This window comes from Bombus affinis, unplaced genomic scaffold (assembly GCF_024516045.1).
Source record: "Bombus affinis isolate iyBomAffi1 unplaced genomic scaffold, iyBomAffi1.2 ctg00000080.1, whole genome shotgun sequence".
In the NCBI taxonomy this organism is placed as follows: domain Eukaryota; kingdom Metazoa; phylum Arthropoda; class Insecta; order Hymenoptera; family Apidae; genus Bombus; species Bombus affinis.
This window is the reverse complement of record NW_026108828.1, coordinates 3480-140644: the sequence shown is the minus strand read 5'-3', so window position 1 is coordinate 140644 and position 137165 is coordinate 3480. Positions and strand designations below refer to the sequence as shown.

The window sequence follows — 137165 nt, the reverse complement described above, 5'->3', positions numbered from 1 at the left end:
TGCTCCACAGGTTTAAGGCGAGGAAGACCCGAACCGTATCGAAGTTCTACAGGTACGTGACCAAGGACATATCGCCGGAGGAGTTCCTGAGCAGATTCGACGACACACTGAAGAAGGAAGACCTCAACGCGGCTATCGGAGAGGATGGGGCCGAGCCCCTGCAAAAGAGCATCGAAGGTACGTGCGAAGGGATGCTAAGAAAGTCGAACTGTGCGGCGACCCGCAAGTACGCGAACTACTGGTGGAACCCGATGATCGCGGAACTGAGAGCGCAGGCGCACAAAGCGCTCAGGAAGGTGACGAGAGAAAGGAAGAAGAACGTCGGCAACACCTAGCCCCTCGTCAACGCCTACAAGGAGATCCGAAGGCAATTAAAAAAGGAGATCGCCCGCAGCAAAAAAAAACAGCCTGGGCAGAATACTGCAAGATACTGGAGAGCGACCCTTGGGGCAAACCCTATCGCACGGTCATGAAGATATGTAAAAGCAAGGGACCAACCAACGACATGCCGATCGACATGGTGAAGGCAGTCCTACAGAGGCTATTCACCTTGGGACACGGACCCCCCCCCCCCCATTATGAGGGCCGCGAAGAGGCAGAGACCGAAGAAGAAGGAGATATTAGCCTCAGCGTCGCCATCGGCGAAGGCGATGTCGTCGATGCCGCCGGAAGAATGAACACCAAGAAGGCTGCAGGAGTCGATGGCGTGCCGGGCGAGATCGCGAAGCTGGTAGCGAGTCGCAGGAGCGAACTCGTGACAAGGGCGTTCAACGGCATCACTGAATCAGGAAGGATCCCAGTCTGCTGGAAGACGGCCAGAGTAATACTGCTAAGGAAACCGGGTAAGGATCCCAGTCTCCCTAACGCGTACCGGCCGATAACCATACTCCCAACCATGAGCAAGATCTGGGAAAAATGCTTTAAGAAGATCATCGAGAGATGCATCGGAATGGACCCGTTCCATCGGAGGCAATATGGCTTCAGAAAGAAGAGGAGTACGGTAGACGCCATCACGCAGGTGATGAAGTTTGCCAACATCTGCAGACAGAAGAAGGTAGTATGCGTGATGATCACCCTAGATATTAGCAATGCCTTCAATTCGCTCAGCTGGAAGAGCATATACGAGGAATTTGACAAGAGGAAGCTGCCATGGAAGGTCAAAAGGCTAATCGGCAGTTACCTATCCGGAAGGAGGATCATCGTGAGCAACCAGCACGGCACGGTGGAGCACGAGGTGGCGGCGGGAGTCCCGCAGGGATCCATCCTCGGACCATTCCTGTGGAACTTGGTATACGACCGGTTGCTCGAGAGACTCGATAACATGCCAATGATCAGAGCAACCGCCTTCGCGGATGATCTGGCCATCACATGCTCCGTCGGGAGGAACGAAGAGGCCTCCGCCAAGGTCAACACGATGCTAAGGATCGCCAACGACTGGTGCACGAGTGTCGGGCTCACCCTGGCGAGAGAAAAGACGGAGGTCATGTTCATCACAAGCTTGCCGAGAGTGGTAAAACTCAGGTTGGGCTCCTCGGACATCGAAACGGTCGATCGCATCAGGTATCTCGGAGTCGACATTGACTCCAGTCGGAGGTTCGGTGCGCATATCGAGATGGTGTGTAACAGAGCCGACAAGTTAATAGGAGCACTTAGGGGAATTCTATCCAACATCAACGGGCCGCCCAGCTTGGCTCGTAGGCTCTACTACAATGTGTGGGAGTCCATCGTAACTTACGGAGCACCGGTGTGGGCTAGAGCAGCGAATACCGATACGAGCAGGAAAAAGCTGAAACGTGCACAACGAACGGCCCTGTGCATAACAACGACGGCATACCGTACCGTCTCCCACGCGGCACATTGCGTGTTGACCGGGAATCTCCCGATTTACATAAAGATAAAGATGCTCGGAGAGACCTACGAGAGGAACAAGATCCATGGGCCCAGGAGTGGCACGGATGACGACTGCAAGCTGAAGGAGGAACTGGAGGCGATTCGCAAGAAGGCCCAAGAGGACTGGCAGAAGGAGTGGAACAACTACAAAAAAGAAAATATCACAAAGAAGCTAATACCGAGTGCGCTGTTATTTACCAAAAAGAAGATGGACATCGATCACCACACCATGCAGCTGCTAACCGGGCATGGGAGCTTCGGTGTCTATAGGAAAAGGATTGGCAGGGACAGCGACAGCAACTGTCTCGACTGTGGAGACCCGAACGACGATGCAGAGCACGCCCTCTTCGCGTGCCCGAAGTGGACGGACAGAAGGATCGAGCTGGAGAACGCTCTGGGCGGGAAGATAGACGTGGGCAATCTGATCGCCACGGTGACCGCCAAGGACGAGAGCTGGAATAAATTCAGGCAATTCTGCAAGACCGTCATGTGTCACAGGAGGGTGACAGCGAGGGCCTGGGAAGAGGCAAGGAGGAGAACGAGCGAAACAACAACTACGCGGAGCAATGAGGGCAAGAACACGAAACAACGAAAAACCGCAGAAGGAGACCAGCCCAGTATTCTGAACTGGCTGAGAGGACGACATGAGCAGTAACTGCCCGAAGAAGTAGATACAACGGGGCACGAAAGGACAACCCTGATGACTGCCGACAGGTTTTACCGGGGTTGTCTGCCCTCTAAGCGGAGGAAGAAGGAGGAGGGGTTTTTAGTGGGTATGGCAACGACATCCGACCGACTCCCACATAACCCAGTGATGCGGGTCACTGGGCATGCGTAATAGCATTTTCCCCTCCCCACGCAAAAAAAAAAAAAAAACAGCACGACGAGCCACGATTATACGTGATTGTGAAATTTCTAAAATTTCTAATTTCTCTGCGAAACCGTATCCAGAAGTTACATAAAATATTCGTCGCGCAAAGACGATGAAAATATTTGAGCAGTCAATTATTCGCTGTGTTAAGCCACGATATTTAGCGAAACGATCTTTATCACCAGTTGTAATGTTTAAGACTACTTCTATTCATGCTGTATACTAATTTTTCGCTAAATGTATATTTGCCATAAATGTTACAATTACAAGACATCATAACTGTTACAAGAGAAGTTTGTAAAGTTGCGATATGAAGGTTGATGTTTTTAATTAAAAAATTTTTGATCGCGAATAACCGTTAAAACGGATTAAAGTTTTTTTGATTGCCGGTAATCGTTATCGACGAGAGAAATTTCATTTTGGTTACCAGTAACCAACATAAATAACCGGATTTTTAAATATTTTTTTTTTTTTCTGTTACGAGTAACTGTTATCCGTGGCGAGAAAATTTTATTTTGGTTATCGATGACCATTATCGATGGCAAAAATTTGCTCTACATTGTCAATTATCACTGGCTATATTATCAATCGTTATTAACGTCACTGATAATTATTGGGTTGGAAACTAGGTGATTGCGAATTTTGTCAATATCATCTAATGACAAAACCCGCAATCACCTAGTTAACAAGCCAATAGTACGTGTGTTCGCAGTTATTCATAAAACTTGTGTGTTTTATCGAGCAAACAAAAAGATATGAAAATATATGAAACGAATAGGATGAAAGATATCGCAGTAGAATATTTTTATTAACAGTTGCACCGTGATATCTTTTATCTTATGCTTTGTTTCGTACATTTTCGTATCTTTTTCTTTGCTTAATAAAACATATCAGTTTTATAATTAGGCTTCTTTACGTTGCCAGTGAAAACCGATTATCAGCAATGTCAATAAATATCGACGATAGTCGAATGTGACTAGAAAATATTTTTTTCATCGACATTGCTTGGCGATAATCGAAAATCAATTTCGCCATCGATAATGGTTATCGGTAACCAAAGCAAAATTCGGTTTTCCTTGATAATGGTCACTGTTCGATAACCGAACAAAAATTCAGGTCACTTCCATTGATTACTGTTTCAAATTAAATTCCCATGATCTAAAATTATTATCGAGCGACCGAGGAACAAATCGAATCGTTCGTAATGATTATTCGTAATCAGAATTATTAACGATTAAAATTCTTGAATCGTATCGCTTTTGGAGAAATTGAAAACTGGCTTTCGTTTAAATAAAAACTAGTTTCTACCCAATGATTTTCCTGCCAAAAAATATTTAACGTAGTTGTTATTTTGGAGCTTCGCTTGTAACTTCCACGTAGATTCCCAGATTGATTTCTAATTTTCCTATTGTAATATAACAATTAATACGATATAATATAATAATCTTAATGTTAGATTATAAATATTAACATTGTAGGATTTTCTTATTTATTTATTTTATTTGGGTATGGTCGTTGTCACAAGATCACCGGCGATCTATCGGTTTCGTGATTTCTTGCGTCTCCGACGTGACACTGGCAACCTCACCATACACGCCTATTACATCAATGCACTCGTGTTCAGTGTCTCCATACACTGCACTCGCATTCAGTGTCTCCATACACACCTATTACGTCAATGCACCCGCATTCAGTGTGTCCACACACGCCCAGTGCGGTAATATGATCTAACAAACTGAGACTCATCCGTGTACGAAATCGAAAATGATCTGTCATGTCATTACGGTCTGACCGGTAACTCACAAAATGCAACTGGCGCTTTGAATACTAACCGTAATGATACTGACTTTTGTGGTTTTTTTTCCATCCTACTTTATCATTGAACGTCCGATCGAAATTTTTGTTGTTAACCTGGGCCCTTTACCTATTTGGACAGTTAGTTAAGCCATAAAGAGACCAGTACAATATAATTTAGCTAAACTATAAAGGAACAAAATACCAGTTATATCAAGTTTAATGTTAGGAAAACCCAATATTTTAGATCCACCCGAGGACGTGTGATAATCAGAATGGCCGTGTCGGAGATGAAAGAACACCGGAGCCTCTCCTTTGAAGCGATGGGAGGACCCCCTTAGTGCTGTAATCCAGATTTCATCATAGCCGCACTAAGAAACTGTTGTAATTCTATCCGACTGTACTTATTCGAAATTTATGATAGTGAGCTCGGGATCGAGGCGACAACCGGTCGCTGAACGTCGCGGTCAAGGGATGAACGTTTTATCTAACAAAGCCATGAAGTAACTCTATAGCTTTCCATAAAAAAAATACTTGGGACGGGGCACGACGGTAAACATTTCAACGATTTCTGTCCCGTGGCTCGCCACACGCAGACTTTGTCCTTCGGGTAAGACGATTGCCAGATGCCAACGCATCTTCGCAGTATATGTTTAGCTGGGCGAGGACCCGCTACGAATATTAAATTTCAATTACACAAAGTCTCTCAAATAGACAAATGGCCTGTGCCCCAACTACGGGAAGATAAGAGAAATCTATCCTTCCACGAACGACGCTTCTCGCTAGCAACTTTCCCCAAGGACAGCTAATATCTTTCTCTAACCACCAACATGGAAATTGACCAATTAACAGCAACGTCAATTTCCCTCACCCTTCGAACGAAGACATTTCTCCGCGAATCCGATGATCTCGTGCCCTTAGGCACACCCATCATAGTTTCCTTCGACAGCGTCACCGCGATGGAGAGTCACTCTCCAGTGCGATCTCATCAGTAATCGACCTGTCTTTCGTATACGTAATAATTGCCCCATTCTCTAACGTACAGTGTAACTTAGGCGCTAACGAAGGGTAAAGTTCGTCATCCCTTTGACCGCGGATTCGTTATTGAGCCTAGGATCATTGTCATTAGCTTCTCGAGTATCTAATTATCGCGATTACTTGTCCAATTCCATCATAGTCATATTTGCACTAGTAAATATCTCCTCTATTGCATAATGATCACGTCTAGCGCCAATAGGGATTCGTTTCACGCCTTTAACCCTAACTCTAATCTTAACGCCAACCCGACATATATATGCATTTCTGATAATCATTTTCAACTCGCACAGGAAAGAAACATCACTGAGGCTACCGTGAATTAAATTCGCGTATCAAGTAACAGGATAGATACGATTCATACGAAGCTGTGCGTCGTTATTCGAGGTAGGAAAAGCTTTAGCAGTGATATCGAGAAAAGCGAAACTACGAAATCATCGCTGTCGTCGAGACAGAAATTGCTGCGAATATCGCGGAAAGCAGAGCGACGGTAAAGAGTATTACAGGAAAAAGTTGTTCGGAATATTAGCCTTGGCAAACATATTTCAAAGCCGTTGAATATGGCGAGATTGTCCGCTTTGTAAATATTTACCGAAAAACATGTCGTACGAAGCTGGGCAATAAACGCGTTTTTCCAGAGTTACAAACAAGTATCGTACGTATGAACCAAGTAACGACGAATTTTCCATTCCACGGCACGCGACAATTGACCGTATTATCAGCGTTTCGTCAGAGTTTCAAGAACTGCGTTTTCTTTTCTGTATTTATGGTTTCGCAACTGTAAAACGGAAGGTTTATTCTGGAGATGCGAGTTCGCGTGAACAACTAGCGCAACGAGTAAAAACACGCGGTTTTTGCAACTCGATCGAATTGTTGGCAACTGTGTGTACGAGATCGTATTACTCCCATCGTTGATCGATGTCAGGCTTCTATCCGAGCACACGGACAACGTTCTCCAACGACCAATCAAACATACCAGATAATAATTTTTCATTGTATCATTATTGTAGCTATTAACGACACGGGCTTGTTGTCGCATGATAAAAAGCATGCAACTGCGCTGACACGATAATACAGCGAACTTTTGCACGCTGCGATGGAAAACGCGTCGTTACCTGTTTCGTACGAACGATACTCGTTTGTAATTCTGTAAAGAAACGTCCGTTGACGAACATTATATAAAGTTCTTCCTTCTTCTTCTTCTTCTTGTCTGTAAATCAACTCCTTACAATTTGACGGTTTAAACACACGGTTTTCGCACACCCCGTATATACAGGATGCAACGGAACAACGTCTGAAAGCGAGAACAACGCGAATCCTTGTGGAAAAATGAAGAAAAAGTATAGGATAAAACGTTCTCATTTTCGACTTGGAGAATCGAGTCTGAAAATTTATCAAGTATACTCGAACTGTATCTGAATATCGGTTCGAATAATAAATTTATTTAATTATATAATTAATTTATTACAAAGGAAATACAATCTGGATGTGAATGTTAAATGGAAACAAATTTTGCTAAGTTGAAAATCGATCGTATCGTAATTACCACGACTCGTTGTTTACAGATTAAAAATCTGTTTTACGAATACGAGGAGCTATATATCTACTATTATTAATCAATTTTTATGAAAAATTTCGTACGATGCGCGGATAAATTCTAATTTGATAAATTGTTGGAAACGTGGAAAATTGAATGCAATAAAATTACGTGGCACGGTTTACACGGTTGCAACTTTATGACTCACTTAGGTCAAGTAGCAATGAAATTTATTGCATATATCGGAAATTCAAGGCACGTAATTGGCAGTTTATAAACAAATTATTTGTTCTCTTAATTAAATTGCCCGCGTCGAAAGCTGTGAAACGTTTTTGTATCGAAATCGAAGAATCCAACATCGCGATCCTATGAATCGAAGAATGCGACGTAAATGTTCGAAGTATGGTTGAGAAACGATAGAAAATTCCAAGTGTTACGCTGTATTTCTCGTTCGATTTGAATCGAAATTTTAATGAGGAACAGCGCCGATTGATATTTAAAAGTGAAACGGTTAAGAGCAACGATACAGGTTTTGTTAAAAGCAATTGGTCTATTTACCTCGCTGTTTAAACGGGTTTGTTTGACGTTACTTTGATCAATTTCCATTGACACTTTTATAGATAGCATTCTTTTTTACGGATGGAAAGCCGTCTGATGGAAATTTGTCTGAAATGTCCGTCGTAAAATTGCATTTTCGCGGGCAACAGAAAACAATGGAATTTTGTACAAAAGCGCAATACTTTAATTAGCGCAAAATTCCATTTTCCCCGCTGGGAAATTGAATTTTCTATTAAAGCGTGATACGTTTAATCAGCGGTGGCGTAAATTCAACAAACTAACAACTGGAATATTGACTTGTCACAATTTTGTGACACCGTATATGTCGTTGATACGTTCCAGTCTGGTCGTATTTACAATTTCAGAAATTTTGCAACTATTTTTTCATTTTATCCGTAACGAGAATAGCGAAGATAAGACAGGCAAACGTGGTAAAACGTTGATAATTCGGTTACAGGGAAATCGAATAAATTCGAAGTTGAAGAAAGTAAGAGAAAGTCGAAACGAAGCAAACGCGATTCCTTAAGCCACGATGTTCAGGGATTTTATAATCTTTCCGGTGACGTCTTCGACGTGGAATACCCAGAAGCTGAGAAATTGATTCTGTACGATGAAAAAGACGATGTCTCCACAGAATACAACGATACAATAGTGGAAGAATTATCGATCGACGTAAATCCTGTTGAGAAATGCTCAGTTGGTATGACCGCTAGTTACTAAAAGGTTACTAGGGTTGTGTTGGTACGACTCCTAACGACGCTCTTTTGTCATAGGAGTCGACCACGCCTTAATTGCTAAGACGCATTGGGAGAGTTTAAACGTTTGCTGTGTGATTTGGTGTTTTGTATAAGAGAGAAAATAAAAGGTGTGATAACCAATCCGAGTGGATCCGAGATTGATTATCAACCCCAACCTATATAAAATAACAAATCCCGAGGAAATTGGATACTTCTCTGGTCCTAAATGGCAAAGGAACAGATTATCAAGTAAGTCAAATATTTTTCCAAATGCCATTCTTGTACAATCGTTGCTTTTCTACTTACCACGTACAATATAGCGGTTAATAAATTAACGAATCATCGAATATTACTGAAAGAAAGAAATTGTACTGATATTCCAATCTATCGTGTACAAAAGTAATAATAACAGCATGTAATATAAGAATAGCTTATCTTCAGCCTTAAAAGGAACTCGGTTTACAATTATTCTCCCTATTGCGTTCCACTCTCGCTTGATCTTCTACACGTTCATCTATATTTCGCTGTTTTTAATTTATTTTATTATTCCCTGTCTATTACACATATGTATATTGTCCATTGCACGAATCTTTATCTATCTTGCCTAATTTAATGTAAAAAAATAGAAAAATAGACAAATTTGCTGGAGGAATACGTTTACCAAAATTTGTCAAGAATTTTAAAGAAATTTGCAGGATGAAATTCACGGTGATACCGAATTGATATTTTTGAAATTATACTTTTGAAATAATTATTTATATCATAATAATTATTTCACGAATACTTGCTCGTAGATATTAATTTATGATTTTAATAATCATGCGTTTAAGCTATCAAGTCGAGTCGAGTAGACTTTCTAATTTCGTGGAAGATAAGTCGATTTCTAAGATAAGTCATTTCATAGAGAAAAGACCAGCTGCTAAGGATTCGTCGCCACGATGGCTAGAGCTTGGAATAGCTGCTGATTACTCCGTGGTAGATTTTCATGGAATTCGAGTACACCAATATATCTTGGCTCTTTTAAACATCGTAAGTAATACCAAACGAAATTCTGTTATTATACTTAGATATAGAATACCTCCTCCTACATATGTACGCAAGCAACCGGGAAACATAGGGCAGAGTTATGCGTATCTCTGTATTTTCAAGGTACGCTACTTGCTTTCAAACATCTCGATCGTATACTCGGATGGAAGCTCTGTATTTTCTGTTTACACTGTTCAAAGCTTACACGTATCTTTTAAAGAGTTCTGCAAATAATTTATCCGTAATGGAATTTTGTAATCGATTAATTTCAGCCATTCGGTAATTGGTTTTCCAATGCTGTTGAGATTAATAACGTACATTTCCTAAGATAAATATAACGAATAAAATTAATTTTTTAGGAAAATTATATAAGATACGATGTATTTACGAGAGTTTTGAATAATAATTTATTTGTAAGGCTGTAATACTGTTTTAACGCCTGTTACATTTTCGTACGTATTTTAATCCTAGGTCAGTGCAATTTACATGGACCCATCGCTCGAATCCAACATGATTCTAGTGATCGTACGAATGATTTTATACGCGGAAAAACGAGACGTTATGGTAAGCGATTTCCATTAAATTAAATCATTTAACTAAAGTAGTAACTATCTGAGATACGCATATGCGAGTGTCAATTATTTTATTTTCTACTTATCTGTACAGTGTATGGTATATAAATTATATAGGTCAAAATATCTGCGCATGACGTTTTAGGTCGATAAAATGCAACGAGTTCCATTTTGTTAAATTGGACAACCGTGAACGATCCCTCGGAAACAAATTTCCAAACAAACAATTTTCACGGATCATTGACAAACCTCGCATTTATCGTGTATCCGAAATATCTGTATAATCGACTATTAAACCTTTTTCATCTCTTAAGAATCTTAATTTAATGTTATAGACCTATGATAATATCATTGATATACGACACTTGCGATTCCTTTTACTTTTCTTTTTCTGCTATTCTTCTCTGCTGTTGAATCAACATTTCAACATTTTTCAGGAAGATTAAAATACTAATAGCGTTACAAGTTACATTTGATTACAATCAACAACACGATTACTTGCACATATATTTATTATCATTGACGAATATTTATATATAGTATATAATGCATGATGTAATAATAAATATAATATATTCGTAATATTTGCTAGCTTTTATTAAGAAAATATTAAACGTTGTCGTAGGTCCGCCGTGGCGATGCCAGACGATCTCTCGAGAACGTGAACAAATGGAACAGAAAGATGCTGTCCTCGAAGGACGTAAATCACGATGTTGCTGTATGGTTGACGCGATTAGATATAGGAGGTCCTTCCGGTTACGCACCTGTGTCAGGAGTATGCTATCCCGCGAGATCGTGCGCGTTAAATCGAGACGAAGGCTTGACCAGCGCCTTTATCATCGCTCACGAAGTAGCACACATGTGAGTGTCCCACATGTTGAGATATCGTTGGCAAACTGAAATATTTATAACTGGCCTGGGTATTTACGCAGAGACCGTGTGTTATTTATTTATGCAAATACGTACTTGTACGAGAATAATTTGAAAAATGAAATCTCCATAGGAGAACTTATTATCTTTACCGAATATCACAACGAGTACTGTACTTTGAATCTGCCATAGATTTTTGCGTATTATGTGCGTTCTTGCATTCCTCCTTTCACCTACGATGGCTCTTAAACAAGAAACGATATCGTAACGAGAAATACAACTTAGCTGAGCGTCCACTTTGGTTCCACTAGTGTTGTCCCATACGACTTTGTGTTTGACCTCGCTATTAGGGGACTTTTTACCCAACGTTTCCTTCACCGCCTTCACTACCTTCGATTTATCGAACTTGAGACTTAAACTGGCCGTTACTAAATCTTCCGGCTTCTTCGACATCGGTTGGTGTCTCTTCGTGAACCAATTCGACGGTGCCATAAAGGTCGAAATAGCGGCTTTCGAGGATCCGCTAAGCTTACTTTTAGCTCCGTGCAATGTCGACACGTCGAAGCTGTTGGAACGGAAGCTCTTCGATCGACTTCCTTTCTGTTCGGTCGTTTTTCCGGGCCAGTTTGATTTGCTATCGTCCCGGGAACTCGGCGCTTCCTCGCCGCATCGGTTGATTTTCGTCGCGGAAGACTCTAACGAGCTTAGGATCGATATCAGATCCGTATTAGAGCAGACAATGCCCGCAGCACCGGAAACGGATGCACTCGCGGCTCTTGGCAGTTCCGAGACGCGCTTTCGGAGAGAAGACGTCGGCGAAACCGACGGAGTAGGCATTTCAGAGAATCGTTGTTTCGGCTGTTGAGTGTAACGTTGAGCGGAACTGTTACCCTCCAGCGGCTGTATTTCGTACACTTGCTCCGTCGACGTCCTGTACATCCTTAAGCGCACCTGGCAAACGGATTGCTTTTATTCGAAAGACAGTTTCTTTTTTATCATAATTCGTGCGTTATGATACATGTTTCGATGATTGAGCCGTTAAGCGTGACAAAGCGATGGAATTGTTTTGCACAGAAATTCTGGTTCTAAAATTATGTTAGGGATTCTAGGGCGTAATAACATCTTGGACCGCAAAGTTATCGACGTGTCGATGAAAGTTAAGCGAGCTTTATCGAAGCACACGTTCGAGTCTTTGGGCGATTGCTAGGAATACGCGTAATGTTCTTTTCTGTGAGCTGAAAAGTTGAACGACTATAAAAGGCGTTTGTAGAGGATTTCAAAGCGGAAGAAGAAGCGATACAAATGTTTAGAATCAGAAATTATCTGTTTATATAGAGATCTGTTTGATGCAAGATCTAAAATCAATCAAATCGGATTGTATGGATTGTGTATTTGTCTGTGTTAATCCTTTGACGTCGATACCAACGATGTATATAGCGAATGGCGGTTATCAGCCAAGATTATGAGCACGTACGCAAATAGACTAGAATATTTTGCAAGAATGAAATGTCTTGGTATGGTACGCTTTAATCTATCTATCCAAGTCAAAATAAGTATAAAAATCGCGTGGCAATCAACATATCTAAAAAAAAAAAAAAGAAAAAAAAGAGGAGAAACAGATGCTTCTGATTGTTTTTTAGTGCATTTTCATAAAATCTTCTAAATGTTTAATTCTCATAGAATAAAAGGGAGAGTATACGTTTGAATCTCAGCAGATTTTATTAATTCTTTGAAACCATAAATACAATATGAGTATTACATCAACTTTAGTTCATACATGTAACAACATATTATTCTGCATGTAGCAGTTACATTTAATGAAACATTTACTTATCCAATAAATCCATATTCTCTACTAAACGTTCGTTTATTAATAAAACTGCCATAATCGTCCACGCATTGTTCGCTTCCTTAATTATTTTTCAAAGTATAACGATAATCAATGATGCAACAGAAATATCACGTAACATCCCAACAATCTTACATGAGATTTTAGCTGTTTTTACTATACAAATTAAGTCATTATTAAAATAAGTCATTATAATAATATATATATATATATATGTCGGAGATGAAAGAACACCGGAACGTTTCCTTTGGAACTTTGGGAAGACCCCTAGTATTGAAATTTAGATTTCACCATAGCCGTATTAAGAAACTGTTGTCATTCGATCCGACTGTATTTATTTGAGATTTATGATAGTGAGGCGACAATCAGTCGCCGAACGTAGCCGCGGTCAAAGGGATGAACGTTTTGTCTAACAAAGGCATGAAGTAATTCTATAGCTCTTCTTAAAAGAAATACTTGGGACAGGGCACGACGGTAAACGTTTCAATGGTTTCTGCCCCGTGGCTCGCCACACGCAGACTTTGTCCTTCGGGTAAGATGATTGCCAGATGCCAACGCATCTTCACAGTATATGTTTAGCTGGGCGAGGACCGGCTACGAATATTAAGTTTCAATTATACGAAGTCTTTCAAATAGACAAATAGCCTGTGCCCCAACTATGGGAAGATAAGAGAAATCTATCCTTCCACGAACGACGCTTCCCGCTAGCAACTTTTCCCAAGGACAGCTAATATCTTTCTCTAACCACCAACATGGAAATTGACCAATTAACAGCAACGTCAATTTCCCACACCCTTCGAACGGAGACTTTTCTCCGCGAATCCGATGATCTCGTGCCCTTTTTTTTTTTTTTTTTTGCGTGGGGAGGGGAAAATGCTATTACGCGTGCCCAGTGACCCGCATCACTGGGTCATGTGGGAGTCGGTCGGTTGTCGTTGCCATACCCACTAAAAACCCCTCCTCCTTCTTCCTCCGCTTAGAGGGCAGACAACCCCGGTAAAACCTGTTGGCAGTCATCAGGGTGGTCCTTTCGTGCCCCGTTGTATCTACTTCTTCGGGCAGTTACTGCTCATGTCGTCCTCTCAGCCAGTTCAGAATACTGGGCTGGTCTCCTTCTGCGGTTTTTCGTTGTTTCGTGTTCTTGCCCTCATTGCTCCGCGTAGTTGTTGTTTCGCTCGTTCTCCTCCTTGCCTCTTCCCAGGCCCTCGCTGTCACCCTCCTGTGACACATGACGGTCTTGCAGAATTGCCTGAATTTATTCCAGCTCTCGTCCTTGGCGGTCACCGTGGCGATCAGATTGCCCACGTCTATCTTCCCGCCCAGAGCGTTCTCCAGCTCGATCCTTCTGTCCGTCCACTTCGGGCACGCGAAGAGGGCGTGCTCTGCATCGTCGTTCGGGTCTCCACAGTCGAGACAGTTGCTGTCGCTGTCCCTGCCAATCCTTTTCCTATAGACACCGAAGCTCCCATGCCCGGTTAGCAGCTGCATGGTGTGGTGATCGATGTCCATCTTCTTTTTGGTAAATAACAGCGCACTCGGTATTAGCTTCTTTGTGATATTTTCTTTTTTGTAGTTGTTCCACTCCTTCTGCCAGTCCTCTTGGGCCTTCTTGCGAATCGCCTCCAGTTCCTCCTTCAGCTTGCAGTCGTCATCCGTGCCACTCCTGGGCCCATGGATCTTGTTCCTCTCGTAGGTCTCTCCGAGCATCTTTATCTTTATGTAAATCGGGAGATTCCCGGTCAACACGCAAAGTGCCGCGTGGGAGACGGTACGGTATGCCGGCGTTGTTATGCACAGGGCCGTTCGTTGTGCTCGTTTCAGCTTTTTCCTGTTCTTATCGGTATTCGCTGCTCTAGCCCACACCGGTGCTCCGTAAGTTACGATGGACTCCCACACGTTGTAGTAGAGCCTACGAGCCAAGCTGGGCGGCCCGTTGATGTTGGGTAGAATTCCCCTAAGGGCTCCTATTAACTTGTCGACTCTATTACACACCATCTCGATATGCGCACCGAACCTCCGACTGGAGTCGATGACGACTCCGAGATCTCGTTCCCTTAGGCACACCCATCATAGATTTCTTCGACAGCGTCACCGCGACGGAGAGCCACTCACTCTAGTGCGATCTCATCGGCAATCGACCTGTCTTTCGTATACGTAATAATTGCCCCTTGCTCTAACATACAGTGTAACTTAGACGCTAACGAAGGGTAAAGTTCGTCATCCCGTTGACCGCGGATTCGTTATTGAGCCTAGGATCATCGTCATTTGCTTCTCGAGTATCTAATTATCGCGATTACTTGTCCAATTCCATCATAGTCATATTTGCACTAGTAAATATCTCCTCTATTGCATAACGATCACGTCTAGCGCCAATAGGGATTCGTTTCACGCCCTTATCCCTAACTCTAATCTTAACGCCAACCCGACATATATATATATATATATATATATACATACATATATATATTTTATACATACATACATATATCAATTTTTATACACACAATTATACATATTCATTTTCATTTAATATTTTCATTTAATAATTTAATAAACCTTCGTCCCGCAAAGGCAAATAAATTCACGCATAACATTTCTCTTCAGCGGCATTGTTCTAGGATTGTATTTGTTGAAAGAAGGATAGCATTAAGCGCTGGAATAAAGAATGACGAATCGTTATTCTTTAACCATCGTACTTAGACTCATATTTATTGAGCTACTTGTATTTTAATCGAAGTCTAATATCCTCCATCTGTAGGCGTAAATATTACTGCCGTTGTTAATGTCATTTTAAGTTTTACTACTGGAAAGGACATTTAAGTTTGAAGGCAGGCAAGTCTACTGTTCTTAAAGCTGACATTTAGACATCTAAGATTTTTTGTGTCTTTATTGACAAAAATATATTTGACTTTGCATATCTAAAATAAAGGATTTGCGTTATCTAAAATAAATAGATCATCTTTCTTTAGAAAATTCAATGTGGTGAAATTAGAATATGAGATAAAAGAAATACTATGCATACTTATTGTTCTTCTTAAAAATTAAAGGAATACTCATAATCCTAAAACATCCTTTCTATGTTGTACTAGATATATATACAATTAAAATGTGTAATAATGTGAATGATAAACTAGTTCGAATAATTATTTTGCTTAAACGTAAGTTAATTGAAATCAGATGAATGTTATACACGCATTATACCGTGCATTATGAACTATTGATTGATTGATGCTCATATTTAATTATTAACGAGAAAATTAGAAAAATAAGATTGAATTTAATCTGTCCTTCTTATATTTATTAAGATGAGTTCTGGGGCTTGAAACACTCGAGATTAGAAATTTTGATTAATGTTTCACATTATGACTGGACGCTTGTTGTAATATCTTTTGTACGAGATACACTATACATACACAAGATCAAAATGGAATTTCGAAACGGTCGTATCGTTCAACAAAAATCTCTTTTATCTTTGATCCTCTTCATAAAAATGCAATTCTCCTTTACAGAACATCATATAACATTTATTGTACGATATATTGTTCAATTATATTTCGAAATTTTCAGCTTCGAATCTTTGTTTAATTATACTGTAGAATTAAATATCATGCGTTATTTAAATATAGAGATAGACTAAACTTTTGTCCACATTTATTAAAGCTGTATCAACTGAGATGTTTAAATTTGCGAAATTTCATGGACTTTTATATTTAATTTTTCATCATGAATCCCGCTTTGCGATACAATACATATTAGATTTATAATATCTTAAATTTACAGTACCAATGCTGATTTCATCTGAAACTATTTGTTTGCAAATGATATCTTTCTTCGTTGGAATTACCCTTCACTTATAAATTAATAATTATTAACATTGAACAGTATTGTTAAACTTCAATAAAAATAGGATCGATAACTAAATGTTAGTTAAAGAAACTTCCTATTACAGGTATAACAAATCATATTGAATTTTGTTTAGAAAACAATAATAAAAATGGGTGTCTTTTTGTGAAAATAATTTACAGCATATCACTCGACTTATTCATATAAGAGACATTAGTTTGTTTAAATACCCTGTTGCACCCTTTTATTCATTTTCAACCCAATTTTTTCACAACATTAAAAAATATTTTAAGCCTGAAGAAAAACATGAAAAACTTCTTATTAGCATGATTTCATGCTAAACATCCTCTTAAGATATTATAAATCTTTCTTGTTTACTAAAACCAGAGCCTAACTGAAATATACGAGTATCGCAACAGGATTAATCGTAATACATGATTAAATACAAGCAATATGTAAGCTATATTTTTACTTTTTACTTCAGAAATAAATATTTCACCAGCATCGTCTTTAGCTTAAGGAAAATAAACTTGTGAAATTTAATTTAAAGCTTCGTAAAACATGGAAATGTTGCAGGATAACAAATCAGAAAAGATATATTAAATAAATCACAGTTCAGGTATCTATAACATGTGATTCTCTTAACAAATCTGTTTCATTCATCAAGCAACTGCAAAATTTCCGTAAAATCAGAAGCGGTTTCACAAATTATAGGCATTCGTAAACATGATAGATAAGAGTTAGTATCGCGGCGTTTTAGAGTATCTATGAGCGTAATATGGAAAGTAAAAAGATGTATAATAAAAATAGTTCACTTTCCAAGCTATCACTAACATTGTAACGAATTATTATACATATAACGGCTCACGAAAGTACTCGGACGCTTACAGAAACTTTCCATGAATATTTTGTTGAAGCTTTTCATGAATTTCAAGATGCATTAGGCTGTCTCAAAAGTTTCTTTCGTTTTGTTCTATTACTACAAAATAGATCATACATAAATCGATAGAATAATATAAAACAAAAAGTGTCGTGCATCTATTATTTCCTTATGAAACGAAAGAAGCTTTTGAAACAAATGTAAATAGGAATTATAAGATGCTTATTGATTACCATCGGTATTTGGACAGTTAATTATGTATTGTATAAATAAGTCACAATATTTTTAGTAGGAGCATTTTTACCCCTAATCAATCATATGTTTAAAAATACTCTTTACATTGTACATTAGTTTTTTGCTATGTGTACGTCTGCAATAAGCATCTTCTAGCTTCCATATATATATTTCCAAATTAATCTCAATTTTTACCGGTGTAATCATGATAGACACGTCTCGTTACATTGAAGTGAAGTGAAGAAAAACACTAACACACATAATATATATTCGCAAAAATCTTCTATCTAATATTTGCGTCAACTACTGTATACACATTTATTAGATATTTGTGTGAGATTAAAATCGACAGATACGATAAAAGAATATTGTAGAGGTATAGCAATAAGAAAATACAAGGAAAGTATAGCTCGTTAATTTGAATTACACCAGATTGTCAGTCATCTATTAGGTCGTGTTAATCTCTGAATAAATTCTTAAATAAATAAGTGTTAATAAAGATAAAGATAAAGAAGTGTTAATTAAACTAGAGACACTTAACATTTATTAGCATTTGTTCTTCCCCATTACTTCTTGAATAGGTCCTTTAGGGAAGAACAGAGAGACGGTTCGCTGGATTCCGTCTGATTCCGATTTTGATTCTTGGTATTTGAAAACCAATTTGTCACTTTGCCTGACATTGGTTTGTTCGGAGATACCGAGGGCTTTCCGCTCGACCCGGAAGCCCCCGTATCGTTTCCCTTTTCCGCCGTTAACATCTTCTCAATTGCGCTACCAAATACCTACGGACAAAATTGTTCTTATAAATTTATGAATATTATGTATTTACGTATTTGAATGAAAATTTTTATGAAACGAGATTTCGCGTTAAAATACGTAATAGTAAATACGATAATTTACACGTTCTTTTTACCAAGATGAAAATGTACATGTAAATTTACTTGATGTATATGTAAATAGAAATATTTATATGTAATATTTATATGCTTGTATTTAAAATATTTTCATGCTTAAAGAATAAAGGTCATAATGTTATAAATATTTAAATCCTTGCACCTCTCCTTTATCGCGTAAGAAAGAGAAACTAAAGGTTTCACTCCAGAGAATGAGCTTCGTTCTAAAACAAATCAAATAACATATATTTAAGTATTTAACTGTTATTTAATATTCCTAATATTCAAAATAATATTTAACATTTCTATATTATTAATATAAATGAGAAGTCGATAAGATAGTTTACAATCATTAAGTACAGTATCGCAGATCCACCATCAGAGGTCAGTAATATTAAAATAAAATTCATGTTGGATTAAAAGTGTGGTTAAGTTGGGGCTAACCCCAAATTTGCAAATTTTGACCTAAGTCAAAAAGTGGCCATTTTTGCACCTCCTCGCGAACGAAAAATTCTTGTGCGACGTTTAAGAGAATTTATCAAAAAAAAAAACAAAGAATTATTAGCATTTATACGAAATGTGACATGGAAGTTGAAAAAGATGAGTGTATAGATGAAAAAATTAAGCAGAGGTAAAACTTACGCGCTACACTTGATCTTCATTTTCTTTAAATTTTGATCCAGCTGATAAATCAGTAATTAAACCAAAGGAACTAAGTTTGAAATCAAGCGAATCTGAAATACTATCAGACTGTTGCTACTGGAGAACAATAGCCATCTTGTACTTCGTACTTGCTCGATTCCAAACTCTAATCGATATACCAACAGAATTTACCAGCAAAATAATTATTCAGAGATTCTGTCGGTAAAACAATTGAAGTTTAAAATCGAACGAATCCGAATTACTGCGAGATCGTTAGTGACTATTGTTCTCGTAGCAACAAACTGATGGTACTTCAGATTCGTTTGATTTCAAACTACAATTGATTTATCAATAGAGTTGTCGAAGAATTATTTTGTCGATATCGGTGTAGAACAATAGTCAACAACGATCTCGCTGTACTTCATATTTCCTCTATTACAAACGTCGATTCATTTACCAGCAGAGCATCTGAAGAATTATTTCACATGGATCATGTAGAAAAAAAACGAACACGAAAATGGAACTGTAATAACATTTTTTATTCCTTGCTGAGAGCCGTTCTTAAACATTTTTCCCTTCGCAAGAAGATCGGAAAATAACCACTTTTGACGCTCTGTTTTCATCCCATATGAATTTTATCTTTAATATTACCGATTGATAATAATGTCACTGCGATATTGTCCGCAATGATTGCAAATTATCTTCTCCACGTTTCACCTATATCGATAATACAGAATATCAAACAACAATTATTTAATTTCACGTTGTTGTTGACTTTATTAATTTTTACGATAAAGTGCATTCTCTGGAAGAGATTTTACGATTTACGATTTTCTTTTTCATTCCCCCTTTCACCTACGATGGCTCTTAAACAAGAAACGATATCGTAACGAGAAATACAACTTACCTGAGCGTCCACTTTGGTTCCACTAGTGTTGTCCCATACGACTTTGTGTTTGACCTCGCTATTAGGGGACTTTTTACCCAACGTTTCCTTCACCGCCTTCACTACCTTCGATTTATCGAACTTGAGACTTAAACTGGCCGTTACTAAATCTTCCGGCTTCTTCGACATCGGTTGGTGTCTCTTCGTGAACCAATTCGACGGTGCCATAAAGGTCGAAATAGCGGCTTTCGAGGATCCGCTAAGCTTACTTTTAGCTCCGTGCAATGTCGACACGTCGAAGCTGTTGGAACGGAAGCTCTTCGATCGACTTCCTTTCTGTTCGGTCGTTTTTCCGGGCCAGTTTGAAGAAATTCCCTTCAGATCTCCGGTTACCGTTATCCACTTCATATATAGAGTTTGAAATCTTTCTCAAAATTTTGAAAGGTCCTTTCCTAATTTCTTCCAGCTTATTTCTATTCATTCTGTTTCCGTTGTGGGTGAAGACCGTATCACCAATTTTAAACTCGTGTTCTCGTCTTTTTTTGTCATATTTTTGTTTGTTGATTTCGAAATTTCTTGCTGAGTTTTTAAATGCTTCTTCTCTGTCTCTTTTTAAGTTTATCTTCTTCTCTGTTATTCCCTTAGGGATGATTTCGATCATTTTCCCATACAGTAAGTGATTTGGGGCAAATCCCGTTACACTGTGTCTGGTGTGATTGTATTCTTCTACGCTTTTTTCTGCGATCTTTGTCCAGTTTCTTTTTTTTTTTCGAATTGATCTTGCATCTGATTCTGTTTACTAATGTTTGATTTACCCTCTCGTTTAGTCCATTGGAGGATGGACAGTCTGTCGAGGTGAAAATTAATTTAATGTTTTTCTCTCTCGCGTACTCTTGAATTTCCTTGGATGTCATCGCTGGGTATCGGTCTGCAAGGATAATTTTTATGGAGTCAGTTTCTCCTGTCGAGTTTATAAGTTTTATGATATCTTCCGCGCGTTGTGTTTTCGATGTGGACATAAAAACAGCCCTTGAAAAGTGATTTATGAGTATATGCATATACTTCTTTGGTGAGTTGTTGTTGGAAAAACCTCGGACCGTATCGAATGACATTATTTCAAACGGTTTCCTCGCTGGTCCTAGTCTCCACATAAGCCCGATCGGTCTTCTCGTTCTGCTTTTATTCCTAATGCAGGTTTCGCATTGTTTGCAGAATTTGTCGACAATTCGGTCCATATTTTTGAAATAATAAAAGGGTCGGATTTTTTTCAATATGTGATTCCTTCCAACATGGCCAAAGAAATCATGCACCGTCTTTATGATATGCTCGCCTAAACTAAACTCTTGTGAGACGAATATACGTTGGCGTCCTTTAATATTTTTAAAAAAAATCTCTGATTTTTTTATAAGGTCTTTCGTATTTTTAATATCTTCTCTGTTTTCTTTCTGATCTCGGATTATGTCTTGTTTTTTTATAATATTCGCTACTTTCAAAACCTCTCCTTCGTTCTCAAAACTTTCTAAGACGGGGTTCCTGGATAGCGCGACTGCCTCTATGTTGTGTTTTCCTGGTGAGTAGATGATTTTGAAGTCGTACTGCGATAAGTAGTGCATCAGGTCTCCTAAAGTTTCATCGGTTCTTGCTTTGATTCTCATTGATTCCAACGGTTTATGGTCTGAAAGGACAGTGAAGTATCTACCGATTAACCAATGCTGCCAGTACTGAATCGCCTCTTTGACCAGAACGCCGAATTAATGTCAAACGTTGAGAAGAAATGGCAATTTCCCGCTTTGACTATGATATCTTCAATTCTTGGGAATGGTTGTGGTTCCGGAACTACAATTTTGTTTATCTCTCTGAAATCAATACATAGTCTATCTCTACGATTCGACTCTTTTTTAAAGGCTAGTGTCACTGGTGCTGCAAATGGTGAACTTGATTCCTCTATGAGATCGTGTTCTAGTAGTTTCGTAATCTGGAGTTCTATTTCTCTCTGATCTGGAATGCTACATCTGTATGGTTTCTTTGATATGTATTTATTTTCGATTAGCTTAATAGAAGCTTCTTGTGATTTCCTGGTTCCCACATTGTGTTTAGCAAATACATCTCTCTATAAGTTGGCTTACCTCTATTTTTTGTAGGTTATTTAGGTGTTCTAGGTTGTCCATAGGCTTACCCGTCTCCTTGTGTTCGGTAACGTTTACCTTTCTTCTCTGGTTATTTCTTCTTTCTTCTTTTCTATTAAATATTACTTCCTCTTTGTCGTCTACTTTTTGGCTAACCCTCAAATTCTCGTCTTGTCTTAGTTTGAATTCCCTTATGGCGTCCAGCCCTAAGATGAGATCATATGTGAAGTTATTATTGCGTACTATATACACATCTATCTCTTTCTCTATCTTGTTTATCCTCATTTTTAGTCTTGCCCGGCTACTCGTGAAGTCTTCCCCATTGATGGTTTTGAACATGCTCTTGTCTTCTTTTATCTGATCAATGATCTTTTGATCGATAAAACTTGCATTCGCTCCCGTAGACACCTTTAATCTCTTTTTGATCGTTGACTTTAACTCGCAGTTTTATCAATGGTTCGTACTTCTCCGGGCATTTTAGTGTTTTTCTTCCTTCCCATCCGATGTTCCTGCTATTTCATTTTCTGATGTGAGCGCCTCCAGTGAATTTATTTGTTTGGGTTTGGATTTGAAGGAACTGATAAAGCTACAAACTGGATATCAGTGTATGAAGAGGAATGCAAAAAATACAAAATAAAAAGCGATGAGGAAAAAGTCAAAGGTTTGAGAAAGTACCTAGGAAAAACAGCAAAAACGAGGTACCAAACAAATCTACTGAAATCTGGAGGACACAACTGGGAACTTTGGTTTCGGAAACAAACACTCCACGATAGAGCAAATGTACAGGCTTATAAACGAAATAATAGTAGCACTAGAAAACAAGGAATACTGCACAGCCCTCTTTATAGACATAGGGAAAGCATTCGATAAAATTAACCATGAAAGTCTACTACAAACAATTAGGAAACAATTCCCGGAGCAAATAAACCAATTAATAAAATCCTACCTAAGCAGCAGAACCTTCGTAATAAAAATCAAGGACACACATTCTCAAGTTAAAGACATCAAGGCCGGGGTACCACAAGGAAGCGTCCTAGGCCCAATACTATACACATTATACACGGCGAACATACCAACAACTACCAACAGCACAGTATTGACATTCGCGGATGACACAGCTATACTAGTCAGGCATACTAACCCAGAAACGGCAGTCAAAATACTACAAGAACATATCATAAAAATAGAAAATTGGCTACAAGAAAAACAAATAAAAGCGAACCCCAATAAATGCAACCATATTACATTCACGCTACGAAAAAAGATACCACCAAACATCCTATTGAACGGCACGCATATAACGCAAACAAAGCATGTCAAATACCTAGGACTCCACTTAGATACACAACTCACATGGAAACTACACATCAAATCAATAGTAGAAAAAATACAGAAAACAAGGAGACAAATGCATTGGCTAACAAGCCGAAAATCCAAACTAAACATAGAAAATAAATTAAAAATATATAAAACGATCATAAAACCAATTTGGACGTAAGGAATACCATTATGGGGGACGGCAGCAATGAGCCATATAAACAAAATAGAGGTAATACAGGCTAAAATCCTCAGAACAATAGTAAACGGACCTTGGTACGTCAGAAACGAAGATATACGGAGGGACCTGGGAATGCCAACGGTCAAGGAAGAAATTAGCAGATACTCCGAGAAATACAAATCAAGAATAGCAACACACCCAAACCGGCTAGCTGCGGAAACATACAAAACCATAAACATGGACAGAAGGCTAAAAAGGAAGCACCCAGCAGACCTTATAAAGGACATAACCTAACAAACACGAGGATGGTACCCCGCTGGGGGTAGCCACCAACATGCTAATTTAACCGTTAAAAAATTCCACCAAATGTCCAAATTGGACAAATTGTGAATTTTAATAAATAAATTAAAAAAAAACTGTACGCGTTAACAAAATAGTTCCAACTTACTTGAAAATAGTTGCTTGATTCAAGCAACTGTACGCGTTAACAAAATAGCTTCAAGTTATTTGAAAATACTTGCTCCACTCAACTGCACACATTAATAAAATAGTTTCAAGTTACTTGAAAATAGTTGCTTGATTGAGGTAACTTGACCAATCTGAATCGTCATAAAAACTTGGAAGGATATTTCAGGCAAAATTACAGGTTCACATTGGCAAAATGATTTTAACTTACTTGAAAATAGTTGCTTGATTCAAGCAACTGTACACGTTAACAAAATAGTTTCAAGTAACTTGAAAATAGTTACTTGATTCAGGTAACTTGAGCAATCTGAATCATCATAAAAACTTGGAAGGATATTTCAAGCAAAATTACAGATTCACATTGGTAAAATAATAGGTTCACATTGACAAAATGGTTTCGAATTGCTTGAATTCAAATCGTTTGACGAAGCAACATGACTAATCTGAATAGTTTAATTGTCATCTTTATCCAAGACTCGCATAGTCAATCGAGCCATTCGGAAATCACATTGACCAACTCCAAAATTGAAAAGTAGAGAAAAGTAATTACAAGTATCGCAAGTGGTGAGACAATATGCGATAAAAATGAAAAGATGAGCGTGGCATTAAGCTCTAAGGAACTAGAGGTTTTGTGAGAATCAATCGTGTACTTGGACGATGAAATTGCGAAATTGTGAGATTGTCCAAAGATGAAGTTGGTCAATTTGACTTTCGCCAGGCTCGATCGTCACTACGACAGTTCTCGCGTATCGAAACTATCTTGATGTTTGTGTGGACAGGTGAGACGAATGAGCGATCGTGGCGGAGAAGGATCGGGACATTCGGTCGTTACGATGGAAACAGAGTTACCGACTTTGTTTGGCCGTCGCGAATCAGTCGCCTGTTTTCCTTTTGGAGGCGTGACGAGGATATTACCAAATCGTCGAGACCCAGCGTCCAGAATGTCCGCACCACCGAGCGGTAGAAGAAATACGCACTATCTTCGGTTGGACATTATGGACGACATCGCATACCTAAGAGCGAGGGAGGTAAGGATCTTTCGTTTATTTTTGTTGAAGTGGTCACCACTTCTAGGAAAACTCCACATCTGGTCTTTTTAGCTTTCTCAAGCGCTGAAGCCATCGACAGCATATAGACAAAGGAATAGCAGGGAGGCAGACCCAATACGGTAGACAGGCGACTCTATGAACGTTCTAAGAGAACGGATCTCCTTCGGCGTAAATGGCGCTCCTGATCGGCGAACGGCTGCAATATCCTAAATCTTTCTTTTCGACGGTTTCCTCGTCGATCGAAAGAAACTATTCGTCGAAGTGGACTATCTGTGGCTGATCTATTACGGTAGAAAGTGAAAAAGAATAAACGAAAGATCCTTACCTCCCTCGCTCTTAGGTATGCGATGTCGTCCATAATGTCCAACCGAAGATAGTGCGTATTTCCTCTACCGCTCGGTGGTGCGGACATTCTGGACGCTGGCTCTCGACGATTTGGTAATATCCTCGTCACGCCTCCAAAAGGAAAACAGGCGACTGATTCGCGACGGCCAAACAAAGTCGGTAACTCTGTTTCCATCGTAACGACCGAATGTCCCGATCCTTCTCCGCCACGATCGCTCATTCGTCTCACCTGTCCACACAAACATCAAGATAGTTTCGATACGCGAGAACTGTCGTAGTGACGATCGAGCCTGGCGAAAGTCAAATTGACCAACTTCATCTTTGGACAATCTCACAATTTCGCAATTTCATCGTCCAAGTACACGATTGATTCTCACAAAACCTCTAGTTCCTTAGAGCTTAATGCCACGCTCATCTTTTCATTTTTATCGCATATTGTCTCACCACTTGCGATACTTGTAATTACTTTTCTCTACTTTTCAATTTTGGAGTTGGTCAATGTGATTTCCGAATGGCTCGATTGACTATGCGAGTCTTGGATAAAGATGACAATTAAACTATTCAGATTAGTCATGTTGCTTCGTCAAACGATTTGAATTCAAGCAATTCGAAACCATTTTGTCAATGTGAACCTATTATTTTACCAATGTGAATCTGTAATTTTGCTTGAAATATCCTTCCAAGTTTCTATGATGATTCAGATTGCTCAAGTTACCTGAATCAAGCAACTATTTTCAAGTTACTTGAAACTATTTTATTAACGTGTACAGTTGCTTGAATCAAGCAACTATTTTCAAGTAAGTTAAAATCATTTTGCCAATGTGAACCTGTAATTTTGCCTGAAATATCCTTCCAAGTTTTTATGACGATTCAGATTGGTCAAGTTACCTCAATCAAGCAACTATTTTCAAGTAACTTGAAACTATTTTATTAATGTGTGCAGTTGAGTGGAGCAAGTATTTTCAAATAACTTGAAGCTATTTTGTTAACGCGTACAGTTGCTTGAATCAAGCAACTATTTTCAAGTAAGTTGGAACTATTTTGTTAACGCGTACAGTTTTTTTTTAATTTATTTATTAAAATTCACAATTTGTCCAATTTGGACATTTGGTGGAATTTTTTAACGGTTAAATTAGCATGTTGGTGGCTACCCCCAGCGGGGTACCATCCTCGTGTTTGTTAGGTTATGTCCTTTATAAGGTCTGCTGGGTGCTTCCTTTTTAGCCTTCTGTCCATGTTTATGGTTTTGTATGTTTCCGCAGCTAGCCGGTTTGGGTGTGTTGCTATTCTTGATTTGTATTTCTCGGAGTATCTGCTAATTTCTTCCTTGACCGTTGGCATTCCCAGGTCCCTCCGTATATTTTCGTTTCTGACGTATCAAGGTCCGTTTACTATTGTTCTGAGGATTTTAGCCTGTATTACCTCTATTTTGTTTATATGGCTCATTGCTGCCGTCCCCCATAATGGTATTCCTTACGTCCAAATTGGTTTTATGATCGTTTTATATATTTTTAATTTATTTTCTATGTTTAGTTTGGATTTTCGGCTTGTTAGCCAATGCATTTGTCTCCTTGTTTTCTGTATTTTTTCTACTATTGATTTGATGTGTAGTTTCCATGTGAGTTGTGTATCTAAGTGGAGTCCTAGGTATTTGACATGCTTTGTTTGCGTTATATGCGTGCCGTTCAATAGGATGTTTGGTGGTATCTTTTTTCGTAGCGTGAATGTAATATGGTTGCATTTATTGGGGTTCGCTTTTATTTGTTTTTCTTGTAGCAAATTTTCTATTTTTATGATATGTTCTTGTAGTATTTTGACTGCCGTTTCTGGGTTAGTATGCCTGACTAGTATAGCTGTGTCGTCCGCGAATGTCAATACTGTGCTGTTGGTAGTTGTTGGTATGTTCGCCGTGTATAATGTGTATAGTATTGGGCCTAGGACGCTTCCTTGTGGTACCCCGGCCTTGATGTCTTTAACTTGAGAATGTGTGTCCTTGATTTTTATTACGAAGGTTCTGTTGCTTAGATAGGATTTTATTAATTGGTGTATTTGCTCCGGGAATTGTTTCCTAATTGTTTGTAGTAGACTTTCATGGTTAATTTTATCGAATGCTTTCCCTATGTCTATAAAGAGGGCTGTGCAGTATTCCTTGTTTTCTAGTGCTACTATTATTTCGTTTATAAGCCTGTACATTTGCTCTATCGTGGAGTGTTTGTTTCCGAAACCAAATTTCCCAGTTGTGTCCTCCAGATTTCAGTAGATTTGTTTGGTACCTCCTTTTTGCTGTTTTTCCTAGGTACTTTCTCAAACCTTTGACTTTTTCCTCATCGCTTTTTATTTTGTATTTTTTGCATTCCTCTTCATACTCTGATATCCAGTTTGTAGCTTTCTCAGTTTCTTCAAATCGTTCTATATTAAAGTTTATTTCCTCTATTTCCCTCTTATCTCGTCTTTGAAGGGACTCTAGAAGTTTTTCCATGTTCAGGTTGAGTTTCTCAGCAGTTCGTTCGTGAGTGCCGAGGCGTGCAGACGTGCCCGGCAAAGTCCACAAAGCAGCAAGTGACCATCCAGTTGCTGCTGAGTGCCGAGACGTGCAGACGTGTGTCCAGTGCCCTGTGAAGTTCACAAAACTCCACGTGACGCCCATCTGTCGAAAGCGAATCCAACTAACCTAGCCAGGGGTTAACAGCCTCTCGACTAGTTCTTTCACACTGAATTAACTAGCTCGATGATGGCTCTATCATTCCCAACAGGCTCCCCAGAGCTAAATTGTAACACCGCCATTTTTCCTCCCCCGTGGCAAGAGGGCAACACATCTATCCTGGTAAACGACCATCACACGAAAAAACGAAAGCTCGAACCAACCAAGACAAATGTAAACAAGAGTCAAACTAAACCATCAGCCAGCCAGGTGACCACCTACAATAGATTTTCAATACTGGAGTCCACGGAAGACTCCATGATTACAACCGAAAAGGTAAATAATCTCCATACTCAAAGAATTCCCCCTCCCCCACCGATATTCATTAACGACGTAATCGACATACAGTCAATGATTAAGACTATCGAAAAAGACATCAGCAAAGAGGACTACAAGTTAAAGATTAACAACAACCACGTGAAAATACTGCCGACCCACCCAAACGCCTATAGAAAGTTAACCAAGCTATTAAAAACGTTAAACGCTAAATTCCACACATACCAGCTCAAACAAGAAAGACCATTTCGAGTGGTGCTACGCAACATCCACCACTCAGTCGATCTAGACGAACTAATGTGCGAACTGTTAAATCACGGCCACGAAGTAACTAACATCAGCAACATTAGGCATAGAATCACAAAAAACCCACTATCCTTATTTTTTATAGACTTAAAACAAAAAACAAACAACAAAGAAATCTACAACATCAATCGGCTGATGAACTCCATAGTTAAGTTCGAGCCACCTCTTGTAAAGAAAGAAATAATACAATGCAAAAGGTGCCAAAGGTACGGCCACACGCAGAAATACTGCAATCACAACTTCCGGTGCGTAAAATGTGCAGGTAATCACCGCACTGACCAATGCACTAAATCCCCGGAAACCCCCGCCAAGTGTATCCACTGTCAAGGAGAGCATCCTGCGAACTACAAAGGATGCTCAGCCTACAAAACACTACATAATATAAAGTATCCAAAACTGAGACCCAAGGACATAACCATACAAGAACCTAAACCCCAAAAACTCACCACACCAACAGTATCCTATGCGCAGGCAACGCAAGGAAACGTAAACAACTCGAAAACACACAGTGTACACACAGAAAATAGAATTCCCACCCCACAAAGCACAGACAACTTTACCAGACTCGAAAAACTTATCGAGAAGCAAACTGAGCAAATTAACAACTTGCTGTCACTACTCACACTCTTCATGGACAAATTCATACGCACAGAAGCAAAATAAAACCAATGCGAATAGCTCTGTGGAACGCCAACGGTCTAGCTCAGCACAAATCTGAACTAGAACTATTCTTAAAACAACAGCAAATCGATGTGATGCTCATATGCGAAACCCACTTCACCGACAAAAACTACCTCAAAATACACGTCTACAACTTCTACCACACCCAACACCCCAGCGGAAAGGCCCACGGCGGCACCGAAATCATAATCAAATCAAACATCAAGCACTACGAACTTCAACCATTCCAGAAAGACTACCTCCAAGCAACAAACGTAGCAATAGAAGACTGTCATGGTACAATCACCACTTCAGCTGTATACTGCCCTCCCAGACACTCCATCGCCAAAGAAGACTTTGACCACTTCCTGGACACCCTGGGCAACAGATACATAGCCGGAGGAGACTACAACGCTAAACACACCCAATGGGGTAGCAGACTGGTTACAGTAAGAGGCAAAAACCTCCTCAACAGCATAATAACCAACAACCTCAACTACCTTACCACATACGAACCCACACACTGGCCCACCGACACAAACAAAATACCCGATCTCCTTGATTTCTTCATAACTAAAAATATCTCGTCAAGACACGTCCAAATCAATTCCTCGGCTGATCTCTCCTCTGATCATTCCCCCGTGATAGTAACAGTCAGTTCAACTATCATCGAGAATACACCTAATGGCTCCATTCATAACCAACACACCAACTGGCAGCTCTTCAGAGAAGTCTTTACCCACACAACTTCAGCCTCATCCTCACTAAAAACCAATGATGAAATCGAAGCAGCCACGGAATACCTAAATGCGAGCATAATAAACGCTATCCGCGTCTCCACACCGGCAAAAACGAGAACGGAATGTAGCATTAACTTGGTACATAAAATCCCACCCCACTTTGTCTCCAGCATATTGCTTGTACGGTTCTGCAACCATGTAACATTTGCCCCTAATGCGATACAAGTATGAGAAGAGTTTCGGTATGTTGCAGCCTAAGTATCGTGAATTACGAGCGCAATAAAAATGTTACACAAGGTACAATTGCTACAACAAGGAAAACAACGTTCCGATTTGTTTAATTCTTTTAATTCGAATCACGAAAAAAGCACATTGTTACGTCGCCTAAACATCTGCATGCCAGCCCTCGCGACCGGACAGCCAGCGGCCTGCGTAACGTCACTCCGACCCTCAATAAACCTAAGGACCCAATATATTCTTTCGCTGTCACTGTATTGTATCAACAGGCGTCTTCAGTCAACCCCTTTGTCCTGAAGAATTTCTTAAGCCAAAAAATATTTGTCGAAGCACATCTGGTTTTTAGAGAGGTCCTTGGGTTTATCAGGCGCGCTGAAAAAATACGGAGAAAGCAAACACGCACCCATCGGGAAGAATCGAATAGCTAGCTAATAAATCAATCAGGTTTTTCCATGAACAAGGTCTCCTATCAACCACGATGGTAGGAGGCCTTCTACCCATCCCTTCAAGCATCAGCGTAGGGCATAACCAATCGACATCGCGGATCATTACCCTCACTTTTCTTAACGAAAAGTGTGAACAACGAATCCGCGTTCGTCATGCAAAAGGGCACACCCACACTGAACTTTCTTCCATCTCAACGCAAGAGCGACCAATTAGTCAAAATTCTAACGCCTAACGTCTAACTCTGAACAGAACACCAATTCAAGTCGATCCGGGACATTGCCAAACATTCGCTTATTCTATTAAGTATCATATCGTGCTACGTCCACCAAGAGACTAAGTTCAATTGTAAGAGCCTTGCTCTATATTGTATACATCTACATTATCTGCGTGCGATAAAGTTGTTAATTGTTTATCTCTTCTCAATCGTGTAGACTAATTGTTGGAAATATACATTATTATAATTCTGTGACTCTCAGTGTTATACCGCATCAACCACCCCGATTATCCTAACCGAAATACGGGGATCGAACTATTCGTGGTGTCGATTATTCTAATCGTAACGGGAATTTACGACTCTCGTTGACGCGTATTCTAACGACCGCGTCTCCCCGCGATAGCTCGAAATTTACACACATGTTCATTCAAAATGATAGTAATCCGTGTTATGAAAGAAGCAAGGACGAGCATATAAATTGATTTGAATTTTTCAAAATATTTGTTCAGATGGCGAATCGAAGAGATGAAAGGCGAATCGAAAGTTGAAAGATTTCGGAATAAATTATTTTTTTAACGTTCTGTACGTGTGCGAATCTTCGAAAGATGTTCCAATTTCCGTTGCTCTAAACCCAGATAAAGAAAGCTTGAAAAATAAACCTCTACCTTGTTCATCGCAAAAACTCAAGTCGTTTGATCTGACCTTACGAAGAAATTATTCAATTGCGAAGGATGTTGCGATAGTATCGCCGTTCACTGTACATGACCATTCTATGGCAAATCGATCATTTTTTCGCGTCGCGATGTCAGGGATTCTTTTTTTTTTTCCAACTTGCCAACTCGAGAAAGCGAAAAAACTTTCGACAGATCTAACTCACGAAGATGGAAGAGATCGATTTACGTAAATGGAAAGATGCGTAGCTATCTTTAAATAAATAAAAAACTTACATATTATTTAAACGAAAAAGGTCGTTTCAACAAAGATCCATTTTGAGACCAAAACAAAGATCCAAAATTTCTCCCTATCGCGCTCTCTTTTCTCTCATCTTTACACACTCATTGTGTAATATCATGGTCATATAGCAGTTTCAACAATGTTTCGACCATGTAACGAGCTATCCTAATCACATCGAACTACCACGGAAAATGCAGTCGAACAAGCAGACTAACGCCAATGATTCATAGACTCGTGGCAAACGAAAATTAATCGCTGCGAGTCTTTTTCCTGTCGTTGCTATATACTATGTATGTATGTATGTATGTATGTATATATGTACGTACATTTATATATGTAGCTTGCTCCGGACATACAGACTAACAGATAATAACCGAAGAGAAATATCCAGGCTGTGTCACACGACAAAAGCCACTAGCATGATTTAGGATGCCACCAGTGATAAAGGATATGCATCTATTATTTATAGTGATAAAAATTCTATTACTTTCTTCTCACAGTACTGTGTCTAACTAGACTGTGAATATTTATTGCGCGCTCATATTTCCACGAAAATAATTAAGAGAGACACTTGAACCGGAAGTTGCCGTTATTTGTTAAATATTATATTAGATCGTGGCAAAAGTTTCTTTCGTTCTATAAGGAAATCATAGACGCGCAACATTTTTCTGTTTTCTATTATTTTATCGAATTACGTACGATCCATTTTGTCCTATTAAGATGAAGATCGCATTATTTGACTGAATTTTCGTGTTTGTATAAAGATGCGTTGTCGTAAAAGATATGTTTGTAAAACAAAGACGATTAGGGGACAACCTGCTGGTGTTACAAGCAACAGGTACTCTACTTTAGATATTTTATACGTTTACGTATACGACATCCGATACGTTTTTACACGTTATGAGCACGTTGTATCCATTTCTGCATGATTTCAGATTTCCCTTGAACGTATAAAACGACTACGATATACATATTCCAACGAAAATAAATAAAAACGCGCTTCATTAACCAGGCACACGTCAACGCGTAAATTCAACAAATTGTGGAACTTTGAAATTGCACGCAGACAATACGTGGATGCGTATGGCGCAATTTTTATTTTCTGCCACAATTCACCCTCGGAGAGTGAAATCTACCTCTGACAATTTCCCGCTATTGCTGTAACATTGACGGATACTTTTATCGAACGATAGGCGCTAATCGAAAGATGTAACTCTCGTCCGAAAAGTTTCTTTCTATGTATACTTGTGGCTTGAAAGCTATAACGGAAAATCGGAAAGTAGGCCGATTCTCGGAGGTGAATTTCATCCCCTTAGAGCAACTTTGGACAGCGAAAGAATGTCCTGTACGCGTCTCGGAAGTTTCATAATCTGTCGAAACTTGTCTTGTAAGTAGAAAATTTGCTCATATCTGTTTTGAATATTTTATACGCTTCTGCATTATTTCGTACACTCTGTGTACTCGTTTTCGAATTTCTCATAAACGCAGAGAAAACGTACGCGACGACTGTTCAATGCATCTCGTTTTTTGAAAATGAACGATAATCGCAAGAACTTGTAACGTTGAAGAACGAGCCACTGACTGTCGTCGTTGATCTTTCAGATCATCCTCGCTTTTATTTAATTACAGCTAAGTGGAAGACATCGGTAGCGAACACAACGTCGTCGATATCCCGTACAATACGTCGTGTTACGATATTACGGTGAACATCATTTGTCAGCATCGGATTCCCGTTGCCTTCGGCTTGCGATCTGATCTTTACAATTCTTGCGAATACGCCTTTCAACGACGCTTTAAACTCGTGGCCGTTTTCCAGGACAACGCACACCGCGCCCGATAGAAATATCGAAAGCGAAAGCTTTCTCTTGTTGGCGGATAAATGCCCGTGAAAGCTCCGGATCGATAAGGGACACGGTATGTTAAATTCTTTTTCTTCGAAACAGGTCTGATGCAGCTTTCGATATCTCGGAGTAGCGATTCACGCGATAATCGTTTCCCTCTGCGACGATTCTGTGAAAAGCTTCACACGCTTTTCCGCTACACACGACAGATCGTCACTCTTTCTATCGAATAATCCAAGCCGAATCCAAGTTCGACAAGACCAATTCCGCAAAATTCCTGTCTCTCGCTATTCCTCGTGTAGAAGATTTACTAAGTTGAAATTTCACAGATCGTAGCTGCTAAGCTACTCGTAAGTTACTCGCAAATCCTCTCGTAACTTGTATCTCGTCCTTGCATCGTGTTTCTGCATATTCTTCCCAATAAATTCTAATTAAACCGCGGATCCATATTTTGGAGAATGTAAAAAGGTAGAATCTCGGTTGAAAATTGCCTTACCAACCAATTGCTGTAGAAAACGCTACTTTATATATTTTATATATTTTTTCGTGTTCCATTTCGAATTTCCTATGAATGGAATTCAGGAATCCTAGGAATGGAATAAATGGAGTATTAAAATCTTTCCGTTTAATTACAAGGTGGTCACAAAGCGGAAAGGTCAATGAAAATATTCTTGTTGCGCTTTTTCTCCTCTGCGATCTTCCGAGACGTTAAGAAAATCGAAATTGTAGGATTTTAAAAACGAACGTAAGACTTTGACGTTATTGAGAAAAATATTTTGACGTGAAACGATATCGCGATAAAGCCCGCTTAAGCTCGGTATTATCTTCGACGTAGAATAAACTTCTGCCCTTTTTTTAACTCGTCGAAGTTGCCTTAAGTTGTTTTAGCTGTCATCCTGCGCTACTTTCACTATCACTAAAAATTTCTCTCAGAAATTCCAACGAGAAGCAAAATTAAATAAATCGGCGTGCATAGTAATTGCGTTTTGTTATCACGACAAGAATCGCGTTAGTAGGAACGCAGTTTCAGCTTTTTTATTCGCCGCCAAAACGTTCATTTTTGATACTGTCAGTTTCGTTTGGATAGACAAAGGGAAAAAAGAAAGGGAGATAATTCGGACGTCTTACTCGGCAACTTTGCCTTCTTAATTAGCAGCGAGTCAACGACTTGTACGAAATTCTCCGCATTAGTCGGCGGCAGCTAATCGCGACAAATGGCGTGCAACGATGTGCAACTTGTCGTACAGCTGCGAAAAAAGCTATTCAGCTCGTTCGAGCAGGTTCAGTAATTTTAACGGCATAAGACATGTCCAACGTTTCGTGGAAAATTTTATCTGCGCTCTGTTTTTCTTTTATCGTTTTATTTCCGTGACTTGGAGATCACTTCCAGGCTGAGCAAAGGGAATATTTTAATACCAGATCAAAAAGGGAAACAGCCTATCAAATCGAACGATGGAAGGTTTTTTAAAATAGATGACAAATCTGCCAAGTTCTGGGTCCCGTTAAGAGCATAACTAACTTACAACTGCGTGATAACTAGATCGCTGGTGTTCACGCGTAAATTCATTCGTACCTTCATCGAAGCGATAAAAAATATTTTTTAATAACATTTCGGGTCGATGGAATTACGAATTTCCATAAAAATATGCGAGCTAAATTAAAATTTGTTTCGTCCACTATCGATATTGCCACATCTACAATGTGTTTTCCGCTTCTCACGTTTCGCATATATTTTTTTTTTTTTTTCATGCTACGCGAATTTCCATAAATATATAAACATCGGCAGTCTAATTGAAACCCTGAAACCCTCGAACCGATGTATTTCGTTCGAAAATCAATTAAAGCGATGTTTTTCGATAATTCGAGAAAATAGTTAACAACGAATTCGATTTGATATGTTTTCATTGGACGCGTTCGCTTTAATTGCCCTTTCATCGAATGCTTTGCCTCGGTCCCCTGTCTTAAACATTTCCTCGGAGGATGAACTTCATAACGGACTTGATGAACGGTGTGGACTTAACCTTAAATTACTTAAGGTAATTTTTTATACTCGCGGAATGATCTTTTCAGAGAATCTTAACGATGGTCGAGCTGATAGAAGGAGCAATGCATGTCTTTTAAACGTCTTCGTTTAAATCATTACGAGGTATTCGAATGAGTTGTAATCGACCATAAGCGTATCGTAATTGAATTATTAATTATTTATTAGAACAAACGATAATTAATATATATTTCTCGATGATACGTTTCTACGTGATATATCTCTTTTTCGTGAAAATTATCTCCTGAATTTTCCACCGTTTTGTACACCATGGTAAATATGTTCGTGAAATAGCTTTCACGATAAAAGTCTCTCGTACCTGCACGATAATAAAACTGTTTTTATTAAATCTCTTTCATTGTTTTCGAACAGAAAATCTATTCTCTGTTGTTTCTTATACGACGCGAAATACGTTCTACGACAGTGCGTTACCGTATAAAGGTTAAACTGTGTACCGTAAAAGGTCAGGCTACAAATGTTGAGAAAGTTGTTTTGAAAATAATGGAAAACGTCAAGATAAAATCAGCATTTCTATCGGTTTAATATCTTTGCATGGAATACAAATTTTATTAATTTTAAAACAATTGACGTTATTTTCAGCAAGTTATTCGGTAAAAAATTCAATCGATATTTCACAAACTGGTTGTTCAACGGATATTCCTTTCTCCGTGGTTGCACAGAATACACATTATTTTTTCATTTTTCTTTTTTTTCCTTATCGAACCTCTGAATTCGTATCACAGTTGCGCATAAATATGCACGACGTAAAATTGCGTTAGACGCTTAATTTGCAATTCTTTCGAAGAATAAAAACACGCGAGTAATCTCTGCAGTAAATTAATAAATTTACTTGAAGGGTACTTGCGCGAAGAAAACATTGTAAATTGCAAAATTGAATAATTTTGATGTTTTACCGGAGAACGTTCTACGTACCGATAAAAATACCGTATTATGAAATTTAACTGTGATTTCACTTACCGAATAAGCTACCACTAACACTGGAAGATTGTGTCGCAACGTCGTTTCTCTGAAAAAAGAATATAAATTTCAATAAACATTGGTCGATCGTTTCTTAGCTTTCGTCTATGCCATCGATCTCGACGAATAGAATTTCCTTTGCAAGTAACAGCCGACACACACACACGCCTCTCTACCCGTACGCTTCCATCGTTCGTGAATCTGGATGTTATGTTAAGGCTGAACTACATCAAGTTTTCTCCTGCTGGCGAAAAAACTTGTTTCTTGGCACTCGAGGTGATTTCTACGAGAACTCTTAGCTTGGTACGTTAAGAGCTGTACAGGCTACGCCGCCAAACTATACGTCGCTTGATAACTCGAATCACTTTGAATCGCAAACAACTGTAACAACACGAGCCAGAGAAGCGTTAATGGATTGCCGATCCCCGAACCGAGTGCCAAAACGCACTCAACGCGCACTGTTTTTATTCTGCTCAAACCGAGGAGGAAAAAAAAAAAAAAATAAAGGCACCTCATCCTCGTTGATCGATAGAATCGTTCTGTTTTGTGTCTGTTGGGGTAAACGAAGTAGCACAAGGTACGTTCCATCACGTTGCGAAACTCGTTCGCACATCGAAGGTAAATGAAGATACGTTTGAAGGAATGAATCCAATTAATTCCGCGAATTGGATGTGAATTCGGACAAAGCCAATAGGAAGCTGCGTCGATTCTCGAATTCTTCCAATAATTGGACAATAATGCCTGCCGCGGGTCAAAGATTGCCGCGCCGGGTTGAACGATAATCGATACTCGGCAATTTTATCAACGAACAATACGCAAACTGTTGTTTCGCGACGGACGCTATCCATAGAGCTGACGGTCGATGACGCCGCTCGAGAATCGTGCAAGGGACAGCAGTTATTTCTTTGCTATTTTTCGGATTAAAGGTTTCCATGCACTTCACCACATTCGAATTGTTAAATTGCACCGCTGTTGACGAACTTGCGTCCTCTGCTCCCATTGCCACGCGCTCGAGCGTCGCATCGAATTTTTGTTGTTCGCTGTTATTCAAAGTCACGTCAATCACAAAGGCTTTCGGCTGCTATTTCGCGTTAATTCAATTCGAGGATCAAAAAGCGGAATAACCGCGTACCAATGGCGACATTGACGCGAACGAGGCGAGTTATTGTTCCCTCGAGTTTGCCAGCAACCTATATGTTTGTTTTATATTCGCTTCTCATCATCCTCGCTCTCCTGGGTAGCACAGAATTTCAGTTACGTTTCTCCTTGGTTTACGTCCATGGTCTACTCTTTCAACCAACGACCTTCGCGTCTCTCCTACTGAACATCTACGCTCGAAGCTTGAAACTTGAACTTCACCTTCGAACGTACCTCTAACTACTTGTACTATCGCTGCGCCTAAACTTTGACAACGTACAGACGTACAAGATGTGAAACTCAGTGTGAGAATATGCAAAAGACGTATCAACACGACGGACCACGGACAGGCCACGGAGGTCTATTACGAAACTTCAAGACACAAACGGAAGTTGTGTAATTAAAAGAAAATAGTTCGACGTATTACTACGAAGTAGCTCAATTTCCTTAACACTTTGACTGACACGCCGAAATCACATGTTTCACTCAGCACGCCACGGGAATATTTTTATTGTTCCAAGCATATAATGGCAAAATAATAATAAAATGACGATGTAAGACAACATTTTTCCCCACTGGACCATTTATCTTATTGGTGGTCAGGGGAGGCCACTGTGGCGCAATTGATAGCGACGCATTATAACAAGGCTTCGTTTATTTCAACAAACCAGTCGCATTCGTTATTTCGTCGCAAGCAAAACGTCCAGAATATATCGTTGAAACGTGTAGAAGATATTAGTAAACAGTATTTGCTCATTCTATATATAATAGTAAGGTATGTGCACACTTCTAACTTGAATTATATGATTATAAAGCAGCATTTACGATTATTTTCTAGTAATCTTAACTTAATGAAGAACGAAAAGGATTTCAATTTGAACGTTGAATCGCGAAAATGTTAAATATAATATAAATTAATATAAATTTTAAATCGCGAATTTGAAAAAGCAGGGAGGGCAGGGACACGGCGCAGCACGCGCTGGAGCTTTGTCCGGCGTGGGAGCTACACAGCTACTCCCTGCGGCACGTCATAGGTGAAAGATTGACACACCCTCGGCGATTCTAGAAACGATGTTGAGAGCGAACCATAGGAATACGAGGCTGTCCGCCTCTTTTGCGAGCGAGCAGAAAGGGAGAGAAAGAAGAACTCTCACCCTTGTAGGATCACGCATGCAGGGGGATGGCGTTCAGGCGGCCCTAGAACCGCTTCATCGCCGTCCCAACGGACCCACGACTAAAACAGGGGATAACGCTAGGGGCAATGCCCCCCCTCCCTAGCATCAAATTCAACAGTCGGAGAATTGTTAGGATTGGCTCGAACAAGAGGACGACGGAAAAGGGTGCAACTGAAGACAATTCATGAGAGGTTCCTGGAGCACTCCTGTCGTACGCGTAGAATGATCATCGTGAAATTTTAGTCGGTAAGAGTCCGACACTACTCTACTGTTACCGATTATTAGCAGCAGCGGAGTGTTCATGAGGATTTCTTCACGTACAAAAAGAAAAAAAAGGTGGAAGAGTAATAAATAGCAAGAAGAAAAATACCGACTAAACAGTCGCAAATTCTTTTCATAGTTGCAACGTAAATCCCATAGAATTGGATAAAGTAGATTGATCGAAAAAATGACGAATGTTAATGTTACGCATCAACGCAACTATCCTGTTATCGGGTTCAAGAATGCGCATGGGTCGTGGCTTATTAACGCGTATATCGTCAGGCATATAGCTGTGCTGTGGTACTCCGGGGCGCAAGGACCTCTGTTTTCGTGTTACCTAAGGGTAGTTACGGTACAAACGGGTCGATTGAGCGGTCGATGAGAAATTTGAGTAAGTCTCTCCCTGCGGAAACGCGAGTTTGGCCGACTACTAGTCTGGGTCAAGGGTCGAGCGACGGATAAAATTTTCGCGTGCAAACGCAAAAATTTAATTGCGTAGATTGGTAAAACCTCGGTTCGGTAATAAATAGAGTTCGCTTAAAAATAAAGAGACCTCGTTTCAAACGAATCAATGTGCACAGTGCACGACGTCGTAGTAATGATCAGTGGCTTCATCTTTGCAACTTGTAGCGAGTTAGACAATGAGTTTCCACTATATCTCGTTTATCTCACGAGTAACCCGCGCATGTCGCGAATTAGAAACGTAGTTTAAAGTATCGATATGCAGTAAACCACTCGTGGCCATCAGCGACGTGTTTTTAACATTTTAGATCTTGTTTAGCAGATTCGCTTGTTTATGAGACTCTGTTGTCCTCTTTGATTTGTTCGCGCAGTATCGCCCGACGGAACGGAAATTGCAAGCTGCAAGCTGCTCTTGGCTTTATTTGCAAATTTATTCGTGCGCACATATTTCTAATTACGATTAACATCACCAAGCAAGAGCAACGCAATCGATTGTCACACGAATCTCTTGACACGTGCGTTTTATGGCGAGAAAGAGGCAAAACCGAGTCGGCGGATTTGGCACGACTTGCAAATTGCCAGCGTTACACGGTCAAGTGAATAAATATTCGCGTGTCTATTTCGTTCGTCGATGGAAAAATTTTATCAGCTCTGTAACTGATACGTTTTACGGCACGACGAACGATTTATAGCAAATTCTTAATGCTTACGATATAATTTACCAAGAGTTTATACCATCGAGTTTATAGGAGCTTGATCACCGGTCGAATATCCTGTCAAGGTATTTGATATTTCGAATTTACGTCTATATCGATAAAATCAGCAACACGGTAAAATGATACAGCAGTTGCCCTACGCGTTATTTTATATATTTCTATCAATTGCGTAGCATCGTTTTAGAAAATTACTGTAAGAAACTACTAGAATTATTTTCTGTTTATTATTTTACGTTTTTCTCTAATTTCAAACACCACGATCAAGTTGGAATAAAGTTAAATTGAAATATATCGATAAGGAGTGAAATTGCATGGCATATGTGAAAAAATAGACGAAATAGATTTTCATGATCTTGATGGCGTAAAGCGTCAAGCGTAATACTAGCAATGTCAATACTAATGTCGATACCGGCAGTAAATTGATCTTGGTGGTTTAACGCACGGACAATCAAGTGCAACCGTGCAACATGCGGATTTAATCAAATTACATTAGAAAATTATGTATGTACACGAACGATACATGGCATATTTAACCCTTTGTATTCCTGTGTGGAGTGTGACTCGACATCAGTTTTTACCTCAGAAACTCCTTTGTCGAGTCCCACTAGACATTCTTTCAGACCCACCTTTTTGTGAAACGCGCGAAAAAAAATCCAGGATTGCATCCTGGAAGTTGTTCCAAGATATACCATACACTTAAAAATTACAAGGTACGACAATAGTGTGAATAAAACTGGTATTTAAATGAATTTGTTTCTTCCTTTGTTTATTTAAATTGTCTTCTTTTTTAGCTAAAGTAAATTTCAAATTGAATTTAAAAGCGTTGCGAGCTGCTGGTAACGAAATTGAAATAAAATTCGGAGTGGAAAGGGTTAATATCAAAGTCACCTAAAGAAATCGAAGTACCCGATATGATTGAAACTTAAAGACAGCCTCTCGTTTGACAAAACAATATTTTACCACTAAGTTCTTTTCTATCAGGTAAAAGCTAATTCTTGGATTATCGAAATCCACAATTACAAATATTAATTTCGACAAACGTTCTCGAGATCGAGCCTCCGTTCATCGATTAAAATATAAACTGTGTTTATCTGAAATTGCTCGTACATGCTGCGACGTAGAATTTTTTTTCAACGATGCTCGACAATTTCACTTTCAATTGTAAAAAATGTTACGCATCGAGCGGAAACGCCTGACTCGAAACGATAACGTTTCATCAGAAAAATCGGAATGTTTCTATTTTTCTATGTTTCGTAGAACTGGCGTTTCTCGTTCGTCGTTTAATTCGTGTTTTGAATGATGTTGAGTTTGACGTTGACTGATCGAAGAACGAGTGGATGAATTTGTAATAGAAAAGTATACTGAAATGATTAAAGGTATAAATATAAGGTATAAATTAAAGGTATAAATAAATATAAAGGTATAAATATAATATAATACTGATTCAGATCCTTAATTTTTTAGTATTACTAGAAAATGGAAGGATAGGGAGCACGTTCATAAATTTATGCAAAAGAATAGTACCAAAAAAGGTAAGCTTCTGGCTTTGGCTAGAGGCTACAGGGAACATAAAGAGAAATCTGTTTATTAGTTTCTTTGTTCCTAGACCTTGCAACCCAGGACATAATATACATTCAAGGGTAGGATAATATGCGCCGCTCCTTATTTGCAATATATCTGCGTAATAGCAATCTCCAGGCCATGGATATACATAAATAAAGATATAGAGTTTTTCATGAAGTTACTTCAACAGATGAAATATACGATAAATCGCAAGTTAATCAATTCTAAAACAGCGTCTTTTTGTGATTTTTTTTTTAGAAGGAAAAGAAAGAAACGAAGTTATTGAATTTTGAGGTATGTTTTTATATATATTTAACGAATACAAAAAATTTCTTTTTAAAGTAAAAGAAAAATTATAACAGCGTAAAATTATTTCTAAGCCTATTTCATGGGCTGCATTTTTCAATCGGCGTGATCCTCCACTGAAACGAAGAACCAAAAAAGGATTAAATTATTATATATTTTTCTTCTCGGTGGACTAAAAAAAAAAAAGGCGGAAAATAAAAAAATGTGTTTTTTAAGAAGAAAGAATAAACTTCAAGGTGCTATAACAATTATTTAAATCAACTTTTTGACAAACTGTTTTAGTTCATCGAGAAGAAAAATATATAATAATTTAATCCTTTCTAGTTTTTCCGTTTCAGTCAAGAATTACGAGGTGAATCTTTCACGCCGACTGAAAACGATTAGAAATCTGATATAATTCTTTTGTTAACATTAAAAAAAATTTGTTGTATTCGTTAAATATATATAAAGCCACACCTCAAAATTCAATAACTTCGTTTCTTTCTTTCCCTTCTAAAAAAAATCACAAAAAGACGCTGTTTTAGAACATTCTAATTCAGGACACCCCGTTAAATAATCATATCGTCGAAGTACGCAAGAATTTAAAGCGAGGATCAGCTTCGTGACAGAGCTCGTCTCTGCGTACGAGCGATGATAAGTCAGGAAAACGTTGATATTTAACTAAAAGTTATTACCGTATACGCGTAAACGTGTTCCTGTCGCATCTACTTCACGCGCTGCAACGCTAGGCGTTCTGACGCGTCATAATCTTTTAGTCGGCTAAATGTAATATCAATCGTTAGCAGAGACACGTGAAAGCATTTCGGAGTATTTCTATGTACGAGGATTTATCGAGAAAGATATTAAAAATACATTTATCAAACAGCTTACAGCTTAAACAACTGCACACGCCTCTCTGCCTGCGTCTTTACGTAGAAAATATTTTTTCTATCCAAGAGATGTACGCAGATTTTTCCAACTGACCGTATTTTCACTGTATTAAAAGGCTCTATACTACGAAACACGTAATACTTTCTACGAAACCATTTAATAACAAAAGCGACGTAGAAACGTTCGTTCTGTTGCACAGGCGAACGATCAAAATGCGTTTCTTTCATTTCACAGTTTTTACGGGATTCAGAGAGACCGCTGCGGATGTTAAACCGCGTTCGACAAAAATGGCGGAAGACGATTTATCTAAAGTTGTCAGGAAACGAGAACAGTTTATATAATTGGAGTTCGTATAATGGAAGCTTACCAATTTTTCTCGCTACGTATCGCTCTTTGCTCGAATAATACCAGCAAACGTTCCGTTAATTGGGCGTTAATTAAAGTTTTGTTTCAATAAACGCATTTCTACTCTACTTGTATTTTTCTCGATAAATCCCGTGTACGCAGCGAACGCTGAAATGCTTCTACGTTTCCATGCTAACGGTCCATGTTACCATTTAGCCGACTAATTGTCAGTGATTAATAAATTGTGATAATTGGTCGATAAAAAGCGAGTGATAAGTGAATTTATGATACGATTAATCAGCTCTTCCAGATCTCTTTGAAAGCGTGTGCCTAGAATGTGTCGCAAAAGGTAAACGGTGACGAGTATACTCGTCAAACACGGAGTACGTGTGGCTGTTATAACGTAGAATGAAATTGCAACGAAACGACTGTTTTATCTTGTAATTTTATTAATGTCGGCCTAAAATTTTTCAATGGCGTAACTCGTATGATGTAACTGAGTGAGAAAACGTTGTTTATAAAGCTTAAAGTGTCGTGTATGGTAATACCCCATACAAAATGTTTTATGGAAACATCGATGGATCTCGAAGAGGAGTTTCGCGTTTTATACCTTTCGCTGAAAAGGCGGATGCTAAAATAACGTTATAATCCACATTATATGCAGGTGAGAGATCAGTGATAAAAGATAAAATGTGAAGACACGATGGATCTGCTATATTCTACGTTCCATCGAACCACGAAATATCTTGGAGCCTTTAAAGCGTACGGAACAGAAAATTTCGTTATCGAAGCAGATGAGAATGTAACAATGTAATGGTGCAAAATTACAATACATATATGCGATATAAAAGAATAAATCTGTTCGTTTCTCACTTGTCTTTTCAACAAAATCCATTATCTTTTAATATCGTAAGTCAGCAGCTAGAATATACGATTAATTCTAAAAATAGTGCAAGTGATTTAAGCATTTAAGAGGCACATTTTCGAACAAACTGCTCGTAAAATTGTACGACGCGTAAATCTCACTTTAGAAGATCGTATATTTTACGAAACGTTTTATTGCGTGTCGGAAAAATACTTTTTAACGCGCTCGAACGCCGAACGTCGAACGTCGAAACGCGTCTAAAAACGAGATACAGCGGCGATCGAAGGGAAGTTTAAAATTCACAAAACTGTGTACGATAACTGCACTAATTGCGACTTTCATCACCAACAACGTTGAAGACAGTCATCCGTATCAAGCTTGTTCGCAATCCAATTCTTCTTATCAATTACAACTTTTCTTTTTTTCTAAAACTGTCGCGTTTCTTTTATCCTTTTTTTTTTTTTAAACTTCCTCTCGTCCTCCATCGTATACGACTTGCTGCAATTTCACAGCCACCGGCACGTACGTGCCACAGAATAGATGACTATCGTCGACGATTTTGAACAAATTTTAGAAAGAAGAAAACTTAATAAAATTCGTGATGTATCAATTTGAAGCTGCCTCACCTTATCCGCCAACGTAGATGAAGCAGTAAATACACCGACGTACGGATACTGTTTGCAACCACTGGGCGTCTACATTTCTTTTCCACCCCTGTCTTTCCCATTCGCCCACACATTTTTTCCCCCGTCACGTATCTCGCACACACGCGTGCGCTATACGCACATACGGAGAATTACAGCACGCGAACCACACAAATCAGTCTCAATTACGAATTAATAAAGAAAGTCGATGTTTCCCGCGAAGATGGTCCGCGAACTATATCTTCCGGGTATTCGGACGTGATTTCCATTTCGAGATACGATTTGGAATGCCAAAATGAAATTAGCGTGGAGATTTACGTCCGCCAGCCGTGCGATCGACCGATTGCCTTGAAATTAGAGTTGATTGTGGAACAGATTGGAGTTTGTTACTGGCGACGGTTAGCAAACTGTGAGACGGATCGTAAAAAGGATTTCGTGCGGCGTATCCTCTGATTAATAGTCTTTTGAACTGTTCATTAAGACGAAACACTGCTGGATAATGGGCGGAGAGAATTTTCTTGAAATCTGTTTTGCTCCGCAGCGGGTAGACGATCCACGGATATTTTTGACTTGGACGAATTCTACCGACATCTATGGAGGCGTCTCCTAGCGAGCGATTCGTCGTAAGGTTGTTGGGGGCAGACCAATCGGATTCAAAAACCCGAGTACGACGAATTGAAAAATTTCGAAAGCGGAACAAAACCAATTTTCATATCAATGACTGAATCTTTCTGACGATTGGAAAATTGGACGGTTTCCCGAGAATTTCGTGAAACCACGTGTATATATGTCCGCGAATCTTTTCGTCGAGTCTGAAGAATAAATGCACGAATAGAAAATTAGATAACAAACATTAGATCGAGGAAAGGCGTGGAAAACATTAAATATCTTTGCATAGACAATTTTTATCGGATTGTCGGGACGTTTTTATCGAAGTTTCAGTCCTTTTCTATTGCGATTATCTGTGTCGCGGAATGATTTACATAGAAATGAATTGAACAAAGGTGAATGTAGAATACGAAATTACCTTTTCCCCAACTTTCAAGCTTCCCCTGCAGTAATATAAAGATTCACGTTCCCTTCGTACATAAGATCGAATGTAAAACTTCTAAATAAGAAAGCCAAGCCCCATCTCTTTGAAATCAGAAATGGTCGATCACTTGAATCTGAATCTTAACAAATAAACATAGATGGTGGCTTCAAAGGTTATTCGATATAAAGAATCTTCGAGTTCGTCATCGAATCTACATGCAATCGCGAAAGGTTAATCGCTGTTCCACGGAGTCTTTCTCGCCCGAAACATTTTACCCGTATTTTATTATGCATCGCTTCTAATTTAACCGACTTATCGAAACAAACGAAATTTACCTATTGCGTAAACTCTCTCGAATAGGACGATGAAGTAGCCGCAGGTAGGTAACTCATTGTCGGCGCATTGAAATTCAAATTCTACGAGACACCCGTACACCCGTACACACCCGTGGACAGATGGAACATTGGAGGAGACAGAAACGCGAAATTATCGGTAGCGGGGAAAGGAGAAACGAGGTTAAAATGGAAATATAGAAAAAATGTATGAAAGAAGAATGAGTCTAAATATCACATGGCAGAATTGAACTCTTCAGGTAGGTTTCTCCTTTCGATAGACCAGAGGTTACGTGCACTGCATTTAAATGAAAATTGAATTTCCTGTATACGTACTACAAAGTATAGAGTAATTTGCCCATGCGAGATAAAATTTCAAAAGGAAATTCACCTTCATTCTCTTTCTATTTAGTTCATTAGTTTCGGGAATAAATAATACAGACAGGTAATTCTATTTTACTTTTCGATCATTCTTTCGACCTTTACGTATTAAGCTCTTTATGTTGCCTGAATTTTCAATACTTGGGAAAATTATTCCCACAATCATGCAATCCAGAATTTCGATTAGTTTTTATTTATTTATTTATTTGAGACGTTAAATATTTCCAACTCTAATTTACTGTCGTTCGAGAAGAAGGCGCGAAAAAGTCGGGTTTAAATCGAATAGACGAGAAGAAGAAGGAATTTTATAACGTTTAAAGCCACGTTTTATTTAATTCTATGGAATAGGTTCGCGGAATATTTTCAATTATTCGATAAACTTAGTTTCTCGTTCGAGCATAAACATGCACTTGCACGTTTCGTCCACGCATTTCCTGCGATACCACGCTCAACGATTAACTAATTATATCATTGTAGAGTATATAGGCTTATTAATTAATATAATAAATTATTATATACTTCAGGTGAACGTACAAGCGCGCGTGTGTGTGATGACTTTATTCGAAAAAAAGAATTTGTTCTTGTCGTTGCGTTGTTCGTTCATTCATTATTCATCTGATTAGTAACATCTGGTTCTTAATACTCGGTCCTAATAGTAATAGCAGTAAGCTGGCTTAATTTTCCTCTAATTTTTAAAATAGTTTTAATATTCAAAGCTGTTTAACATTTTAATATTCAAAGCTGTTTAACATTTCATCCTTGGAACACTCTCAGTACGTATGTATAAATAGTGTGTACGTGTGTATTTTTTATCGTAGTTTAGGGTATCTTCCACCTCAATTTCCAAATAGTTTCCTTTAAATTCATTTTTATGAAACAATACTGACACGCAAGAAGGGTACATCAAACAGTCTTCGACTGTTACTTCCTCGTCGATTATTCCACATCACTTAGAAATATTATTTGAAATTTTTATATTTACATTGTGGATATACGAATATTTATATTTTTACGGTCACACTAAAGTGTTAAAACCCGGACAGATATTTGTCGTACTTTTTAAATATCCTAACGAAGATTATACTTTGAATGTCCTATATATCGTTGCATATTCTGTGAATTCTATGCATCCTTAAATTCTATTACTCGCTTCTTTTATCTTCCGAATCTTTAAACATTTCCCACACGTATACGCGTCACAATCTGATTGTTTCGCACAGAACATGAAACCGGTATACCTGGTCGTTAAAACGTCACCAAATTAATAGTGAAACGAACGAATGATGATATTCGTCACATCGTTATTGCTACTTCAACCAACAACCAATCTCGTTCTTTCTGCTCGAGTAAAAAGTCTCGTTAAAAATACCAGTTTTCATTTTATATAAAAAGGAAAAAAATTCCGACCTTACGATATTAATTCTATGCTAATTGAACGTAGTTATCTTCGAAGAAATTGGCTTGCGCGCTTCTTATGCATAAATGCAGCATTTCCGCGTAAGCTGATTCGTTGTTTGCTAGGTCGCGATTTAGCGAGCCATCGAGAGTCAAAAAGCTTCCTTTCTTTGACCCTTGTTCCAATTGGACCGAAACTACGCTCGTTACATCGACGGAAAAAGTACGAAAGATTTCGCAAATCGGAGGAGACGACGCTGGGAACAACGGAAAAGTTCCTCGAAACGTTTATCCGTGGTCGTATCTCGTGCGAGTAATTCCAATCGATGCCCGGGATAAGCGTGACCCGTATTCCATACCGCCGGGTGTTCATCGATGTCACTGAAATTTTCTCTCGCTTTCAACTTCTCTACGCTAGTTAATAAAGCGCGGCAATCGTTGCAGGGTATCTCTCCCACGCGTTTACGCCGAATCGCCTACAACATGAACCGATATCGCGCCTTTTTTCCTTTACTATTGCGCAGCTTCAACTACGACCTTTCCGCGACACGTATTTCAATGCTAGCGGCTGCGACAAAAGCCGCATGAAGCACGGCGAATTAAAAGCGCGTCAGAGTAACGCGGAAAACATTGTTCGTAGTTTTCGTTAAAAAATGATTTGCAAAGGAATTTTACCGTTGCAAAAACGGTGTATGTAAATGGTGGAGATAGGAACAAATGGATAATAGATTTTTTCTTTTGTAGCGCGGGCGATAATATTTAACTTTATCAGGTAAATAGAATACCCGCTCGTTCGACGAATTTTGTTTTACGATCGAGCCCCTATGACTTCAAAAACCTGCACGAGGCTGCAACAATTTTCTTTGATTCCTTTCGTTCCGCTGCCTTCTATAAGTGAAAATAAAGCTTGCTTTAACTCGAATCATCTACACGTCCGGATACGTTATTTTAGCTCTGTAACTCGAGTTTAGAACACGATCTAACCCAGCCCAGACTTCTACATGGCCAAGTTTACCTGTGCGAGTACAACTTCCATATTGCCGCTACTCTAACAAGTTGCTCTCTGCAACTCTAACTTTTCCAGCTATACGTTACGAGCCGTCAGCAACCAATCTTTCTTTCTATTGTTGGCATTGTCTGGAATAACCATAAAGATATAGAGATACAGAGTACGAGGGTCGTACGTTACCGTGTAAATGGATGCGATATGAGAATGGGAAGAGAATGCCCTGTTAGACGGATAAAGGCGCCTTTTGTCCTTGTTCAACGCTAATCTTACCAAGCCCGGCGAAACGACATAGAAAATTTGATTTAAAATTGTGCATTTGCCCTTATTCATTTCGTCAAGAGTTAGTGTTAATCAGGTACGATGGTTAATCTGTGTTACACACTTACGTATGTAGCTGCGATAACAAAACTTTCCAACGGTTTCGTCGATACAAGTATAACATCGAAGCGTAAGTGCCAATAGGCCTAACCAGTCATCGATATCCCTACAATCCCTCCAACGAATATTTGAAAAAAGGCGTGACGAAAATGACGTTCGAAAACGAAAATTCGTTTCCTTTTGTCGTCTCTCAATATCTCCACTGCGCACACGGTTGGTAGGCGTCCGCTACCATTGCCACGTGTAAACGGTCACGGACGAAAATGACGTTGGAAAAATTAAATTCCTTTCTTTTTGTCGTCTCTCAATATCCCCACTGCGCACGCAGTTGGTAGGCGTCCGCTACCGTTGCCACGTGTCAACGGTCAAGGACGAAAGTGACGTTCGAAAACGATAATTCGTTTCTTTTTATCGTCTCTCAATATCCCCACTACGCACGCGGTTGGTAGGCGTCCGCTACCATTGCCACGTGTAAACGGTCACGGACGAAAGGACGTTCGAAAAGGAAAATTCCTTTCTTTTTGTCGCCTCTCAATATCTCCACTACGCACGCAGTTGGTAGGCGTCCGCTACCGTTGCCACGTGTCTACGGTCAAGGACGAAAGTGACGTTCGAAAACGATAATTCGTTTCTTTTTATCGTCTCTCAATATCCCCACTACGCACGCGGTTGGTAGGCGTCCGCTACCATTGCCACGTGTAAACGGTCACGGCCGAAAGGACGTTCGAAAAGGAAAATTCCTTTCTTTTTGTCGCCTCTCAATATCTCCACTACGCACGCAGTTGGTAGGCGTCCGCTACCATTGCCACGTGTCAACGGTCAAGGACGAAAGTGACGTTCGAAAAATAAAATTCCTTTCTTTTTGTCGTCTCTCAATATCCCCACTGCGCACGCGGTTGGTAGGCGTCCGCGACCGTTGTTACGTGACAACGGTCACGCACGCCCACCAACCGCGTGCGTAGTGGGGATATTCAGAGGCGAAAAAAGAAAGGAATTTTAGTTTTCAAACGTCAGGTAACAATGGTCGCGGACGCCTACCAACCGCGTGTGTAGTGGGGATATTAAAGGGCGACAAAAAGAAACGAATCGGATCAAGAAAACATTTGTTGAATCGAGAGTTGTACGTAAAGAGTCGAAAACGAGAATTGTTAATAAATATACTATTAAACATCTACACATCCTGCACCAAATAACCTCACGTATTTACCGTACGAATGTGCGTGCGTTATTAGACGAACGCATTATATATATGTCGGAGATGAAAGAGCACCGGAGCCTTCCCCTCGGAACTTTGGGAAGACACCTAGTACCGTAATTTAGATTTCACCATAGCCGTATTGAGAAAGCCGTTGTCATTCGATCCGACTGTACTTATTCGAGATTTATGATAATGAGCTCGGGCTCGAGGCGACAACCAGTCGCCGAACGTAGTCGCGGTCAAGGGGATGAACGTTTTGTTTAACCAAGGCAGGAAGTAACTCTATACGATGGTAAACGATGGTAACGATGGTAAACGTTTCAATGGTTTCTGTCCCGTGGCTCGCCACACGCAGACTATGCTTCGAGTAAGACGATTACCAGATGTTGATGCGTCTCCACAGTACATGTTCGGCTAGCCCGAGGACCCGCTATAAATCTTAAGATCTATTTAACGAAAGTCCTTCAAACCGACAAACAACCTTTGTTCCAACTACGGGAAAATTGGAGAAGTCTATTTTTCTCACGAACGACGCGGCCCGATGGCGACTTTCTCTTAAGGGCGGCTAGCACCCTTCCCCTATTTCCTCCAACTAAGTAACTCCAATTTCCCTCACTTTCCGAATGAAGACTTTTCTCCGTGAATCCGATGATCTGGTGCCCTTAGACACACCCATCGTAGTTTTCCTCGACAGCGTCACCGTGATGGAGAGACACTCTATCGTACGATTTTAACGACGATACAAGTAATTCTCCGATACGTAGTGCTTGTTCTGTGGCGACCTGAATATAACTTAGACTTCCACGAAGTATACACGTTCGACATCCCGTTGACCGCGGATTCGTTACCGGACCCGAGGCCATTGTCATAACGCCGCGAGTATCTAACATTGTGATTAATTACCAACGCTGTAATACCACTCACTTGTGCCAATAAACTCTACCATTGTTACACCGCATCGATGGCCAATATCAACGAAGATTCATCGAACACCTCCACCCCCAATCCTATCATCTAGCCGACATATATATTTCGCATTTTCAGTCTTCGTCGTAGTCGATCCTTATCGTTTTAAAAGTCGTACGGTTCCAGAGCATTTGGTCGCAGTCGCAGACCTTTCGGTTAGCGAGCTCGTTAGCGACTGTCTTATGAAACTCATGGCGAAGAATGAACCTACAGTTTTAGGTCTGAATTTAGATCCCGAACGATCGGAACCACACTGAGACAGACGTCTGTCTTTCTTTGTACATTTACGCAAATAAGATCATCAAGTAGTCAAACAATTTGATGCTCGGATCTCGATGATTGCGAACAATTACATTTCTGTTCTATTAACCGATCTGAGTGTTCCATATTTTACCTTTTCTGCGATGTCGATTCGATATTAAGAATTTATTTATAACGTTAGAGGTATAAGGCTAACACTTAGATGGAGCGTAATTACAAGAATCTTTTACATATCGCAACTGAGGCTAAAATAACAAAAAAAGAATAAAATAAAAGAATAATAAAAATAAGGTTTTGCGTGTGTGTGTATGATTAAGCGAGAATACAAGGCAAGAGGGAGGATAATTATTGTAAATCGAGTTTATGGCCAGCAGTCTGAACATAAAGTATACTACGTTGCAAGCTACGAGTGAACGTAAAAACTGTATTACTACCGTTACGTTACAAGGCACACGCACGAGCGAAATGACAAAGTTAGGATAAAAAGATTAGAAAATAAAACCAAGCACGCTGTAATGGTATTTCGCGACGTATTTTATTCTGTAACGTTATATCTGGTATGGTTATACCTTTCGATAAAAATCACAGATAATAAACCGAGTCTCCGTTTCAGTTGTAAGAAAATAAATTTCATTTTGTATTATGTGACGTTGCACTTTGTACAGCAAATCAACCGTTTCTCATATTTCGAAATATACACATAGCGTTTTATGCGTAAGGAGAGATAAGAAGCACACGGGACACTTGTGTACGTACGTTGTAAAGGACTTTCAATTTTGCATATGTGTCAGTCATCACGCATGAAATAACCGGACCAAAACAGTGGATACGGCGATACGTGTTTGACACGGCCAACCAGCGTTTGATTTGCGTTGAAATCAAATTTTTCGGTTCAACTTCACCGAAACTTCTTCTTATTCTAAAGTTATTAATACCGTTGAAGTGGATCTCACTTCAAACAAAACTTTACATCTTCTCTCTAGTGTTTAGTTTCCTTAGTCCTGCGAGAGATACAATTAGGCCTCGGCATAACGATCCTCTTTCAGAGGCTTCTTTGGTTTCAATTATAGCACCGCGAAAATCATCGCCGACATACAGACAACATAGACAATAAAGCGGAAATGCCAACAAACCGAAAGGATCAGAAAACTTCGATAGACCTAACGGCCATCAATATATTAGGTTGTGTTTTTCTTTTACAGACACGTCTTTTACAACGATGCATCTTCATACAACATGAAACCTATTTTGACAGAACAAAATGGATCATACGTAATTCGATAAAATAATATAAAACGAAAAATGTTGTGCATCCATTATTTCCTTATAAAACGAAAGAAACTTTTCGAACGACCTAATATTTCGACATCACAGTCGTTGATCGTCAGTTAGCCACCGGAGAGTCAAGAGTGAAGAATCGCTAAAATCGAGAGTTGTCATATCGCACGACTGCTTTAAGATCAAGTTCGAGTTCAATGATCATCGTTTTCTGTTTAATCCACTGTAATTAATCCATCTATCGATACATCATTACATAGGATAGAAACTACTGGAAATCCTAATTTCTAATATTTCTCTCTTTAGTCCAAGATAAAAAATACATCAACAAATACCGTCGACATCTTTAGCTAATTATGCAATAACGACGATGAAATCATTGAATATATTCGTTTAACCGCATCGCAATTATGGTACAGATATCTCACGACATTGCATATACACAGCCCGTACGATGGCCACGAACAAGTTATTTCACGACGCAATACGTTTGTACGACGCTACGAATGCGTTATTTCGCAACACAATACCGTTCGTACATTCCCACGGACGAGATATTCCGCGCGTCTGTTTTTCCGCAATTAAGCACAGCCCTAATAAACAAACACTTGCTTTTATACGAGACGTTTTTATTACGTTCGGATACGTATTATAATTTATCTCACAAATTTCCTGCCTTTCTATCCACTGTATACGTCAGAGACGAAGATTTCTAGTAGAAACACAATTCCATTGATTTTACCATCCAGGTGAAATACGTACGATACACGTATTGCGTAATATTTGTATCATTATGTATGTATCATTATGTTAATACAAATCTATACAATATATTCTTACAGGATTTATCATAATCGACAACGTAACGATCTGCAATGTTCATGAAACTTCGAATCAAAACATCGATAAAAACGGGATCGACGAAGCAGAAAATACGAGTCCCGTCGGATGCAATCCGACAGTTTAAAATCTGTTGTTCTTGATATCCGATCCTACTTTAAAATCGAAGCGTTCGTAAACCGATTAAAATCATAACTGCTTAATTACGATAATCAGGTGAACTCATTGGCCAAGGATCAAGGGTCTAGAATTAATATCGAGCTTAGTTGTTGGGTCACAAATAGGTCGTATACACCCGCTTGATGGCTATTCGACGTGCTTTGACCATAAAGGTTCGCAATACTAGAGTATCTTCAACGAAACGCAGTGTAACGTTGCAGCAGACAATGAGAGGCACCGACGTGAAAACGTACATACTTCATGGCTGCTGTCCCTTCCATTCTCGCTTTCTTCTTAACTGACTAAGAACGAGGAAAGGAAAAAAGACTTGTTCTCGACTTTTCATTTCATCCCTTACGTTACACGAAGGCATTGTCAGCGTCTCTTTGAGATTTTGCTCGGCGCGTTTCTTTCGCGTCGCCTATCGTCGATGCGCGATATTATTCGATATCAACGAAACAACGCCATTAAGACACGTATGGTCTCGCCCTTGTAACGCCACTGTGGCTGAGAAACTATATTACGCGTGATATAAAAGGTATTATAGCAACGTGATATAAAGCGATAAAAATTATGTGGTTTATATAGTTTGTATCTTCTACTTCTTTTAAGACAGGGAAATTTATAGCGGCGAGCATTTGTAGAGCGACAAGTAGGTACATACGTTGATTTTTAAAGGCTTGTACAAGATTTTTAAGCGGAAATTCAATTTCGTTGGATTCTGTTTAATTGGATTTGAATTTTTAAAAGGTAATGAATTTTCCCGATCGAACTGTTAGTTTAAGCGCGGCCTTTAATTGTATCACGAACATTATTTTACGTTACTCTGCAACGTTTCCTCTATGTAATATATTCAATGTTTGTATACGCGATCTTCGCCTTAAGAATTACTCAAATATTTGGTTTTAATACGAAGGATTGTTTTAAAGATCATTTTCACCTCTATAAATATTTATTGTGTAAACCGTGTGTATAATTTGCGTAAAGCTTAAAAGATTTCCAATTTAACATTCGCACGTGAATTAAGACTGTTACTTGGAAAAATCATCGAACTCAAGAACCACACTCTTCCTCGCGTTCAAACTTATCCGCCTGTGCAGTTCGTAAATTCACTTCTTAGGTTTCTAATGAATTTTCAAAATAAACCTTCAACCTATCTATGTATGTATCTATACGATTAAACAAACCGTGGATTTTTATGCATTTCTAAATAATTTGTAGATATTATTCTAAATATCCATGGAACTATCGATTAAAGAATTATTATTCACGAGAATATAAGAAACAAAGATTATTAAAGTTATTTTATCTGGTATTACATGCGTGTAATTCGCGAGTCAATAACTTTATTTAATTATTTTGCTAAATTGATTCCTCGTCTCCTATATTTGCAGAAAGATATTTCTGTTGCGTCAAATACGTTTCCATTTTATATTATCTTCCACAGAGGTACTACATACGTATTATCTTTCTGTCTATCTTAACTTCAATTTTATTAACTCGTCGCTTGTTGACTTTGTCAAATGTCCTTTGTTTACTTTGAAGTTGCGAAGCACGGAAAGCTTCCTAGGTACGTGTCCCACTCAGTCTAATAAAAAACGTTCAGGTGCGCGAAAAAGAAAAACGCAAAGTTCAAACGCACGCTAATAGATGGCTATATTTAAAAAATTACTCATATTAAATATATTAAGGGCTAAGTGACTTCAATTTTATTAGCTCGTTTCCTGCTGTCTTTAATGTTGCGAAACAGGAAAAACCTTCCTATCGCTCTCATCTAATAATAAGCATTTGGGTGCACGAAAAAGTAGAAGATTCAAGCCAGGATCAACGGAAAGTTTTACTTAAAAAATCAAATATGAAGAATCGAAAAACTTTTATTCATCTCCGATATCTATTCATCTCTCCGAGATGTATCTTGTTAAGATTATCCTCCTTCGAGGATTAAACGCTTCATGGCTATATAAAATGGTAACGAGTAGCGCCCTCTTCTAAAGTATTTAAAAAACAGGAGTAGGTCAGTGTGAAATTAAATGGCTGGAATTTTCAGCGATTTCCATAGACAGTGTCTTTGAAATACCTAATTCTCGCTGTTTCACGTATAAGCGAAATAGCGCTCAGCTTTCCAGCAAAAAGCAAATAGCTATATTCTGTAGTATTTGAAGCATCGACTGGCGAACAAATGCGAGAGGAAAAGTTTCGTGAAATTTACATCTTGAATTTCGTTATTTCATTTAACGCAGAGGGATTGGCGTCCGCTACGATCGATACGTTGGCAGATTTGCCTGCGGTTTCTAGCGATTGTCGCGACGATTCTAATTGAGTTTTGCGAAAGAAATGAAATTAAACGTTGGCCGTTAATCGATGGCTGGAAAATAAAATGGATTGTCATGATTCGTCGTATCCCCCGCCTTTTGTTTCTTTCTCATCTTTCGCGTTTCACGGTCTTCACCAATTACTATATAGAGCCGTACTTTTCTGCTGGCAACTTCAGTTTACGAGATTAAACATTAGCTGGTCCCGTTTCGTTTGATAAAACTGACATCTCATATACGACCTGAGGCATTCTACGAGCTTGGCGCAGGTTTAATAGAAATGTTCGGTAAATATGGACACAGATAGCGAATGTTACTTGTATAAACATTCACTCTGATCGAGAACTAAAAAATCTGGAATTTTCTGCTCTTGTGCTGAATTAAAGTGGTTCGCGAAAATATTTGAATATCCCTGCAAACTCCTTGTGGACATATTATTAAGAATATCTTGATATCCTATCGATACTGTGACAAGATTAACGTATTATTACAATTTCAAACGAGTATGACAATGTATGTAAGAGTCGCAGGACATTTACTGCGATTAATTGTATGTTTGAGACTACTACTAATATTGTATACTAATTTTTCGTTAAGCATATGTTTGTAATAAATGCCTTGCAACCTCTATATATATATCGAATTGGTTTCAAATTTTCCATAATGTATTAATAACAAGAGTTCTGTAGAAAACGTTCGAATAATGTATTCAATTACACGTAATTGATATTGCCTATTTAATATAATCGGAGAAATAGTCTCATTCATTTCATAGTCAATTCATTTTAAGAATTAGCGGGAATACGAGTACGTAATAGGAACTTTAATAATCCCAGAATCCCATAGGCAAGTAAAAAGAAATAATTTAATTGAATTTGCTTTAGTTCGACTTTATTTCTATTTCTTATTTAATGCAATTCTATTTTATTTAATTTTAATTTCCATTTTTCTTTCATTTTATTAATAATTTAATATAATCCTAGCTCAATAACATAAATCATATAAAAAAGGATATATAAATAAATCGGTACAATACGATGCAAGCTAAATTTATGTACCAAAACTTTGACAACACCTTATAGATACGATAACTAATTGGAAATTAAGTAAAAACTACTTGTAATAACCCGCATTGCTTGTCAGGTAGGAGAAGATATTCAATCAACAAATAATTTCGCTACGTTCGAAATCTTCTCGCTCCTTAATCCATTTTCTTTCTGATTACAATAAACAGCATTAATTCCGTTCTCGATTAATTAATTTTATCAGTAGTATACTTATATCATTCTATAAAACATTAAATAAGTGACATTTAAGTTAAAAAATTATTTGCATATTATTATTTATACACTTTTGTTTGCATATATCATTATAAAAATTAATGGAATAAACTAATAGGATAACATATTTCTTAAACAAATGGAAAAATGAAAAGTCGATGGATTTTCATTTAACAAGCGTGTATCATTTGTAGCATTATGACAACTTAGCGATCCATTTGCTCAGCAAGTACTATCTTCAATAACTAAATCCTTTTAAATTAGTTAAACCTTCAGTGTCCTATTTTCCTATTCACTAAACGACATTTTTAATACGAATCAATTCGTTTCGCTAAAGACACTAAAAATTGATTATTAAAATAGAACTATACATTTTATATATTTTACACTAGTTCTCGTTGTCATATGATTACAATGACCTTAATGAATAAACGATCCTAAACAGTAACAGCATAAACGAGCTTATCTCAAGTATATCAATATTATACCAATATGTATAAGTTTATATTTCCAAAATACCTGTCTTTAAAAGTAAAATAATAGCAAACAAGGCAGTAAATAAAGTAAACGATCGTATTGCTCAACAGTCTTAACAAATAAAGCAACGATGCTAAAAGTAACAAAAATTGCTCCATAGCATATGTCCTCACAATTAAATTACGAATTAAAAAGGAGAATAAGAGTAAAATTAACAAATCGAATGTAAGCAAATGAAAGAATCATTCTGTATTATGTTTCCCTCGCTAGTGGCGGGATATTCAAACTTTTAATAATGATAGCGTCTCTTCAATCAAGAAATCACACATCCAAAAACTTTTACCTCGTAATAACGGTATTATTATACCATCGAATAAGTAAAAAATTAACACTCACCAAGAAAACGGTATAAGCAACGAAGATTTACAGCTTGGCCTTCGCGAGACAATAGTGGTGGTTGGCGCCAGACAAGTGGTCGAGAAGAGTATGCCCTACTGCACAATCATAGGCGTAGATCGTGCACCCGAATTGTCCCGTCTGTCGATGGATATTACCTGCAACGACCTCCGTGATACATTTCTTGCGCTACGCGAATAGGTGCACCTGTTTGCGTGCCACTTAATATCGCGTACGCACGAAACAGCTCGAGAATTATCCACGAATTTTACGAATTCGCAGTTACTAATCGCTTACCAAACGTCGATTATGTCGTTAGCGCTTGAAAAGACATTCGAATGTAATTGTTGCAAAAGATAAAGGACCTTTGTAAAATAGACGATCCAATTCCTATCGCGTTCACAGTCGAAGCGGTACTGTGAGGCTCGTTGCGACCCGGCGTCCCTTTATACGATCGACCCCCGAGCTCAATAGCCAATCACCGTTACGCATTCTCCAACGTTCAAAATCCTTCCGTTGGATCCACGGACGGCCGATGTCAGTTATGTGAGGGGGTAAACATGGACGATCTGAATTTGATTCAATTATCCAAAGCGAGAGAAACGGTGTTTGAGTGGTGGCGCGAAAATTACCGATTTCGTTGCGCATATTGACAAAGTTATGGCGAGGGATCTGTATGGTATGTACTATATAGCTTTTCTCGCGGGCTATGTTTCTTTATATTGTATATCGAAGTACGCACCTAACGTTTCAAGAGAAGCTTTGCATGCCTTGTATAACTTGAACTGTAGTTTAGATTTACAACTTTACTTTAGTCTTTATGTTTTCTTACTTTTCAAGAGGTAATCTGCGATACTTGTAAATAGATACTACATATATATGTACGTTAACTTGTAATGTGTAATATTCCTCTTTGGTTAGGTCTATATTTTCTAATGTGACAAATATGTGTATGGTGGCCATCTTGTACAAGTAAACTGATATTTTTAGCGTAATTTTACAAATTACAAGTCATAAATTATTCCTTTTTCCAAACAAGGAAATATACGAGAAAAAATAGAACAGATTCTTACGATTATTTTTGTGAAGTTTCTTAATATACGAATTAGCATTTTTTTTTATTTTTTTTTTTTTTTATTGCATTTGAAAAAATCATGTATTTAAGTATTCACGAGAAAGGGGAGACAGAAAAGAAATGCAAAGATGGAAAGTTTCGAATATGTAAAACGTAGTGAAATCCGTAAATGATTTCATAACTGCTCTTGAACATTTCTTACAAACAAACGAGTCATCTCATACTTTCCTACAGGAGAAGTACATATTCATCAGAAAAAATTCCATTGATGTTGTCTATGAATGCTTATGCATCCAGCGAAGTCTGTGATTATTTTCTTTATCTGGAAACATACGTTATAGTTTTGAAGTTATAGTTTTACATTAAGTTTTTTTTTACATTTTACATTACAGTTGTTCACAATCGTTATAAAAAGACCGGAAATGTATTCAGGTCACGCACATGCTTTACTGCTTTATACGTACTATCGATGTTAAAAAACAACTCGTACCGAAAGGATTAATATAATTTTTATTTAAATTTTTTATTTCGTATTCATAGACGAAAACTGTGTTGTGTTGTTTGTCCGCAAATATGTAAAACGATTCCATTATATTATAAAGTTCTGAAAATCGATAGTTTTCGTTATACATTTCGTTAGTTAAAATAGTTAAATGACTTTCCAGAAACAAATCATGCTTCATGGACATTTTGAGCTTAGTTAGCGTAAAAGTTAAACCTTGTTCTGTAATTAGTTGTTACATGAAATTAAATGGATTTCAAGTAGCTGGTATGTAAATGATACTTAAACTAACATGTAATGCTTAAATCGTAAAATAAATATACATCTAAAATCAGTTAAATTTAGGGAATCAATATCGATAAACGCGAAACTATAAATAACATCTTTAAGTCAAAGATTATTTGAAAGAATTTCAATTTCACTTCAAACTTGAAAGGATATTTCAGATCAAGTAAATAACAAATTTATACCGGTATAGTGATCTCATGTTTCTTGAATTCAAACAATTTGTGTAATCGGTACGAGAATGTATGCAATATGGGATATTAAAGAGAATCGCATTAGGCATTATTGCACCATGTACGTCATAAATCGTCGATGAAAGCTCTGAAGCGGGCAAAAAAGTTTATAGCTTCGATAAATAAACTGTTCTTTGTAAATGATAGGTTAAAAAGTAGGTAATCAGCATTAATATCAATAGGATATTCCATCGAATAATTTTAAGGATCTTTGTATTATAACATATCCTTTAGATAAAAGATAATTGTTAGTTTTATAACGAAGAATCCACAAGTGTTTCTACAGTAACAAAGTAATTAACGTTTCCTTAAGGGACTAATTCTTGTTACAGATTTCTTTCACCTTCATCTTTGAAACTATTCATAAATTATATTTATATCTTTCAAAAAATCACATCCTAATCCTTAATAATGCTCACAGTTTTGTAGTATTTAATATCTTTTGATTTATTCGAGATTTCTTCAAATCTAATACAGAATTCAAAATGTTTCACGTATTTATTATAGTCTATAGATTATGCTTACAGACTTGGTTCATGTATGTACGTATGTGTATTATACATTATTGTATTTAAGAATTTATATGATCGTCCCATGAAATACCTCTAGTCTGTAGGAAACAGTCTGTTGCTACTATGGTTTAGATGAAAGAATATTATGACATGTCGTTTAACTGTATGATACCATCTATTAATGTATCAACGATGACTTTAATGACAGTCTAATAGATATTGCGCTACAACTTTGATCGACGTGACTTATTTCTATGATGCACTTCGACAAGCTGATTTCAGCCAAATCAAGTCAAACGAAGTTTCTTATGTTTAATATTCATATAAACTTACTATGCATGTACGTAGTTTGTTTCAATAGCATCTACATAGTTTAAGAAACTAGTTGATGACGTTGTTTCAATAACACAATCATAGTGGTTTTTAGAATAATCATGATTCGAACGCAGACTATTAGGGGATGATATGTTTTAAGAACAAAAATTATAGTTTTCCCTTCTAAAACATGAGATTGAGATTGAAATAATTTTGAAAGAAGAGCAAAATAATTTTAATTCTTTAACCATTTAACTCTACCTTAATAACAAAATACAAGAACGTGTTAAGTATACATTATTACTAATTTAATTATTTATATCACTAATAAACAATATTCTTAATTCGCAATTCTTATATCATTGAACTATACTATTAATGAAATGATTTTATATAACTTGCAATTCAATGGAATAAAAACATGAATGAAATATTTAAACATACCTACGTACATAGATTTCCAATAATTTTACGTAACTTTATGAATTAACACGTTACAATATATTTTGCATATATATACGGTATATATCTGTTACATTTATCAAAAATGATTCTTGTTCAATTACATTCGCCACTTATATCGCGGAAGCGTAAAATTATTTCAAACAATATGAAAATAATTTATCGTGAAAAATATTTTACGTATTGTTTCTCGTTTTTATCGTAAATTAAGCACGTTCCCATTTCTTGCCATAAGAAATAATGGATAATAGATAACAACAGCGTAACGAAAGTAAAAATTATTGTTCATTCACGTTTTGAACGTAATTTTATCAGCTGTACTTTTTCAGCTACTTTGATTTTACTTAATTTCAAAGAACATATTTAAATAATAGCTGGCTTAACGTATGAAATATAACGTCGAAATATTACCGCGACTGTCTTGAACAGATTTCCGCTTGTAGATGACTTTAAACGTTTCCGTATCTCGTAATTTGCGAGAAACGAATCTCACATACATTTCTACGAGACCTTGCTCTGTCCATCTTGCAGTTCCTTCCTTGATTGACTTTCAAATTTCCCCCTGGATTCTAGGCTGTTTCTGTCATATAGAGTGAAGAGTTCGCTGGCCCTCGAAGCAAAGAGACAAGCACATAGAAAGTCTGCCTTTGGGGTTGGAAGTAAGCATAATTTACGATACGATGATCTAATCCCTTCATCACGCTTGGAATATACATGGTTGCCTGTAAAAGGACGCAGTTTTATATTCAGCAAGTTGCAAAGAAAAGATCTATGTCATTTTGTGATCTTATAGTACTCACTCGAGAGAAAAGTAAATTTTAATCAACGTTATATAATATTGATGAAATCCAATTGCTGGGTCAAGAAGAAGAGAAAAATATCCTTCGCCATTCATAACAAATATTTGACTTTCTGTTTTAATATACTGCGGGCACGAGAAAATATTTGCGCGTGTCCATATTTTCCAATGAACCGTTTTCCTATCAGCTTTTATATTTCAAATCAAATCCTTATAATCGTATGAAAGTACCATTAAATAATACCAAGTTTAATACGTGTATCATGTATTTATATTCATATTATTTAAATACCTTTCGTAGTCACTGTATAACTGCCATCTGTGGATAATACATAATTCTCTATTTATTCCTTCTGTAGCCGATATTCCACGACATGCATTATTTATTGATTTGTACGTGTGTCCACAATAGGTAGATTTCTCTCTATGTGTATTCATAAAAAAAAATTCGTTGGATTCAAATCAGATGATGGAGGAGATTATTTTATTGGACACGTTTATTCTATCTATTCTATCGAGGGTTCGATTTAAACGTTCGATTTAAATGTTAAATAAAAAGTACGGTATATCAAATAAATAGGATTAATTATTGGATCTACGCTTATCAGATATTTTATACTTCTCTCATTAAACATGTACTACAAATTTACGGAGTTTTAGATTACTTCCTTGTAACATTCTCTCTCTCTCTCTATATATATATATATATATACAAATATGTACATATATGTAAGATAGTAATCCGGGGATAATTCAGGGATCTATTCTGTAGTCTGAAAATCGAGTTTTTATTATGGAGTAAATAATAAAATACAAAAATAAACAACAATTAATATGCGTCTATAACAATAAATAATAATTATATAAACGGGAAATAAAAAGTCTTTAGTACAATGTTTACCTGAAAATCGAGAATCGATTTTCAACGTCCTGAGCTACCGATCTTCCTTCTTCAGTCTTTAAAATTTTAAATAACTATTCTGTAACCTTGTCTGTCTCTAATGTAACTCTCTGTCCGTCCGTTCGCGAAAAATTTGCTTCTTAAAATGGTCGTCCATAAAATAAAAGAAGGTCTGTCCGTGAAACACAGCCTGTCGTACAACCCGTAAAACAAAAAGAATCCCTATCCTACAGGAACTCTAGGGAGTTTACACCGCCCCTCGAATGGGGAGTGAAACAGATTCCCTTCAGATCCCCGATTACCGTTATCCACTTCATATATGGAGTTTGAAATCCTTCTTAGAATTATGAAAGGTCCTTTCCTAATTTCTTCCAGCTTATTTCTATTCATTTTTTTTCCGTTATGGGTGAAGACCATATCACCGATTTTAAATTCGTGTTCTCTTCATTTTTTATCGTATTTTTGTTTGTTGATTTCGAAATTTCTTGTTGAGTTTTTGAATGCTTCTTCTCTGTCTCTTTTTAGGTTTATCTTATTCACCATTATTTCCTTAGGGACGATTTCAATCATTTTTCCATTCAGTAAATGATTTGGGGCAAACCCCGTTACACTGTGTCTGGTGTTATTGTTTTCTTCTACGCTTTCTTCTGTGATTTTTGTCCAGTTTCTCTTATTTTTGTCTGAATTACATCTGATCCTGTTTACTAATGTTTGATTTACCCTTTTGTTCAGTCCATTGGAGGATGGGCAGTCTGTCGAGGTGAAAATTAATTTAATGTTCCTTTTCCTCCTATACTCTTGAATTTCTTTGGATGTCATTACTGGGTATCGGTCTGCAAGGATAATTTTTATGGAATCAGTTTCTCCTGTCGAGTCTATAAGTTTTATGATATCTTCTGTGTGTTGTGTTTTCGATGTGGACATAAAAACAGCCCTTGAAAAATGATCGATGAGTATGTGCATGTATTTCTTTGGTGAGTTGTTATTGGGTGAAATCGACCTGGGAAATTCAGTGCTTCATAAATCACACAAGGTTGTTTCTTGGGCTGTGGCTCTGGCTTTCTGTCCAATCTTGCGTTACTCCCTTGTGTTTTTTTTCCCTTCGTCTGATATTGCCCCAAGAATCCGATTAACTCATTTGTTGATTGTACTGTTTCTTTATCCATTTTATCTTGAATGTGTATGGGTAATCCAATAACAATTAGATTTATCCCTGTCTCTTCAGAAGTCTTCCTCCTTACTTCCAATATTAATCATTCCTTTTTTATGGCATATTCAGTGAATGAACCTGAAATGTATTTAAAGTTATAAGTGTATCGTACTGCAGACCAACCTTTATTGCCAGAAGCTTTTTGAACTGCCACCTTCCAATTTTCCCAGTTGTATTCTTCATCCTTCAGCAGATTTGCTTGGTACCATTCTGATGCTGTTTTTCCCAAATATTTCTTCAAATTCTTGATCCTTTTTTCATCAGTTTGGATTTCGTATTTTTCGTATTCGGTTTCATACTCATATTAGAGTATGGAAGGGATGCGTATGTGAAATATGAATATTTCATACTCCAATCTGTGGCTTTTTGCCTTCCATCAAATTGTTTTATGACAAAGTCTGTGCCTTCTCTCTCATGCATGTTTTGTTTCTGGAAGATCTTTAATAATGTTTCTGTTTGAAGATTGGGCTTTTCGATTTCGGTCTTTATTTTCCTTGTGGGGATTATCTCCGATTCTTGTAAGTAAATATCTCGAAACACGAAGTTTAAACTTGTACCGATGTATGACGCTGCCGTTGCGTCATCCATCGTGAGTGCAATGTTTCTGTAATGGCTTACCTTGGTTAAGCTGTTTGCGGCTTTCTTCACTATCGATAAACTGAATAATCGCGGACGATGATCTCTTGCTTGATATTCTGGAGGAAAGACATCACATACTTCATCTTCTGGTTTTCTTATGGATTCTTATGCATTCTATTTTCTCCCCCTTGCGTTCTCGTTCATGGCGATACGTAGCTTCACTTCTAACGGCATGGCGTAGTGAAAATCGATTTGTAAGATCGTAATTTGGTGATAATTCAGGGATCGATTCTGTAGTATGAAAATCGAGTTTTTATTATGAAGTAAATAATAAAATACAAAAATAAACGACAATTAATATGCGTTTATAACAATAAATAACAATAATTATATAAACGGGAAATAACAAGTCTTTAGTACAATGTTTACCTGAAAATTGAGAATCGATTTTCAACGTCCTGAGCTACCGATCTTTCTTCTTTAGTCTTTAAAATCTTAAATAACTATTCCGTAACCTTGTTTGTCTCTGATGTAACTCTCTGTCCGTCCGTTCGGGAAAAACGTGCTTCTTAAAATGGTCGTCCGTAAAACAAGGGAAGATCGGTCTGTCCGTGAAACACAGCCTGTCGTGCTACCCGCGAAACAAAAAGAATCCCTATCCTACATGAAATCTAGGGAGCTTGCATATATATATGTATCCTTTTAAAATTCTAACAAATTATACAGATTCATAAAAATATAGTTAAAGACTTTGTAATATTGTGGTTTTTAAATACACATATATAATTTTTAAATAAATGTTAAATTTCTTCCGACTATTCGTATCACATTACGATTATGCTCTTTTAGTTCTATAGCTTACGAAGTTAGTTTAGAAGTCGAGGCTTACCTCACAGGCTTACACAAAAGTATTGGTTGAAGTTTTCCTATCAAAAAAAAAAAAAAGTAAAAAAAAAGGAAAAAGTTGTAATCGCTTTAATCCGCAGGTTGTAGTTAACACGTTTGTGTTTCGATTTAAAAGTTAATTCAATTAATCCATAATATCGAAATGTTGCTAACTGTTATTTTATATTTTTTTTATATTATTTGATATTTAATCGTTTGATGAATACCATAGATATCTGATATTTAATCATTTAGATGAATTTCATAGATATGTAATATTTCATCGTTAGATGCGTTCCATCAAAGTTTAATATTCATCTGCCCACGTTCTCTAAGGGAAGATTTGATATAAAATAATTTTCATAACGTTTTAAGACATTTATAAAATGATTACGTAACACTTTATGTTAATTTGGAAATTTAAATAAATTAGAGAATTATCAATACCATTCGTTGTTATAACGATGCTTAATAACTCGGAATACAAACAGCTTTCAAGTAATCGGATAAAATTTATTATGCTGCCAAAATAAAAGTATGATTTATACAAGGTAAAATCTCCTTTGTAAGTAGTGTGATGCTTGCAATGTCAGGCACACGAAGTATACGCGCATATTATATCACGTAATTTCAGCTTTATTCCATCTCTTAATCGCTTGGTTTGAAGAAGCCGTAAGTAAGAAGCGAAGCCGTAGCGTAAAATAGTTTTATTAAACTTGTAAACAGATATAAGAAATATAGTCGTAGTATCCAACTGCAAGTTCAAATGCGAAAAATAACGTTCGGGAAAATTTGTGACATGGTGAGAAATTTTATACTCATATCCTAAATTGATAACATATATATTATTTGTAGAAAATTATATTTATTTGTATATATGTAAACATAATATCTATTAATGAAAAAGTTAATTAAGAAATATCCTATTATTATTACTATTCGTATCTATTATTTTTCATTTAATAAAAAACTAGTGTACACCAACTCATGTTCATTCTACTGATCTTATTTTTACGGTTCGAAATATATATATCGAATTTCGATTTTCCATCGTGTTTCGCTTATGATTCATAAATATTAATTAGCATGCGATTAATTGGTGTTATAATTCAGAATGTTCGATATTCATTTACATTTATATTACTTTCACGTTATAGTTCAATATTTAACGTTGGTTAAATATTTTATTATTTGAAAGACTTGTGTCTATACTTCATATGCGACAAAAATTGAGAATTATTCACGTTTTTTAATTTAACGATCCTACTTTTATTTCAATTATATCTCGATTCTTAAACTTTCATTTATTCGCGTCAAAATTAAATCCTAAGCTTCAATCCTACGCTTCCCTATGTAAAAACCTTTTAATCCTTATTTTTCGAATAGTTTGCGAGAATTGATCTTCGCGCAAGAATTAACGCCACTCAAGTACTAATTGATTCCATCTCCAGAGCGCTTAAGTGACATTCGATTGTCGCTTGAGTAGTTCTTATCCTCGCTGTAAAATACGACAGAATTTCGATTCCTCGATCATTAATTACATTATGAGGCTACTTTCTCACGCTTTTCTATTCCACGCCGTGATTCCGCTCGCCTAACTACTCTTTCGTTATAGCGCCGATCAGACTTTCAACAAGGTCACGATTAATCTCGATAATGAAATTTCCATCACTATCGCAATAAAAAAGATTATTCTACGTTAAGCTATATCTTCTTTTTTTAATTGACAGAATGCATCGATACGTTGATCGCCACGTGAATTTTATAGATTTTGGCCAATAGATCGAATAGAAACACAGAGTGTGATTCTACGTGAAAAATAAGAAAGATAGGAAAAACACCTGGTATGATTTATTACAATTAATTTTTTTTCATCCGAGGATCGAAATTGAGGATTTAACCGGTGTACTGAAATTTTTACAAATTTTATTCCACATTTTCCACTCGGTTTTTCACGTAGAATCAGTAATTGCTCGCTTCTGCCGCAATATTTTTCAGCCCATTTACATTATTAAAAGAAACGTTTTACTTGTCCAAGGTATTGTATTACATTCGCGCACTCTTCTCCGACAACGTTACCTAATTCCTTCATATCGTCGGAAATTCCTTGGCCCATTATTCGCGTTTCATTCGTTGGAAACTTGCGTTAATTTGTTCGCCAACTGGAAGTTACATAAGTCCGTCGATTTTTATTTCCACGAACTGTTAGAATAGGATAAAATTTTGTTGCCATAAATTGTATTTAACGCGGAGTTATCAACCACGAGCTATTGTATAAAGCTTATTACTTATTGTATAGAACTTTTACTATATCGTAGATCAATAACGTACTAAGATTATGAAAATTTATGATTTATTTATGACTTATTTATGACTTATTATTTATTATTATAATATTAAGACTTATGTACGCGACTCGAATATTTATGTATTCTCCTTCAATATCCTTAATCCCTTCGATATGACGTATAAAATTTACAAATTGCCATTTTAACACAATTCAAATATAGTTCGCGTGGACTACACGCGAACGATGTGGTTTCGAATTTATTAACTAAGCGTTATACGTTCCTCAATGTGGACATTACTTATGTACATGGAATGTACGATTATAGTTAGAAACGTGGCTGAAAATACAGATTTGTTAATGGTATAAGTTACAGTTGCACAATGATGAGTCATAGCAGAAGAGATTACCATAACTTCGAATATAACTTTTATCGTTACAATTCTATGTTAACGTTGTATTTGCATCTGACAGTTTGTTGAATTGCGTAATATCACGAAGATGGCGAACTAAGTTTAACTTGGTTTAAGAATATAAGTTTAACGATAAGTGACCTACTACCAGTCTACCAGTTTCTTCTCTTTTTTCTTCTTTTTTTCTTTTTATTTTGCTTATTTCCTTATTTCGTGAGTTTCGTATAATTCTCATCTATCCAGGAATAATTTAAATGTAGAAAACAATTCAACGAAATGAGAAATATACGTTTGTTTCATGTGCGATTAAAAAATTGCATCCGACGAATTTAATATATCAGTTAATAAGTATTATATTTGTTTGGAATGTTATTTCTGCAAAATTGTTTAGAATTGTTCTTTGGATATTTAATAATACGTATCTTGTAAGTTAACGAAGATACTCGCGATTTGTTGTTGTTTTTTTTTTTTTTTATTCATTAATGTAACTTTTACATACTGCTGTGTCCGCTAAAATAAGTTCAGATATTATGGAGGTTTCAAATACGTAACGACAAGAAGATATTGTGCCTGGAAAATAGTAGTAAATGTTGAATATGTCGATGTTAAAACGTCTTTAATATATTCGGTATAAATATATCGAATTTAATTTATTTTCAAATTACATTATTATTTAATGCTCGCGATTAACAACCATTTCCAATTACATATTTAATGATGCATCTATTATCAGAACTTATTAAAACATCGCATCTCATCGAAGATCACGTTATTCTGTGATTGTTTCGTACTCGCTACGTTTTATGTACGTACACGTAATGAGAATTAAAATTTATCGAAGGAGGAGCTGCGGTCTGCGAATAATTTTTTAACAAAAGCGAAAAAAAGAATCGTGTTAAATCTAACTAAGTATCTCTGTCTGTTGTTACAAATATTACGTTAAAATTGTGTACGAGACGAATAAATCGTAGAGAAATGGGGAATCGAAGAGGCAATTATGGCATAGAAATTAACAGGAAAAAATAATCTTATCTGTTAATTTTTATAGGATAGTTTGCTTTTTAATTTTTATCTATAGGCATAAGAGTAACCATTAGAAATACTTATAGAAATTTAATGGAATTTTCTGTTAAAATTACATCTACCTTGATTGAAGGAAATTTTAATTAATTTCATTCTTAAAACTCAACGAATCAAAGTAAATGCTTAACATTCGTCATACATTAATTGAATTCGCTAAAATTGATGTACCAAATACATTTCACCATGATGAAAATGTTTTAACGTTTGCATCGATATAATAGCGTTTGTACTGGTGTATTTATCGATGATATGTTTACTTGAAATACGTGAAAACAAAGTATAGCTACAACAGGCTGTTTAAAAACAGAATGTAAATTATTGAACGTACTTTCGTACTGTGACGATAAATCGTGGGGATTGTTAATGAATTATTATGCACTCGGTAATAAAATACGCTTGCAAAATACAACATCTTTTTGCATGGAAGCTTTGATATTAATATTAAATATGCAAACAGGATATACAGCGTGATGAAGCGTAGTTTGCTTATTACTTTATAGAATGTTATAAACGTTAACTTCATATAGTTTAAGAAAATTATCACGGAATACACGTCACGTTGCACATGGAACATTTGCGGTGACATTTCAAAGGCTGATTAACAGAATGTTATTATTGTGCCGTAGAGAAATACGATTAGTGCGCGGAATTTACTCGAAACTATAGTAGAAAAATGGTAATACGGCGTTTATTTAATTAGAATTTCATTTTACGTTTTAATCATTCTTAAGCAACCTTTCTCTTCTATATTTGTAAAAGAGGAAACGAACACCTCGCTTTTTTTCTTCTGGTAACTTCAATCTTGTAATTTTGCTAATAACTTAACGTTATAATAACTAAGATTAATATATTGTATAATAAAAATCCGTAATTCTTTCGAAGATTGACGTTATGTAAGGGTAAAGCTGTAAGTAAACGTTGGTTTATAGATATGAACGTTAACGGTATAGCAAACGTTTATTAAAGTAATAACGCAAATAATAAATGAAACGTTTCCTTAAAAATGAAAGCATGCGTTGATCGAATGCAGTTGATTGTTACGTTTGACAGCCTATAAAATTTTTCTGAGAGTCGTGTTAAATAATGAACGTAAAAAATATTACTTTTTGCATGATTTATCATTAAACATGTTTGTTTAATAGAGCGAGTAAAACAGTCCCGGAAGGATTTGAGTTCTCATCGACCCTTTTTTCCCAAAAATTACGCTCTAGGTGCAACAATTTCAACAATTTTCAGCAGTTGCCAAAATTATTTTAATACAACTTTCAGCTGAAAAATTGTAAGAAATTGTTAGAATTTAATATTAGGAAAAAACGTAATATCGATGTTAAAAGAATTTATAAAGCGACACAGAAAGGACTTATTAATTTCTCGAAGGCAATTGAAAAGAAAAGCATGTTTCTGTTTTTGGGAAGCTTTTAAAGTCAGGTGTTCCATATTAAGTGCAATTAACTTGCAAATATTTATATTTGCGCAGTTCCTTCATTTTGAAATATTCGCAAAATTTGCTGCATATTTCGTGTTCGTTCCATCCTCCGAAATGAAAATAAAAATTTTTATTCAATGTCTGAATATATTTCATTATATTCCATCTTTCTCATGATTGAAAGTTTCTTCTTCTTTTTAATAATTATATCGTAGCAAATACACAAAGATATTCATATTCATACACAAAGATATAGATATTCATACACACAAATCATAAGATATTCATACACGAACATATTCAAGATATATATAGATAAGATTTATTTCATCCTCTACGTTTCCTAAACGTTTCATGGACTTTTGCATTTTTAAAATTCCCACAAATGCACGAACATCCGCGATCTAATAATCTAACGATGAGTCCGCTATTTCGGAAGATATTTCTATATTTTGGGTAAATCGTTGCTTTGTAATATTTGACATAAGAGAAGCTCGTTAACGAACGCGTAACGTCAGATATCCACGTTTACCGCGACTCTTTCAGGAGAAGAACTTTGCAGCTAGGAGAGTTTTAAGGAACTTTTAATTTAGAAAAATTTTAAAGAACGACCGTAACATGTATATTCCGACGCAAATGTCGTTCCTGATAGGAGAATCACACAGTCGAGTTCAGCAATCGAATCGATGTTCAACAGATGCGAGGGCAGAAGCAGACGAAGAATAAAGAGAGAATAAACACGCACTCGTTAAATCAGCGCAACGAGTAAAGTAGATCTAGCCATTATTCCGTTCTGAAAAGGAAGACGAATGGAAGAGGAAAGGAAGGTTCAAAAGAGCATCGTTCGCTTTGATTATTGACACACGCTCACGCTAATAACGGTCATTGAAAGGCGAACGGAGAATGAGAATTATTGAAACTTGGAAATATCGAAAGCTTGAAGCTTCGCTAATTAAGAGAAGTCAACTGTCATAAACATCGATGAAGATCCTATCGACGGAAAGTTAGGAAATTTAATCTTTTCCCTTTACGTTTGACTCGAACGCGAACAGTTTGATCTGTTTCTCGTTTGAGGAACGACCTAACGAGTATACAGAGTCTTTCGCGTACATTACTCGTCGGAAGTTTCGAGTCATTGCGCGTTTCATCAAATTTTGCAGAATTTAAAGAATCGAAGACTTCGCTTTGATAAATTTTTAATTAAAGAAACGTATAGTCGAGTGCAGGCGATTATTGCTGATAACTGCAACATTTATTTTAGTAACGAAATTGACAGGAGATTTGGCATAATCATGTAGATAATACAGGAAAAGTATTTTAAGCTTTCCATATACGAGGGAGAAAAAGTTTAATTATTTATATCGTAAAGTGGCGTCAGGGAAAACCCGTGTCTTATTTCGTGAATCTGAGTCTTCTATCGGGTAAACATTCCTCTTTAATAAAATCTATAACGTGTTAGAACGATACAACAATTTTAGTTATTCCGTAGAGTATTACGACAACAGTCTTAGACCATTTGCATGATGATCAGGATCTCATGGTCAAGCAGAGAAGTAAGTGTCACAGTGTAAAAGAAAAATAGTATCGGTGCATGACGTAGGGATGATGTACGGTGGTAAAGCGAAAGCTGAAGGACATTCGAATAAAAAGAAATAATAAAAAGAAAATAGTTATCGGTTATACAATGTGAACAAAATTACGTACGTGTTTAGAGCAACGACGTTGCCTACTACAGTTGTACGGTAACGAGCCTTTAGAATTTAAAGCCTGGATATTACTCTCGCGATGCTCGTCGATTATACGATGGACATTTTTCTAATAGTTTACAGTAAAAATATTCCTACGTCCAATAGATTGAATTTCAAGTTGAAAAATAATATTAGAAAAGACTGAAAACTTCACGATTCCTAGGATTACGTGTAACATTGCGTCTGCGGAGCCAGAAAATTGATCCACCGATTGGTCTCAAAGGAAAGTTATTTATAAGTCAAAGAGTATCGTATTGCATCGTTCTTTCTTTATTCGAAGCACTCGGGAACGTTCGCTGTAAACATTTCCATTGTATCGCGATCAACGAAGAATGATTCGTTTCGTAACTATAATCGCATTTTCATCCATAATGGACAAGACGAAACAAAGCGAAAGGAAAGTTGTACGTTCTCAATTACTCCTATACGGAACAAAGATCAGAAGTTATAAGTTATAGTCATAAGGGGCGACTTAATTGAAAATTACTTGACATCACGCGTTGCTCGAGAGCGAAGTTACGCGGATGTTTATATCGTCTGGGAGTCCCAGAGCAGCAGTTAAGGGTTAATATCGAGAGCGCAGCGATGGTAAACGTTATAATAATACAAAGTTCCGATATTCTCTAACTCTAACCATTCTACAAATTTCATCTTTAAACGGTATCGTGATCTGGTCCTGGTTTAACCAATTGGCTGTTTTCCACGAGTATACTCGTCACGAAGAGATGGCAGTATTTTACGTTACGACGAGCCCCGTCAGTACTAAATTGAAAAATAAAACAGTCGTTTCGTAACAACTTAATTCTATATTATAACAGCCACCCGTACTCCGTGTTCGACGAGTATACTCGCCATCGCTTACTGTTCGCGACACACTTTTAGGTACACGCTTTTCAAAGAGGTCGCAACCGCTAACTACTAAACTTTTTTATTCTGACATTGAAATTTAACAAGAATAAATCAATATTAGCGGCAATTTCAGTTCTATCCTTGGCACGTAAATACAATATAATTTACCTTTAACGAAAATGAATGCAATTATTCGTAATTATTCGCGATACTATTTACTTATATATTTTCCTATGTTGTCTTACGACAAGAGGATCAGCAGCAGGGTTAATTTATCAGTGTAAAAATATGCGCAAACTTCCACGATCCAGTTATAACACGCGATATAATTCGCTATTTGCTTAGCTCGCTTCGCCAACTGCCAGCCTCGCTATCTTTGTCCATGAGGATCTATTAAGAGTATCATTTTAATTACACGTTGGTCGATCGAACGGCCAACGAGAAACGCGGCCGACAATTTTGATTAAATAGCCGCTAGCGTTACCGAGAACACGGCTCGTGTAAAACAATTTCGTCAGACAATTTTGGTTATCGGATTTGTTCGGCGAGACGCGCAAACAAACCGGCTTTCACCTCGTCAAAGGCTACGTTTCACGCGAAACTCGCGCCAGTTACAGCGTTAACTTCCTTTGTAGTATTCATGGTGAAATCGCCAATTCATTTCCACCGTCTAACGAGAAAGACGAAACGGACGTATTCTCGGTGAACGCTTCCCTTTCGCGTCTCTCCCGTTCTTCGCATCGCTCTGCTTCAACGCAGTACAACCAGCCAGCTCTCTCGTTCGACAGCTGACAAATTGCCTGCGTAACTTGTTTGCCGCGACCGCGAGAACTATGTTTTAAGTCGAATGATCGTCAGATGTTACGAACAATTGGAAATTATCTTCATTTCCCATATCGCTGGCCGATGCTCACGATCTGTTCAGTTTGGAAAACATGGAACAGCTCGCTGGACGATTAGTTTGAATTTTACGGAATCGCGTTTGAGGTGGAATATGCCGAGATCGTTGATGTTCGACTGCTCCCACGAATACTCTGGTGTCTGTACGTTTTATCAGTCGAACCTAACATTTCTCAGTGACGGATAAGTTTCTTTTTAAAAAATCTACACATTCTTTTCTCTGTTCGATAGAATAGAATTCCGATAAATAAGAATTTGGTATGAAACTAACAACGTTCCAGTCGTACAGAAAGAAAATAGAATTTAATTAAAAAGGTGGGAGGTGGTGTAAGAATCGGCGATAGAATTCATCAAGAGTACGTCATGTTGGAAAAGCTACAGTCACAGATGTTAGAAAATGGAAACGTGATATTGAGAATTATGTAAAGCACGTGGATTGCTCGAATGATGGGGTAACTGTGGGGAAACCTTAAATACACTAATGTAATGGGATGGTTTCGTTGTGATAAAGACGATAATAACGACGATTTTATACAAATGGAAACAGCCAGCTAAAACGATAATGGAGAGGCACTTTCCCATGCCGAAGCACCCATGCCATTCGAAAAAGGGGCTTCGATCGTATAAAATTCACCGCGCAAAAGCTCCCAGATACAGAGAAAATGTAATTTTACGCAGTTATTAAATTTACGCAGTTATTTCTACCGAAAGAATCGTGTGACGTGGTGCTTAAAAAGATATGGAATGTATAAATATTCAAAAAATCAATTTTATAAAATTAAATCTATCGATCCATTAATAGGATTAAAAGAAAGGAATACATCCGAAATGTACACAAAATTGAAGGAAAGGAAGATTTGTATAAAAATTGTAATAATACGATGCAGCAATTTCACGATACCATTTAATTAAAGTGGGTGTATATTTTTTTGAGAGCATCCTCTGTACATCAGAAATATATTACGAAATAGAAATATGTTATTACTGGTTTTCCGATGAGAATCCGAAGTGTATCAAACATTTAATCGGCGTAGATATTTATCGACGCAACAGTTGCAATTTCACAGATACAAATATCTTGCGAGTTCTCTCATCGTCGTAATTTGTATCTCCTTTATATACATCGTCTGTCTGAATATTCTTTCTAATATTCTAATTGGACTGTAGATTTTGATGCAAATTCATATTTTTGAGAATATGATTGAAAAAAAAAAGAGAAGTAAAGAGTATTTTGTATATTTTATATTTTCTTTCGTATCACGTGCATTTTGTACAATTTTATTGAAATTGGATTACAAGAGCCAAGCAAATCGAACATCAAACGGACTACGCGCCGTGTGTTACTTTATAGGAAAATCACGACAATGTCTGTAACATTCGTAGTATTTTACGATCCTATCTACGATAGCAATTAAAAGTTCATCAAACAGATGATTACATCACGTACAAGCCATTTGAAAGTCAAATTGTTCCATTTTCCGAAAATTTATTCTTTCTAACTTTTTAAGGGTATTGTACATCGTGGCTTATTAACATACTAAATAATAATTGACTGTTCGAATAGTTTGATGATTTTTGGAAAGTACGTGTCCCTGGTAAATATAACTTCTATGCACACTTCCAAATCCGTTTGAAATTTCACCGATACGATCAAGTTAGGCGTGTCTCGCTACAGTGCTGCAATGATCATTTCGAAATGCTTCGTATATCATATACGCAAAAAGTTTCCAGCAACGTTGAAACAGCTTCGCGAGCCACGTGTAATTTATTTATAAAAGATTTTTGCAACTGTCGAGACATCTTGGTATCTGTTAATAATCGTTGAGATATCATTGCAATCAAGTAATTGCACTGTATCATACGCGATAACGAAGTTACTCGATTATTCGAATGGTATGTACTGGGATTAGTTTCGATGGATGTTTGAATGATGACGGAATATTTGGCCAGCATAAGGACTGATCCCTTCCATATCGATCGCGTTTATCGATATTTGATAAAGAGGTCGTTTGCAAATTACATTTACCGTCTACTGTTGCTCACGAAATTATTCCAACTCTGATACGTGCTTCTTTATAAATATATCGCGTGTGTACGTGTATGTTACATATTATATTACATATCGCATATTACATATTATATTGTATTTTAAGTAACAAGATATTTAGTGCGAGTGTATATTTCGCAGAGATTCCAAAAGTGATTAAACAGTCAATTATCCATCACATCGATGCATCTCAATGTTCAATGGGACAGTATTTCGCGTCTATAACATGTTGAAGATAGCTCTTTATGGTGTATCTCGTGGAGGAAATTAATTTCACGAAATTAATTAAACAGTCAATTATCTGTTGTACCGATACGTCTTGATATTCAATGGAATAATTTTTGATATTTATTGTACGCTCAAAATACCTATCTATACTATGTACTATTTTTCCCTCCAAATATTCGCCACAACTATTTTCTGCCTTTTACATTTGCACTTTCAGGATGATTTCAAATTCTACCAATGTGATCTGGATAGTCGTGTTTCGTTACAAAACGAACAAAATCCCGAAGTCTCGTGTAACGGGCTATAGGAGGCGTTGGTGCGTTCTTTAAAACAGAATAACTTTTCAAAAATTGAGTCAAACAATTTGTTTCTTTCCTTTTTTCTTTTTTTTTTTTTTTTTTTTTTTTACGAGTTAGAAGAATTGGAAAGATTAACAATAGGTGACGTGTAAAGAAATGTTGAAAGAAGTACAATTAGTCGGAATAGCGAAGAAGAAAGTAAAGGTAGCTTTTTACAACTTTTCTAGCTGGACCTGTAACGAAGATTTAAATAACACATTTTGAAGATTTCCTCTAACTCGTCGAGCAAAATTCAAATGGTTCGGTCCACAGTTGCAGACGAGTTATTTCGTTCGAATGAACGTACGAAACGAAAGATGTTTTTACGACGAGTGTCGGACTATTTTAGCTTTCGAGGCATTGTAAGTTGAATTTTAGTTGCGGTGTCGACAAATCATTGATTCAGTGACAGTGAATTTTCTTTTTTCTGGGTGTGATGCGAATGCGCAGAAACTTTGACGTCAAACGTTCCCGCTGAACGAACAGGACCTTCCGGCTGCCATGGATATTGATTTTCCTTGGGCTTCAAGGTTTCTGGAGCAGCTGTACCCATCCAGCGCAGACTCCGGCTATTCTCAATATGGCTGCCTATTGTACCCAAATCCGCTCGTTTTGCGTCGCAACGCGCTCGCCGCCATACACCAGCATGCGATCAATGCGCCAATGACATCAGCCGAATTTATTTTCGAATGTGACGCGCTAGACGTTATCAACATGGCCGATACATGTACCCTGTCACGTACTTCCTGATCGTCGTGTCTATCTCCATGGTCGTAAGCATCAATGGTAAGCCTCGCATTTCACTCGCTTTGTCGGGCTGCTTAAACCTTCGCCTCTTTAATTCGACGCGTTTCTCACACGTTTCGCCACGAATCAAATTACATTTTTCTGAAATTAAAAATTCGCCGATACGCGTTGTCCATCTTCGGTATTTGCGAGAGAAGAAAACGATTCTTGCGCCTTATTCGTCACGCCGATTTTCACGTCGATACGATCGGAATACCAAAGTTGATCGACTCGACAATGTATTGACCAGTTAGCCGTTGCGACTAATGCGACTAAAATGCGTTAGAAAGGACAGAACAACTACTTTGTTCACGCTGTATTATAGTTTTTTCATAATAATTATTTATATCTCTTCATTTGTTCGTTTTACCTGGTCCTGGCTTCCAAATGGTCGAAACGTCTTCAAATTTACGAATATATTTTAGTTTTCGCTGAAATTGCAGTTTAAACAGCAAAAACTGCTTTTTACGCGTGACGAGTATACTCGTCAAGAGTAGGTAACTGGTTAAGACGGAAGATAATTTGCCAGGATAGACAATGGCGGTATTTCGTCTTTGAGAATTTTTAATTTGAGGAATTTTTCTTTCAACAAAGAGCGTTTCTGTAATGGAAAATGGAAGTTTCTGTTTCTTCCCATTTTTCTCTTTCTTTCTCGAGGTTCCTTTCAGTTACATGGCCCTATTTGTTTTACGAGCAAGTTGCGTTTTAGGAGCGTGTTTCGTTGAGGGAGTTTTCACTAGATGTCTGAAGGAACGATGTTTCGTCTATTTATAGCGAAGATCTTTCTCTACATATAAACTGCATATAGAGGAAAGTGCACCTGTTGAAGCCTTCACTCGTAGGTGTTAGCCATTTGTGTTACGAATCGTGTAAACAACGATCATCGTACACGGTGCATTTAATTGACTTTTCTTCCGTGATAAGCTTCGCGATGAATTCTCATTTCGAGGCTACCTTTTTCATTTACCGTCTTGCCTATGTTTCCTATGTATAAAATAAATAATTCATACTGAATACATCTATTTCTATTTTCTCTTTTTCTTTAGATAAGAAGAATATTACAATCAACTTTCACAGAGAATTTTTAACATTAGACCGTCCCAAAAGTGTCTTTTATCTTATAAGGAAATAATAGACGCACAACATTTTTTGTTTTAAATTATTTTATTGAATTACGTTTAATCCATCTTATTCTATTGGAACCAGATGTGAAATAAAACAGTATAATTTTTAACTTCATGAAATATACATAGAATATTTCGTGGATATCGAATCTGCAGTCTTGCGTAGATCCAATTGTCGTGTAGATGCAAACGTAGTCGTATACCGTCTGTTTAGTCTTCGGAGATGATCGAATCTGTTAAGAAGCTGAAACTCTAGAGGATTGGTACGATTGATCAAACTTGCGTGGAAGCGTTTTTCCGAACTTGGAAATATCTTTCATAACTGTAGGTATTTTTAAGTACCCGTGTATGATTTCGTTGATTACCTGCCAATGGATAAGGAATACGTTTGCTGCTCTCGGAATACGTTTAATTGAAATAAATCGAAATAAATTTTTCGTAATTTCCGGATACGTTTACGATATTTTGCTTGCCAAGTCTTACCGTCGGACGTATCGCAAGAACAGCAGGAAAATTTGGCGAAATATCGTTAGAGACGCTATTCGACGGAAAAGCTAAACATCCGAAGAATTCCGTTCTAAATAAGAAACCTAAACCGATGTTTCACCTTATTAGACGATTTCCTCGATGATATCCCTTTCCGCAATCTTCCTAGCAATCTTGTCAACGAACGCGACGAAATTTCATCTTACGCATATCGCCGATGTGTCTGTAAATGTCAAGACTAATATCTATTTATTTGTACAAAAATGTACAAAAATCTGACGTTAATGAAAGCACGACACATTTGTTTGAAAAATGAAAGAAAGGAAGAAGTAGAAGGAAGTAATTTCTAAGAAATAAAAGAGAGAAAGATGCGAAGCATTAAAAAGTAGACAACGATTTGCCCAACGTCTTACGTCCGATTCCTACGTCGATTTTAATAATCTTTAGAAATCTAGGATAGATCACGATTTCTATTAATTAATACGTATTTGTCGGTTGATTGTGTCCGATGATCAGGCCAACTGTTAACTACGGAACATCGAACTCACGCAGCGTCGGAACGAGCAAACGATTTATGGTGTCATCAGTGTGATACAATGGAAGATGGAGAGAGATGCGCCAATCTGACTGGAAACTTCACCACTTTCGGGCACAAGTGCACTGGTGATAAAAGGACCTGTATGGTAATGACAAATGATAACAGCGATTCCAACGCTTGTTGGTTATACACAGGTCACGCACGTGTTTCAGCAGATGTTTGATATTTTGCTTTGATCGCGTGCTTTTAAAGCAAACAGAATATAGCAAACAGCTAGCTAAAAGCGATATTAGTTATCGTCAACACGAGAGCGAGAGAAGGCTGTTCAAGATAGAGCCACAGTTTCATTTCGTTCATAACGCGATTTTAGTGTTTGGAAATGTTCAATATAGTCGATCAATTCAGTTTCATAATAATTACGTACTTTATTGAAATTGAATCCGCTTTATAGGAACATATGTACATGGTGTACACATTAGAGGGAATATGCAAATGCAATTTTTTATTTGTTCTTCTTATTTATTGGTAATCAACAATGATATTGGATATGATATAATTGTACAGTTTGCACATACACGGCAAAAATTTTACGAAATCCGTAATCGATATTAACCGACCGAATTAACAATGAACGAACCGTATTCTCTGGAAATGATGCGAGATATTCTGGAAAATTGATATTCCCTTGACTAAAAATATGTTACGTTCACACTCACTCGTGTTCGTTACAAGTTCCAATGTGAAATGTCATACAGAGTGAAACAAGGAATTGTTGCAAATATTAATTTAATTTTAGTATCAAGAATCATTCTACGTACATGTAGAATTCTTTCTCATCTTTTCTTTTCAGTCTTCTTTTTTCTCTTTTCGCTCGATACTATCAAGTTCGTGGTTTAATGCCGCCCAAAATGAGCTCGTACTCGGACAAAATTAAAAGAAATACTATATTTTAGCGTACGAGTGTCTCTTGCGATCCGCTAGGACATGTCATATAACGAACATCGTGAAAGTTTAAAATCTGCAAATATTCCTTTCACGTTTGCTTCTTTCTCTTCAGGTAAAGCGATTTTCTTACACTACCAGCACCGAAGATTCAACGTCTAGTCCACAAACTTGGTCGGTGGAGAGAAAGTGTACTAACAAATGCGACTCCGGATGTATAGTGGTCGGTGAACGAACAAAACTCTCCGCTTGCACCACTTGCTGCGAGAAATCGTTTTGCAATATCGGTACCGGTGCTGCGAACGATCTGACGATAAGAGGGATCGATCTGTTTCTAGCTTTAGTATTACAAATTACATTAACAATTATCATGTATCCGTCCTGACATTGCAGACGAAGTAACACACGATCGTGAATCATTTTAGTCGCCGATGAGAATAATTGGTTCTATTAACGCGTTTATACGTACATTGTAACATACACTGTAATATTACACAACAACACGATACATAAGATTTATCGCATTACCAATGAAAATGCTGTTTTCATTTTATAAATGTGTACATGGAGTTTCATTCCTTATGTGTTTCATAATAATATTACGATGAATATTGATTAATAAATCAATAAAATTACGACGATATCGATAATACGAAGCTCAGAAATAAGAAAATAATAATGATGTTCTCGTTCTAATGATGTCGATAAATCAAAGAACAATTGATAATATAAAAAGGGGATGTTCTTAAGAATACGATGCTCATAATTATAATAATTACAAATACAATCAAATCTACGAGAATGAGATTTAAAACACTGCTAAGTTATTACTCGATCGTTCAACGAACCAATGTAATTTAAATTGTAAATTTTAGAAAAATTGTTATAGCAATACACTACCAATAAATTGTATAAAGTAACAAACTTTTCTAAAAAAAAAAATTCATTAAAACTCTCGATTTAATAATAAATACTTTTTATCGATTTCCATTTTTCCATTATCCTCTACTTAATTCCCAAGGATGTCAATGAGAAACATATTAGGTTGTTCCAAAAGTCTCTGTCTGTTTTATAAGAAAATAATAGATGCACAACATTTTTTCTTTTACATTATTTTATTGAATTTTGTATGATCCGTTTTCTACTAATAGAACAAAATGGATCATAATGTAAAACAAAAAATGATGTGCATCTGTCACTTCCTTATAAAACGAAAGAAATTTTTGGGAAAACCCAATAGAATGGGAATTTTCTCGTGGACACATAACATTAGAAAATTGTACACAACTTTTATTTAAATTCCTTCGTACGATCTCTGTACAATATTCTTTTACTAATTATACCTTAATTTTCTTTTTATTTTACTTTAATTTTTAAGTATCCTCCGATTGGTTTCCAATTATTTTGATTATTTTGCAGGAAGCGAACAATTTTAACGATCGGCATATTTTTCGATACTCGTGAACAAGAGTGTACAACCTGGACGTTTATACACACCCACATTTCTCTCAAACGCACAAACATCCGCATTCCGTTTATAATACTAAAATTTCGCTGGAAACAGGGAAACGCGAGATCAGGTATCTACTAAATCGCTTAAACTATATAGTTTATACCAGCGCGTTTACAGCTGTAACCAATTAACGTAATTACACTGCCTAAATGAAAGCATTCAGTTTATACTCGTGCATTCTGTTCTTTCAACAGCATCCTGGAAATCTGCGTGTTATCATTTTCGTAGAAATCGAGAGAGCTTAGGTTGAATGTAGATCCGACATCGTCAAACGGAAAATTACAAAGTTCTTGAATTCCTGGAAGGTTCTAACGGGATATAGGGTTTTGTTCCAATGGAAAACACATATTCGTTTCTAGAAATCGGTTTTAATTAAATTTCCACATCCGTGAACAAAGGGATATGATTTATCGTGCGATAGCATATAATGAAAACTAAGGCAAAGAATGGAATTTTTTGTTTTTCGTAGAAAACGTGAGACGACATCGCCTTGTTAAGAGGAAATAAAACCATTCCAGGAAAGAATAACGATCGTCGTTAAGCGTAATGTAATTTCTTTCTGAAGAGTCATACTAATCTATCGCCCACGCGTAATGCCTCGATGCTAAGCATCTCTCATTTTGCATCTCGTTCGTTGCCATTCATCTCGTCGTGTAAAACGCAAATAAAATGGAAAGAAATATTTTTTATTCCAAGAAGCAATTATTCAAACAACAATTTATCAACGGATAAGAAAATCAGAAATGTCCCTTTTAATATTTTTAAAATTAATATTAAAACCATCTTTCTCTTCTTTTTTACACTCTTACTTATCTGAAATTCTTTATCTCCTAATTTCGATAAACCATTTTACAAAACGTAGGCTATTGTCCGTTTTACGTTTAACTGTTATGAAATTTTGCAGTCCATTTATGCATAATCTTGCGAGTAAAGTACATTTTGCCAAAAGTAATCGAGCGTCTGTCTACTTTTGAACAATACTGTACCCAACAGCTACTTACAGTGGCTACAAAAAGTATTTCTGTATTATTTCTACCATTGTGTTTATCCCAGCGTGCTAATCAATTATATTAATTGAAAGCATATTAATTGTCCTCTGTCTGCAAAAGCCTTACCGACATTTACACGCTGGATCGTTTAGGATCATGCAATATCTGTTTACGTTCTCGTGTTTTAAAAAGTGTGCTCAAAAATTCTTGAATACTCTTGCAAGTTGTTAGAATATCTTCCAATAATTTTCATATCGATACATGTGAATCTTTTTAAGCGAAGCGGAATCTAAGCAAAAATATGAAGAAAGTGGAAAATCGCTTAAAGTCACTGGTCGAAAACCATCCACTATGCAGATGGACAGATAAATTTCGCGTCACTTGATAGTACTATCGTATGACTACGAACTATTGACACTAGTTGAAAGTGAAATGTAACGGCTGATGAAAAAAAATTGAAAAAGATAGAGATACGTAAGTATTAGCATTAGGTTGGCATAAAAGTTTCTTTCGTTTTGTGAGGAAATAATAAATGTACATTTTTTGTATCATATTATTGTATTGAATTATGTATGATCTATTTTGTAGTAATAGAATCCATTTTATTTTATTCGTACAGAATTCAATAATAATAACATTATATTTCCTTATAAAACTAAAGAAACTTTTGGGACAACCTAACGCATATAAATACCTTTTCACAGCCACTGTATAAGATTATAAAAGATACTGATATACAAGATATTGTTAGCTGTAGCTGCACAGCCACCACGCACTGAGCATTGCAAATATCGAAAGCCATGAAGAAAATTTGAAGAAGAAATGCTGTAATTTTATAAAACTGAATTGTAATCGACGAGACGAGTAAACGTGTGACAGATATCGTAGAATAGAAAAAAAAGTGTGTAATAGACAAAAAAAGAAATGTTTAATATAAATTTTACTTAGAATTCATACACGTAAGTAGATATGACTTTTCTGCCAGTCACTGTGCATTATCTGACATAATTTATCTCTCGTACTTATTCTTTCATCCAGGCAAAGGAAGCTGTCGGAACAGATTTAATTCCCGTTCATTAGATTCGTCGCCTTACTGAATACGATATTTTCGAGTTCGCGGTTCAAGGGAAAGCGAAGAATTCTGGTGGGGTCGAGAGTGTCACGTAAAATAAAGAACAGGGGGCTCGAACGAAAAGAAAAAACATCTGTTTCTTCTTTGTTTGTCATCCCTCAATATCCCCACTACCCTGTAGGCGTACGTGACCGTTGTCACACTTCTAGGACATTCGGTGGAAGGACCGTTAGGATACAGGTGACTCATTAGGCACTTCGGCGATATACATTGTCGCCAAGGCCGCCACATCTCTATCTCCATCATCGGTCCATCGGATTTGAAGTATGCCGGTCGTGACAAGAGCAACGTTCAAGATGAAATCCTCGGCCCTTGTTAAATCGTCTCGGTCGGGTTCGAACAATGCGTTCGCCAGCATCCTCGTTTCTCGGTGATTGCACATAAAGCTGCCATTATTAGAACTTCAGTGGGCGGTAAGCGCTGGTGCTTTTTCCAGTCTCGCGTTCGCGCTTACTCTTACGCACAATTCGCCGCTGCACTCGCGTGCGTTTCCAGCCGCGTTCATCCGTCCATGTGGCTGCCAGTCGTAACGCGAAGCTCGTTCGTCGCGTTTACTCCACTTTTTTCATCGAAAAGTTTTATCCGGAATATCACGTTCGACTCGACGACCGATTAATTATCGTATTTTACTTTCATCAATGGTGCATCATTTTCATGGGAAACGTTTAAATTTCCACGTGGTGCCACGTGGTGGAAAAATTGGCCACCGGTTGCTGCACGACGCTCCTCCGTCGCGTTTATTCCACCTCTTCGGCGAAACGTTCCATCCGGAACGTCGCGATCGACACGAGATCGAAATTAATTATATTCTACTTTCTCCGATGGTGGATCGTTCTTGCGCGAAAGAAAATTAAATTCCTACGGCACGTGGTGAATAAATTGGCCACCAGTTGCTGCACGACGCTCCTTCGTCGCGTCTACTCCACTTTTTCGTCGAAACCTTCTGTCCGGGGGTATCGCGATCGACCCGAGATCCGATCGATCGTCTTATCCTTCCGTCCTTTTCGCGAAAGTCGTTCGAATTTGTGTGACGCGCGCGTGGAAAATACTGGCGCGAATCTTCGAGTTAGTGAGAATCTTTGGCTCGAATTTGATGATTCGTTCGCGTGGGAATCGCAGGGCGAGGCGTGCGATTGTCGCGATCGCTCTTATCGCTCGCTCCACTTACGTTCCGCTTCGTTCTACCGATTACTAGTTTGCTGCATTCCCGGTTACTTTACTGGTGGTGAATCGTTAATCGACGCGAGTTACCGCCGACGAGTTTGTTACGATACGCAAGTACAGTGGAAAAAGGAGTTTAGCGAAACAGTTTCGTAAAGCTAAACGATTGGACGAATCGAAAGGAATTGGAAGTCGTTCTAAGAATTCTGTTCGAAGACAGCTTTGAGAAGGCGAACGGCGATTGAAAAAAGAAGAAATTGAAAGACGTCGAAGGAAATCGAGAAACGTTCGAATTCAACGAGGCAGTTTCGTACGCCTAGAGACGATGATCGAAGGAAATTGAGAAAGATTCGTCTGTATTTTAAGATACTGTATCAATTTGGTATAAATAGGTCGAGCAAATATTCACGGTTAATCTTTTCGATAAAGCACTACCTACAAAACCACTGCATTCTATGATTTCATTTCATCTCTGGTGTACCGTAGAATCGTTCCCTTCTCCATTATACGATCGATTAAACAACACCCTGTGTATTAAAACCAACGATTCACCTTCGTATTACTTCCGCGCTAGCTACGTGATAAAGCGCGAGACATTGAAAATGTTAGAACGCGAGAGTATGGTCGCATCCGCGTCTATATGACACGGCGTTTCGAACGCGTTACGAACCGGCGAAATGAAATGAGAATATCGGGTCTGCGAATTAGCTGCTTTCATCGCGATAACTACGTCTGCGAGTGAACGAGCATGCCTGGCGAGTTTTGGGTAGCCAGAAAATCCTATTGAAATTTCGATCAAAGCGCGCGAGACATGACGCGATCGAAACTTCCCAGTTTTCTCCTCGCCACGTGGCTGCTCGGCACGATCGCTACTAAGTCGCGAATGAGCGACTTTTTGCAAAGCTTGCAGGAGTACGAGATCGTTTACCCTCGAGTGATCCCGAATGAGAGCGCGCGGAACAGAAGATCGACCCACGAAGACCGAGAAACTTGGCGCGAGTATCTCCACCAAGAGCCGGTGTTCCTCGAGATCAGCAACTGGACCTTAAGGACCATGTCCAACGATCGATTGATACTGTCGTCGAATTTCACCGTGAATTGGGTGCGCCAGGGTAAAACCAAGTCCGAGCGACGTAACGCCAAGGCGAACTGCGATCTTCGACAAGGCAGCTTGGAAGGAGACGCGAGTTCCTTCGTCGTCGTGACGATATGCGAAGAAGAAGTGTACGCCTTGATGTTGATCGGGCAGAGATCGTTCTTCGTTCAGCCGCTGACGAATGGCCAGCATGTGATGTTTCAGCCGAAAAACGAAAAGTGGTGGTCGATCAGGAATAATTCGAGCTTCGTGTCTGTGAATCCGGAAAATCCTGCAGGTGAGAAGGATCGTTATCGCGATGGCTTTTCATCTTTCGTTAGACGGTTGGATGTAGGTGATTGGTTGATCGATTTACCGACTTCCTTGCCAATTATGTTATAAGCTTCTTAATTTGCGATCCGCCGTTAATTGCTTCTTCTATTCTAAAATTGACTCTGATCGTGATACTGTAAGAACTGATAGCGTCGATATTATAATACCATACATAGAGTATGAGAGTAATCGTAGTACAAACGAATATATATATATATATATATATATATATATATATATATATATATATATTCGGTTTAATAAATTTAATTTAATAAATTTAAACCGTCAAACAGGGAGGGCTTAATCTGCAGGCAAAAAGGAGAAAAAGAAATAATCATTTACAAAGCGAACGACCATTAGCTAATTCCAATTTAAAAATATAGCTAAAGTCAAAGTCATTTTGAACAAATGTTTCCTGTACGCGTTACCGTTTGGCATGGACGAACGTCTCGGACGTTGATGTCCGTACATTTATATATATGTCGGAGATGAAAGAATACTGGAACCTTCCCTTCGGAACTTTGGGAAGACCCCTAGTATTGTAATTTAGATTTCACCATAGCCGAATTAAGAAACTGTTGTCATTCGATTCGACTGTACTTATTTGAGATTTATGATAGTGAGCTCGGGCTCGAGGCGACAACCAGTCGCCGAACGTAGTCGCGGTCAAGGGATGAACGTTTTGTCTAACAAAGGCATGAAGTAACCCTATAGCTCTCCTTAAAAGAAATACTTAGGACGGGGCACGACGGTAAGCATTTCAACGATTTCTGTCCCGTGGCTCGCCACACGCAGACTCTATTCTTTGAGTAAGATGATTACCAGATGTCGACGCGTCTCCACAGTACATGTTCAGCTAGCCCGAGGACCTGCTATAAATCTTAAGGTCTGTTTAACTAAAGTCCTTCAAACCGACAAACAGTCCTCGTCCCAGCTACGAGAAAATAGGAGAAATCTATTTTTCTCACCAACGACGCTTCCTCTTCTCGAACTTTCTCCTAAGGGCGGCTAGCACCCTTCCCTAACCACCAACATGGAAATTGACCAATTAACAGTAACGCCAATTTCCCTCACTTTCCGAATGAAGGCTTTTCTCCACGAATCCGATGATTTCGTGCCCTTGGGCACACCCATCATAGTTTTCCTCGACAGCGTTACCGTGATGGAGAACCACTCTCCGGTACGATCTAAAAGACGATTCAAGTAACTCTCGGATACGTAGTGATTGCCTCGTGCATTAACATTGAGTACAACTTAGACGCTGAGGAAAAGTAGAGTCCGTCATCCCCTTGACCGCGGATTCGTTAGTGAGCCTAGGATCATTGTCATTAGCTTCTCGAGTACCTAATTATCCGATTACTTGTCCAATTCCATCATAGTCATATTTGCACTAGTAAATATCTCCTCTATTGCATAATGATCACGTCTAGCGCCAATAGGGATTCGTTTCACGCCCTCAACCCTAACTCAAATCTTAACGCCGCCCCGACATCAGAAGTGGGATCAGTGCCGATTATAACAGTGCTAGAACTTACGATCATCGTGCTCAAGTCGCAAGTCGTGCGCAATTCAGTCGCTAGTGCAAATCGAGTGTGAGACCTAACAATTATCGCTACCACGTTTTAACCCTTAAAATCGCGTGCTCCGACTCCGCTGCATGGGGCGCAGCTGCCAACCTGATTATGGAAGGAAACTATAATTTCAATAACGAGTGGCGAGTCGACTTCTACGTACTGGAAGCACCAACGGATAGATCAAGTCATCTGGGTGAGTCGTTTCCATTTTACTCCGATTCGGGAGCCGAGCGTTCACTAATTAAAGTGTCCGCGGCCTCGAGATTTTCTGGCAAAGGAATGACTGACATATTAGTAATGCGAGGAGTAGGGAATACCTGTATTAAACATACGCCTCCCATTTGTTCATTGTGTGTATTAATGATTTTTACATCGAAGATAGTTTCTCATGTCCTTGCTGATAGTTATTTGAAATATGATGTCGCGATTAGTTGCGGAACTCTAAGTCTGGTTTTTGACGTAACATTACACAAAATAGCCTCGCTATGTGTAAAACAAAAATGATTGGTGTCTGTAATGAAACCACTGCAAACGAGATCGTCGTTAATGAAGTTGACGCTGATGTACATGGTAATAATAAAAGTCGATCAATTTCTCTTCTCGACAAATTCAAAGATTCATTCGTTACGGGTTTCCTACGTATTCGCGTAAATGCAGGCCGGTTAGAAATACGATTAACTGATCCTAACACCACCGTAGGAGGAAGTCCTCATAGACTTAGCGAGGAGGAGCGAAGAGCGGTACGTGAGAAAACAAGCGTTCTAATTAAAGCAAAAATTATAAGGCCTAGTAATTCGCCATTAGCGAGCCGTAACTCGTGAAGAAAAAAAAAACGGCTCAGATAGATTACGAGTGGATCCCCGAGATCTAAATCAAAGTATCGTCGCGGATCGGTACCCTTTACTCCTTATTGCGGATCAAGTCGCGAGATCGCAAGAGGCGAGATATTTTATTAGCCGGGACATGGCCAGCGGGTTTCACCAAATTTCTATTTATCCTAATCCAACGAAGTTTACAGCGTTCGTTACCCCGACAGACAATATGAGTAGATAACGATGCCGTTTGGACTGAAAAATTGCACCGTCCGTCTTTCGGAGGGTCATTCGCAAGGCCTTAGGTGACCTCGCTCATTCGTATGTTGTTATTTATTTCAACGACGTCCTAATTATTGCCAACTCGATAGATCGAGCTTTAGAAAGATTGAACACCGTATTAGATACCCTCGTAAAAGCCGGATTCTCTTTTAATTTTGCGAAACGTTCTTTTCTAAAGACATCAGTGCCCCATTTGCGATATGTAATTCATAACGGAGAAGTTCGTCCTAACCCGGGTAAAATACACACCTTAAGTTCTTCACCTGTGCCAACGACCGTTACACAACTCAGGCAGTTCATAGGGTTAGCTCCGTACTTCCGAAAATTCATCCCTAAACTCTCACAGACGATGAAATCCCTGTATGCGCTCATCTCAGATAACAGAAATATAACTTGGACAGATAGACACGAGAAAATAAGACAACAGGTAGTTTCCGCCCTGACCGACGCGCCGGTGCTAACGATATTCAACCCCAATTACCCGATAGAACTACATACTGACGCTAGCTCGGAGAGTTACGGGGTGATTTTGACGCATCAAGCCGAAGGTAAGAACAAGGTAATAGGGTATTACAGTAAAAGAACCAGCCCCGCGGAATCCAGATATCACTCCTATGAACACAATACATTAGCTATCGTAAACGCCATAAAACATTTCTGTCACTATCTATAGGGACGGGAATTTCTTGTCGTCACGGATTGCAACTCGTTGAAAGCATCGAGTAATAAAGTACATTTAAATGACAGGGACCATAGGTGATGGGCTTACTTGCAGACTTTTATTTTTGACATTATGTATCGGGAAAGTAAACGGACGGCTCACAAATTTCTTGTCGCGAAACCCCACAGGCGTTGACCCTATTAAATTCGACAAAATCAAAGAGAAAATAGTTGACTGGCCGAAATTTCGGAAGATTGGCTATTAGCGGGACAACGTTGTGATTCTCAAACCTTGGAAATCGTCAAGGGATTGCAAAACGATGGACTCGCGGAAGACATCGCGAATACATACGAATTACGGTCCGGTACTCTGCACCGTAGGATACAAAGAAAAGGCAGGATTCTCTGTGTACCTACAGTCCCAAGATGTTTTAGATAGTCTGTTATTAACCATGTGTACCAGTCAGTTATGCACTTAGGTTGGGAGAAAACGCTGGAGAAACTATACGAGTATTACTGGTTCGAAGGGATGGCGAAGTACGTTCGCCGATTCATTGAGAACTGTCATGCTTGTCATGTTTCGAAAGCTAGTTTAGGTAAGATACAAGCCGAACTGCATCCTATACCTAAGACCAGCATACCCTGGCATACGGTCCACATGGACATAACAGGCAAGTTGAGTGGTAAAAGCAATTCAAAGGAGTACGTCATTGTTTTGATCGACGTCTTCACTAAATTCGTATACCTGCATCATACTCGTAAGATAGATTCCCTTAACACCATTAAAGCGCTTAAATCCGCTATATTTTATTCGGGAGTCCCTGCCGGATAATAGCAGATCGGGGGAAGATGTTTTAAGGGTAAAAGAATTTCGAGAATTCTGCGAAAGCAAACGAATTAAGGTTCACTTGATAGCGATCGGTGGTAGTAGAGCCAGTGGACAGGTAGAGCGTGTTATGGGTACATTGGAAAATATGTTCACGGTAGTAGAGACGACCGGGCGGCCGTGGCAAGACGCGATTGGGGAAATACAGTTGGCTTTGAATTGCACCACCAACCGCGTGACAAACTCGAGCTCATTAGAACTACTAATAGGTAGAACGGCAAGACTTCACGATCTGTTGTTACCCGATAACATCAAAAGTATCGATATCTCCAATATAAGACGACAGGCAATAAAGTGGATGGAAACTAGTGCTAGGTATGATGAGGATGGATTTGACAAAGCTAAAGCTTAAGCGGTTAGGTTTAATCTCGGTGATTTCGTATTACGCAAGAATGAGGAAAGGAATCAAACCAAACTAGATCCAAAATTTAGAGGTCCATTTGTAATAGCAGAAGTCTTGGAAGGGGACAGGTATATCTTAAGGACATTAGACGGTAAGCGACCGTACAAGTACAGTCACGACAGGTTAAGGAAAATGCCAGATGGTTGCACCCCTGCCGAGTTGGATGTCTGTAGTGAAGGCAATAACAGTGACCATGACGATATGAGCACTTCGACCTCGGAAGATCAGTAGCACTATGCCAGTAACACCCGGCAGAGCGAGTTCGCACGTGTTTCGGGGAAATAATGTGATAAAGCTCAGAGAGAACGTGTGATGTAGTTCAAACGCTTTTTGTGGTAATAGTGTGATGAGGCTCAGTGAGAACATGCGATGTGACTCGTATGCATCTCGGGGCGACAGTGTGATGAGGCTCAGTGAGAACATGCGATGTGACTCGTATGCATCTCGGGGCGACAGTGTGATGAGGCTCAGTGAGAACATGCGATGTGACTCGCATGCATCTCGGGGCGACAGTGTGATGAGGCTCAGTGAGAACATGCGATGTGACTCGTATGCATCTCGGGGCGACAGTGTGATGAGGCTCAGTGAGAACATGCGATGTGACTCGCATGCATCTCGGGGCGACAGTGTGATGAGGCTCAGTGAGAACATGCGATGTGATTCGTATGCATCTCGGGGCGACAGTATGATAAGGCTCAGTGAGAACATGCGATGTGGTTCGCATGCATCTCGGGGCGACAGTATGATAAGGGCTCAGTGAGAACATGCGGTGTGGTTCGTATGCATCTCGGGGCAACAATATGGTAAAGCTCGGTGAAACCGTGGAACAAAGCTCTATGTGCTCACACGATCTAGAAGACCGAGATCCTTTGGAGTGCGAAATCGAAAATGGTCCATCATGCCGATACGATCCGACTAATAACCTGCAGAATGCAACTATCACCTTGAGTACTAACTATAACGCTACTAATTTTCATTATCTTTTATTTCTTTGCTGCCAAACCCCCGAACAGGATTTGTTGCTACACTGGACCCTTGCCTTATTCGAACATCTAGTTAAATTGTGAATAATGTCAATTGTATCGAGTCTAATGTTAGGAAACTCAATATTTTAGTTACACACGAGGACGTGTGATAGTCAGAATGGCCGTGTCGGAGATGAAAGAATACTGGAACCTTCCCTTCGGAACTTTGGGAAGACCCCTAGTATTGTAATTTAGATTTCACCATAGCCGAATTAAGAAACTGTTGTCATTCGATTCGACTGTACTTATTTGAGATTTATGATAGTGAGCTCGGGCTCGAGGCGACAACCAGTCGCCGAACGTAGTCGCGGTCAAGGGATGAACGTTTTGTCTAACAAAGGCATGAAGTAACCCTATAGCTCTCCTTAAAAGAAATACTTAGGACGGGGCACGACGGTAAGCATTTCAACGATTTCTGTCCCGTGGCTCGCCACACGCAGACTCTATTCTTTGAGTAAGATGATTACCAGATGTCGACGCGTCTCCACAGTACATGTTCAGCTAGCCCGAGGACCTGCTATAAATCTTAAGGTCTGTTTAACTAAAGTCCTTCAAACCGACAAACAGTCCTCGTCCCAGCTACGAGAAAATAGGAGAAATCTATTTTTCTCACCAACGACGCTTCCTCTTCTCGAACTTTCTCCTAAGGGCGGCTAGCACCCTTCCCTAACCACCAACATGGAAATTGACCAATTAACAGTAACGCCAATTTCCCTCACTTTCCGAATGAAGGCTTTTCTCCACGAATCCGATGATTTCGTGCCCTTGGGCACACCCATCATAGTTTTCCTCGACAGCGTTACCGTGATGGAGAACCACTCTCCGGTACGATCTAAAAGACGATTCAAGTAACTCTCGGATACGTAGTGATTGCCTCGTGCATTAACATTGAGTACAACTTAGACGCTGAGGAAAAGTAGAGTCCGTCATCCCCTTGACCGCGGATTCGTTAGTGAGCCTAGGATCATTGTCATTAGCTTCTCGAGTACCTAATTATCCGATTACTTGTCCAATTCCATCATAGTCATATTTGCACTAGTAAATATCTCCTCTATTGCATAATGATCACGTCTAGCGCCAATAGGGATTCGTTTCACGCCCTCAACCCTAACTCAAATCTTAACGCCGCCCCGACATATATATATATATATGCAGTTCTGATAATCATTTTCAACTCGCACAGGGAAGAAACATCACTGAGGCTACCTCGAATTAAATTCGCGTATCAAGTAACAGGATAGATACGATTCATACGAAGCTTTGCGTCGTTATTCGAGGTAGGAAAAGCTTTAGCAGTGATATCGAGAAAAGCGAAACTACGAAATCATCGCTGTCGTCGAGACAGAAATTGCTGCGAATATCGCGGAAAGCAGAGCGACGGTAAAGAGTATTACAGGAAAAAGTTGTTCGGAATATTAGCCTTGGCAAACATATTTCAAAGCCGTTGAATATGGCGAGATTGTCCGCTTTGTAAATATTTACCGAAAAACATGTCGTACGAAGCTGGGCAATAAACGCGTTTTTCCACAGTTACAAACAAGTATCGTACGTATGAAACAAGTAACGACGAATTTTCCATTCCACGGCACGCGACAATTGACCGTATTATCAGCGTTTCGTCAGAGTTTCAAGAACTGCGCTTTCTTTTCTGTATTTATGGTTTCGCAACTGTAAAACGGAAGGTTTATTCTGGAGATGCGAGTTCGCGTGAACAACTAGCGCAACGAGTAAAAACACGCGGTTTTTGCAACTCGATCGAATTGTTAGCAACTGTGTGTACGAGATCGTATTACTCCCATCGTTGATCGATGTCAGGCTTCTATCCGAGCACGCGGACAACGTTCTCCAACGACCAATCAAACATACCAGATAATAATTTTTCATTGTATCATTATTGTAGCTATTAACGACACGGGCTTGTTGTCGCATGATGAAAAGCATGCAACTGCGCTGACACGATAATACAGCGAACTTTTGCACGCTGCGATGGAAAACGCGTCGTTACCTGTTTCGTACGAACGATACTCGTTTGTAATTCTGTAAAGAAACGTCCGTTGACGAACATTATATAAAGTTCTTCCTTCTTCTTCTTCTTGTCTGTAAATCAACTACTTACAATTTGACGGTTTAAATTTGGCACACCCCGTATATACAGGATGCAACGGAACAATGTCTGAAAGCGAGAACAACGCGAATCCTTGTGGAAAAATGAAGAAAAAGTATAGGATAAAACGTTCTCATTTTCGACTTGGAGAATCGAGTCTGAAAATTTATCAAGTATACTCGAACTGTATCTGAATATCGGTTCGAATAATAAATTTATTTAATTATATAATTAATTTATTACAAAGGAAATACAATCTGGATGTGAATGTTAAATGGAAACAAATTTTGCTAAGTTGAAAATCGATCGTATCGTAATTACCACGACTCGTTGTTTACAGATTAAAAATCTGTTTTACGAATACGAGGAGCTATATATCTACTATTATTAATCAATTTTTATGAAAAATTTCGTACGATGCGCGGATAAATTCTAATTTGATAAATTGTTGGAAACGTGGAAAATTGAATGCAATAAAATTACGTGGCACGGTTTACACGGTTGCAACTTTATGACCCACTCAGGTCAAGTAGCAATGAAATTTATTGCATATATCGGAAATTCAAGGCACGTAATTGGCAGTTTATAAACAAATTATTTGTTCTCTTAATTAAATTGCCCGCGTCGAAAGCTGTGAAACGTTTTTGTATCGAAATCGAAGAATCCAACATCGCGATCCTATGAATCGAAGAATGCGACGTAAATGTTCGAAGTATGGTTGAGAAACGATAGAAAATTCCAAGTGTTACGCTGTATTTCTCGTTCGATTTAAATCGAAATTTTAATGAGGAACAGCGCCGATTGATATTTAAAAGTGAAACGGTTAAGAGCAACGATACAGGTTTTGTTAAAAGTAATTGGTCTCTTTACCTCGCTGTTTAAACGGGTTTGCTTGACGTTACTTTGATCAATTTCCATTGACACTTTTATAGATAGCATTCTTTTTTACGGATGGAAAGCCGTCTGATGAAAATTTGTCTGAAATGTCCGTCGTAAAATTGCATTTTCGCGGGCAACAGAAAACATTGGAATTTTGTACAAAAGCGCAATACTTTAATTAGCGCAAAATTCCATTTTCCCCGCTGGGAAATTGAATTTTCTATTAAAGCGTGATACGTTTAATCAGCGGTGGCGTAAATTCAACAAACTAACAACTGGAATATTGACTTGTCACAATTTTGTGACACCGTATTTGTCGTTGATACGTTCCAGTCTGGTCGTATTTACAATTTCAGAAATTTTGCAACTATTTTTTCATTTTATCCGTAACGAGAATAGCGAAGATAAGACAGACAAACGTGGTAAAACGTTGATAATTCGGTTACAGGGAAATCGAATAAATTTGAAGTTGAAGAAAGTAAGAGAAAGTCGAAACGAAGCAAACGCGATTCCTTAAGCCACGATGTTCAGGGATTTTATAATCTTTCCGGTGACGTCTTCGACGTGGAATACCCAGAAGCTGAGAAATTGATTCTGTACGATGAAAAAGACGATGTCTGCACAGAATACAACGATACAATAGTGGAAAAATTATCGATCGACGTAAATCCTGTTGAGAAATGCTCAGTTGGTATGACCGCTAGTTACTAAAAGGTTACTAGGGTTATGTTGGTACGACTCCTAACGACGCTCTTTTGTCATAGGAGTCGACCACGCCTTATTTGCTAAGACGCATTGGGAGAGTTTAGACGTTTGCTGTGTGATTTGGTGTTTTGTATAAGAGAGAAAATAAAAGGTGTGATAACCAATCCGAGTGGATCCGAGATTGATTATCAACCCCAACCTATATAAAATAACAAATCCCGAGGAAATTGGATACTTCTCTGGTCCTAAATTGCAAAGGAACAGATTATCAAGTAAGTCAAATATTTTTCCAAATGCCATTCTTGTACAATCGTTGCTTTTCTACTTACCACGTACAATATAGCGGTTAATAAATTAACGAATCATCGAATATTACTGAAAGAAAGAAATTGTACTGATATTCCAATCTATCGTGTACAAAAGTAATAATAACAGCATGTAATATAAGAATAGCTTATCTTCAGCCTTAAAAGGAACTCGGTTTACAATTATTCTCCCTATTGCGTTCCACTCTCGCTTCATCTTCTACACGTGCATCTATATTTCGCTGTTTTTAATTTATTTTATTATTCCCTGTCTATTACACATATGTATATTGTCCATTGCACGAATCTTTATCTATCTTGCCTAATTTAATGTAAAAAATAGAAAAATAGACAAATTTGCTGGAGGAATACGTTTACCAAAATTTGTCAAGAATTTTAAAGAAATTTGCAGGATGAAATTCACGGTGATACCGAATTGATATTTTTGAAATTATACTTTTGAAATAATTATTTATATCATAATAATTATTTCACGAATACTTGCTCGTAGATATTAATTTATGCTTTTAATAATCATGCGTTTAAGCTATCAAGTCGAGTCGAGTAGACTTTCTAATTTCGTTGAAGATAAGTCGATTTCTAAGATAAGTCATTTCATAGAGAAAAGACCAGCTGCTAAGGATTCGTCGCCACGATGGCTAGAGCTTGGAATAGCTGCTGATTACTCCGTTTTCATGGAATTCGAGTACAGCAATATATCTTGGCTCTTTTAAACATCGTAAGTAATACCAAACGAAATTCTGTTATTATACTTAGATATAGAATACCTCCAACTACATATGTACGCAAGCAACCGGGAAACATAGGGCAGAGTTATGCGTATCTCTGTATTTTCAAGGTACGCTATTTGCTTTCAAACATCTCGATCGTATATTCGGATGGAAGCTCTGTATTTTCTGTTTACACTGTTCAAAGCTTACACGTATCTTTTAAAAAGTTCAGCGAATAATTTATCCGTAATGGAATTTTGTAATCGATTAATTTCAGCCATTCGGTAATTGGTTTTCCAATGCTGTTGAGATTAATAACGTACATTTCCTAAGATAAATATAACGAATAAAATTAATTTTTTAGGAAAATTATATAAGATACGATGTATTTACGAGAGTTTTGAATAATAATTTATTTGTAAGGCTGTAATACTGTTTTAACGCCTGTTACATTTTCGTACGTATTTTAATCCTAGGTCAGTGCAATTTACATGGACCCATCGCTCGAATCCAACATGATTCTAGTGATCGTACGAATGATTTTATACGCGGGAAAACGAGACGTTATGGTAAGCGATTTCCATTAAATTAAATCATTTAACTAAAGTAGTAACTATCTGAGATACGCATATGCGAGTGTCAATTATTTTATTTTCTACTTATCTGTACAGTGTATGGTATATAAATTATATAGGTCAAAATATCTGCGCATGACGTTTTAGATCGATAAAATGCAACGAGTTCCATTTTGTTAAATTGGACAACCGTGAACGATCCCTTGGAAACAAATTTCCAAACAAACAATTTTCACGGACCATTGACAAACCTCGCATTTATCGTGTATCCGAAATATCTGTATAATCGACTATTAAACCTTTTTCATCTCTTAAGAATCTTAATTTAATGTTATAGACCTATGATAATATCATTAATATACGACACTTGCGATTCCTTTTACTTTTCTATTTCTGCTATTCTTCTCTGCTGTCGAATCAACATTTCAACATTTTTCAGGAAGATTAAAATACTAATAGCGTTACAAGTTACATTTGATTACAATCAACAACACGATTACTTGCACGTATATTTATTATCATTGACGAATATTTATATATAGTATATAATGCATGATGTAATAATAAATATAATATATTCGTAATATTTGCTAGCTTTTATTAAGAAAATATTAATAAATCGTCGTAGGTCCGCCGTGGCGATGCCAGACGATCTCTCGAGAACGTGAACAAATGGAACAGAAAGATGCTGTCCTCGAAGGACGTAAATCACGATGTTGCTGTATGGTTGACGCGATTAGATATAGGAGGTCCTTCGAGATCGTGCGCGTTAATTCGAGACGAAGGCTTGACCAGCGCCTTTATCATCGCTCACGAAGTAGCACACATGTGAGTGTCCCACATGTTGAGATATCGTTGGCAAACTGAAATATTTATAACTGGCCTGGGTATTTACGCAGAGACCGTGTGTTATTTATTTATGCAAATACGTACTTGTACGAGAATAATTTGAAAAATGAAATCTCCATAGGAGAACTTATTATCTTTACCGAATATCACAACGCGTACTGTACTTTGAATCTGCCATAGATTTTTGCGTATTATGTGCGTTCTTGCATTCCTTCTTTCACCTACGATGGCTCTTAAACAAGAAACGATATCGTAACGAGAAATACAACTTAGCTGAGCGTCCACTTTGGTTCCACTAGTGTTGTCCCATACGACTTTGTGTTTGACCTCGCTATTAGGGGACTTTTTACCCAACGTTTCCTTCACCGCCTTCACTACTTTCGATTTATCGAACTTGAGACTTAAACTGGCCGTTACTAAATCTTCCGGCTTCTTCGACATCGGTTGGTGTCTCTTCGTGAACCAATTCGACGGTGCCATAAAGGTCGAAATAGCGGCTTTCGAGGATCCGCTAAGCTTACTTTTAGCTCCGTGCAATGTCGACACGTCGAAGCTGTTGGAACGGAAGCTCTTCGATCGACTTCCTTTCTGTTCGGTCGTTTTTCCGGGCCAGTTTGATTTGCTACCGTCCCGCGAACTCGGCGCTTCCTCGCCGCATCGGTTGATTTCCGTCGCGGAAGACGCTAACGAGCTTAGGATCGATATCAGATCCGTATTAGAGCAGGCAATGCCCGCAGCACCGGAAACGGATGCACTCGCGGCTCTTGGCAGTTCCGAGACGCGCTTTCGGAGAGAAGACGTCGGCGAAACCGACGGAGTAGGCATTTCAGAGAATCGTTGTTTCGGCTGTTGAGTGTAACGTTGAGCGGAACTGTTACCCTCCAGCGGCTGTATTTCGTACACTTGCTCCGTCGACGTCCTGTACATCCTTAAGCGCACCTGGCAAACGGATTGCTTTTATTCGAAAGACAGTTTCTTTTTTATCATAATTCGTGCGTTATGATACATGTTTCGATGATTGAGCCGTTAAGCGTGACAAAGCGATGGAATTGTTTTGCACAGAAATTCTGGTTCTAAAATTATGTTAGGGATTCTAGGGCGTAATAACATCTTGGAACGCAAAGTTATCGATGTGTCGATGAAAGTTAAGCGAGCTTTATCGAAGCACACGTTCGAGTCTTTGGGCGATTGCTAGGAATACGCGTAATGTTTTTTTCCGTGAGCTGAAAAGTTGAACGACTATAAATGGCGTTTGTAGAGGATTTCAAAGCGGAAGAAGAGGCAGATTATTTAATACATAATATCTTCCTTTATAATATATCTAATATCCTAATAATTAGATGAACGTAATACAAATGTTTAGAATCAGAAATTATCTGTTTATATAGAGATCTGTTTGATGCAAGATCTAAAATCAATCAAATCGGATTGTATGGATTATGTATTTGACTGTGTTAATCCTTTGACGTCGATAGCAACGATGTATATAGCGAATGGCGGTTATCAGCCAAGATTATGAGCACGTACGCAAATAGACTAGAATATTTTGCAAGAATGAAATGTCTTGGTATGGTACGCTTTAATCTATCTATCCAAGTCAAAATAAGTATAAAAATCGCGTGGCAATCAACATATTAAAAAAAAAAAAAAAAAAAAGAAAAAGAAAAGGAGAAACAGATGTTTCTGATTGTTTAGTGCATTTTCATAAAATCTTCTAAATGTTTAATTCTCATAGAATAAAAGGGAGAGCATACGTTTGAATCTCAGCAGATTTTATTAATTCTTTGAAACCATAATATAATATGAGTATTACATCAACTTTAGTTCATACATGTAACAACATATTATTCTGCGCGTAACAGTTACATTTAATGAAACATTTATTTATCCAGTAAATCCATATTCTCTATTAAACGTTCGTTTATTAATAAAACTGCCATAATCGTCCACGCATTGTTCGCTTCCTTAATTATTTTTCAAAGTATAACGATAATCAATGATGCAACAGAAATATCATGTAACATCCCAACAATCTTACATGAGATTTTAGCTGTTTTTACTATACAAATTAAGTCATTATTAAAATAAGTCATTATAATAATATATATATGTCGGAGATGACAGAACACCGGAACCTTCCCTTTGGAACTTTGGGAAGACCCCTAGTATTGAAATTTAGATTTCACCATAGCCGTATTAAGAAACTGTTGTCATTCGATCCGACTGTATTTATTTGAGATTTATGATAGTGAGCTCGGGCTCGAGACGACAATCAGTCGCCGAACGTAGCCGCGGTCAAAGGGATGAACGTTTTGTCTAACAAAGGCATGAATTAATTCTATAGCTCTTCTTAAAAGAAATACTTGGGACGGGGCACGACGGTAAACGTTTCAATGGTTTCTGCCACGTGGCTCGCCACACGCAGACTTTGTCCTTCGGGTAAGATGATTGCCAGATGCCAACGCATCTTCACAGTATATGTTTAGCTGGTCAAAGTATATATTTGACTTGATAATGAAATACAGGAATACAATTTGAGCTGGTCCAGATCCGCACGCTAGCAGTGTTACTTTATGACTGAAAAACCCCGAAGCCAACGTCGCCTGTCTACAGTTTATGGTCTGCCTCCCTGCTATTCTTTTGTCTATGTGCTGTCGATGGCTTCAGCGCTTGAGGAAGCTAAAAAGACCAGATGTGGAGTTTTCCTAGAAGTGGTGACCACTTCAATAGCTATAATACGTTTTATATCACGCGTAATATAGTTTCGTAATATAGTAATATAGTTTCTCAGCCACAGTGGCGTTACAAGGGCGAGACCATACGTGTCTTAATGGCGTTGTTTCGTTGACATTGTCACGTAAAATAAAAAGCAGGAGGCTCGTACGAAAAGAAAAAATTAAGATAACAATAAAACAAGAGAATTTATTTCTGAATTTACACTGACTGCGATTTTGTTCTGAGCTCCAGCCGTGACTTTCCAAGACTGAAACTCTTACAATTTGACTTTCGGTAACATCTGTTTCTTCTTTGTTTGTCATCCCTCAATATCCCCACTACCCTGCAGGCGTACGTGACCGTTGTCACACTTCTAGGACATTCGGTGGAAGGACCGTTAGGATACAGATGACTCATTAGGCACTTCGGCGATATACATTGTCGCCAAGGCCGCCACATCTCTATCTCCATCATCGGTCCATCGGATTTGAAGTATGCCGGTCGTGACATACCCCCCAGTTTAGATTGATCTTGGTCCTCTAAGATCGTAGTAGAATTGGTTGGATTTGTTTATAAATCGTAATTCCTATCCTGTGAATTTAAGACAACTAACCAAGGGTATTGTTACTAGTGCCAGGGTCAGCATTATCCTGGAAAAAGTACGTTTTCAATCGGTTACCATGTATCTTTTTCTTAATATTGTCGATAGATATAATGTAGTAAGGAGTTTTCACATCATTGATTCTATAGGGTCCTAACCATTCAATGTCCAACTTATCTCTTTTATGGTCATTGTGAATTAAAACAAAGTCTCCTTTCCTAAACACGGTCTGAGTTTTAACAATCTTTTTTTCTTGGTCTCGCTTGTAGCGTTGCTTATTTTGAATAAGTGTTTTGTGAGCTGTTTCCCAATATTTATTTAACTGTTTTTGCCAAAGTGAGTACATATCGTCATAGGTAAATGCGGGGAATTTGGATATTGCGGAAGGTAAGTTCGCTTTTCGCCCAAAAGTCAATTCGAAGGGGGAGAATCCTGTTCCTTCATGTTTTGCAGTGTTGTATCCTAAACAAATGAAATTAAGTACTTCGTCCCATTCTTTGTCATTGCCGTGTAACGCAGTACGAATTAAATCTTTAACCGAGGCATGTGTTCTTTCGAGGAATCCGTTACTCTGTGGGTGAAATGAAGTTGTTTTGACGTGTTTGATTTTAAAGGCCTCTTCAAATTTCGTCATTAAATCGCTAACAAAATTTTGTCCTTGGTCTGTCAGAATCGTCTTTGGTGCCGAAAATATGTAAATATAGTGCTCAATGAGCGCGTTAATTATAGATTCAGTTCGTTGCGTTTTAAGGGGAACAAGGATTAGATATTTCGTAAGTTCGTCGTGAATTGAAAGTATATATTGATTTCCGCGTTTGGTTTTCGTCATCGGTCCTATGATGTCCATAGCGATTTTGTCGTTAGGGTGAAGTGGTGTGTCTGAGATCTGTGGGGACTCTTTGGGTCTGATACGTGTTAGTTTCTCCTTTTGACATGTGTCGCATGTCTTCACGAAGTTTTCTACTCTTTCAAAAAGGCCGGGGATTTTGAACTTATCCTTAATCCGTTGATACGTTTTCTGTATCCCTAAATGTCCTACGGTGTCGTTATGGTTTTCCTTTATTGCTTGTAGTATTTCGCTTTCGTCTAGTTTTAAGATGGGGTTGGGCGCATAAGTGACTTCCTTGTATGTGTCGTTAAAATATATTAGCATGAGTTTAATCTGTGTTTTCTCTAATTCAGTTTTTTTTATTTATTTATTTATTTATTAGAATATTTACAATCAATTCTCGTTGAGAATTTTCAGTAACTTAATTTGGCGTGATACAATGACATGGATTATAATAGCTTTATATTGTTGGTTCTAGTAGGACTAAGGATTTAATCTAGTGGGTATTTTCTTTTTAGTCTGCGGATCTGGTCCGTCGTGTCCAGTAGTTGGGTGACTAGTGGGTTGTGGTGGTTGTTGACTCTTGTGTTATATCTGCTTCTGGACTTGTGTATTTCATCTTTGACTGTAGATATCTTGAGGTCGCGGTGGATTGTTTCGTTGGTAACATATCAGGGTGCATTTAATAGGGATCTTAGCGTTTTCGATTGGAAGCGTTGGAGTATTTCAATGTTGGAGTTACTTGTGTTCCCCATAGTTGGATTCCGTAGGTCCAGACAGGTTTTATTACGGCCTTGTAGAGGGTTATTTTGTTCTGTATGTTTAGTTTGGAGCGTCGGCCCGTGAGCCAATAGAATTTTCTTAGTTTTTCCTTTAGTTGCTTTGTTTCTTCCGAGATATGTTTTTTCCAAGTTAGTCTCCTGTCCAGGGTCATGCCCAGGTATCTTACGGAGTCCTTGCTTGGGATTATTGCGTTGTTAATGGTGACCTGGGGGCAGGTTTGTTTTCGGAGCGTGAAGGTTACATGGGAGGATTTTTTTCGTTTATTTTAAAACCCCATTTTTGGAACCACTTTTCCATGGAGTCGAGACTTCGCTGGAGAGTGGATGAGGCAATTGCCGGGTCTGCGTGAGTAGATAATAGTGCTGTGTCGTCGGCAAATGTTGCTATTGTTACCTCGTTTGATATGGGTAAGTCGGCAGTGTAGATGGAGAATAGTAGGGGTCCGAGGACACTACCTTGCGGTATGCCGGATTCTATTGGAAATGTTGCGGAAGTGGCGCCTAGACATTTAAATATGAATTGTCTGTTGGTAAGGTAGGATTTTAAGATGGAGTAGTATGGGTGGGGTAGGATTTTTTTAAGCTTGTAGAGTAGCCCTTCATGCCATACTTTATCGAATGCCTGTTGGATGTCTAGGAATACGGCTGAGCAGTATTTTTTCTTTTCAAGGGTTTGGCTGATCATGTGGGTTATGCGGTGGGTTTGCTCTACTGTTGAGTGTTGTTTTCGGAAGCCGAATTGGTGATCTGGGAGAGTTTTCAATTCTTCTAGGAGTGGAAGGAGACGATTCGTGAGCATCCTCTCGAATAGTTTAGACAGGGTAGGTAAGAGACTGATTGGGCGATAGGAGCTGGCTTCATATATTGGTTTACAGGGTTTGGGGATGAGGGTGATTAGTGAGATTTTCCACGCCTTAGGAAAGTGTTCAAGGCGGAGGATGGCGTTAAAGATTGATGCGATGAGTGCGATCCCTTTTATGGGGAGTTCCTTGATTGCTTTATTTCCTATTAGGTCGTGACCTGCTGCTTTCTTGGGGTTTAGGCGACTGATTGCTTCTATGATCTCTGCAGAAATGAAGGGTTGAATAGGAGGGGACATTTGGAAGGGAGTGTGCAGGTATTCGGTGACGTCCGCTGCAGCTATGGAGGAATGGGGTTGGAATACTTCAGTAAAGTGTTTGGCAAATAGGTTGGCTTTTTCTATAGGGCTACGCGCCCATCCATCCTGCGGGCGGCGGATTGGAGGTATTATTTGTGGGGGGCGCGTGAGTTTCCTGGAGGCTTTCCATAGTGAGTAGTTTGAGTCGGCTGTGGGGGACAGGCTGGCGAGATATTTGTGAAAACGGTCATTATTGTAGTTCTTTATGGTTTTGGATAGTTTTCTAGTTGCGTTGTTTAGTTTGCGTTTGTCCTCCGGTGTTCTATGGGTCTGCCATATCCTTCTTAGTCTACGTTTTTCTGCTATTTTTTTTAATATGTACTGGGGGTATTCGTGATTGCTGATGGACGTTATTGCCGGTGTGGAGAAGCGGATAGCGTTTATTATGCTCGTGTTTAGGTATTCCGTGGCTGCTTCGATTTCTTCATTGGTTTTTAGTGAGGTTGAGGCTGAAGTTGTGCGGGTAAAGACTACTCTAAGGAGCTGCCAGTTGGTGTGTTGGTTATGAATGGAGCCATTAGGTGTATTCTCGATGATAGTTGAACTGACTGTTACTATCACGGGGGAATGATCAGAGGAGAGATCAGCCGAGGAATTGATTTGGACGTGTCTTGACGAGATATTTTTAGTTATGAAGAAATCAAGGAGATCGGGTATTTTGTTTGTGTCGGTGGGCCAGTGTGTGGGTTCGTATGTGGTAAGGTAGTTGAGGTTGTTGGTTGTTATGCTGTTGAGGAGGTTTTTGCCTCTTACTGTAACCAGTCTGCTACCCCATTGGGTGTGTTTAGCGTTGTAGTCTCCTCCGGCTATGTATCTGTTGCCCAGGGTGTCCAGGAAGTGGTCAAAGTCTTCTTTGGCGATGGAGTGTCTGGGAGGGCAGTATACAGCTGAAGTGGTGATTGTACCATGACAGTCTTCTATTGCTACGTTTGTTGCTTGGAGGTAGTCTTTCTGGAATGGTTGAAGTTCGTAGTGCTTGATGTTTGATTTGATTATGATTCCGGTGCCGCCGTGGGCCTTTCCGCTGGGGTGTTGGGTGTGGTAGAAGTTGTAGACGTGTATTTTGAGGTAGTTTTTGTCGGTGAAGTGGGTTTCGTATATGAGCATCACATCGATTTGCTGTTGTTTTAAGAATAGTTCTTGTTCAGATTTGTGCTGAGCTAGACCGTTGGCGTTCCACAAAGCTATTCGCATTGGTTTTATTTTGCTTCTGTGCGTATGAATTTGTCCATGAAGAGTGTGAGTAGTGACAGCAAGTTGTTAATTTGCTCAGTTTGCTTCTCGATAAGTTTTTCGAGTCTGGTAAAGTTGTCTGTGCTTTGTGGGGTGGGAATTCTATTTTCTGTGTGTACACTGTGTGTTTTCGAGTTGTTTACGTTTCCTTGCGTTGCCTGCGCATAGGATACTGTTGGTGTGGTGAGTTTTTGGGGTTTAGGTTCTTGTATGGTTATGTCCTTGGGTCTCAGTTTTGGATACTTTATATTATGTAGTGTTTTGTAGGCTGAGCATCCTTTGTAGTTCGCAGGATGCTCTCCTTGACAGTGGATACATTTGGCGGGGGTTTCCGGGGATTTAGTGCATTGGTCAGTGGGGTGATTACCTGCACATTTTACGCACCGGAAGTTATGATTGCAGTATTTCTGCGTGTGGCCGTACCTTTGACACCTTTTGCATTGTATTATTTCTTTCTTTACAAGAGGTGGCTCGAACTTAACTATGGAGTTCATCAGCCGATTGATGTTGTAGATTTCTTTGTTGTTTGTTTTTTGTTTTAAGTCTATAAAAAATAAGGATAGTGGGTTTTTTGTGATTCTATGCCTAATGTTGCTGATGTTAGTTACTTCGTGGCCGTGATTTAACAGTTCGCACTTTAGTTCGTCTAGATCGGCTGAGTGGTGGATGTTGCGTAGTACCACTCGAAATGGTCTTTCTTGTTTGAGCTGGTATGTGTGGAATTTAGCGTTTAACGTTTTTAATAGCTTGGTTAACTTTCTATAGGCGTCTGGGTGGGTCGGCAGTATTTTCACGTGGTTGTTGTTAATCTTTAACTTGTAGTCCTCTTTGCTGATGTCTTTTTCGATAGTCTTAATCATTGACTGTATGTCGATTACGTCGTTAATGAATATCGGTGGGGGAGGGGGAATTCTTTGAGTATGGAGATTGTATTTTCGAGCTATCGCGGGGAGACGTAATCGCGAGGAAACACGTCAACGGGAGTCGTAAATTCCCGTTACGATCCTAATGATCGACGCCGCGAGTAGATCGATCCCCTGATTTCCGTTAAGATAATAGGGGTGGTTGAATTAATATAACTCCGTGATTGGTAGGGTTATGATTATATTTTTCTCCAACAGCTTCGTTTAATCACACACAATAGTAACGTCGTTGAGTCTGAAGATTGCCTGGATCTTGCTCAGATTCTGACTGCCAATCTGAGAGAGGAAGGCTCGTGGGTCGTAGTAGATGTGGCGATTGATCAGATCCAACCTTGACTGAATCGAATCAACAGGATCAACCGAAAGACTGAATGAAGAGACGTCGACTGCTTGACTCCGACTGTTTGACTTGGGTGGCTTGCACTGACGACTGACTCGAACGATTTCCGTTATGAATGTGAGGACACAGATCCCCGTTACCATTAGCTAAGACGTTAACGGTTGAAGTTGGGATATGGAAGTATCCTAACGGCATGACTCGTGGGAAAACCCAGATGTTTCTAATCTCTAAATGCCTGATTTTCCCTGTCATATAATTAACAATTTTTCCCGTCATAACTACCAGCTTACTCCGTAATATTTAAGAACGTTCAATAAACCTAAGGACCTTTTAAGTACCCGCTATAAACCGAAAATGCTTGCAGGATTCAAGGTTTCTGCAAGCTAATGAGAATCGGTTTATGGTGGGCCTTAGTTTTATTGAGGGTTCTCTAATGACGTTTGGGTCTGGACGGTCAGACATTAAAGTACGTCGCGCGGACCTTTTCACGCGACGTAACAGAGATTATTTACCTTTTCGGTTGTAATCATGGAGTCTTCCGTGGACTCCAGTATTGAAAATCTATTGTAGGTGGTCACCTGGATGGCTGATGGTTTAGTTTGACTCTCGTTTACATTTGTCTTGGTTGGTTCGAGCTTTCGTTTTTTCGTGTGATGGTCGTTTACGAGGATAGATGTGTTGCCCTCTTGCCACGGGGGAGGAAAAATGGCGGTGTTATAATTTAGCTCCGGGGAGCCTGTTGGGAATGATAGAGCCATCATCGAGCTAGTTAATTCAGTGTGAAAGAACTAGTCGAGAGGCTGTTAACCCCTGGCTAGGTTAGTTGGATTCGCTTTCGACAGATGGGCGTCACGTGGAATTTTGTGAACTTCACAGGGCACTGGACACACGTCTGCACGTCTCGGCACTCAGCAGCAACTGGATGGTCACGTGCTGCTTTGTGAACATTGCCGGGCACTGGACACACGTCTGCACGCCTCGGCACTCACGAACGAACTGGATAATGTATGTGATAATGTATTTTTAGTGTATCCTGTTAGCTTAACAAAACATAACGTTGTTCAACGTTTGCATAATATATTTAAAGAAAAAGATTGATCGTACTTTCTGATCTGAAAAAATAGCTCTGTTTATACATTATACATTATACATGGGAATTAACATTATGTATGGGAATTAACTAGTGTCTATATAGTTTCACACTGACAAAATAGTTTCGAGTTACTTAAAAATAGTTGCTTGATTCAAGCAACTGTACGCGTTAACAAAATAATTCCAACTTACTTGAAAATAGTTGCCTGATTCAAGCAACTGTACGCGTTAACAAAATAGCTTCGAGTTATTTGAAAATACTTGCTTCACTCAACTGCACACATTAATAAAATAGTTTCAAGTTACTTGAAAATAGTTGCTTGATTGAGGTAACTTGACCAATCTGAATCATCATAAAAACTTGGAAGGATATTTCAGGCAAAATTACAGGTTCACATTGGCAAAATGATTTTAACTTACTTGAAAATAGTTGCTTGATTCAGGTAACTTGAGCAATCTGAAACATCATAAAAACTTGGAAGGATATTTCAAGCAAAATTACAGGTTCACATTGGCAAAATGATTCTAACTTACTTGAAAATAGTTGCTTGATTCAAGCAACTGTACACGTTAACAAAATAGTTTCAAGTAACTTGAAAATAGTTGCTTGATTCAGGTAACTTGACCAATCTGAATCATCATATAAACTTGGAAGGATATTTCAAGCAAAATTACAGATTCACATTGGTAAAATAATAGGTTCACATTGACAAAATGGTTTCGAATTGCTTGAATTCAAATCGTTTGACGAAGCAACATGACTAATCTGAATAGTTTAATTGTCATCTTTATCCAAGACTCGCATAGTCAATCGAGCCATTCGGAAATCACATTGACCAACTCCAAAATTGAAAAGTAGAGAAAAGTAATTACAAGTATCGCAAGTGGTGAGACAATATGCGATAAAAATGAAAAGATGAGCGTGGCGTTAAGCTCTAAGGAACTAGAGGTTTTGTGAGAATCAATCGTGTACTTGGACGATGAAATTGCGAAATTATGAGATTGTCCAAAGATGAAGTTGGTCAATTTGACTTTCGCCAAGCTCGATCGTCACTACGACAGTTCTCGCGTATCGAAACTATCTTGATGTTTGTGTCGACAGGTGAGACGAATGAGCGATCGTGGCGGAGAAGGATCAGGACATTCGGTCGTTACGATGGAATCAGTGTTACCGACTTTATTTGGCCGTCGCGAATCAGTCGCCTGTTTTCCTTTTGGAGGCGTGACGAGAATATTGCCAAATCGTCGAGACCCAGCGTCCAGAATGTCCGCACCACTGAGCGGTAGAGGAAATACGCACTATCTTCGGTTGGACATTATGGACGACATCCCATACCTAAGAGCGAGGGAGGTAAGGATCTTTCGTTTATTCTTTTTCACTTTCTACCGTAATAGATCAGCCACAGATAGTCCATTTCGACGAATAGTTTCTTTCGATCGACGTGGAAACCGTCGAAAAGAAAGATTTAGGATATTGTAGCCGTTCGCCGATAAGGAGCGCCATTTACGCCGAAGGAGATCCGTTCTCTTAGAACGTTCATAGAGTCGCCTGTCTACCGTATTGGGTCTGCCTCCCTGCTATTCCTTTGTCTATATGCTGTCGATGGCTTCAGCGCTTGAGAAAGCTAAAAAGACCAGATGTGGAGTTTTCCTAGAAGTGGTGAACACTTCAACAAAAATAAACGAAAGATCCTTACCTCCCTCGCTCTTAGGTATGCGATGTCGTCCATAATGTCCAACCGAAGATAGTGCGTATTTCCTCTACCGCTCAGTGGTGCGGACATTCTGGACGCTGGGTCTCGACGATTTGGCAATATTCTCGTCACGCCTCCAAAAGGAAAACAGGCGACTGATTCGCGACGGCCAAATAAAGTCGGTAACACTGATTCCATCGTAACGACCGAATGTCCTGATCCTTCTCCGCCACGATCGCTCATTCGTCTCACCTGTCGACACAAACATCAAGATAGTTTCGATACGCGAGAACTGTCGTAGTGACGATCGAGCCTGGCGAAAGTCAAATTGACCAACTTCATCTTTGGACAATCTCATAATTTCGCAATTTCATCGTCCAAGTACACGATTGATTCTCACAAAACCTCTAGTTCCTTAGAGCTTAACGCCACGCTCATCTTTTCATTTTTATCGCATATTGTCTCACCACTTGCGATACTTGTAATTACTTTTCTCTACTTTTCAATTTTGGAGTTGGTCAATGTGATTTCCGAATGGCTCGATTGACTATGCGAGTCTTGGATAAAGATGACAATTGAACTATTCAGATTAGTCATGTTGCTTCGTCAAACGATTTGAATTCAAGCAATTCGAAACCATTTTGTCAATGTGAACCTATTATTTTACCAATGTGAATCTGTAATTTTGCTTGAAATATCCTTCCAAGTTTTTATGATGATTCAGATTGGTCAAGTTACCTGAATCAAGCAACTATTTTCAAGTTACTTGAAACTATTTTGTTAACGTGTACAGTTGCTTGAATCAAGCAACTATTTTCAAGTAAGTTAGAATCATTTTGCCAATGTGAACCTGTAATTTTGCTTGAAATATCCTTCCAAGTTTTTATGATGTTTCAGATTGCTCAAGTTACCTGAATCAAGCAACTATTTTCAAGTAAGTTAAAATCATTTTGCCAATGTGAACCTGTAATTTTGCCTGAAATATCCTTCCAAGTTTTTATGATGATTCAGATTGGTCAAGTTACCTCAATCAAGCAACTATTTTCAAGTAACTTGAAACTATTTTATTAATGTGTGCAGTTGAGTGAAGCAAGTATTTTCAAATAACTCGAAGCTATTTTGTTAACGCGTACAGTTGCTTGAATCAAGCAACTATTTTCAAGTAAGTTGGAACTATTTTGTTAACGCGTACAGTTTTTTTTTAATTTATTTATTAAAATTCACAATTCGTCCAATTTGGACATTTGGTGGAATTTTTTAACGGTTAAATTAGCATGTTTGTGGCTACCCCCAGCGGGGTACCATCCTCGTGTTTGTTAGATTATGTCCTTTATAAGGTCTGCTGGGTGCTTCCTTTTTAGCCTTCTGTCCATGTTTATGGTATTGTATGTTTCCGCAGCTAGCCGGTTTGGGTGTGTTGCTATTCTTGATTTGTATTTCTCGGAGTATCTGCTAATGTCTTCCTTGACCGTTGGCATTCCCAGGTCCCTCCGTATATCTTCGTTTCTGACGTACCAAGGTCCGTTTACTATTGTTCTGAGGATTTTAGCCTGTATTACCTCTATTTTGTTTATATGGCTCATTGCTGCTGTCCCCCATAATGGTATTCCGTACGTCCAGATTGGTTTTATGATCGTTTTATATATTTTTAATTTATTTTCTATGTTTAGTTTGGATTTTCGGCTTGTTAGCCAATGCATTTGTCTCCTTGTTTTCTGTATTTTTTCTACTATTGATTTGATGTGTAGTTTCCATGTGAGTTGTGTATCTAAGTGGAGTCCTAGGTATTTGACATGCTTTGTTTGCGTTATATGCGTGCCGTTTAATAGGATGTTTGGTGGTATCTTTTTTCGTAGCGTGAATGTAATATGGTTGCATTTATTGGGCTTCGCTTTTATTTGTTTTTCTTGTAGCCAATTTTCTATTTTTATGATATGTTCTTGTAGTATTTTGACTGCCGTTTCTGGGTTAGTATGCCTGACTAGTATAGCTGTGTCGTCCGCGAATGTCAATACTGTGCTGTTGGTAGTTGTTGGTATGTTCGCCGTATATAATGTGTATAGTATTGGGCCTAGGACGCTTCCTTGTGGTACCCCGGCCTTGATGTCTTTAACTTGAGAATGTGTGTCCTTGATTTTTATTACGAAGGTTCTGCTGCTTAGGTAGGATTTTATTAATTGGTGTATTTGCTCCGGGAATTGTTTCCTAATTGTTTGTAGTAGACTTTCATGGTTAATTTTATCGAATGCTTTCCCTATGTCTATAAAGAGGGCTGTGCAGTATTCCTTGTTTTCTAGTGCTACTATTATTTCGTTTATAAGCCTGTACATTTGCTCTATCGTGGAGTGTTTGTTTCCGAAACCAAAGTTCCCAGTTGTGTCCTCCAGCTTTCAGTAGATTTGTTTGGTACCTCCTTTTTGCTGTTTTTCCTAGGTACTTTCTCAAACCTTTGACTTTTTCCTCATCGCTTTTTATTTTGTATTTTTTGCATTCCTCTTCATACTCTGATATCCAGTTTGTAGCTTTCTCAGTTCCTTCAAATCAGAGATTTTTTTTAAAAATATTAAAGGACGCCAACGTATATTCGTCTCACAAGAGTTTGGCGAGCATATCATAAAGACGGTGCATGATTTCTTTGGCCATGTTGGAAGGAATCACATATTGAAAAAAATCCGACCCTTTTATTATTTCAAAAATATGGACCGAATTGTCGACAAGTTCTGCAAACAATGCGAAACTTGCATTAGGAATAAAAGCAGAACGAGAAGACCGATCGGGCTTATGTGGAGACTAGGACCAGCGAGGAAACCGTTTGAAATAATGTCATTCGATACGGTCCGAGGTTTTTCCAACAACAACTCACCAAAGAAGTATATGCATATACTCATAAATCACTTTTCAAGGGCTGTTTTTATGTCCACATCGAAAACACAACGCGCGGAAGATATCATAAAACTTATAAACTCGACAGGAGAAACTGACTCCATAAAAATTATCCTTGCAGACCGATACCCAGCGATGACATCCAAGGAAATTCAAGAGTACGCGAGAGAGAAAAACATTAAATTAATTTTCACCTCGACAGACTGTCCATCCTCCAATGGACTAAACGAGAGGGTAAATCAAACATTAGTAAACAGAATCAGATGCAAGATCAATTCGAAAAAAAAAAGAAACTGGACAAAGATCGCAGAAAAAAGCGTAGAAGAATACAATCACACCAGACACAGTGTAATGGGATTTGCCCCAAATCACTTACTGTATGGGAAAATGATCGAAATCATCCCTAAGGGAATGACAGAGAAGAAGATAAACTTAAAAAGAGACAGAGAAGAAGCATTTAAAAACTCAGCAAGAAATTTCGAAATCAACAAACAAAAATATGACAAAAAAAGACGAGAACACGAGTTTAAAATTGGTGATACGGTCTTCACCCACAACGGAAACAGAATGAATAGAAGTAAGCTGGAAGAAATTAGGAAAGGACCTTTCAAAATTTTGAGAAAGATTTCAAACTCTATATATGAAGTGGATAACGGTAACCGGAGATCTGAAGGGAATTTCTTCAAACTGGCCCGGAAAAACGACCGAACAGAAAGGAAGTCGATCGAAGAGCTTCCGTTCCAACAGCTTCGACGTGTCGACATTGCACGGAGCTAAAAGTAAGCTTAGCGGATCCTCGAAAGCCGCTATTTCGACCTTTATGGCACCGTCGAATTGGTTCACGAAGAGACACCAATCGATGTCGAAGAAGCCGGAAGATTTAGTAACGGCCAGTTTAAGTCTCAAGTTCGATAAATCGAAGGTAGTGAAGGCGGTGAAGGAAACGTTGGGTAAAAAGTCCCCTAATAGCGAGGTCAAACACAAAGTCGTATGGGACAACACTAGTGGAACCAAAGTGGACGCTCAGGTAAGTTGTATTTCTCATTACGATATCGTTTCTTGTTTAAGAGCCATCGTAGGTGAAAGGGGGAATGAAAAAGAAAATCGTAAATCGTAAAATCTCTTCCAGAGAATGCACTTTATCGTAAAAATTAATAAAGTCAACAACAACGTGAAATTAAATAATTGTTGTTTGATATTCTGTATTATCGATATAGGTGAAACGTGGAGAAGATAATTTGCAATCATTGCGGACAATATCACAGTGACATTATTATCAATCGGTAATATTAAAGATAAAATTCATATGGGATGAAAACAGAGCGTCAAAAGTGGTTATTTTTCGATCTTCTTGCGAAGGGAAAATTCCTGCAAAATGTTTAAGAACGGCTCTCAACAAGGAATGAAAAATGTTATTACAGTTCCATTTTCGTGTTCGTTTTTTTTTTCTACATGATCCATGTGAAATAATTCTTCAGATGCTCTGCTGGTAAATGAATCGACGTTTGTAATAGATGAAATATGAAGTACAGCGAGATCGTTGTTGGCTATTGTTCTACACCGATATCGACAAAATAATTCTTCGACAACTCTATTGATAAATCAATTGTAGTTTGAAATCAGACGAATCTGAAGTACCATCAGTTTGTTGCTACGAGAACAATAGCCACCAACGATCTCGCAGTAATTCGGATTCGTTCGATTTTAAACTTCAATTGTTTTATCGACAGAATCTCTGAATAATTATTTTGCTGGTAAATTCTGCTGGTATATCGATTAGAGTTTGGAATCGAGCAAATACGAAGTACAAGATGGCTATTGTTCTCACGTAGCAACAGTCTGATAGTATTTCAGATTCGCTTGATTTCAAACTTAGTTCCCTTGGTTTAATTACTGATTTATCAGCTGGATCAAAATTTAAAGAAAATGAAGATCAAGTGTAGCGCGTAAGTTTGACCTCTGCTTAATTTTTTCATCTCTACACTCATCTTTTTCAACTTCCATGTCACATTTCGTATAAATGCTAATAATTCTTTGTTTTTTTTTTTTTTGATAAATTCTCTTAAACGTCGCACAAGAATTTTTCGTTCGCGAGGAGGTGCAAAAATGGCCACTTTTTGACTTAGGTCAAAATTTGCAAATTTGGGGTTAGCCCCAACTTAACCACACTTTTAATCCAACATGAATTTTATTTTAATATTACTGACCTCTGATGGTGGATCTGCGATACTGTACTTAATGATTGTAAACTATCTTATCGAGACTTCTCATCTATATTAATAATATAGGAATGTTAAATATTATTTTGAATATTAGGAATATTAAATAACAGTTAAATACTTTTAACTGTTTATAATAATTTACTATTACGTATTTTAACGCGAAATCTCGTTTCATAAAAATTTTCATTCAAATACGTAAATACATAATATTCATAAATTTATAAGAACAATTTTGTCCGTAGGTATTTGGTAGCGCAATTGAGAAGATGTTAACGGCGCAAAAGGAAAACGATACGGGGGCTTCCGGGTCGAGCGGAAAGCCCTCGGTATCTCCGAACAAACCAATGTCAGGCAAAGTGACAAATTGGTTTTCAAATATCAAGAATCAAAATCGGAATCAGACGGAATCCAGCGAACCGTCTCTCTGTTCTTCCCTAAAGGACCTATTCAAGAAGTAATGGGGAAGAACAAATGCTAATAAATGTTAAGTGTCTCTAGTTTAATTAACACTTCTTTATCTTTATCTTTATTAACACTTATTTATTTAAGAATTTATTCAGAGATTAACACGACCTAATAGATGACTGACAATCTGGTGTAATTCAAATTAACGAGCTATACTTTCCTTGTACTTTCTTATTGCTATACCTCTACAATATTCTTTTATCGTATCTGTCGATTTTAATCTCACACAAATATATAATAAATGTGTATACAGTAGTTGACGAAAATATTAGATAGAAGATTTTTGCGAATATATATTATGTGTGTTAGTGTTTTTCTTCACTTCACTTCAATGTAACGAGACGTGTCTATCATGATTACACCGGTAAAAATTGAGACTAATTTGGAAATATATATATGGAAGCTAGAAGATGCTTATTGCAGACGTACACATAGCAAAAAACTAATGTACAATGTAAAGAGTATTTTTAAACATGTGATTGATTAGGGGTAAAAATGCTCCTACTAAAAATATTGTGACTTATTTATACAATACATAATTAACTGTCCAAATACCGATGGTAATCAATAAGCATCTTATAATTCCTATTTACATTTGTTTCAAAAGTTTCTTTCGTTTCATAAGGAAATAATAGATGCACGACACTTTTTGTTTTATATTATTCTATCGATTTATGTATGATCTATTTTGTAGTAATAGAACAAAACGAAAGAAACTTTTGAGACAGCCTAATGCATCTTGAAATTCATGAAAAGCTTCAACAAAATATTCATGGAAAGTTTCTGTAAGCGTCCGAGTACTTTCGTGAGCCGTTATATGTATAATAATTCGTTACAATGTTAGTGATAGCTTGGAAAGTGAACTATTTTTATTATACATCTTTTTACTTTCCATATTACGCTCATAGATACTTTAAAACGCCGCGATACTAACTCTTATCTATCATGTTTACGAATGCCTATAATTTGTGAAACCGCTTCTGATTTTACGGAAATTTTGCAGTTGCTTGATGAATGAAACAGATTTGTTAAGAGAATCACATGTTATAGATACCTGAACTGTGATTTATTTAATATATCTTTTCTGATTTGTTATCCTGCAACATTTCCATGTTTTACGAAGCTTTAAATTAAATTTCACAAGTTTATTTTCCTTAAGCTAAAGACGATGCTGGTGAAATATTTATTTCTGAAGTAAAAAGTAAAAATATAGCTTACATATTGCTTGTATTTAATCATGTATTACGATTAATCCTGTTGCGATACTCGTATATTTCAGTTAGGCTCTGGTTTTAGTAAACAAGAAAGATTTATAATATCTTAAGAAGATGTTTAGCATGAAATCATGCTAATAAGAAGTTTTTCATGTTTTTCTTCAGGCTTAAAATATTTTTCAATGTTGTGAAAAAATTGGGTTGAAAATGAATAAAAGGGTGCAACAGGGTATTTAAACAAACTAATATCTCTTATATGAATAAGTCGAGTGATATGCTGTAAATTATTTTCACAAAAAGACACCCATATTTATTATTGTTTTCTAAACAAAATTCAATATGATTTGTTATACCTGTAATAGGAAGTTTCTTTAACTAACATTTAGTTATCGATCCTATTTTTATTGAAGTTTAACAATACTGTTCAATGTTAATAATTATTAATTTACAAGTGAAGGGTAATTCCAACGAAGAAAGATATCATTTGCAAACAAATAGTTTCAGATAAAATCAGCATTGGTACTGTAAATTTAAGATATTATAAATCTAATATGTATTGTATCGCAAAGCGGGATTCATGATGAAAAATTAAATATAAAAGTCCATGAAATTTTGCAAATTTAAGCATCTCAGTTGATACAGCTTTAATAAATGTGAACAAAAGTTTAGTCTATCTCTATATTTAAATAACGCATGATATTTAATTCTACAGTATAATTAAACAAAGATTCGAAGCTGAAAATTTCGAAATATAATTGAACAATATATCGTACAATAAATGTTATATGATGTTCTGTAAAGGAGAATTGCATTTTTATGAAGAGGATCAAAGATAAAGGAGATTTTTGTTGAACGATACGACCGTTTCGAAATTCCATTTTGATCTTGTGTATGTATAGTGTATCTCGTACAAAAGATATTACAACAAGCGTCCAGTCATAATGTGAAACATTAATCAAAATTTCTAATCTCGAGTGTTTCAAGCCCCAGAACTCATCTTAATAAATATAAGAAGGACAGATTAAATTCAATCTGATTTTTCTAATTTTCTCGTTAATAATTAAATATGAGCATCAATCAATCAATAGTTCATAATGCACGGTATAATGCGTATATAACATTCATCTGATTTCAATTAACTTACGTTTAAGCAAAATAATTATTCGAACTGGTTTATCATTCACATTATTACACATTTTAATTGTATATATATCTAGTACAACATAGAAAGGATGTTTTAGGATTATGAGTATTCCTTTAATTTTTAAGAAGAACAATAAGTATGCATAGTATTTCTTTTATCTCATATTCTAATTTCACCACATTGAATTTTCTAAAGAAAGATGATCTATTTATTTTAGATAACGCAAATCCTTTATTTTAGATATGCAAAGTCAAATATATTTTTGTCAATAAAGACACAAAAAATCTTAGATGTCTAAATGTCAGCTTTAAGAACAGTAGACTTGCCTGCCTTCAAACTTAAATGTCCTTTCCAGTAGTAAAACTTAAAATGACATTAACAACGGCAGTAATATTTACGCCTACAGATGGAGGATATTAGACTTCGATTAAAATACAAGTAGCTCAATAAATATGTGTCTAAGTACGATGGTTAAAGAATAACGATTCGTCATTCTTTATTCCAGCGCTTAATGCTATCCTTCTTTCAACAAATACAATCCTAGAACAATGCCGCTGAAGAGAAATGTTATGCGTGAATTTATTTGCCTTTGCGGGACGAAGGTTTATTAAATTATTAAATGAAAATATTAAATGAAAATGAATATGTATAATTGTGTGTATAAAAATTGATATATGTATGTATGTATAAAATATATATATGTATGTATATATATATGTCGGGTTGGCGTTAAGATTAGAGTTAGGGATAAGGGCGTGAAACGAATCCCTATTGGCGCTAGACGTGATCGTTATGCAATAGAGGAGATATTTACTAGTGCAAATATGACTATGATGGAATTGGACAAGTAATCGCGATAATTAGATACTCGAGAAGCAAATGACGATGATCCTAGGCTCAATAACGAATCCGCGGTCAACGGGATGACGAACTTTACCCTTCGTTACCGTCTAAGTTACACTGTATGTTAGAGCAAGGGGCAATTATTACGTATACGAAAGACAGGTCGATTGCCGATGAGATCGCACTAGAGTGAGTGGCTCTCCGTCGCGGTGACGCTGTCGAAGAAATCTATGATGGGTGTGCCTAAGGGAACGAGATCTCGGAGTCGTCATCGACTCCAGTCGGAGGTTCGGTGCGCATATCGAGATGGTGTGTAATAGAGCCGACAAGTTAATAGGAGCCCTTAGGGGAATTCTACCCAACATCAACGGGCCGCCCAGGTTGGCTCGTAGGCTCTACTACAACGTGTGGGAGTCCATCGTAACTTACGGAGCACCGGTGTGGGCTAGAGCAGCGAATACCGATAAGAACAGGAAAAAGCTGAAACGAGCACAACGAACGGCCCTGTGCATAACAACGACGGCATACCGTACCGTCTCCCACGCGGCACTTTGCGTGTTGACCGGGAATCTCCCGATTTGCATAAGGATAAAGATGCTCGGAGAGACCTACGAGAGGAACAAGATCCATGGGTCCAGGATTGGCACGGATGACGGCAGCAAGCTGAAGGAGGAACTGGAGGCGATTCGCAAGAAGGCCCAAGAGGACTGTCAGAAGGAGTGGAACAACTACAAAAAGGAAAATATCACAAAGAAATTAATACCGAGTGCGCTGCTATTTACCAAAAAGAAGATGGACATCGATCACCACACCATGCAGCTGCTAACCGGGCATGGGAGCTTCGATGTCTATAGGAAAAGGATTGGCAGGGACAGCGACAGCAACTGTCTCGACTGTGGAGATTCGAACGACGATGCAGAGCACGCCCTCTTCGCGTGCCCGAAGTGGACGGACAGAAGGATCGAGCTGGAGAACGCTCTGGGCGGGAAGATAGACGTGGGCAATCTGATCGCCACGGTGACCGCCAAGGACGAGAGCTGGAACAAATTCAGGCAATTCTGCAAGACCGTCATGTGTCACAGGAGGGTGACAGCGAAGGCCTGGGAAGAGGCAAGGAGGAGAACGAGCGAAACAACAACTACGTGGAGCAATGAGGGCAAGAACACGAAACAACGAAAAACCGCAGAAGGAGACCAGTCCAGTATTCTGAACTGGCTGAGAGGACGACATGAGCAGTAACTGCCCGAAGAAGTAGATACAACGGGGCACGAAAGGACAACCCTGATGACTGCCGACAGGTTTTACCGGGGTTGTCTGCCCTCTAAGCGGAGGAAGAAGGAGGAGGGGTTTTTAGTGGGTATGGCAACGACAACCGACCGACTCCCACATAACCCAGTGATGCGGGTCACTGGGCATGCGTAATTGCATTTTCCGCCCCCCACGCAAAAAGAAAGACACGAGATCATCGGATTCGCGGAGAAAAGTCTCCGTTCGAAGGGTGTGGGAAATTGACGTTGCTGTTAATTGGTCAATTTCCATGTTGGTGGTTAGAGAAAGATATTAGCTGTCCTTGGGAAAAGTTGCTAGCGGGAAGCGTCGTTCGTGGAAGGATAGATTTCTCTTATCTTCCCGTAGTTGGGGCACAGGCCATTTGTCTATTTGAGAGACTTTGTGTAATTGAAATTTAATATTCGTAGCGGGTCCTCGCCCAGCTAAACATATACTGCGAAGATGCGTTGGCATCTGGCAATCGTCTTACCCGAAGGACAAAGTCTGCGTGTGGCGAGCCACGGGACAGAAATCGTTGAAATGTTTACCGTCGTGCCCCGTCCCAAGTATTTTTTTTTTATGGAAAGCTATAGAGTTACTTCATGCCTTTGTTAGATAAAACGTTCATCCCTTGACCGCGACTACGTTCGGCGACCGGTTGTCGCCTCGAGCCCGAGCTCACTATCATAAATCTCAAATAAATACAGTCGGATCGAATGACAACAGTTTCTTAATACGGCTATGGTGAAATCTAAATTTCAATACTAGGGGTCTTCCCAAAGTTCCAAAGGGAACGTTCCGGTATTCTTTCATCTCCGACATATATATATATTATTATAATGACTTATTTTAATAATGACTTAATTTGTATAGTAAAAACAGCTAAAATCTCATGTAAGATTGTTGGGATGTTACGTGATATTTCTGTTGCATCATTGATTATCGTTATACTTTGAAAAATAATTAAGGAAGCGAACAATGCGTGGACGATTATGGCAGTTTTATTAATAAACGAACGTTTAGTAGAGAATATGGATTTATTGGATAAGTAAATGTTTCATTATATGTAACTGCTACATGCAGAATAATATGTTGTTACATGTATGAACTAAAGTTGATGTAATACTCATATTGTATTTATGGTTTCAAAGAATTAATAAAATCTGCTGAGATTCAAACGTATGCTCTCCCTTTTATTCTATGAGAATTAAACATTTAGAAGATTTTATGAAAATGCACTAAACAATCAGAAGCATCTGTTTCTCCTTTTCTTTTTCTTTTTTTTTTTTTTTTTTTTTTTTAATATGTTGATTGCCACCCGATTTTTATACTTATTTTGACTTGGATAGATAGAATAAGCGTACCATACCAAGACATTTCATTCTTGCAAAATATTCTAGTCTATTTGCGTACGTGCTCATAATCTTGGCTGATAACCGCCATTCGCTATATACATCGTTGGTATCGACGTCAAAGGATTAACACAGTCAAATACACAATCCATACAATCCGATTTGATTGATTTTAGATCTTGCATCAAACAGATCTCTATATAAAAAGATAATTTCTGATTCTAAACATTTGTATTACGTTCATCTAATTATTAGGATGTTAGATATATTATAAAGGAAGATATTATGTATTAAATAATCTGCCTCTTCTTCCGCTTTGAAATCCTCTACAAACGCCATTTATAGTCGTTCAACTTTTCAGCTCACAGAAAAAAACATTACGCGTATTCCTAGCAATCGCCCAAAGACTCGAACGTGTGCTTCGATAAAGCTCGCTTAACTTTCATCGACACGTCGATAACTTTGCGTTCCAAGATGTTATTACGCCCTAGAATCCCTAACATAATTTTAGAACCAGAATTTCTGTGCAAAACAATTCCATCGCTTTGTCACGCTTAACGGCTCAATCATCGAAACATGTATCATTTTTTTTTTATTTTTATTTATTAGAATATTTACAATCAATTCTCGTTGAGAATTTTCAGTAACCTAGTTTGGCGTGATACAATGACATGGATTATAATAGTTTTATATTGTTGGTTCTGGTAGAAACTAAGGATTTAATCTAGAGGGTATTTTCTTTTTAGTCTGCCGATCTGGTCCGTCGTGTCCAGTAGTTGGGTGACTAGTGGGTTGTGGTGGTTGTTGACTCTTGTGTTATATCTGCTTCTGGACTTGTGTATTTCATCTTTGACTGTAGGTATCTTGAGGTCACGGTGGATTGTTTCGTTGGTAACATACCAGGGTGCATTTAATAGAGATCTTAGCGTTTTCGATTGGAAGCGTTGGAGTATTTCAATGTTGGAGTTACTTGCTGTTCCCCATAGTTGGATTCCGTAGGTCCAGACAGGTTTTATTACGGCCTCGTAGAGGGTTATTTTGTTTTGTATGTTTAGTTTGGAGCGTCGGCCCGTGAGCCAATAGAATTTTCTTAGTTTTTCCTTTAGTTGCTTTGTTTTTTCGGAGATATGTTTTTTCCAAGTTAGTCTCCTGTCCAGGGTCATGCCCAGGTATCTTACGGAGTCCTTGCTTGGGATTATTGCGTTGTTAATGGTGACCTGGGGGCAGGTTTGTCTTCTTCTTTGTTTGTCATCCCTCAATATCCCCACTACCCTGTAGGCGTACGTGACCGTTGTCACACTTCTAGGACATTCGGTGGAAGGACCGTTAGGATACAGATGACTCATTAGGCACTTCGGCGATATACATTGTCGCCAAGGCCGCCACATCTCTATCTCCATCATCGGTCCATCGGATTTGAAGTATGCCGGTCGTGACAAGAGCAAGGTCGTTCAAGATGAAATCCTCGGCCCTTGTTAAATCGTCTCGGTCGGGGTCGAACAATGCGTTCGCCAGCATCCTCGTTTCTCGGTGATTGCACATAAAGCTGCCATTACTAGAACTTCAGTGGGCGGTAAGCGCTGGTGCTTTTTTCAGTCTCGCGTTCGCGCTTACTCTTACGCACAGTTCGCCGCTGCACTCGCGTGCGTTTGCAGCTGCGTTCATCCGTCTATGTGGCTGCCAGTCGTAGCACGAAGCTCGTTCATCGCGTTTACTCCACTTTATCGTCGAAACCTTCTGTCCGGGGGTATCGCGATCGACCCGAGATCTGATCGATCGTCTTATCCTTCCGTCCTTTTCGCGAAAGTCGTTCGAATTTGTGTGACGCGCGCGTGGAAAATACTGGCGCGAATCTTCGAGTTAGTGAGAATCTTTGGCTCGAATTTAATGATTCGTTCGCGTGGGAATCGCACGGCGTGGCGTGCGATTGTCGCGATCGCTCTTATCGCTCGCTCCACTTACGTTCCGCTTCGTTCTACCGACTACTAGTTTGCTGCATTCCCGGTTACTTTACTAGTGGTGAATCGTTAATCGACGCGAGTTACCGCCGACGAGTTTGTTACGATACGCAAGTACAGTGGAAAAAGGAGTTTAGCGAAACAGTTTCGTAAAGCTAAACGATTGGACGAATCGAAAGGAATTGGAAGTCGTTCTAAGAATTCTGTTCGAAGACAGCTTTGAGAAGGCGAACGGCGATTGAAAAAAGAAGAAATTGAAAGACGTCGAAGGAAATCGAGAAACGTTCGAATTCAACGAGGCAGTTTCGTACGCCTAGAGAGGATGATCGAAGGAAATTGAGAAAGATTCGTCTGTAATTTAAGATTCTGTATCAATTTGGTATAAATAGGTCGAGCAAATATTCACGGTTAATCTTTTCGATAAAACACTACCTACAAAACCACTGCATTCTATGATTTCATTTCATCTCTGGTGTACCGTAGAATCGTTCCCTTTTCCATTATTTCGATCGATTAAACAACACCCTGTGTATTAAAACCAACGATTCACCTTCGTATTACTTCCGCGCGAGCTACGTGATAAAGCGCGAGACATTGAAAATGTTAGAACGCGAGAGTATCGTCGCATCCGCGTCTATATGACACGGCGTTTCGAAAGCGTTACGAACCGGCGAAATGAAATGAGAATATCGGGTCTGCGAATTAGCTGCTTTCATCGCGATAACTACGTCTGCGAGTGAACGAGCATGCCTGGCAAGTTTTGGGTAGCCAGAAAATCCTATTGAAATTTCGATCAAAGCGCGCGAGACATGACGCGATCGAAACTTCCCAGTTTTCTCCTCGCCACGTGGCTGCTCGGCACGATCGCTACTAAGTCGCGAATGAGCGACTTTCTGCAAAGCTTGCAGGAGTACGAGATCGTTTACCCTCGAGTGATCCCGAATGAGAGCGCGCGGAACAGAAGATCGACCCACGAAGACCGAGAAACTTGGCGCGAGTATCTCCACTAAGAGCCGGTGTTCCTCGAGATCAGCAACTGGACCTTAAGGACCATGGCCAACGATCGATTGATACTGTCGTCGAATTTCACCGTGAATTGGGTGCGTCAGGGTAAAACCAAGTCCGAGCGACGTAACGCCAAGGCGAACTGCGATCTTCGACAAGGTAGCTTGGAAGGAGACGCGAGTTCCTTCGTCGTCGTGACGATATGCGAAGAAGAAGTGTACGCCTTGATGTTGATCGGGCAGAGATCGTTCTTCGTTCAGCCGCTGACGAATGGCCAGCATGTGATGTTTCAGCCGAAAAACGAAAAGTGGTGGTCGATCAGGAATAATTCGAGCTTCGTGTCTGTGAATCCGGAAAATCCTGCAGGTGAGAAGGATCGTTATCGCGATGGCTTTTCATCTTTCGTTAGACGGTTGGATGTAGGTGATTGGTTGATCGATTTACCGACTTCCTTGCCAATTATGTTATAAGCTTCTTACTTTGCGATCCGCCGTTAATTGCTTCTTCTATTCTAAAATTGACTCTGATCGTGATACTGTAAGAACTGATAGCGTCGATATTATAATACCATACATAGAGTATGAGAGTAATCGTAGTACAAACGAATATATATATATATATATATATATATATATATATATATATTCGGTTTAATAAATTTAATTTAATAAATTTAAACCGTCAAACAGGGAGGGCTTAATCTGCAGGCAAAAAGAATAAAAAGAAATAATCATTTACAAAGCGAACGACCATTAGCTAATTCCAATTTGAAAATATAGCTAAAGTCAAAGTCATTTTGAACAAATGTTTCCTGTACGCGTTACCGTTTGGCATGGACGAACGTCTCGGACGTTGATGTCCGTACATTTATATATATATATGTCGGAGATGAAAGAGCACCGGAGCCTTCTCCTCGGAATTTTGGGAAGACACCTAGTACTGTAATTTAGATTTCACCATAGCCGTATTAAGAAAACCGTTGTCATTCGATCCGACTGTACTTATTCGAGATTTATGATAGTGAGCTCGGGCTCGAGGCGACAACCAGTCGCCGAACGTAGTCGCGGTCAAGGGGATGAACGTTTTGTTTAACCAAGGCAGGAAGTAACTCTATAACTCTCCTTGAAAGAAATGCTTGGGACAGGGTGCGATGGTAAATGTCTCAATGGTTTCTGTCCCGTGGCTCGCCACACGCAGACTATGCTTCGAGTAAGACGATTACCAGATGTTGATGTGTCTCCACAGTACATGTTCGGCTAGCCCGAGGACCCGCTATAAATCTTAAGATCTATTTAACGAAAGTCCTTCAAACCGACAAACAAAGGGCGGCCAGCACCCTTCCCCAACCATCAACATGGAAATTGACCAATTAACAGTAACTCCAATTTCCCTCACTTTCCGAATGAAGACTTTTCTCCACGAATCCGATGATCTCGTGCCCTTAGTCACACCCATCATAGTTTTCCTCGACAGCGTCACCGTGATGGAGAGACACACTTTCGTACGATTTGAACGACGATACAAGTAATTCTCCGGTACGTAGTGCTTGTTCTGTGGCGACCTGAATATAACTTAGACTTCCACGAAATATACACGTTCGACATCCCGTTGACCGCGGATTCGTTACCGGACGCGAGGCCATTGTCATAGCGCCGCGAGTATCTAACATTGTGATTAATTACCAACGCTGTAATACCACTCACTTGTGCCAATAAACTCTACCATTGTTACACCGCATCGATGGCCAATATCAACGAAGATTCATCGAACACCTCCACCCCCAATCCTATCGTCCAGCCGACATATATATATATGCATTTCTGATAATCATTTTCAACTCGCACAGGAAAGAAACATCACTGAGGCTACCGCGAATTAAATTCGCGTATCAAGTAACAGGATAGATACGATTCATACGAAGCTTTGCGTCGTTATTCGAGGTAGGAAAAGCTTTAGCAGTGATATCGAGAAAAGCGAAACTACGAAATCATCGCTGTCGTCGAGACAGAAATTGCTGCGAATATCGCGGAAAGCAGAGCGACGGTAAAGAGTATTACAGGAAAAAGTTGTTCGGAATATTAGCCTTGGCAAACATATTTCAAAGCCGTTGAATATGGCGAGATTGTCCGCTTTGTAAATATTTACCGAAAAACATGTCGTACGAAGCTGGGCAATAAACGCGTTTTTCCACAGTTACAAACAAGTATCGTACGTATGAAACAAGTAACGACGAATTTTCCATTTCACAGCACGCGACAATTGACCGTATTATCAGCGTTTCGTCAGAGTTTCAAGAACTGCGTTTTCTTTTCTGTATTTATGGTTTCGCAACTGTAAAACGGAAGGTTTATTCTGGAGATGCGAGTTCGCGTGAACAACTAGCGCAACGAGTAAAAACACGCGGTTTTTGCTACTCGATCGAATTGTTAGCAACTGTGTGTACGAGATCGTATTACTCCCATCGTTGATCGATGTCAGGCTTCTATCCGAGCACACGGACAACGTTCTCCAACGACCAATCAAACATACCAGATAATAATTTTTCATTGTATCATTATTGTAGCTATTAACGACACGGGCTTGTTGTCGCATGATAAAAAGCATGCAACTGCGCTGACACGATAATACAGCGAACTTTTGCACGCTGCGATGGAAAACGCGTCGTTACCTGTTTCGTACGAACGATACTCGTTTGTAATTCTGTAAAGAAACGTCCGTTGACGAACATTATATAAAATTCTTCCTTCTTCTTCTTCTTCTTCTTGTCTGTAAATCAACTCCTTACAATTTGGCGGTTTAAATTTGGCACACCCCGTATATACAGGATGCAACGGAACAACGTCTGAAAGCGAGAACAACGCGAATCCTTGTGGAAAAATGAAGAAAAAGTATAGGATAAAACGTTCTCATTTTCGATTTGGAGAATCGAGTCTGAAAATTTATCAAGTATACTCGAACTGTATCTGAATATCGGTTCGAATAATAAATTTATTTAATTATATAATTAATTTATTACAAAGGAAATACAATCTGGATGTGAATGTTAAATGGAAACAAATTTTGCTAAGTTGAAAATCGATCGTATCGTAATTACCACGACTCGTTGTTTACAGATTAAAAATCTGTTTTACGAATACGAGGAGCTATATATCTACTATTATTAATCAATTTTTATGAAAAATTTCGTACGATGCGCGGATAAATTCTAATTTGATAAATTGTTGGAAACGTGGAAAATTGAATGCAATAAAATTACGTGGCACGGTTTACACGGTTGCAACTTTATGACCCACTTAGGTCAAGTAGCAATGAAATTTATTGCATATATCGGAAATTCAAGGCACGTAATTGGCAGTTTATAAACAAATTATTTGTTCTCTTAATTAAATTTCCCGCGTCGAAAGCTGTGAAACGTTTTTGTATCGAAATCGAAGAATCCAACATCGCGATCCTATGAATCGAAGAATGCGACGTAAATGTTCGAAGTATGGTTGAGAAACGATAGAAAATTCCAAGTGTTACGCTGTATTTCTCGTTCGATTTAAATCGAAATTTTAATGAGGAACAGCGCCGATTGATATTTAAAAGTGAAACGGTTAAGAGCAACGATACAGGTTTTGTTAAAAGCAATTGGTCTACTTACCTCGCTGTTTAAACGGGTTTGTTTGACGTTACTTTGATCAATTTCCATTGACACTTTTATAGATAGCATTCTTTTTTACGGATGGAAAGCCGTCTAATGGAAATTTGTCTGAAATGTCCGTCGTAAAATTGCATTTTCGCGGGCAACAGAAAACAATGGAATTTTGTACAAAAGCGCAATACTTTAATTAGCGCAAAATTCCATTTTCCCCGCTGGGAAATTGAATTTTCTATTAAAGCGTGATACGTTTAATCAGCGGTGGCGTAATTTCAACAAACTAACAACTGGAATATTGACTTGTCACAATTTTGTGACACCGTATATGTCGTTGATACGTTCCAGTCTGGTCGTATTTACAATTTCAGAAATTTTGCAACTATTTTTTCATTTTATCCGTAACGAGAATAGCGAAGATAAGACAGGCAAACGTGGTAAAACGTTGATAATTCGGTTACAGGGAAATCGAATAAATTTGAAGTTGAAGAAAGTAAGAGAAAGTCGAAACGAAGCAAACGCGATTCCTTAAGCCACGATGTTCAGGGATTTTATAATCTTTCCGGTGACGTCTTCGACGTGGAATACCCAGAAGCTGAGAAATTGATTCTGTACGATGAAAAAGACGATGTCTCCACAGAATACAACGATACAATAGTGGAAGAATTATCGATCGACGTAAATCCTGTTGAGAAATGCTCAGTTGGTATGACCGCTAGTTACTAAAAGGTTACTAGGGTTATGTTGGTACGACTCCTAACGACGCTCTTTTGCCATAGGAGTCGACCACGCCTTAATTGCTAAGACGCATTGGGAGAGTTTAGACGTTTGCTGTGTGATTTGGTGTTTTGTATAAGAGAGAAAATAAAAGGTGTGATAACCAATCCGAGTGGATCCGAGATTGATTATCAACCCCAACCTATATAAAATAACAAATCCCGAGGAAATTGGATACTTCTCTGGTCCTAAATGGCAAAGGAACAGATTATCAAGTAAGTCAAATATTTTTCCAAATGCCATTCTTGTACAATCGTTGCTTTTCTACTTACCACGTACAATATAGCGGTTAATAAATTAACGAATCATCGAATATTACTGAAAGAAAGAAATTGTACTGATATTCCAATCTATCGTGTACAAAAGTAATAATAACAGCATGTAATATAAGAATAGCTTATCTTCAGCCTTAAAAGGAACTCGGTTTACAATTATTCTCCCTATTGCGTTCCACTCTCGCTTGATCTTCTACACGTTCATCTATATTTCGCTGTTTTTAATTTATTTTATTATTCCCTGTCTATTACACATATGTATATTGTCCATTGCACGAATCTTTATCTATCTTGCCTAATTTAATGTAAAAAAATAGAAAAATAGAAAAATTTGCTGGAGGAATACGTTTACCAAAATTTGTCAAGAATTTTAAAGAAATTTGCAGGATGAAATTCACGGTGATACCGAATTGATATTTTTGAAATTATACTTTTGAAATAATTATTTATATCATAATAATTATTCCACGAATACTTGCTCGTAGATATTAATTTATGCTTTTAATAATCATGCGTTTAAGCTATCAAGTCGAGTCGAGTAGACTTTCTAATTTCGTGGAAGATAAGTCGATTTCTAAGATAAGTCATTTCATAGAGAAAAGACCAGCTGCTAAGGATTCGCCGCCACGATGGCTAGAGCTTGGAATAGCTGCTGATTACTCCGTTTTCATGGAATTCGAGTACAGCAATATATCTTGGCTCTTTTAAACATCGTAAGTAATACCAAACGAAATTCTGTTATTATACTTAGATATAGAATACCTCCTCCTACATATGTACGCAAGCAACCGGGAAACATAGGGCAGAGTTATGCGTATCTCTGTATTTTCAAGGTACGCTACTTGCTTTCAAACATCTCGATCGTATATTCGGACGGAAGCTCTGTATTTTCTGTTTACACTGTTCAAAGCTTGCACGTATCTTTTAAAAAGTTCAGCGAATAATTTATCCGTAATGGAATTTTGTAATCGATTAATTTCAGCCATTCGGTAATTGGTTTTCCAATGCTGTTGAGATTAATAACGTACATTTCCTAAGATAAATATAACGAATAAAATTAATTTTTTAGGAAAATTATATAAGATACGATGTATTTACGAGAGTTTTGAATAATAATTTATTTGTAAGGCTGTAATACTGTTTTAACGCCTGTTACATTTTCGTACGTATTTTAATCCTAGGTCAGTGCAATTTACATGGACCCATCGCTCGAATCCAACATGATTCTAGTGATCGTACGAATGATTTTATACGCGGAAAAACGAGACGTTATGGTAAGCGATTTCCATTAAATTAAATCATTTAACTAAAGTAGTAACTATCTGAGATACGCCTATGCGAGTGTCAATTATTTTATTTTCTACTTATCTGTACAGTGTATGGTATATAAATTATATAGGTCAAAATATCTGCGCATGACGTTTTAGATCGATAAAATGCAACGAGTTCCATTTTGTTAAATTGGACAACCGTGAACGATCCCTTGGAAACAAATTTCCAAACAAACAATTTTCACGGATCATTGACAAACCTCGCATTTATCGTGTATCCGAAATATCTGTATAATCGACTATTAAACCTTTTTCATCTCTTAGGAATCTTAATTTAATGTTATAGACCTATGATAATATCATTGATATACGACACTTGCGATTCCTTTTACTTTTCTTTTTCTGCTATTCTTCTCTGCTGTCGAATCAACATTTCAACATTTTTCAGGAAGATTAAAATACTAATAGCGTTACAAGTTACATTTGATTACAATCAACAACACGATTACTTGCACATATATTTATTATCATTGACGAATATTTATATATAGTATATAATGCATGATGTAATAATAAATATAATATATTCGTAATATTAGCTAGCTTTTATTAAGAAAATATTAAACGTTGTCGTAGGTCCGCCGTGGCGATGCCAGACGATCTCTCGAGAACGTGAACAAATGGAACAGAAAGATGCTGTCCTCGAAGGGCGTAAATCTCGATGTTGCTGTATGGTTGACGCGGTTAGATATAGGAGGTCCTTCCGGTTACGCACCTGTGTCAGGAGTATGCGATCCCGCGAGATCGTGCGCGTTAAATCGAGACGAAGGCTTGACCAGCGCCTTTATCATCGCTCACGAAGTAGCACACATGTGAGTGTCCCACATGTTGAGATATCGTTGGCAAACTGAAATATTTATAACTGGCCTGGGTATTTACGCAGAGACCGTGTGTTATTTATTTATGCAAACACGTACCTGTACGAGAATAATTTGAAAAATGAAATCTCCATAGGAGAACTTATTATCTTTACCGAATATCACAACGAGTACTGTACTTTGAATCTGCCATAGATTTTTGCGTATTATGTGCGTTCTTGCATTCCTCCTTTCACCTACGATGGCTCTTAAACAAGAAACGATATCGTAACGAGCAATACAACTTAGCTGAGCGTCCACTTTGGTTCCACTAGTGTTGTCCCATACGACTTTGTGTTTGACCTCGCTATTAGGGGACTTTTTACCCAACGTTTCCTTCACCGCCTTCACTACCTTCGATTTATCGAACTTGAGACTTAAACTGGCCGTTACTAAATCTTCCGGCTTCTTCGACATCGGTTGGTGTCTCTTCGTGAACCAATTCGACGGTGCCATAAAGGTCGAAATAGCGGCTTTCGAGGATCCGCTAAGCTTACTTTTAGCTCCGTGCAATGTCGACACGTCGAAGCTATTGGAACGGAAGCTCTTCGATCGTCTTCCTTTCTGTTCGGTCGTTTTTCCGGGCCAGTTTGATTTGCTATCGTCCCGGGAACTCGGCGCTTCCTCGCCGCATCGGTTGATTTCCGTCGCGGAAGACGCTAACGAGCTTAGGATCGATATCAGATCCGTATTAGAGCAGACAATGCCCGCAGCACCGGAAACGGATGCACTCGCGGCTCTTGGCAGTTCCGAGACGCGCTTTCGGAGAGAAGACGTCGGCGAAACCGACGGAGTAGGCATTTCAGAGAATCGTTGTTTCGGCTGTTGAGTGTAACGTTGAGCGGAACTGTTACCCTCCAGCGGCTGTATTTCGTACACTTGCTCCGTCGACGTCCTGTACATCCTTAAGCGCACCTGGCAAACGGATTGCTTTTATTCGAAAGACAGTTTCTTTTTTATCATAATTCGTGCGTTATGATACATGTTTCGATGATTGAGCCGTTAAGCGTGACAAAGCGATGGAATTGTTTTGCACAGAAATTCTGGTTACAAAATTATGTTAGGGATTCTAGGGCGTAATAACATCTTGGAACGCAAAGTTATCGATGTGTCGATGAAAGTTAAGCGAGCTTTATCGAAGCACACGTTCGAGTCTTTGGGCGATTGCTAGGAATACGCGTAATGTTCTTTTCTGTGAGCTGAAAAGTTGAACGACTATAAAAGGCGTTTGTAGAGGATTTCAAAGCGGAAGAAGAAGCGATACAAATGTTTAGAATCAGAAATTATCTGTTTATATAGAGATCTGTTTGATGCAAGATCTAAAATCAATCAAATCGGATTGTATGGATTGTGTATTTGACTGTGTTAATCCTTTGACGTCGATAGCAACGATGTATATAGCGAATGGCGGTTATCAGCCAAGATTATGAGTACGTAGGGAAGAACAGAACTGAACGCTTGCTGTTCCAATAATGACGATCCATAAAAGTCTGAACTCTAATAAAAAAAAACGCATGATAACGAATACAGCGCGTATTCTTTCGTATGTCTTCAATGAATATGTATAAGTTTCCTCGTAACAGAGTTGAAAAATGCCTGTAGCGTTCCAAGTTTGAACAACGTTTGTGTCGCGCGAAAATTGAACAATATCTGAACCGCTTGAACGTTAACAAGTATCTTTTTCTGTGTTCGAGGTGTGAATGCCGCGAGTGTCATGACCAACCTTTCACGTGCTCTTGGCGCGCCTTCTACTGGCAAAGATGGGACGCTACTTGAACTAACACGAGATGTTAGTTTTCCGAGAAGATCACGATATCTGTGCGGGTGAGGAAGTTCGGCAACTTGTACCGCTGTAATATAATTCCAAATTACCCTGCGGAGATACCTAGTTTACGACACGTCCCTGGCGATTGAGCGCGGGATGAAGCAAATTTCTATGTTATTGCTTAATAATTTATGATTCCAATTGAAAAATAAGCTTCTTCGCGACCATGCTATAAGCTTCACCGACGAAGACGTGCTTCCTTAGCGAGGCTCCTGACGAACAAGGAATGAAAACCATAGCGACTCGATTCGTCCGTAATTTTAACTGTTAATTCTCGCCTAATTAATAATTGTTCTAACTCCACCTAAAAAAGAAGAAAAAAAAGTAATTGATGAATCCACGTATGCGTACATTGTTATAAAGAACGATATGATGTGTAAATAATTATAAGTTACAAAGAATAAAATAATAAATAATACGATGAAAATTGTATACCTGGAGAGCAACGAATATTTGGTTCTTTCAAATCTTAACTTCGCACGATCGTATAGAAGTTCGTCAACTTTAAACTCGGTTCTTCTTAGTCTGCAAACTAGCGGAGATAGAGCGGCTAAAATTGTTGAGGTTATTCAGTATATAAAGAGAGAAAAACGCGTGGATAAAGTGTAAGATACAAAGTATATATTTGACTTAATAATGAAATACAGGAATACAATTTGAGCTGGTCCAGATCCGCACGCTAGCAGTGTTACTTTATGACTGAGAACCCCGAAGCCAACGTCGCCTGTCTACAGTTTATGGTCTGCCTCCCTGCTATTCTTTTGTCTATGTGCTGTCGATGGCTTCAGCGCTTGAGAAAGCTAAAAAGACCAAATGTGGAGTTTTCCTAGAAGTGGTGACCACTTCAACACCCTCCCTAAAACTCTACATCCCAACAAACAATTATATCTGAATATTTTCTAACTCTCGTCGTAAATATCTGAACCTTGATTTTGTCAATGTCTTCACAAATACATTTGCCAACTGCCTTTCTCTTTTCCATTCAAATTAATTTATTACTAAAAAAACTACGAGAAGACTAAACAGATCATGTAGAGTTTTTTTTTTTATATTAGAAGTGATAGTCACTTCGACACCCTCCCTAAAAACTCTACATCTCTATAAGCAATTACCTCTTAACATCTTTTTTATTTTTCAAACCTAACTTTTGTCTTAAATATTCAAATCTTGGTTTTGGCAACGCTTTTGTACATATATCTGCCAGTTGCTCTTCGCTTGTTACATATGTTACATCAATTTCGCCTCTATTGTATAAATCTCGCAAAAAGTGGTATCTTATATCAATATGCTTACTTCTTTGATGGAATTCAGGATTCTTAATTAATTTTACGACACTAGTATTATCTACACATAGCGTATACTTAAATATCTCTATTTTGCATTCGAGAAATATTTTCTTTAGCCACATAATTTCTTTCTTTTCGGATCTCATCGTTTCGTTAAAATCCACTGGTAATTTTTTCGCTACGTACGTTACTGGGTTACCATAAAAATCGGTTCGCTTGATCTTATCTCTATCTCTCAATTGTCTCACATTCTCGCTAGTTATAAAAGGTTGTTTTTCAGTTTCACTCTCTGCACTTTCATACGTACATACTCTCAGTTGACCGTAATCCTCCGAGCAGGTCGGACCTCTCGGCCCTAAGGGATAAACAGGCGTAGGCCCTAACAGTGAGCGCGGCAAGCTATACAGTGCACAGTAGACAGTGAGAGAGCAAAAAAAAAAAAAGAAAAACAAAAAGAGTGCTAAACAGTGAAAAAATAATGATAACATCAACCTCTCTACAAACAATTTAAAAATAGAAGAAGAAAGGAATGAAATCGAAACCAAGGAGGCAGAACCCGCCATAAGCTCGTCAAAAAAAGGAATCAAAAGAAAAATAGAAAAACAACAAATAATTAAAGATAGCAGCATAAGAACTGCTACACAAAAGACGCGGAAACTCAATCCGCCCCCAAACCTGGTAACCAGGAACAAAATAAACACAAAACAAGAAAATTTAAAAGGAGAAGAAAGCGACTCACAAGAAGAGCACGACGATAAAAACGAAAATATGAAACAAAAAAGAAGCCCACAACCTCAACCAATGGCAATCACATTAAAAAACAGATTCGAAGCCCTCCAAGCCCAAGACCCCTGCACACCGCAACCGCATGAAACCATTATCGAAAACATTAAAAAAAAAACGACGTATTAAGGGAAAAGGCAACCAGACAGCCCACTCCCCCGGACACGTCACCAATAACCACAAGCAAAAGCTATACCGTCCGGACAAGCACCCCCCCCCCCCGCCGCTCCGCCAAAAAAAAACAACACCACATCCTTCAACATTACTGAAAAACCAAACTCATAAGGGCCTGCCACCCAGCCACCCCGCTGAAGACCAGGCAGACCCCCCCACATCAGCAAATGGGGCCAGGCCACCCGCCATCAACATAACATTACAAGACCCAAAAGACACAATAGCACTCATGGAAAATTCCCTCAAAATCAAGAATTTCCATATCAAAAGAATCCATTCAGGTAAGCACGTGCTTTATCTTCAAAACATAAATGACTACGCGAATGCAAAAAAAATACTGACCGCAGCCAACACGGCCTATTTCACATATACCCCAAAATCTCAAAAACCCCACACGTACCTACTAAAAGGGCTAGGAAACAGCTACACAGAAGCGGAAATACTAGAAGACCTAAAAGCCCTGAAAATAGAAGAAGTTAATTTCACCAAAGTGACTCGATTCACAACAAGAAAA

General features: G+C 38.2%; 3 protein-coding genes and 4 long non-coding RNA genes across 12 annotated transcripts; 3 read left to right on the top strand and 4 right to left on the bottom strand.

Annotated features, from left to right (window-relative positions):
• The first annotated feature begins 9919 nt into the window (after positions 1–9919).
• Positions 9920–25045, top strand: LOC126927231 (A disintegrin and metalloproteinase with thrombospondin motifs 3-like). Its single transcript, XM_050743512.1, has 3 exons — positions 9920–10012; positions 10646–10881; positions 24986–25045. Exons 1-3 carry the CDS (start codon positions 9935–9937, stop codon positions 24987–24989), a joined length of 318 nt encoding a protein of 105 aa, XP_050599469.1. The 5' UTR covers positions 9920–9934; the 3' UTR covers positions 24990–25045.
• Positions 25046–60599: 35554 nt separating this feature from the next.
• Positions 60600–63297, bottom strand: LOC126927264 (uncharacterized). Its single transcript, XR_007715337.1, has 3 exons — positions 63219–63297; positions 62830–63140; positions 60600–60713 (listed from the first exon to the last, which is right to left on the bottom strand). It is a non-coding gene; the product is annotated as an uncharacterized LOC126927264 (long non-coding RNA).
• A 30-nt stretch (positions 63298–63327) lies between these two features.
• LOC126927248 (uncharacterized) lies at positions 63328–64304 on the bottom strand. Of its 3 annotated transcripts, XR_007715318.1 has the most exons (4): positions 64119–64299; positions 63941–63990; positions 63510–63641; positions 63328–63427 (listed from the first exon to the last, which is right to left on the bottom strand). It is a non-coding gene; the product is annotated as an uncharacterized LOC126927248 (long non-coding RNA). The 3 variants fall into 3 exon arrangements; XR_007715316.1 differs by having other exon boundaries at positions 63510–63990; positions 64119–64304; XR_007715317.1 differs by lacking the exon at positions 63941–63990 and having other exon boundaries at positions 64119–64295.
• Positions 64305–64622: 318 nt separating this feature from the next.
• LOC126927266 (uncharacterized) lies at positions 64623–65213 on the bottom strand. The gene is made up of 2 exons (XR_007715339.1): positions 65119–65213; positions 64623–64951 (listed from the first exon to the last, which is right to left on the bottom strand). It is a non-coding gene; the product is annotated as an uncharacterized LOC126927266 (long non-coding RNA).
• A 22001-nt stretch (positions 65214–87214) lies between these two features.
• LOC126927262 (uncharacterized) lies at positions 87215–125352 on the bottom strand. Its single transcript, XR_007715335.1, has 2 exons — positions 125252–125352; positions 87215–87334 (listed from the first exon to the last, which is right to left on the bottom strand). It is a non-coding gene; the product is annotated as an uncharacterized LOC126927262 (long non-coding RNA).
• LOC126927217 (uncharacterized) lies at positions 87837–131061 on the top strand. Of its 4 annotated transcripts, none has more exons than XM_050743495.1 (3): positions 87837–88155; positions 129807–130049; positions 130123–130335. In XM_050743495.1, exons 1-3 carry the CDS (start codon positions 87837–87839, stop codon positions 130197–130199), a joined length of 639 nt encoding a protein of 212 aa, XP_050599452.1. In that variant the 3' UTR covers positions 130200–130335. The 4 variants fall into 4 exon arrangements, 3 of the variants coding, with proteins under 3 accessions (XP_050599452.1, XP_050599451.1, XP_050599453.1); XM_050743494.1 differs by lacking the exon at positions 129807–130049 and adding an exon at positions 97267–97509; XM_050743496.1 differs by lacking the exon at positions 87837–88155 and adding an exon at positions 125874–126072.
• LOC126927226 (A disintegrin and metalloproteinase with thrombospondin motifs 3-like) lies at positions 131062–134840 on the top strand. The gene is made up of 4 exons (XM_050743507.1): positions 131062–131108; positions 131577–131669; positions 132303–132538; positions 134278–134840. The coding sequence occupies exons 2-4, from the start codon at positions 131592–131594 to the stop codon at positions 134357–134359; spliced, it is 396 nt and encodes a 131-aa protein (XP_050599464.1). The 5' UTR covers positions 131062–131108; positions 131577–131591; the 3' UTR covers positions 134360–134840.
• Positions 134841–137165: the final 2325 nt, after the last annotated feature.

Excerpts from the sequence above, each read along its gene's own strand:
- LOC126927231 (XM_050743512.1), top strand. The coding sequence starts at position 9,935 with ATGGACCCATCGCTCGAATCCAACATGATTCTAGTGATCGTACGAATG. Across the intron at positions 10,013-10,645 it reads CGGAAAAACGAGACGTTATG|GTCCGCCGTGGCGATGCCAG; the intron begins GTAAGCGATTTC and ends ACGTTGTCGTAG.
- LOC126927217 (XM_050743495.1), top strand. The coding sequence starts at position 87,837 with ATGTCCAACGATCGATTGATACTGTCGTCGAATTTCACCGTGAATTGG. Across the intron at positions 88,156-129,806 it reads GAATCCGGAAAATCCTGCAG|GGAAATCGAATAAATTTGAA; the intron begins GTGAGAAGGATC and ends ATTCGGTTACAG. Across the intron at positions 130,050-130,122 it reads TGTTGAGAAATGCTCAGTTG|GAGTCGACCACGCCTTAATT; the intron begins GTATGACCGCTA and ends CTTTTGCCATAG.
- LOC126927226 (XM_050743507.1), top strand. The coding sequence starts at position 131,592 with ATGGACCCATCGCTCGAATCCAACATGATTCTAGTGATCGTACGAATG. Across the intron at positions 131,670-132,302 it reads CGGAAAAACGAGACGTTATG|GTCCGCCGTGGCGATGCCAG; the intron begins GTAAGCGATTTC and ends ACGTTGTCGTAG. Across the intron at positions 132,539-134,277 it reads GCTCACGAAGTAGCACACAT|GTGTGAATGCCGCGAGTGTC; the intron begins GTGAGTGTCCCA and ends TCTGTGTTCGAG.